The 144,179-nt window shown below is 36.8% G+C and overlaps 4 protein-coding genes across 8 annotated transcripts in view; 2 read left to right on the forward strand and 2 right to left on the reverse strand.

Annotated features, from left to right (window-relative positions):
- LOC117919709 (serine--tRNA ligase, chloroplastic/mitochondrial-like) overlaps positions 1-297 on the forward strand; it is a 1,554-nt gene extending 1,257 nt beyond the window's left edge. The window contains exon 4 of the mRNA XM_034836948.1: positions 1-297. This exon is cut by the window's left edge and continues 128 nt beyond it. The gene's annotated coding sequence lies outside the window, so the exon portion shown is untranslated.
- A 23,854-nt stretch (positions 298-24,151) lies between these two features.
- Positions 24,152-32,751, reverse strand: LOC117920140 (nudix hydrolase 26, chloroplastic). Of its 4 annotated transcripts, none has more exons than XM_034837501.1 (7): positions 32,645-32,751; positions 30,401-30,912; positions 30,271-30,321; positions 25,671-25,763; positions 25,296-25,390; positions 24,474-24,588; positions 24,152-24,391 (listed from the first exon to the last, which is right to left on the reverse strand). In XM_034837501.1, exons 2-7 carry the CDS (start codon positions 30,647-30,649, stop codon positions 24,308-24,310), a joined length of 687 nt encoding a protein of 228 aa, XP_034693392.1. In that variant the 5' UTR covers positions 30,650-30,912; positions 32,645-32,751; the 3' UTR covers positions 24,152-24,307. The 4 variants fall into 4 exon arrangements, with proteins under 4 accessions (XP_034693392.1, XP_034693393.1, XP_034693395.1 ...); XM_034837502.1 differs by having other exon boundaries at positions 30,401-30,905; positions 32,645-32,748; XM_034837504.1 differs by having other exon boundaries at positions 30,401-30,580; positions 32,645-32,725.
- Positions 32,752-32,913: 162 nt separating this feature from the next.
- LOC117920139 lies at positions 32,914-94,962 on the forward strand. Of its 2 annotated transcripts, XR_004652209.1 has the most exons (23): positions 32,914-33,026; positions 33,460-33,605; positions 33,710-33,794; positions 34,515-34,554; positions 34,654-34,902; positions 36,222-36,321; positions 36,399-36,473; positions 37,642-37,740; positions 37,991-38,107; positions 38,224-38,339; positions 38,552-38,651; positions 53,210-53,568; positions 66,209-66,536; positions 70,020-70,234; positions 80,326-80,544; positions 85,661-85,847; positions 90,250-90,500; positions 91,712-91,804; positions 91,891-91,992; positions 92,243-92,600; positions 93,560-93,697; positions 93,776-94,510; positions 94,616-94,962. XR_004652209.1 is itself a non-coding variant. In XM_034837500.1 (22 exons), the coding sequence occupies exons 2-22, from the start codon at positions 33,474-33,476 to the stop codon at positions 94,301-94,303; spliced, it is 3,891 nt and encodes a 1,296-aa protein (XP_034693391.1). In that variant the 5' UTR covers positions 32,914-33,026; positions 33,460-33,473; the 3' UTR covers positions 94,304-94,591. The 2 variants fall into 2 exon arrangements, 1 of the variants encoding a protein (XP_034693391.1); XM_034837500.1 differs by lacking the exon at positions 94,616-94,962 and having other exon boundaries at positions 93,776-94,591.
- Positions 94,963-103,268: 8,306 nt separating this feature from the next.
- Positions 103,269-107,063, reverse strand: LOC117921032 (protein SCARECROW). Its single transcript, XM_034838786.1, has 2 exons — positions 104,512-107,063; positions 103,269-104,127 (listed from the first exon to the last, which is right to left on the reverse strand). Exons 1-2 carry the CDS (start codon positions 106,389-106,391, stop codon positions 103,659-103,661), a joined length of 2,349 nt encoding a protein of 782 aa, XP_034694677.1. The 5' UTR covers positions 106,392-107,063; the 3' UTR covers positions 103,269-103,658.
- Between the last annotated feature and the right edge of the window lie 37,116 nt (positions 107,064-144,179).

Raw genomic sequence — 144,179 nt, forward strand, 5'->3', positions numbered from 1 at the left:
AACGGATGAAGAGACGTATTTCCATCAACATCTGTCTCATTTATAATATTGCTGCCCCAAGAACTTTTGTGGGGTTAGAAGTTGGAAGGCTGTTAAGCAGCCAAAGAGAGGGGTCCTTGGGTCCTTTGGTTTTTCTTTTGCAATTTATCTTTTTCCCTTCTCCAAACAGTTGTATTTATGATATATAAATATATAATCGCATCTTCCTTTGGTGCCTTTGAAGGGCTTAGCGGAGAGTGGTGGATACAATCCATTTACTATTACAAATTTTGTCAATTAAATAGATGAATTTCTTCATGGCTTCTTCTAGATTTAGATTGATTTCCATGTCCAGAGGCTAGTGTAGCAATAGGAATGTTTGATGCCCAATACACCAGACCCTTCCTATTGGCTGATGATGAGCTCCTTTAATGAACAACCAACGCATAGCAGCACTTCCAAGTTCCAACGGTATGATATAACAGGTATCATAAAGTATGATGAATGCATTGTGTACCATGCTCTTAACCTCAACTTGTTTGGAATTGGACAGACCTCTCCAAGGGTGCTCATGTGGAATGCCCAGAACACCAGTTCCAGAAAAGAACCGGATTGGGACTCTAGGTATGATATCAGAGCTCGTGGCAAAATCAATGCTTCATATGCAGAAATATGTTTAGCACGTGAGAGAGAGTTGGGGAACAATTGATATAGATAGGGGTTGGTGCAGACTGCAGTGTAGTAGTGATGAGCAGGGATGAATGCAGAGATTGTTTACCGCAGCTGAGGGAGGATGTTAGTCAGCCTTGCCAAGGAGAAGACAAGGATTGACTTTGAACCATGATCAAAGTTGGAGCCTTCGAAAGAAAAGCAAGAGAAACCAAAGAAAAGAGAAAGGAAAGGAAGAACTCTATGGTGCAAAATAAGTAAAATATTGAATTTAGTTTTATGATTTATAATGGAGCAATAATAAAAAGGTAACTTCAAGGTGAATTTATTAATATTGTAATAGTTAAATAATTAGATGTGAACATGGAGGAATAAGTGAGATAATAAGAGTACTTTGGGAAGAAAAAAAGGTCTGCAAACTATTGGGACTTTTATATCTAGTGTGGATTGCACATAATTGGAAAAGGAATTAAAAGAATAAGAGACTATCCCTATATTAAAACTTGAACCGTAAGAGGAAAATAATTTTTTAAAAGTGTACAAACAAAAGAATTTTACAGTTTGTACCGAGTGAGGTTATAGTTTGTACATTCTTTTCAAAAGTAAAATACGAATAAATTTGTTTATACAAAATACAAGGAGATTGTGGTAAAATCATATCTGATCATGCCTCCTTGAGTTTGGTGGACCAATCCTTCACCTTGCATAATTGCATTGATGGGGGTTTTTTGAGGAGTTATATTTCTTTCTATTTTTTCTTTAGGTTGCTTGTGCCTCTCAACCAAAATCATTTTGCATGTGCAATATTAATATATTATTAGAGGTTGAGACAGAATTTTGTGTGTAAGGTTCCTTACATTGGTTGAGACTTGAGTCTTAATATGTTAGTGTTACTTTCTTCAATTGTTTTACGTGTACAAGAACACAGATTTTTTAAAATCGAAGAAATCTTTGCATAGTTTAAGAAACTGGGAGAATGGGAGGGAAGTAGATGTTCATTTGGTTTGGTGTTGATTCAAAATCTTTCGACATTAAACAAAGGTAAGGTAGTTGGAAAGTGGTTTGAGTCTTTTCTTCATGGATCAAGATTGGTGAGAAAGGACTTGCTCTATTGTCGAAAAGGGCAGCATTATGCAGGGATGAGAATGACTAGAAAGCTTATAGGAAAGCTTGGATGGAGGCCACGAGGCAGGGGATATCCAAGGGGGGGTGGCGCGGAAGATTCTGGCTAAAGATTTTTGGAGCTTAGGGGTCACTCCTCAAAGTTTGGAGCAGGCAGCCCAAGCAGTTGGTTTGGGAATTTGGATTCTTTAAATATTTTTTATTTTATTGATTAAAAAAAAAGTAGGAAATTAATAATAAGATTGATACAGAAGATAAATACAAAAAAAAACTCCAGCTGCAAGAGCATGGGGAGGGAACTCCTGTCAAAGGAGTCTTTTATGCAGAGTTGGTGAGAAAGGGATGGGGTGAGACGGCTGATGCAATATAAATATATATATAGTCTGCATTTTAGTGCAATATTTTTCAGGCGCTTTTAATATATCTTCTCGTTTTGCCGATTTAAAAATAATAACAAATATGTAATTTATATATATTGAAAAGTGTCTCCAATTCTTAATTAGTATATATTCCTTGTTATAAAGAATACTATATAGAAATTGGAAGGCTGGTATCAAAGCTCCAAGTTTAAGATCTTTAGAAGAGACAAAGAGAATAGAGCACACGAGATAAAGATAAAAGAAATTTCAGTTGAAGAGTCAAGGTGTATATATAAACTCTTATGACTCTTTTTCTTAAGAAGGATAATTTCCTAATTCTGCATCTTTCATTTCTCAAATTGAAATAGATATAGGAAATTATCTGATGACTAAAAGAAATATAAACTTGAAAAAAAAAATTAAATTATTACTGAGTAAACAAAGGCTGTGCTTAGTTAAGAAAAACACCCAAAATGGGGGGTGGGGGGAAGGGGGGGGGGGGGGGGGGTGAATCGGGTTTTTAAAATCTTTTCAATCACAACAAATTTAAACAAAATATAAGCAAAGTAAAGAGATAGAGTTTAGAGAATTCAAACTTGGGTTTATAGTGGTTCGACACTTCCTTGCCTACGTCCACTCTCCTCAACCTCCTAATCGAGTGAGAGTTCCACTAACTTGAAGCTTCAACTAAGCTTCCAATCTTCTTACACTTGGATTTCGGCTCCAATGGGCTCTTACACAACCTCTTCAAGATTCAACCCTCTTGAAGGCTTTAACACTCAGATTGTTACAAGATATAATCACTCAAGCTAGCTTAAAGATGACTCAAATACAAGACAAAGCTAGGATGACAAACAAGAGTGCACTAAAAGATATGCAAGTGGTGATTTAATGCACTACGAAAGAAATGAGAGCTTTTTGATCAAGAACAGGTAGGTGGGCTTTGAATGCAAGTGTTCTCTTCTCAATAAATGAAGTGGAGCTCTCAATTTATAGGTTTCTAAGCTCAGGAGTCAAAAACAGCAAAAGGCAACCTCGTTCAGTTGAGCTAAGGGTCGACCGGTTCACTAGCCGTTGGAGCATTTAATGCATACAGGTTACCGTTGCCTCAACCGGACCTCGACCGGTAAGGGAATCACCTCGACTGGGAAGAGAAGGTTACTGGGAGAGAGAGAAGGTTTTTGACATTCCTCAACCGGTTGACCGGTTACTCAACCGATTGACCGGTTAGCCAAAGCCTAGACCGGTTGAACCTTTTTGGCCCCGAAAACTTTTTTTTTTTTTATTCATTTCTTTTCTAACACTTAGGCAAGGTCTTTAGGTAAATTATTAAGACAATTATAAAACATTTTGCCTAAGGCACATTAGTTAGAAACTCAGGTTTTAATGAAATCGAAGTTTTAAAGAATAAAAAGAGTTTCCTAAGATGCATGAAACGTGTGAAAATCCTAAGTGCACTCATGCATTCATCTTACATTAGTTTCCTATGATCACAAGTCTTCCAAGCGTCTTGATCTTTTATCCATTTGGTCCTTTGATGAATTTTCGAGTTTATACCTACGATTCTTAAACATTTAAACCAATTAGTCACTTAACCATGGTTTTTTATCATCAAAACCCGATTAGGAGAACCCTTGGGCTAACAATTACCTAAAATAAAAGCTTAACAAAAAAATGCAACTTAAACTAAACTAGCTATTTTGAGTCCCAATAGGAACTTAAACTCATCATTGGTGTTCCAAATTAAGTATTGGACATAGGAACTGGCCTTTTCCCATACTCTTGCAAGTCTTTAAAGGATTTAAGCAAATCAAGGTATAAACATTGGAAAAGTTTTTTTTTTTCAATTAATTGAAGAAACAAATAATATAACCTAATACATTGTAAGTTGCTCGTCATTTGGTTGTGCAAATCTTGTTAGAAATTTTCGAAGCAAGGTAGTGTAGAAATATTAGGATATTAACTGTACAAATCCTGTATCATTCTTTCTCATTCTTAGAATGGTGATTACACTTGATTATAGTGCTTGATTATAGGATATTGAGTCATGTATACCCTCTATATATACCCTATACATGAACGAATGAAAGTATAACAGAAAAAACTACCATTCATCAATTTGGAGATCGTATCAGAGCCTCCAGGCGCGTAAATATGGGAATCAAGAAGATTTCTTTCTTTCAGCCTTCATTGCCGAGTTCAACATTCAGTATTGACCTTCATTCTCGATCAAAGGGTTTCTTTTGTCTGAACACAGAGATCAAAGGGTTTCTTTTACTCCTCATTTGATCTTCAAAACATTTTTCGTCAACATTTTTTTCGTTTGTCATTCACGGTCGAGGAGATCACGCCACCAGCAAGATCGTAAGACGCAACCACCATCATCAACGCCCTCGACTATGACCCCTGTTGTCAGCTTCGTCTTTGTCTCGTGTTGTCATCGTCGCATCATCTTCCCGTCGTTCTAACTGACTTTACTATTCTCGATCTTGCCTCTACCTCACGTGGTTGGCCACAGTTGCAAAAGAAAAGCCCTCGTTAGAATGGAAAGTTCTTCCCGCACTATTGATGTCATGCCAGTTGATTCCTATGTCATCAATCTCATCAGAAATCGAGGTTCAGTGTGGCTTCCGTGATCACTAGATCTCTGACATGCTGTTGCGACCATCTCTAGTGGTATTCATTGGGTTCTTCTAAAAAAAAAAAAAATAGTGAAAAACATACTATTGTTTTTCAATCTAAGGGTACTTTTAATTTAGGAATTATGTTGACTGAATCAAACTATGACGTTTGGTCACAACTCGTGGAGATGCATATTGCCGAATAGGAAAAACTTTCCTACATTCGAGGTAAGACAGAACCACCAAAAGAGTCAGAAGATTGATATGAAAAATGGTATGCTGAGAATCAAAAGGTAAAGAGATGGTTGTTAATGTCCATGAGTCCAAAAATTATGAAGCGTTACTTACGCTTATCCACCGTTCAAGAAATTTGGAATGCATTATCAAAGGCCTTCTATGATGGAAGCGGTGGATTACAAGTTTTCACTTTGAATCAAAAAGCTTTCATTGCCAAACAAAGCGGTAGGTCTCTTTCTGAATATTATGGAGAGTTAACTGAGATTTTTTGTGAATTGGATCACCAGGATAAGGTAGTCATGAAAGACCCTGATGACATTGCAGCATACGGAAAATCCATTGAACGACAACGGGTGCACATTTTTCTTGCTGGATTGGATGGTGACTTTGAACAAGTTCGAGGAGAGATTCTACGCAAAGATCCTGTTCCCGATTTGGAAGAATGTTATACACTGATTCGATGAGAGGCAATGCATCATGCTAGGATGAAAGCAGAATCTAACAATCCTGACACCTCAGCTATGGTAGTACGACAACAATCAACCCAGAATTAACAGGACTAATCCAAGACCAACCATCCTAAGACAACCCTCAATATTGATAAGTCAACCTTCAAATACACTCATTGCAATAAGACTGGTCATACCAAGAGTAGTTGCTTTGAACTTGTGGGATATTCAAACTGGTAGGATCATAATCGTGATCAATGAAAGAAGGATTCTAAGAAAACCTCGACTGCAGTTGTTGCTGAAATAAAAACAGAGGATAATGTTGTTGAGAAAGCATTTGCATGGGTAACCACTATAGATTATGGTAGTAAGGTTTTAAATACTTCTATACCTGTTATTAATAGTACATGGATAATTGATTCTAGTGCTACAGATCATATGTCTTTTGTAACTAGACAAGTCTCACCTTTTAGACCTTCCTCACAAAAAATTGTTTCTACAACCAATGGTAACACAACCCCAGTCATTGGGAAATGATCCTTAACTCTTACTGATACTTTGAATTTGGATTCTGTTTTAGTTATTCCATCTTTATATTACAATCTTTTGTCGGTTTCTCAAATCACTGCAACCTTATCTTGTATTGTCATTTTTTGGCCTGAATTTTGTGTTTTTAAGGACATCCAAACAAGACAGATGATTGGTTGTGGTATTAAGCAGGGAAAACTCTATTACTTGGACTTGCAATCAAAGGATTCCAATAAGTTGTGACAAGCCTTGATAGTAGATGGGTCTAAGAGAGAGAAGAAAAAGTTTGAAATTTGGTTGTGGCATCGACGTCTGGGACATGCTTCATTTGGTTATTTAAAAAAATTGTTTCCTAGTTTGTTTGCAAGGTGTGATGTTTCTGGTTTCCGCTATGATATTTGTGAATTGGCTAAAAGCCATCGTGCTTCGTTTTAGTTAATTTTGAATAAAAACCTACTTCCTTTTATGGTTATACATTCTAATGTTTGGGACCCATCCAAAGTCCCAACTTTGAGTGGATCACGTTGGTTTGTTACTTTTATTGATTATTGTACTAGAATGACCTTGATGAAAACCAAAGATGAAGTGAAATTGTTGTTTCAAAAATTTCATAAAATGATTGGAACTCAGTACAATGCAAAGGTTCGGGTTCTACGTAGCGATAATGGTAAAGAATATTAGAGTTCTGAACTTCAGAAGTATTTGAAAGGACATGACATTATTCATTAGACTACTTGTTCCAATACACCCCAACAAAATGGAGTCTGAACGGAAAAATCGGCACTTGTTAGAGGTTGCTCATGCTTCCTTAATAGCAGCAAAAATGTTGATATCTTATTGGGGAGAAGTAATCACATCTGCCGCATACTTGATCAATTAGGTACCTTCCAGCTCAATTAACTTCCAAACACCTCTCCAAGCTCTTACTAATGTCGTAGTTGCCTCAACCGTCCCAAATCTACCTCCACGTGTTTTTTGTTGTGTGGCATTTGTGCATTTACACAAACACCAACGCACCAAGTTAACTTTCCGTGCATTGTCATGTGTGTTTGTTAGATATGCATTGCACCAAAAAGGATATCAATGTTACCATCCTCCAACTCGACAAATGTTTATTACAATGGATGTGGTGTTTCATGAATATTCGATGTATTTTTCATTTGAGTCTGAACTTCAGAGAGAGTACCATAACGAAATTCAAACTCTCGATTATGATTATCATATCTCTGAGGAGGATGAATCTAGACAATCTGAACTAGTGAACCAGGAAGAGGGTGAATTGGATATGAGTGCTACAACTTTGGAACCAAGTAGTAATGACCACCCAAAAGCTGAAGAAGTGATTGAAGAGGGAAGAGACGGTACAATTGAACTATCACCACCATTTGAACAATTTGGGTCTGAAGATGCCTTCACTGAAATACCAAACCAATCATCGTTTGCTGAGGGTGTTCTTAATTTGGAACCTGGTCCATTCATGAAACGGTTATCATACCGTCATAATAGATGTATTCCTAAACCCACATATGAACCTGAATTGTCTACCAAAGTCAAATATCCCATGAGCAACTATATGTCTAAACATCGTTTATTTGAATCAAATAAGTCATTTGTAAATCAATTATCTATTGTAGCTATTCCTAACAGTGTGCAGGAAGTCTTAGCTGATCCAAGGTGGAAAGCATCCATGAATGAAGAGATGAAATCATTGCAAAAGAATGAAACATGGGAACTCGTATAATGTCCACCAGGAAATAAGCCAGTTGGGTGTTGTTGAATCTATACTGTGAAATACAAGGCAGATGGTAGTATTGAACAATTTAATGCAAGACTGGTAACAAAAGGGTACACTCAAACTTATGGAATTAACTACATAGAGACATTTGCACTTGTAGCTAAGATCAACACAGTTCGAGTATTACTGCCTTTAGCTGCAAACCTGGATTGACCATTACAACAGTTCGATGTGAAAAATGTCTTTCTGCATGGCGAGTTATCTAAAGAAGTATATATGGATCTTCCACCAGGATCCATGGTGTCAGAAAAACAATGTTAGAAGGTGTGCAAATTGAATAAATCATTGTATGGGTTGAAGCAATCCCTGAGAGCATGGTTTGGAAGGTTCACAAAAGTCAATGAGAGCTTTTGGCTATCGTCAAAGTAATTCAGATCACACTTTGTTCCTGAAAAAGCAACATGGTAAGATTACGACACTCATCATATATGTGGATGACATGGTAGTTATAGGAAATGATCCTGAAGAAAGAAAAACTCTACAGAATTATCCGTATAGAGAATTCAAAATAAAATATCTAGGTCATCTTAAATACTTTCTTGGGATTGAAGTTTCTCGATCAAGTGAAGGAATTTTTTTGTCTCAAAGAAAATATGCCTTAGATCTTTTACAAGAGATTGGAATGTCGAGATGTCAACCTGTTAATACACCAATAGAAAAAGATTTGAAATTGTGTGTTGAATATAATCAAGTATCAATCGATAAGGGAAGATACTAAAGACTTGTGGGGAGATTAATGTACTTAGCTCATACAAGACTAGATCTTGCTTATGCATTAAGTGTAGTGAGTCAATACATGCATAATCTTGGAGAGCAACATATGAATGCAGTCATGCGTATTTTGACGTATTTGAAGAATGCTCCTAGGAAGAGAATTTTGTTCGCTAAAAATGTTGATCATCAAAGTATAGAAGTATATACTGATGTTGATTAGGTCGGTGTAGTGGATGATAGGTGATCTACATCTAGTTACTTTACCTTTGTAGGTGGTAATCTTGTGACATGGAAAAGTAAGAAGCAGAATGTCGTTGCTCATTCAAGTGCAGAAACGAAATTTAGGGGTATGACTCTAGGACTTTGTGAGGCATTATGACTAAGACTCCTCTTACAGGATTTATGTTACCTATCTAGGCAGCCAATCCTATTGTTTTGTGACAATAAAGCCGCATGTGACATTGCTCATAATCCAACACAACATGATCGTACAAAGCATGTCAAGGTGGACAGATTCTTCATTAAGGAGAAGTTGGATGATAAGATTGTGGAATTGCCTAAGATTCGATCAGAAGATTAATTGGTCGATATCCTCACCAAAGCTGCAATCTCAAGTCGAGTGTTCTCAAAATTTTTAGAAAAGCTGGGCATGTGTGACATCTATGCACCAACTTGAGGGGGAGTGTTGAGATATTATGATATTAGCTATACAAATCCTGTATCATTCTTTCCCATTCTTAGAATGGTGATTATGCTTGATTATAGTGCTTGATTATAGGATATTGAGTCATGTATACCCTCTATATATACTCTATACATGAACGAATGAAAGTATAAATGAAAAAACTACCATTCATCAATTTGGAGAGGTTGCTTTCACTGACTCATTGTGTGTGTGCCTTGCTTTGAAAATTTCTAACAAGAATGGCACAATCAAATGATGATTTTCTTATCCTTCCTTTGGTGCCAGTTACCGTGGATTTTGATTGTCGTGTCATATCTAATGGGTTGATTAGCAAAGACAATTCATTGGAAGTGTCAAGAATTCAAAAACAATTTTTTCATGTCATAATCAAGGGTTACAACGTGGGTCAAATGTCATGTTAACGTGTTAGAATATGATTATTAGTTTTTATGGCCCTTGAGCTTTGGCTCAAGTGGCAAGGAGTTGGGGTGGGATGTGAGAGGCTATAGGTTCAATTGTTCAATTTCCAGGGAAAAAAATGTTACCTATCAAAAAGAGGGGGGAAAAGCAAACATGATTATTTAGTTTTTCTAATAGAAAGAAAGATAGACTTTTAAAGAAACATATATAACAAGAAGAGACTGCTGATATTAGTAATTTAGTGTGCATCCATGTTATATATGTTGAACTTTTCATGTAACCATTTGGTAATATTAATTTAAACTTATATAAACCATTTAAAATTGTAAATTTGCATACACAAAACAACTATATATTCAAATAAATATAAAAATATATCATGTGTGTCTTTTTTCAGGTTTTGTTGTGTCTACATGCTCATTGTACTGTTTCTGTGCTATATAAATTATCAATTAGGAAAAGAAGTTAACGTATGGTAGTTATCCTTGCTTACATACTTTGGGTAAATTTTGTAGGACCTTTCTTATTGATTGGAAGAGTATGTAGTATAAAATTCCAAATTGTATATTATACCTGCTTGGTGTTTTGTTTGTTCTTATCAGCACTAGTTTATCTTGGCTCTAAAGGGTGCTTGTTGGGGATTCTTGATCAGAATTGGGGTTAGTTTTGGAGGTAGCCTTCTATACATTAGAAGTTGATTTCTTGCTATTTAAGTTGAAGACCTGGCTCATCTAATGGGTTCTAATTTTCATTTGAGGAATTTAAGTATAGAAGGGGATTTTTTTTGTTTAATTAGTTGGAAGAGAGGTAGGTGGGCATTTGAGATTATGCTCCAGTGATAGGGAAAATCCTTGTTTAGTTTAGGGAAACAGAGATATAGGAATCACTTATTGGAAGATTATCTGATCATCAATCACATGATGAATTTTCTTTGGCTAAGGGTATGGCTTTGCTATTTATTGCTTTTTGGGTCATTTCTATCCCATTGCTTAGGAGTTTGGAAGCCTTTGTTCCTCACTTGCTCTTGTTTTTTTTATTTTTTATTTTCTCTTTGTAGCCTTCATGTAGATAGGTGTCCTTCAATTCTCAAAATTTGATATGAAGTCTGGATTTTGGAAAATTCAACTTCATGAAAATGATAAATACAAAACTGCATTCAGTGTTCCATTTGGGCATTATGAAGGGAATGTGATGTCTTTTGGTTTGAAGAATACTCCTTTAGAATTTTGTGGATAGCTCACAAAGATAGCTTAGATAAATGACAAATCTACTTTTGGTGGATTTCAAAGCTCTTCAAGTCTACAGACTCCAAGCCTCTTCAAATCTGTTCCCAGAGTTCTATAAGAGGGGTTCTTCTCTTCATTGTACGGCGTAAGCCACAATAGTGAAAAAACCTTAGAAAGAAAACCCTTTTATTGTAACCAAAGCATTGTAATGAGTTCAGCTCTATTTAAAGTTCATTGTAATCTTCAAAGCTTTTAAGTTTCAATTTCAAGTTTCAAATAAAGTTTAAATTTCAAATTCAGTTATGTCTTCTTTACTGCATTTTATTTTAAGATCTTGTTTAAAGAAGATGAACTTTATTGAATCTTTGTCTAGTTGTTTGGGTTTTAAGCGAGACCACTTGTGACTCCTCCAGACTTAATTGGGAGAATTCATCAAAGTTCAATCTTGATCTTCAAATTTGAGATCTTTTATTTGTTATGTTGTTTTCATATCGATCATGTTATTTATTGGTATTAGAGCCATGATAGTTAGTTTTCAAATTTAATTTGACATTTTATTTTATGATCATCTATTTCTTTAATCCAAATAGTTAGCATTGGTCAACCCTTAGTTACCGTTGGTCAACCGTGTTAGCCATGTGGGCATTAGGTGGTCCCGATGGTGGTCCCACTAATTGCTAGATTAAGAATAGAGAATTCATAAATAAAAAAAATGTCAAATTTATTTGAAAATCTTTCTAGAAGTAACTCTAATAGTAATATGAGTAGGATGGGAAATGATCTCAAAATGGTAGAAGAAAATACCTCAAAATTTGAGAATCAATTGAACGTATCAATTGATACTCTGGAACGATATATAAAAAATTAGGAAATGCCAAAACAAAATATCAAAGACATTTATCGTATAAAATCTTTAAAATGGAATTCAACATACAAAATCAAAGTGTCAGAAAATACACATTCTATAGGATCAGAAACTGAAACTATAGAACTCCTTAATTTCAAAGATATAGACATGCTTAGAAAGAAAGAATTCAAAATCCTTCATATAAGAGTCATCATTTAGCAGTCAAACCATTAACCTGAATTTGCTTAAACAAGCCAATTTGTGTCTGTCTTAGAGATGCAAGACACAATAACTTTGACGACTCCTTGTTAGGAGTTATGGAATCAAACATGGCACATGACCCTATTTATTTCAATTGTTATTCAAATGTAGAGTTAATATGTATAGATGATATGTCTGTACACAAGGCTTTAACTTTAAATGTTCAAACTAAGGGTTATGACATGGACCCTAGAGCAAAGAATCTTCTTATAATATATAGAATATACTATAAGGCAATGACCACATCAGTAAATGCGAAATGTTTATTGACTTCTCCAAAAGGGAAAACCCTTTTATTCCAAGCCAATGAAGAACATTCCTCAACGATGATCCTTGAAGAGAATCTCTAACCCATTCAAATACCTAGAACTTCACACAGGTAGCCCTTCCAAAGCCAATTGAAATTAGGAAACCTCTCTTTATCATGTAGGATGATAAAGAGAATGTGACCTTACAATTTCCAAAACGGGAAGGATCGAGTAGTAGAATTTCTACTCAAGGAAGTAGAACTTTCTTTCCTCCTAGACCATCTTTCGAGATGAGTTCTCAAATATCTTTTGTCAAACTTGACAATGTGAATTTTACTCCTAACATCCCTCAACCTAGGTATGTTACCTAGAAGTCACCTCCAACTTCTCCAACACTTTCTCAAATGATACCGAAAGAACCTAACCAGTTAATGGTTATAGAAAGCATAGAACCTTTCCAAATAGATAAAGATTATCTTAGGAAAGAACTTTATCTTCCAAAAAATGATCAAAAGAGAAAATGGTTTTTATGTGACAAACTCACCACTCAAACCACAAAAGCATTTAGAGTTGAATGGTACAAATGTATGGAGAAAAATAGGATATATATTCCTATGTTCACATACTTTGAAATGTATGTTTCAAATAACAATATTGACTACCCTTTCCAAGAAGTCAATATGTTTCAAAAAGGTCAAGCTTGGAAAACAATGTCAATCAAAACCATAGTTTCAAATCATCCCCCTTTAGAAGAAATAACCATAATAACTACTCAAAACACTAAGATAATAGCTTCCTCTTTCAAAACTATAAATTCAAAAGACTTTGAAAGACACACAACAACATTAAAAGACTATAAAAGCCTTTAACAACAAAATAATTTTACAAATCAAATTCTAGGTACTCTCTCCTCTCAACTTGATAGGATAGAAGATAAACTAGAAACACCTCAAATCACTAGTCAAATAGTTACACCTCAGTTTCTAGATAGAAACCCAGACAAAAATCGTCTGATTTTCAAACCTGCAGAGGTAGGGAACAAGACACTTAAACTTTCAAATAATGATGATTTAATTAAATGTTTAACAAAAAGAATTGAGCAATTAGGTCTTACCCAAAAACCTTCAACTTCAAATACAAAGTCCATAAATGTCATAACCGAAACTCTAAACATAGATAAAATAAAAACCATATTTGAGGAATAAGACCCTTAAGTAAATAGGACCAGACAACATTTCAAACAACAAACCAAAACTAAGAATTATTATCCTAGACCAACTCTTCCTAATCTTCAATACGAAGAAAGGAATCAAATTACCAAGCCAAAGTATAATGGAAATGGCATCTATGAATGGAACATAGATGGCGTAAGTGAACATCAAATCTTGAATATTCTTCAAGAAATTATCATGCCCTCTACAACCTACAAATCCAAAGGAAACTCTGACCATCTGATCAATGTACATTTGATTGCAGGATTCACTTGGCAGCTTAAAGGATGGTCGGACAATGTTCTCACTGAATATGAAAAGATTTATATTCAAACCAGCCTAGATGAAAGAGGAAATCAAAATTCAGTTCATACCTTGATATTTGCCATAACCAAACACTTCCTTGGAGACCCAATTGCCTTCTAAGCCCATACCTCATAAATACTTCAAAACATTAGATGTCGAAAACTTGGAGACTATAGATGGTATAAGGATGTATACTTTTCTAAAGTCTACACAAGAGTAGATGTAAATCAACCCTATTAGAAAGAAAAATTCCTTAATGGGTTACCCAAATCATTAGGAGAAAGAGTCCAACTTAGAATCAAAGAGAAACATAATGGTGTTATACCTTATGATTCTTTAACCTATGGCTAATTAAGTAATATCATAAATCAAGAAGCATTAAATCTTTTTTCATGCATCAAAGTTAATGCTACCATAAAAAAAAAGAGTTGGGATCGTTCTATGCCTAATGCGGGTATGAGAAAATTCTTCTTCCCTTAGCCAAACAAGAAAAATATTATAGATCCAATAAGGAAATGTCAAATAAAAAATATTCAAATTTCAAAGACGAGCCCTATTATAGGAAATCAAAACATAAAAAACATTCAAATAAAACACATCAAAATTCATCCTCAAAGAAAACTAATAAAAAAGAAATAAAATGTTTCAAATGTGGAAAAAAAGGGACACATCACCTCAAATTGTAGAGTCAAAGAGATAATTGCAAATCTAGATGTAAGAAAACATCTCAAACAACAAATGAATAACTTAATCAAAACAAAGTCACAGTCGAAGTCATCCAACCAAACCTCTATAGAAACATCTGATGAAGATCAACTTTTTTTTTTTTTAAAGAAGATGATTCTTCAAATAAGTCAAATGAGTCTTTCTCACAATCATCTTGTGATTGTGTAGAAAACTGTCTTTGTAATATCAAACAATTAAATGTAATAACCAGTGAACAAAACTTCCTAATGAAATTGATTGATAAAATTCTTGATCCACACCTTTAAAGAGATTACTTCAAAAAATATTTAGAAGTTAAAAAACAAAGTAATGAAAAACAAGTAGAAAATACAAATCAATACAGCCTAAAAATTGTATTAAATCAATTTTCAAAGCTAAAACCAATAGGAATTCAAGACCTTCAATAAAATAAGTCAAACAAAACTTCAAATTAATACCATGCTAAATCAAAATCGAGAAATAGAAATAAGACTTCAAATGTTAGAAAATGAAAAAATTCAAAACATAAAAAACAATGATGATAAACAATTAGAAGGAGAATTTTCTCAATTGTTTGTAAATACTATAACCAAAATGATAACTCAAAAATGGCATATCAAAGTAAAGCTTTTTATCAAACCTGATTTTGCAAAAGAATTTTTAGCATTGGTTGATTCTAGTGTTGATATTAATTGTGTATAGGAAGGATTAATTCCAACAGTATACATTGAAAAAACTTACCAAGGAGCTGTAAGTGCAAACTCAAAACCTTTGGCAATAGATTACAAAATTTCAAATGTACATATTTGCAACAAAAATGTTTGTTACAAGACTTCTCTTTTGTTTGTGAGAGATATGAATAAAGAGATAATCTTGGGAACACCATTCCTTACTCTACTTTATCATTTTAAGGTAGATAATGAAGGAATTAAAACTGTTTATAAAGGACAAAATATTTGTTTCAAATTTATTAGTTCTTTAAAAATCAAAGAATTAAATATACTTCAAGATAATGAAGTGAATCTAATTGAAAAGAAAAAACAACATATCAAATTCATAAGTAAAAAAAACACATTACAAAAGAATTGAAGAAAATCTATCACAAAAAGAAATTCAAACAAGAATAGAAAAGATTAAAACTCAAATTGAAACAGATTTATGTTCTTCTATTCCTAATGCTTTTTGGGATAGAAAGAAACATAAAGTTTTTTTGCCCTATATTGACGGATTTGATGAAAATCAAATTCCTACTAAGGCAAGACCAATTCAAATGAATGCTCAATTACTTGAGTATTGTAAAGAAGAAATCAAAGATCTTTTGGATAAAAATATTATTAGAAATAGCAACTCTCCCAGGAGTTGTGCAACTTTTTATGTTAAAAAAACCCTCGGAAATTAAAAAAGGTGTTCCAAGACTTGTCATAAATTACAAGCCTTTAAAAAAGGTTCTCAAATGGATAAAGTATCCAATACCTAATAAGAGAGACCTTATCGCACGCCTTCATAATGCTTCAATTTTCTCAAAATTTGATATGAAGATTGGATTTTGGCAAATTCAACTTCATGAAAATGATAAATACAAAACTGCATTCATTGTTCCATTTGGGCATTATGAATGGAATGCAAAGGCTTTTGGTTTGAAGAATGCTCCTTCATAATTTCAAAATATAATAAATGACATTTTCAATCTCTATACTAACTTCTTCTTAGTATATATTGATGATGTACTTATATTTTCAAATTCTATTAAACATCACTTCAAACATTTAGAAATCTTTCAAAAAATTGTTAGCGAAAACGGCTTAGTCATGTTTGCCCCTAAGATCAAATTATTCCAAACTATGATTAGATTTTTAGGATTTGAAATCTACCAAGGTATGATTAAACCCATTCAAAGATCAAAAAAGTTTTCTAGCAAATTTCTAGATGAAATAAAAAATAAAACTCAACTTCAAAGGTTCTTGGGAAGTCTCAACTACATGTCAGGCTTCTATCCAAACCTTAGAACCATCATCAAACCCCTATACCTCAGGCTTAGACAAAATCCAAAGCCTTGGACACAGGAACACACAAAGATTGTCAAACTTGTCAAAGAACAGGTTAAGAGTCTTCCTTGCTTAGGAATCCTTAACCCTTCAGCCTTTCCTATTATAGAGACAGACGCCTCTAATATAGGTTATGGTGGTATCCTCAAATAGGATTTTCAAAATCAAATCTCTATTGTCTGTTTTCATTATGGAATATGGAGTGGACCATAGGAAAATTATTCAACAATCAAAAAAGAAATTTTAGCAATTGTTTTATGTATTCCAAAATTTCAAGAATATGTTTTTAACAAAAAAATTCTTCTTCGAGTTGATTGCAAAAATGCAAAAGAAATTCTTCAAAAGGATGTTCAAAATATTGTTTCAAAACAAATCTTTGCTAGATGACAAACTATTTTCTATGTCTTTTTGATTTTGAAATAGAATTTATCAAATGTGACTCAAATTCTCTCCCTGATTTTCTTTCTCGAGAATTTCTGTAGGGAAAATGAGTAACTCAAAGTCTAAAACCAATTTCAATTCAAAAGCATCTTATGCTATGCCTATTGATAAGCCCAAACCTTCTCAAACCCAAATTCCACTTTCAAACCAATTTTAAGTCTCAGGAAATATCCATAAACCTTCTCAAACCTTTTCTTAGGTGGCCTAAGCCCAAACTTGAAAGCAGGCTTTAGGCAATTACATTGCTAAAGCCCAATTGATGAATGTTTGAATTCTCAAAGCTCAACATTTTAATAAGTTTGGTTCTCTAGACTCATCAAAAGTTTTTGCAAAAGGAAAATATTTTCTTCAAAATGATCCTCTCAAAACAAGAAGATTTTATGAATTTATTCTTGTTGACACAGATTCTGTAGAAGTTTCTCATATTCAAAACAAAGATTCTACATAAATTTGTTATTCAAAATGCAAAATTTTCAAAATTATTTATGAGCTTGAGTGGGGACAGTCTTTTGTTACCCATAAAATGTTTTCTCAAAATTTTAAGTCATCTTCATATGATTATTATGATTATATGGTTGCATGGTTTTGTGTTTTCTTCGTCAGACCCTTTGATCATTCTTGGTTCTTCCATTGGAATGATAAAATTCAAACTTCCTTTCCAAATTGATTCCAAGAATGGTGGTTATATTTTGGCGTCATTCCAACAATTTTTTGTCCTCAAATCAAATCATCTTTATATTATTTTAAAGAGCATGCTAAGGGTTTGATCCTTGCTCATTGTTCTCAAACTCTTTTCTTCACCTCTCGCTTTCAAATTCTGTGGATTTTTTGTTGGGATTTTTTTCAAACTCATCTAATTGATCCTCCTTTTCCCACACATTTGGCGCATGAATTCAAGGTCAAATGGTGGTCAAACTCCTCCCCATCTTCTTCCCAACAACTTCCTCACATCAAAAATTGGATTGCAGCAAAGGCTCCCTCCAATATTCAAAATCCTTTTCAACTTCATTCTCTTCTCTCCGAAGGAATTACAACTCAGTCTACTCCTTTAGTTGTCCATTCTTCCAACAAGATGTTGAAAGAACACCTCAAACTGCTTCAACAACGTGCGATAGAAGCCCTATCCCAGTTGGCTTCAGATTCTGATGATGATGATTTAACCTCTTCAATTTTCAAAGAACCTCAAAATGAAGACATGTGTTGTGGCTTACCATACACACTAATGGGCTAAGATGGAGTCCTCTCTCTTCAAATATATTCAAAGCGTCAAATTGGCTTCAAAGCAAAAGGCCTCTTCAACAGCTTGTTGGGTCTCCTCTTCTTTCAAATCAGATGCTTGGGTCGAAATCCACTGAAAGTAGATTTGAAGAGGCTTGGAGTCTGCGGACTTGAAGAGCTTTAAAATCCACCAAAAATAGATATGTCCTTTTGGCTGAGGTGCCCTTGATATTTCTGTGCCCGATATGGGTATGAGAAAATTCTTTCTCCCTTAGCCAAACAGGAAAAGTATTATAGATCCAATAAAAAAGGTCAAATAAAAAATATTCAATCTTGTTGTCATGTGTTTTTTATAATGAGAGAAAATGTTTTTCCATAGCTTTTGTACAAATAAAAAAAATGGATTCATACATTTAATTTTTCCTCTCTTTTTCAACACACATGAATTAACTCAAATTTGTTGATTTTCTAGCTAGGTGAAATATGTTTTTTATTTACTTTCCCCTAGATCTTACATTGGTTTTTTAACTTTTCCCTACTTCTTATATTTTCATTTCTTCAAAGAAGTCCTCATTTGTTGATGCAACCAGACCCTGCTGACGTGGAACCTGGTTCTCTGCTTCAAAGGTTGGACAAGTTCAATTCTAATCTGTAAGTAAGCATAGAAGAGTTATTTGAACCAATTAATGATACATGAATATCTGTGAATAGTTCTTATTTAACTACCTTTCAATAGTCTCTTGAAGTTGTGACATTCTCATGAATGACTCTTCTGCTTCTTTAAGCCTTGCTGTGTTCTTTTGGGCTTCAGAATACCTTTGCTCAAATTCCTCAACCATCTTTTTCAGCTCGCTTACCTCACCCAACATATCCAAAATGTATTTGGGTAACCTATCACCTTCATGATTTTCAAATACTAAATGTCCGTGCACATTTTATGTTTACTGTAAATTTTGTGAAGATTCAACTGCTGATTGTATTTTTATTCTCATAGAATTTGCTAGAGTTCGTAACGTAATTGAATAAGATAAAAACTAGTTATTTTAGTCAGTAAAAATTGAACCAAGGGGAATTGGTGTTAGTAAAAAATGAATCGAGGGGGATTGATGTTTTTAAAAATGAATCGACAGGTATGAATATTTGTAAAAATGAATTGAGAATTATAGATGTTTCTAAAAATGAATCGAGGGAGATGGGTGAACGGGATATTGTTGTGTGCTATGAGTGTTTTTAAAAATGAACCGAGGGACAAGTGTGTTTGTAAAAATGAATTGAGAGGGGATGAGTGTTTATAAAAATGAATCTAGTATGGGTTTTTGTAAAAATGGATGAGGGTATGAGTGTTTGTTAAAATGTGAGTGTGTTAAAATGAATTGAGGCGTATAGGTGTTAGTAGAAATGAACCGAGGTGCATTGGTGTTTGTAACAAGGAATTGAGGAATATGGATGTTTGCTGAGTTTAGAAACTTTCAGCGGTTCAAATCCTCACCCCATCTTAAAATTTCTCCCAACCAATTTTTCTTCATATTTTTTTCTACATTCTGGACCCTAGATCCAATCAAGTAATAAGTTGTCAGAAAAAAGTAATAATCCCTCCCAATATTTAAAAATAAATAAATATACTTATTAAATGATATTTATCTTGTTTAAAAAATCAATGAATTTTGGATCACATCCCATGCAAGTATGGTATTTTACCGTTACCATAAAATGTATAACAATTAGAAACTACCTATAAACTACGCTTTATAAACTTTTTAAAAATTCACCTCTTATCTAAATTACATGATTATCACGTTGTTAGTTTCACATTTGGGTGAAAATTCATTAAAAAAAATCCTGAATCACATCGACTAATCCCACGAGACCTTGAAGTTAATGACCGGATAAGCCTCTAATGGCCTTGGGGGGACTCGAACTGATGACTATTGGTGATCAAACCCAAAGTCGGACCAATTGAGCTACCCTTCAGGGTTAATCAATATTGCATGTTTTATTTTCAATATGGCTAAACTTAAGTTCTATTTATCAGTTCTACAATATTAGCTGGACAAAAATATCAAGCTAATGTGAACAAGATAAATAAATAAAAACAAAATTAGAAACAAACTGCTACTATTGTATTATTGTAGAGGAGTATGAAATCAGGCATTGAATGGTTGGTAAACTATGGTGGGTCAGGAGGGGATTAGGGATATCAAGAGTGTGTTAGATGAGGCTTAGAATTCTGTCGTGGAATGTAAGGGAGGTAAATGACAGAGACGAGAAAATTGATAAAGAATGTGATTAAAACACAGAAGGTGGACTTAGTGTGTCTCTAGGAAACAAAAATTCAGGATATGACTAATGGAATTGTAAGAAGCCTTAGGGTAGGAAGATTCTTGGAGTAGGGGGCTTTAAATTCTAGGGGTGGGGTGGGGTGGGGTGGGAGGGAGGGGGTGTTGTGGTGTTTTGGGATAATAGGGTGTTGCAAATGATGGAGATGGAGGTGGGCAAATTTTCAGTTTCCCGTCGCTTTAAGAACTGCGAGGATGATTTCTACTGGATTTTTTCAGGAGTGTATGGGCCCACTGTGAAAGGGGAGAGATAAGATTTATTGAGTAAACTGGGGGCCATTAGAGGTTTGTGGAATGAGTCATGGTGTATTGCAGGAGACTTCAACATGATAATATTCCCTTCTGAGTGGTGTAGAGGAGGTTGTATGTCCCCGATGATGAGGAGATTCTCAGAGGTGGTTGAGGAGTTAGAGCTAAGGGATTTGCCTCTTCAAGGGGGGCTGTTCACGTGGTGTGGAGGTCTCAATAATCAGTTAAAGTCGAGAATTAATCGGTTCCTTATTTCTAAGGATTGGGAAGCTCATTTTCAGGGGGTCATACAAGTTGTATTGGCTAGGCTGGTTTTTTATCACTCTCCGATTCTTCTTGATGGGAGAGGGATGAGGAGAGGGCCCACACCCTTTAGGTTTGAGAATATGTGGTTGAAGGAGGAGGGCTTTAAAAAGGTGTTGAGAAAGTGGTGGGAGGGGATTCAAGTTAGTGGATCAACCAATTTCATTTTGATTGAAAAATTGAAGGCGTTAAAACCGATTGTGAAAAGTTGGAATAAAGAGGTTTTTGGGTAGATTGATTCTAAGAAGCAGAATGCATGGAATCTAATGGATTATTGGGATAAGGAAGAGAGGATTCGCTCTTTGTCATTGGAAGAAGAAGAGGCTAGGAAGGAGGCAAAGGAGACGTATAAGAAGTGGGTTCTTTTAGAAGAAGTGTCTTGGAGACAAAAGTCTAGGGAAATTTGGCTAAAGGAGGGAGATAGAAACACTAGGTTTTTTCATCAGATGGCTAATGCTCATAGAAGAAGGAATCAACTTACTAGAGTAAAAGCGAATGAGATGTGGTTAACTGAGGAAAGTGAAATCAAAGAGGAGGTAAGCAGAGCTTTCCAAGGGCTGTTGGCAGATCCTGGTGACTGGAAGCCCGGTATAGATGGTTTAAATTTTGAGAGGCTGGAAGAGATGGGTGTGGAGGGGATGGAGAAGCCTTTCTTGGATGAAGAGGTTTTTAGAGCTATGTTAGGGCCGTCAGGCTGTTGCGGAGAGAAAACGCCAAACCATGATGGTTTCTCAATGACATTCTGACAGTTTTCTTGGGATTTTGTGAAGGATGAGGTAATAAATTTTTTCAGACAGTTCCATGAGACTAGGAGATTTGTTAGAAGTCTGAATGGAACCTTTTTAGTGTTGACCTAAGAAAGGGGGGCTAAGGACTTGAAGGATTTTAGGCTAATTAGCTTGGTGGAGGGCTGTACAAATGGTTAGCTAAGGTGTTCGCTAATAGATCGAAAGAAGTGTTAGCCAAGGTGATCTCAATGTCTCAAAATGCTTTTGTGGAGGGATGACAGATTATGGACGCAGTGCTAATTGCTAATGAGGCAATAGATTCCATTTTGAAAAGTAATAGATGGACAATTCTTCGCAAATTAGACATTGAGAAAGCCTATGATCATGTGGACTGGTCGTTTCTATTAGCGGTGTTGGAGAATATGGGGTTTGGGGAAAAGTGGTGTAGTTAGATAAAGTTGTGTTTATCCACTGTTAGATTTTCAGTCTTGGTGAATGGAAGCCCTGCTGGTTTTTTTCCATAGCTCAAGGGGTATAAGGCAAGGAGACCCCCTCTTGCCTTATTTATTCATAGTTGTGATGGAGGCTTTCAGTTGTTTGCTAAAAAGAGCAGTTGCTGGAGATTATTTGATGCCTTGTTTGGTTCGAGGAAGAAGGGGTGAAGGGGTCTAAATCTCACATTTATTGTTTACTGATGACACGTTGATTTTTTGTGAGGCTAAAGAGGAGCAGTTGACATATTTGTGTTGGTCGTTAATGTGGTTTGAGGCATTATCAGGGTTAAAAGCGAATATGGAAAAAAATGATGATTCCAATTGATAGAGTTGAGAATGTGGAAGAGTTGGCTGATGAGTTCGGTTATAAAGTGGGAATTTTGCCCTCCACCTAATAAGGAATGCCTTTGGGTGCTCCTTTTAAATTTGTTGGTGCTTGGGATGGAATAGAGAAAAGATTCCGAAAGAGATTGACTATGTGGAAGTGGTAGTGCATCTCAAAAGAGGGGATGATTACTTTAATTCGAAGTACTTTGTCCAATCCACCGATCTATTTTATGTCAATTTTCCAGTTGCCTAGGGCGGCTAGGATGAGATTGGAATAGATACAAATGGATTTTCTATGGGGTGGTGGGACTCTTGAGCAAAAACCGCACTTAGTTAGGTGGGCAATTGTGTGTGAAGACAAAAGTAAATGAGGGTTGGGGGTTAAGAACCTTGGTCCTTTCAATAGGGCTCTCCTTGGTAAGTAGGTTTGGCGCTTTGCAAACGAAAAAAATGCACTTTGAAACCAAGTGATTAAAAGGAAATATGGGGAGGAAAGAGGAGGGTGGAGTTCTTGTGAGGCTAGGGAGGCCTATGGAGTTGGGCTCTAGAAAGCTATTAATAAGATGGGACAACTAGTAGCCTTTTTTTTTTGGCTTTGAGGTGGGGGATGGTAAGAATGTGAGTTTTTGGAAAGATAAGTGGTGTGGAACCACCCATTTTTACAAGGTTTTCCCTTCATTATTTGCTATAGCAACGTCTAAAGAGGCTTAGGTAAATGAAGTATGGACAATTGAGGGGAAAAGGGGGGAAGTTTGGACTCCTAGTTTCAATAGGCCTTTTAATGATTGGGAGATGGAAAAAGTGGGAAGATTACTTTGTTGCTTGAATGGGAAGATGGTTAGGGCGGATGAGGAGGATAGGGTGAGGTGGATGGAATCAAAGGATGGGGGTTTTCAGTAAAATCTTTGTATAAGGCTTTGCAACCGGTGTCTCTTGCTTCTTTTCCTTCGAAGATTATTTGGAATTCTTGTGTGCAGCCCAAGATAAGTTTCTTTGCGTGGGAGGTTTCGTGGGGAAGAGTTCTAACCTTGGACCGTTTACAAAAAAAGGGTTGGGCTTTAGCAAATAGATGATTTCTGTGCCAAACAAGTGGGGAGTCAATTGACCACCTCCTCCTTCATTGTGAAAGAACAAGGGAGGTGTGGACGTTACTCCTCTTTTTTTTTTTTTTTTTGGAGTTTCTAGGGTCTTTCCTTTTTGGGTAAAGGAAACCTTTTTAGGTTGGAGGGGCTCTTTTGTGGGCAAGAAGAGGAAGGTGGCGTGGCAACTGGAACTATATGCTTGTTTTGGGTCATTTGGAAGGCTAGGAATTCAATTGCTTTTGAGAACAGTGTGCTGTCCATTTAAAAGATGAAAGTTTCTTTTGTATATTTACTTTGGTTGGAAACCAAATTGTGGATAAAAGATGGTCCTTCGACCTTAATAGATTTTATAGAATAGGTGTGCTTGCATTAAGGGAGAGGGTTTTTTGTGTTTTCATTGTTGGATTGGGTCCTTTTGTAAGGGGGTGAGGCTATCTATACTGTAACTTTGTGAGTCGCTTCTTTAACACCTCTTTGCTATACATTTTTTTGCTTATTCATAAAAAAAAAAAAAAAAAAAAAAAAGATTACCCAAAAAGGCCAAAGGAAAGAAAGAGAATATACAGAGATATACCATCTCAAGAATGGCCAGCTGCCGCAAATTTGTTTTAATCATTCCATGAAGTTCTCAAGAAACCGAGTAACCATGTATTTCTATGATTTATTCAATTAGCTTAACACTCTTTTCTGACAGCACTGCGGTCAATCCTCAGGAGAATCATTTTGAAGGTGGGGAGCAAAAACTGTCAAAACTTCTCTGTAAACAGGCTTCTTGAAATCCACAGCCTGTACAAAAAGTGGAAGAAAAATATGAAAATATTGATAATTTTAATACTAGTATGGAATGATGGTGTTAAGTTCTACCCACAAGCTCAACTACTTGATCCGGTGACATCCATGACCACTCGCCAAACTCAGCTTTTGCAGTCTCATCACCCAAGAGATTGATTTCCTCTTCCTTTCCAGTGAATTTAAGAAGAAACCTGCATAAGTTCCCATGAAGAAAATTTTAGTGACATGAATGAGTGCAGATCAGAGAGAGACGCACACAAAGCACTATTGGTCGACCATAAGTGAGAACCAAAATGAAGTCAGGCTGGGATATGATTATTAGTTCCGATTATCAATTCAATCAGAGATCATATATGCAAGTTCAACTCAAAAATGAGGTTGGGTCGGGATGTGATTGATAGTTCTAAGTACCAATTCAACTGGAGAAGATATGTGGGAGTAAATTTGCCATTCAAACCTAGCCTAGCCCACAGATTCCCCCTCCCCTGCTGTTGATATCTTCCCTATGGAGACACAACAGATTCCATTACACTACTAGAGCTGGTGGGTGTGTGTATAAATAAAAGTATAGAACCACCAGTGCATTGCAACATGAGACTATATTATCCCAATTCAAACAAAGTGGAAATAGACCCTTCACTTGTATAGACTCTTGGATTAAAACCTTAAGAACTGTGCACTTGTGTAATAAAAGTGTATGACTATTAGTGCATCACAACTTGTAAAATAACTTATATTAAAACTTAAAACTTAAAAATGACTTTAGTAAATCAAATCAATGACTTCATATAATTTAATAACTTAACCACTTTTAAGTCATTAAATATTAAGTTTTACCAAACGACCTCTCAGAGAAACACCCGATTCCAAAAGTAAATAACACATCTAATGCACTCACCACTTCTGTACTTGACCTTTCCAGTCTGATCCCCATTGAATTTTAAGTCTTTCTCTGACTTGTGGCGGGAAATCATATGTCACCCAGTAGGGTACCTGCATAAGAAACAAGAGCCACAATTTATTTTGGCAAGGGAAGCAAAATGGGAAAATAATCTGGCCTAAGCTTTCTGCTGAAAGAGGTATTTCATTGCAACATACTTCTAATTAGGTAATCTTAGTTAGGGTAAAAAGCTTGACATAGAGTAGGAAACACAGGAATTGAAGACATTTTAGCTCTAAGATTAAATAGAGTGACAAAGAAATTTAACAAAAGACCAAAAAAAAATCTACCCAAATTCATTATAGTGCAAAACTAAAAATTGCACATCCAAACCTCTGCAAGAACCTCTGCTGAAGCAACTCCTGTCTCTTCCCTTAATTCCCTCATGGCAGCATTTCTCGGATCTTCACCCTCATCAATACCACCCTGTTCAACAATCATATTAAATACTTTTCAAACTGATACAAAAGAAACATAATCTTTCAACAAGGGGAATATCATGTTGTATAAGATTTCACGAACAGCAGAAGACAACTGTGGGTGGTAGCAAACTTTATATTATCACTTCTAAAATAATTACCATAGCTGCATACTGTCTATCATTAGCTTTTTCAGTGACAAAAATCACAATGCTTTTGTCAACAAATGCCACCCCTTCCCTAAGCATGAAAAAGGAAAAATCACCATAATTTTGCTCCCTTTAATATATGCATCACACAAACAACATGCAAAAATATTTCAAAATTATCAGGAAAAAAAAAAAAAAATCTTAATTGGAGTTTCATTTCTTTAAACAATAGATCTAACTGATAGTGGTAAACTGAAACAAACCAAGCAAAGGTTGAGATCTGGCGTCAATCAAGTTGGTCCAAATTCTCAGATTAAAAACTTGTTTAGAACACAGATTGAAAATGGCACCCAACCCATGCATGGGAAAACTACTCCTTGTATTTTTGCACAAGATACAAGAAGGAAGGCAAACTCAATTCTAAACACGTCTGCTGTTAAGAACAACGAATTTCTAATACTAGCATCAATTAGCAAAAAAGAGAAGATTGAAGGAAAGGGTCTCATAATCACAAATAAGCCATTTCTTTCTCATTCCAAAAAAGCAAAAATAAACTTTATGAAGCAAATAATGTTAATAAAAAAGGTCCTCAGACCTTCACAATACAAAGGAGTTAATTACAAGGCATAGGCATAAGACTGAGAGCACTCAGCTTGCATTTAGTTCATGTCAAGCTGTCCAGAGTTGTAAAATAATTTGGTAATGCCAACATTTTTTAAAAAGCCTTCATGAAGTTTTCCTGGTGGCCTCTGATAAGCCACCTATACTAGATGGTTTCAGAGTGTACTGGACAGTCTCGAGATTCTGGACTAGTCCATGCACATACAACCAAGAGCCTGTAGTAAGGGTTCATTAGAGTCCTCCAACTTGTATGAAAAATGAGGCCTACTCCCCTAAATGATGTATTGGTGGTAGCAGTCGATAGGATTTGCATGAAGAAACTCCTGCCTGTTTCTTGGAGCATTATATACAGGAATTAATGGGTCATTTTTGGAAAATTGCATCTTTCTCACTAAACATTCTATCCTTTTACTAACTAATTTTATCATCAGAGATTTCATGGTGACATCAATACTAAGGTCTAATGATCCAAACATTGGTTCCAATCCCAAGAGGGGCCAATTCCAGACCCTATATTTACAAACTAATGTCAAAACACAAATCCAAATTTAAACTTGCCAGTCATAACATATTATAGAAACCATTATTGTCATCCAAAGCATCATATCCCAAGTAATTCAGTACAAGTTCTCACTATAATCCCACAAGTTCACATTAGAACACCTACATAGTGTTGATTAATTGTCAATGATACAAAAGAAAACACAAGGAGGTGCTTTTCAATTTTTTCCCTTCTCCCCATTTAGAAAATAAACATAACAAAAGTGTGGGCATCAATTATAGAAAAAAAATTGTATGGAGTCAGTTCTCTTCAAGCTACAAATTTCACCCAAAAGCTTAAAAAATGAGAAGAGGGGGAAGCAGGTTTGCTATGGAATCCAAGTTCTTTGAAATCTCAATAGAGGAGGTTGGAGAGAAGCTTTTAGGAAAAATCCTTGAGAAAAGCGAAGGTTTTTCTTCGTGGATTAAGTTTGGGGAGCTGAGTTTGTGTTGTTTGTTGAGAGGAGTGGAAACTTGTTGCAGGGATGAAGTTGGGAGGTGGTGCAACAAAGCTTGGGTGGAAAGTGGTTGAAAGTTTAGTTTGGAGTAACAAGCAAACAATGCAGGAAGGTTTATTCTCTGTGGTTTTGTGGAAGCTAAGAGATTTTCTTTTTGTTTTCTTGAATAAGGAGGGCTACCCGAGGGGATGGTCTATTTTGGTTGAGAAACTTTGCCAACTAGGTGTGGTTCCCTCCTTTGAAGTGGGGTTGTCTCCAGGTACAGACAACTCAAGGTGAGTGGAATTAGGGGGCATGTCAAAGGAGGTAATGAAAGGATCATATGCTGATGTTGTTAGGAAAGCTCATGGTTGGGTGGGTGAAGCAGTCTGGATCTAGGCTAGGTCTAAGGAGGTGCAATGTAGAAAGGAACATTTGAAGTGATGTTTGGTTGGGAGTTGGGGTGATGGTTTTGAGCCAAGTCCAGAGTTAGGCTTGCTGAATAGTTGGGTGGCCGTTAACTAGTCTTTGAGGGGGGCAGTCAAAACTTCCTTCTTAGGGAGAGCCTTGGTCTTATTTGACTCTAAGGAGAGCTCTGATGCTGAGAGGGTAACGGGCTTAATAAGCTTTAAGGATAAGGTGCTACAAATGCATTGGTAGTCTCTAGAGGTAGGATGTTTCCGGAAAGAAGTGCACAATAAAGAAGTATGGGTGAGAGTGGTTGGTCTCCCTCTACGCCTTTGGTGCCAAGAGATTTTTAGGAAGATTATAGATGGTTGTGGTGGCTTTGTTGCAATAGATGAGGAAATTGCTCGTCTTCGTCACTTGTAGTGGGTTGGGGTGTTGGTGTATTCAAATGGGAGTGTAACATTGGGGTCAATGCAGGTGGTGGAGGATGGTGTTGTTTGTGCTATTTAGTTATGGTGGGAAGTCCCACCTTGGCCCCTTTTGTGGAGCCAAAGGGCGTGTCCAAGGGCTTGAAGGTTAGAATTGAGGGTTGGGCTCATGCACAACCTAGTGAGGGCATGAGGAGGTAGGGTCTATTGATGCAAAAAGTGATTTAGCGTGTGTTGTCTTCTAATTGCCTGGGAAGGGCGATAGGTATGGAGGTGGCTATAACTTTTGAAAAAGTGATGGTAGAGGGGTTAGGGGGCACTAATGATAGGGGGAGTTCTTTAGGTTTTGGTGGGTACTGTTTGGACAGGGTGAGCCTTAAGGCTCCTCTTGTAGGGGTTGATAGTGGAAGGACGAGTTTGGGCCTTAACACTATGATTGGAGCCCATTTTCCCTTGGGTAGCAACAATGTGGAGGCCTAGTCTGGTGGAGGCCCAATGGATGTGTTTTTAGAGAATGGGTTGCTTGATGTGGGTCGGGTATGTTTGGGCCAAGAAGCTTCGATCATGGAGGGCTTTTTAAAGGGAGAGAGGGTCCCTTGGATATCCATGTTGCAAATGGTGGTTCTGATGAAGGTGGAAGGTTGGGATTGTTCTCAAACCCGACTTTTTCGTCGCCCACTCTTTGTCTTTTGCTTATTGATGAAGCCCTTGTGAAGGAAGTGATAAGATTTTTAGCGAAAGGAGATGTAAATTTTCGACTCCAATTTGTCTGAGCGGGAATGGGTCTTCTTCTTTGGCTTCTTCCTTGTCCAATGACAAGGGTTTTTCTTCAGGGAGGACTGAAAGCTTGGTTCCATGGAGAGAGTAGGATGTGGATCTCTTAAAATAAGGCAAGGGTGATGTTTACAAGTCTTTGCGTATGATTTTTGGCGAGGGCTTGGTTGTGAAAGCCCTAAAGAATCAATCCAAGGATACCAAGACTGCGAACTTAGAAGCGTGCAATGAGGAGGGGGATTTAGATTTTGGGAGCCCTAGTAAGGGCCCCTTGGAAGCAAAGAGTCTCTCTGATCTATCCTTTTAGAAATTTTCTTTTAGCAATTTTTTGGGATTGCTAGTGGACGAGCATGAGAAGGAAATTGCATCCTTACTAAGAAAGATGGAATACAAAATGGGGTGTAGAGTTTCAGCTACGAAGAAAAGGCCCTCCTCCACGTCCTGCTTGGTTAGGGAGCTTCGTAATTTGGAATGCTTGGTCAAATAATGCAATTCAATATACTTGGATTCTTAAACTTAGAGGTTCTTACTTTTTTTTGTGTGTACCTTTTGGAGGATCTCTCATTCTTCTTTGTACTTATTTTACTTACCTCAATATACTATACCGTTGTTTCTCATCAAATAAATAAATACTACAATTCAAACAAAAGAGAGAGCAGTCGGAGTAGTAGGTGGGAATTGGTTTGAAAGTGACTTTATAGGCTGTGTTTTTTGGGTAAGGAAGTGTGATTGTGGCAATAGTGGGGTGTTTTAGGTTAGTCTCACCCGAGAGTTTGTTAATTATGGTTTCTTTGTGGTTCTAGACTCTAGGGTGAAGTCTCTCGTTTTGGGTGTTGGTTTGTTGTCTCTCTTTCTCTTTGCTTGTTTTTAATTGCTAATTGTATACTCTTTGTGTAATTTGTATACCTTTTTTGTGCACTTTAAATATATTTGCTTTGTTTACCTATCAACAAACTAGCAGTTAAGTGGAGGCTTCTAATTTTTCCCTCATATCCAAAATGAAAAATCAAACATACTTAACTTCATTCCTTTTCTTTCTTTTTCCTCTATTTCCCAACAACCAAACACAAAGAGTTCCATAACCAAGACAAAACCTAGTTGAGAATTAAAATACCAAAGAAACCCAAGTCACATCAACTAAAATTACTCCAAATCACCTGCGGCATTTGCCATGCATCAGGTATATCAAGCCTTGAAGCAGCAAATATCTGCAAAATCAAACCAAATAAGCAATAAATTTCACATACATATACATACATGTACAAAGAGCTTTAGCAAGAGATAAACCTTCTTAGAAGGATTGATTAGACAAACACCAACATTTCTTCTATAGCCTTCAGGTGGGGATTCCATGGATGAAGATGATGAGACTGCGGTGTGAGACCTCTTACACAAGAGTGGCTGATTAGTGAACTTTTGGAATTTACAAGGGTAATTCCAGGAAATTAGAGTAGGATTTGCAACAACCTGCAAACGTTGGTGTGAAAATGGTGAAGTACAGAAGAGGAATCGTTGGCACAATGTCATTCCACCCATTACTCTGTAAATCTTGTTCAAAGGGCTTAGACCGTTTTCCCGTACTTACTAGTGAGAGAGAATATAAGTTGGGGGTTTTTCCTTGTACTCTTGTGGTCTGTGTTGCTTGTTCCCTATCTAATCTCGTGAGGCTTGAAAAGGGTTGGCTTAGAGGGCTTCTAAGCTCCTCATATTGCGAAAAACATGTGCCAAAATGTTGGTGGTGTGACAGTAGTCTCTTCTGAAATTAGGGTTCTCATCCTCATCTCCATCTCACCTGAACACTGTACTCATTATGAAGTCACACCCTTCAATGTATTATCCCTATGTTTAACAGCTTCAAAGAGCAATCACAAGCAAAAAGGGACTGCATTCTATAACTTGATTCAGATGGAAGATGCATAGAAGAAGACAGAACACCACAATCCAATGTATACTTGTTAGAATTAATGTTTATTTGGTTACAACAAGAAGCAACATCATTAAAAACTAACTCAAAGACTAAAACACAAAACCATAATCTTATGTCTGTCAAAAGATTAATCAATTTTTTCATCAAGGAAAAAATTTACCTTGTGAACCTCCAACAACCTTGTAAAACAATTTTCAAAACCATTAAAATTAAAGGCAAACTCATGACAACATAAAGATATTCTCACATTGGAGTCTAGAGCTTCAAAGATTGAGAGAGGAGTTTATAAATTACCATTTCCAAAAATTATAAAACAATGAAACTAAGTTTTAAAAGGAAAAGTATAATTAAAATTCAGTTGTTAAAGAGGGCAAAATAACAACTCCAACACATGATTTTTTAAGATATTTTAACCAAGCCCACCAGGTCTAATCAAAATTTGAAACAAAATACACTTTTTCATATATTCTCACATGATTTTTGTATACGTCTTGCATACCTAGGTGTGTAGCATCCTTGCTTGATATTTATGAAATTCACCTTTAAACTTATCAATATATAATTATGCAAGGTAATGTTCCTAAAATTCTAGCGTGTGCTGTTCTGCAAAATGAAATCCTAGAATTCAAAACTACCAGTAATAGCAATGGTCAAATTTTCCAGCAATAGCAATAGCAATAGCATTGACAAGTTAAAAACATTCAAAGAGAAACCCAATAGAGCAATAAAAGGAAACAACATTTTCATTCCTATGTTGTATATTTTGCTTCCAATAAATTTAATTAGTTAATTAATTAATTAAGTTTTCAATAGATAAATAATAAAAATAAAAACCACCCAAACAGTCAGTTTGAGTTTTATGTAAAATGGCATTTTTCTGTATTCCCAAATTCTTAGTGGTAGAAAATTTTAAAATTCAAAATTTTAATTATTTTTTCATATTTTCTCAGAATCTAAATTAAAATCATTTTTATACAAGAAAACATTCCCAAATGGAAAAGATGGTCAATCTAACAGAAATTTCAGTCTTAGCTCTAATCCAAACTTGCAATAGTACCACGCTGTTCAAAGAGAAACCATATATTTAAAAAATTCCAGCAATAGCATTTCCAAGTTATATAAATTATAAAGCACTCAAAATGAAATCCGACCCTCTGTTTGGTTACCAAGGAAATGAAGAAAAATAAAAGAAAATCACATTTTGCTGCCAAATTTTTTACCGATAGTCGGTTTTGAAGGTTGAATCTACCCAACGTGTAGATATGAGGCCCCTTGCCTTCGCAGTGCCTGCCCTAAAACCAATTGTTACGTAGCCATTGGGTAGAGTTAAAAACCGGCTATCAACGGGAGGGTGCCCAAGTGCTTATAAGCCCAACTACTAAACTTCAAATTGGCAACGTGGGACTCAATTGGGTCGTTACAGTAAGCCAAAGAGACATACGAGTTTTAAGTAAAGTAGAATTTCCTGTATTCTTGAGCCTAGATGGTGAAAATTTTATGATTCAAATTTTCTTTCATTTTCTCATTATTTTCTCAGCACCCAAATGATTATACCTAACCTGGATATAATTTGATTGAATTTGGAATAGAGATTGCTGTAGTACCTTGAACTGAGAGATGAATCTAAATGCAGCGTTTGGAGACTGAATGATCGAATGCTTTTGTGTGGATGGCAATCGGGCCTCTTATCCTACTGGCAGGAAAACCCTAAAGCGAACGGTACACCCTAAATTTAGCATCAGTCGGTGATGATGGGCTGAGCCTGGGCCAGCCCAAGTTTTTACTATCGGGCTGCGAGCGGGCTTATTTCTAACCCTGGAAAAAAAAAACATTAAAAATATTGAAGTGTCTCTCGAAATAGACCCGGGGAAAAAAAAACATTGAAAATTAAAACTTACCCAGAGAAGCACAAAGTCGAGATCTAAACCAGCAGTGGCAACAGCTCTGCGAGGCGGGGGATCGCCGTCGACCCATCACCCACTAGTGGTAAGATGTCCTCCATTTTCTTTTGCAGATTCTAGTCCTCCACTTGTCCTAAAAACTCCTGGCAATTCTTTCTCGACATAATGTGGAAATCCTTCCATTTACTTGTTTGGGAAAACATTGAATTGCAAGTCCAAATCCTGATCCAACTCCATGTCCGAACAACCTGTTGGATTTCAAATTATTCTGGTCAGAAAGGAAGCAATGGCTTCTTGGGAAGTCAATCAAAACTCATTTTGTCATGGAAACCTAACCAAATAACTAAGCCCCAAGACTTTTTTTCCGGGATTTTAGTCCATGCAATATGAAATGGGAGTCTAAATTGATTTGGTTTTTCTAGAAATCATTTATAAAGTGCTCTCTCTCTTCTTTTTAAGTTGATAGAATCCATTATGCTACTTTCTTATGATCCATATCTTGTTATAAACATCTTTAGGAAACAGGAAAGAGATGCTGCGTTTAAGAACTTTTCGTCCGACAAATGATAAAATTGTTAAGATTCAGCTTCATCCGACTCACCCATGGCTCGTTACAGCAGATGCATCCGATCATGTTTCTGTTTGGAATTGGGAACATCGCCAGGTTTTCTTTCCTTTTATTTATTGTCTTTATTTGGTTTTATTTACCAGTCTATGTTCTTATTGCTAATCTAATATATCATTTCACTTTTTCCTTCTGTATTGCAGGTAATTTATGAACTAAAAGCTGGTGGCATTGACGAGAGGCGTTTAGTTGGTGCCAAGTTGGAGAAGCTTGCTGAGGGGGAATCAGGTAGAAATACTTCTCAAATTTGAATTACTTTTTACCAATGTATTTTATATGTTATTTATTTTTACATTATCGGGAATGGCTAAGCAAAAAGTGATGAGCACTGCAGTTATTGTTGTCTGGCGACTGGAAGAGAATTTGATATTTTTCAGTGATTTGCTTCTGTTGCAATTACACACTGATGCCCAATTTGGTTTTCCTCAAATATCTAGCATGTAACTAGTTGTAATTGCCTAACTTACATGGGTTTTCATTTTCTAATTGGCTTGTGATCACCAAATAGTGATTCATGTTCGCCTAATAATAGTCTTAGTCATTTTCTCAAAATGTGCTAGCAATTGTGGATTAACACTGGAATTTCAATTAGTTTAGTTGAGAGTTGGGGGATGGATGATTATTTGCCACAGTTTGAATTGCACTTTAGTTTGAACTACCATAAAAAGGACCTTATAAAGCCTTGTACTTTATAAATAATGTAAGACTCAAGAAACTAGCATCAACTTAAGTACCTAAGCAATCCTGTGGAAACATAGATCAAATCGAGTTTTTATGAACTGTATGCTGTATTCTTGATGCTAAGAGTTTTCCGTATATTGTTATGTGCTATGCTAAAGAGCACATACATTGTTTTTTTATTCTACTACCAAGTTTTTTCTATATTGCTGATAGGAATACAATTAAGAAGTTTCCTTCCTATTCATGTTGTCTGCATTTTGTTGGCAGAGCCTAAAGGGAAACCTACAGAGGCCATGCGAGGAGGGAGGTAATTGATATGTATACCTGCCTTTTCATATTCTTTTCTACTTCTCTGGTTTCCTAAGGTGAAACCTGGACTGACTATGGGGCATATGTTTCCTTGAAGCGTTAAGCAGGTGGACTTTTATGATGATGATGTACGCTTTTGGCAACTTTGGCGCAACCGATCTGCAGCTGCTGAAGCTCCCTCAGCTGTTAATCATGTTACTTCAGCTTTTAGTTCCCCTGCTCCATCAACAAAAGGGAGGCATTTTCTTGTTATCTGCTGTGAGAATAAGGCTATATTTTTGGATTTGGTTACAATGCGTGGACGTGATGTACCAAAGCAAGAACTTGACAATAAGTCACTTCTCTGGTAAGTCGTAATTAAAGTTGATATTTTAATGGCTGTTTATGTCACTGACAAATGCCATTTATCATTTATATGTTAAATGCCATCTGCTGATGCACTGTTGCGTACCAGTGCATGTCCAACATCTTATATTGGCTCAAATGCCTTGCAATACCTCAACCTCTGGTCATGTCTTGCTGCAACCCATACCCTGCCTCATCTAATGCATTGCCTCACTTTAGCTCACGTCCTTGCATTGGCTTAGCCCAACTCTGATCACCAACATGCCTATGCCCATGTCTTGGTGGTTGTGAATTCATGCCAACCCTCATGACTTTGAGTCTCCCCATGGCATTGGTCCCATGGTTCATCTAGGTTGCTGCCTATGGTTCACACCCATAGTGCAGCCCTAGGAAATGCTCGTCACACTTTGCATGCTTTGAGGGTTAATGTTGCATGCGTCTATCATCCACTTTTTCTGTAGCCCCATGTCATGCTGCGCCATGCTTAGACATTCATTTCCATTGCACAAGACATTGTGCCCTTGTGCCAAACCAACCAAGGCATGCCCATTATGTAGGGGTGCCATTGGATGTGTCTCGAGGCCATAGTAAGTCATCCTAGGCAATGCCCCCACATGGTCCTCTGAACACCATTGCCTCTTTAAAGAACATTTTAAGCTATTTTGGTTCTAGCAGGAGGAAATATCATTAGGGATGCTTGAGGAGATATAATGAAAATTTCTAACATTTTTTAAATTATTTTTGGGTCTTACCACCTCAACCTCCTTTTATCAAATCAAGCCATTGCTAGCCTTAGCTTACCTTGGCTGTGTTATGTTGCTGCTCATTTCATGCCATATTGCTACTCATGTGTGGGTGTGAAGCCATGTTGCTGCGTGCCTATTGTCTCATGCTTGAGCCATATTGTGGATGTGAGGCCGTATTGTTTCACATCCATGGCCTCATGGATGTGTCAACATGCTAAGTCATGAACCAAGTGCTGCCATGTTGCACACCTTTGGCCTTGTATCAATCACGCTCAAAGCCACCTTGTCTTAACTTTGGTATGCTACACTCATGCCTTAGGCCATGTACGCAGGTGCAAGGTTCCACTTGAGGGCCTTTTGCAGCACATTGGGGATCAAGGGGCTAACATAAGCCATCCTTCTCTTAGGTCCATTATTATAGTTCTCAAGTAGAAGATGGAGCATTTTATTTATGTATGTTTTTATTTTTATTTTTTTCTATGAATTATCTATTATCAAAGTTGGTCATATGTTTTTTTCCTTGTTCACATGTGTATGTTCATGAATTCATTGGCACTTTTATTTGCTGTTGCAGTATGGAGTTCCTCTCCCGATCAGCAGGTGGTGATGCTCCACTCGTTGCTTTTGGTGGATCAGATGGTGTAATAAGAGTTCTTTCAATGATAACATGGAAGGTTTGGAAGTTCATTGATCTATCATTGTTAACTACCATTTTCAGTTGTATCGTATGATACTGCTTGTTTCTTTGTAGCTTGTTCGAAGGTACACTGGAGGTCATAAAGGGTCCATTTCTTGTTTGATGACCTTCATGGCGTCTTCTGGGGAGGTAGTTCTTTATTTCCTGTAATGGAATTTATGTCATTGTATTTTACATCTTCCAGTTTGCATCACTAGGCTTTTGTTATATGTTTATTTCGAAATTTGTATTTAAGCAACTTGCTTAGGTTGAAATTTGTCTCTCACAACTCACAAATTGATGTTTTTAACCCTTCCAAACCAAAATCCAGACCATTATTTGACCAAAACTGAAAAGAATGCTTCAATTCTGAATATAGGAGCCACTTTTTATTTATCATGGAAACAACATGGCCCTGAATGAACAGGCTAGCATGTAGCTCTCTTGGGTACAGATCAAACACAGGTCTGGATAAGGACCCTTAAACAAATGGAAATTTCTTGATTGAATAGGGAAATAACAAAAATCTATCTAATAGCTGGTTGCCGTTGCTTGCAAGTTGGATCAAGTTCATAGGGTCCACAAGATCACACATTTTATAAAACCATTAAACTGCTCATTCTCCTAATTGTTCTACTCTGATCTTTCATGGGAAGTGGATAAATTGAGGTTTTGCCTGAAAAATCATGGTGACTCAAGATTAAAAGAAAACTTGAAAGCTCTACCCAGATAAATCCCTAAGTTTCTGAACACATAGCCTGTAAACTGCTCTTAATCCAAACTATTAGTAACACATTTTACCTCAACAGTAAGCCTGTTGATACTTCGACAGGTGAACTTGGAAACTCTAGATGGTGTGTCAAGTGGGAAGTCTTTTTTTGTATCTTATGGTCATTGGGAAGAAAAGTTTGAAACTTCTTAAGGGATTGGAACCCGCGGGTTTGCTGCATTGCAAATGGATACTTATTTTGGTGTTTTTTTAGTGACCTCAATATGCAAGTGGACAGCTCATATATTTAAGAACTTAGAGCTTATTGCTATGCTATTAAATAAACAAGTGGACAGTGCATTGCAAATAGATACTTATCTTGGTTTCTGTTTGTGTTAAGCATGGTTATCTTAGCTCAAGATGTTTAGCCTATTAAATAAACAACTTACCTAATGCTGCTTAGATGTTTTCCATTGTCCTTTAGCCAATGAAATAAATTTTGCTTGGGATAATAATTAGTATACAATCATACATGTTTCTGTATTTTTTAATTCATGTTGGCATGTAACTTCTTAACATATGTGTTCTTATGTTTGTATCTGAATTTAGGCACTTTTAATTTCGGGTGCTAGTGATGGTTTACTCATACTTTGGAGTGCAGACCATGGTCAAGATTCGCGAGAACTTGTACCCAAGCTGAGCCTAAAAGTATTTCCTTATTTCTCTAATTTTTCCTTCTTTTTCCTCTTTCAACATAACTTGTAACTAATAACTCTCTCTCTTTGTAAATTGGAGATTTATACTTACAGAGTCCTCTCTATTCTTTTACACAAATTTTCTTTTCCACACATGCAAGAACATTTTAAATCCTTTTCTGATGTATAAATGCAACAATTTGGTTTTCTTGAACTTGTAATATTGTTAGAAACCATTTTTAATTTTGTGATAATACTGCAAGGCTCATGATGGCGGTGTTGTGGCTGTTGAGCTTTCTAGAGTGATTGGAGGTGCACCACAACTTATTACAATTGGTGCAGATAAGACCTTAGCTATTTGGGATACGATCTCTTTTAAGGTGGTGTATTAATGTTCTGAAACTTCTTGATTTAGCTTATGAAAAAGCACATCATCTAATTGGAAACTAGTGTTGGAGTTTCAGCATGATTTTCTTCTTTGTGTTTCTCTTATTAGGAGTTGCGGCGAATCAAACCTGTTCCAAAGCTGGCTTGCCATAGTGTGGCGTCTTGGTGCCACCCTCGAGCTCCAAACCTTGATATCTTAACTTGTGTCAAAGATTCCCACATTTGGTATGCATTTTCTCTTCCTGGCAATGTTAAAAATTTCCATTAGTGTGTATTCTTTATTGCTGTGAGTAGGGCAACTTGTTTAAACAGGAATTCTCATCTGATTTTAGAACAGTTGGATGAGGCTTGGTTGATGAAAATCATGACATAAGACAACATGCCATTTCTTTATTTATTTTCAAGGACCATCAGAATTTTTATTTGCACTTTGGCAGGGCTATTGAACACCCAACTTATTCAGCTCTTACAAGACCATTGTGTGAACTTTCCTCCCTAGTTCCTCCACAAGTACTTGCTCCCAACAAAAAACTGAGGGTATGAGCTATACTTTGAGCTTTTCTTATTAAACTTTAGTTGGTGTTTTAGTTCTCGGTTTATGATGATTTTAGAATTAAAAGTTCCATTCCAATATTTGAAAGTTATGGAAGGAAAAGTTTTGATCTTGGAGTGTTGTTCAATCATGTTTGGATTATATCTTGAGTGATGAGATGCTATTGTTACGTATCCTAGATACTTTAACATGCAATAAGGTAGCTTATGTAGATAAAATGTCTCTTTTTTCCTAATGGTAGCTTACGCAGATGTAATGTTTCTTTTCTGAATGGTTCTATGTTGAAATATCTACTTTTCTTTTTGTGAATATCTTTATATAAGGCTCAGTAACACAATCAGAAACAGGAGCACCTTTGTGGCTAGAAAGGTTAGATGGTGAGGGAAGGACTATCACCTGCCACAAATAATTTCAAAAGTGGATTTCACTAATGAATCTCACTTGCTTACTGTTTGAGAGTATGATATACATCATGGGCCCAAACTTAAAAGCTTAAGCTATTAGGATTTGGGCCTACGATATAGATCATGCTCTCCAATACTTAACAATAAAGAGAATACGTTATGAGAAAGATGTGTTTTTTTCTCCTTTCCTTTCCTTTGGTTTTTGTTTTTTTTTTTTTTTTTTAATGTTTTTTTTGAGTGGGGGGTGGAGAGGGTGTTTGTTTTTCCCCCCTTCCCTCTCTTTGTTGCTGTGTGGTCCTATCTGAAATGGACTCTGAACATGCTCTTGATAACTGAATGCAAGAAGAATTTGCCTCCCTCTCCTGCCTTCTTCCTACCGGGTTGTAGTTAGTGTCACCATACAAAGCTCCCTGGATTGCTTCTTTGATATGCTTAAATGACTTATTAGAATGATTCCCTCCCCTCTATTTTCTTCTTCGCTTTTGAGATAGGAAACTAGCTTTTATTAATAAAAGGAGACCAAGAGAGTAAAGAGGGTTGGGTGTCACTGGTCTGCTGTTTTTTTTTTCCTTCTTTCTGTGATGGGGATGAGTCACACTTCAAGGTGTATTCAAGAAAAAGAAGGAAAGGAAAAAAAGGGGAATGTTTTAGAATTTGGAAAGGTTTGGAATTCTCCTCAAAAAAGGGGGAAAAACAGAATTCTAAACTCAATTATCTAAAATAATCTTTTTATCCTAAAGTTTCTATTTTGAGTCCTTAGAATCTAAGTTGTCTTTATTAGAAAAAAGTAAGTTTATAATTCTAAAAAGGGATTTTTTTTAGAAGATTTAATAGTTTTAGGAAAGGAATAAGAGTTCTAATTAGTTACTATGTAGGTTATATTTACTTTCTATAGGCGCTTCATCAAGAACTTTAGCAGCCTTATAGCCTATGGGTAGTTAAGAGGTACTTATTCATACTATTGGCTAATGTGATTTTGAGGAGTATGAACCAAAGGCCTCTAAGGTCTTGAATCTGCTCAAATAGGAACCATCACTATCTTTTTGTTTGTCTAGTAGTTGCTATCCTACAACAAGAATGTTAATTTGGTACTTTATTATAAAGATTTTTCTCTCCAATCTGTTCCATCCATCAATGGGTTCATGTGAGAAAAGTGCTTGAATTAATATTATCTATGATTCGGTAAGTGGTGGTAGTGCTTTAATATGAGTTATTAGAAAATAAGTTGCTTTCATAGCCGTTGCTAGCAATGCAATACTTGCTGTTGGAGGAATGAGTAAAATCAAGGAAGAGAATGAGTTGGTGCTACATTGGAACTACACTAGACGTGCTTACTGTAGCCCTTAGAAGGGTTAGCAGGGAAAACGACCCTGTTGATTAAAGTAAAGGAGTAGGGGTCTAGTGCTTTTGTAAATGGAAATGGGAAAAAAGTTCCTTTCCCTGAGAAGTTGGTTGGACTACACTCTTATAGAATTAGCGGATTTGTCTCAAAGAGCCGTTTGACGGGCACACCCATGAGAGAAAGCCTAGCCTTATCTTAACCTTCTGATCCTAGTTGGCTTGAGTAAGGCAGGCTACTTCTTAGCAATCTACAAAACATTGAACCAGATACAACATTGGTTAGCAAGTAATCCCTCTAGCCAAGACTAGTTGCCTTTTAGAGCCCTTCTTCACATCAAATGGATGATAAATCATCAACCGATTCATTAACAAATAGAGAATACAAAATTGAAGATAATGCCAATTTTTGCATAGTGGCAACGAAAGACAAACTATAAACTTTCGATAGCTAGATATGGTTTACCGATCCATTGGTGATGCTAATGGGAGTTCAAGAGGTGGAGAGTCAAAGCTTACTTCTGGTTCTAGTGTCTCTTCCCCTCTTTCAGTTGAAAGAGATGGGGGATGAGATGAATAAAAGACTAAGGTGTATGAGTTCGGCTATATGATTGGGATGGATCACTCAATCTTTTTTCTTGACTTCAATGAGAGCTGATCGGGAATAACCTATTTTCCATGTCCATTTGGAAGTCTAGTCCCTAATTCGTCTATCCCCAGGACTCTTTCTTGTGAACTAGGGTCAAATAAATAGATGGATCACCCTTTCTTGTCATGGAAGTTGGGCACTCACTTGCATCTATTTCATTGTGTCTATTATGTTCACTTGCCTGAACCGTCTAAAGGAAGTTGGGCAAGAGGGCGGTTAAATGTGTGTTCATTAGATGTTCATTGAGAGGAAAGGATGAAGAAAGAAAACAACTACTCTATATGGTAAAATATAGTAAAAAAACACTTCTTAAACAAAGAATTAACAAAGAAAAGGGGAAAAACTAGCCCATTAGAGGGCTGATACGATAATAGCCCTTTCTTGAATTGCATATCTATTTGATCAATACTTGCGGCGTTGATCATCCCTCTCAAAAATGAAGATTTGAAGCCTTTAACCAGGTGATATTGTGGCACTAAACATGATCACCCTTGTGATGGATAGCTTCCCAAGCAGATTTGAACGTTAAATTAAATCAACCCCCTTGCCACCATTGGAGTTGGGGTTTAAGCAATAAAATCTTTCATAAGGGAGCCCGAAAACATTGATTGAATGTCTCCCTTTTTTTTTTTTTTCATAGCTGCCCACGTCAAACCAAGCCAACCTTCATTTTATGTTGTTCATGCCCCATACCCTTTATCAAATAGCCTTAATAGCCATTTAAAACACTGGTTTCAACCTAGCATATATCAAAACCTTCACTAAAAGAAAGTTGGTCCATTCTGAGTTATAAAGTGCTTAGGTGAAAGTGCTTATTTGCTAGAGCTACCCTCGAAGTTGCGCTTCTATCCAATCTTTAACTTGGAAGATTTGTTTGCCTATTGTGGTCATCAAGACAATATGAGTGAGGACATTGATATTCAACTACCTCATTAAGTAATGAGATTGGGCATGTTCTTTCAAATTATATCAACTTGTCAATGTGAAATGGCCAAACAAACCACACTTTAAGAATACTTTGATTACGACCATTGATTTTCAAAAGCTCAATCTGACTTTTATGAAGTTTATCAAGAAGTTTTAAAATTCTCTTTAAAATAGGAAAAAAATCTTTAAACTTTTTATTTGTATACCATAGTTGTGAAAGGCGCGCCTAGGCTCAGGGCGGCGTGACGCCACCCTCCGACGCCTCGCCTGAAGGCATGCGACGCCCCTTCACGAAGGTGCCGCTTAGGCGTGCAAGGCGCGAGGCGGTCGCCTGACTCGCCTCTGACCAGGTACGCCCTCCTTCTCCTTCTTCTCCTTCTTCTTCCTCCGTTGGGTTGCAGAGGGCTGGGCTGAGCCTTAATTTTTTATTTATTATGTGGGTCCAAAACGATGCCGTTTTAGCCCATTTCAATTTTAAAGGAACATGCCAAAACGACGTCGTTTTGGAGCCTGTTCCTTTTTTTTTTTTTTTTAAAAGGCCAAAACGACGTCGTTTTGACTTGTTCCTCCCTTCCAGTCCCTTTTTCTGGTCTTTCTCAACTCGAGACCACTCCCATTCGTGCCCTAGCCTCAGCCGTGCTGGAGAAGTGAAGAAGAAGAAGAAGAAAAAGAAAAATAGGGGAAAAATAGGAGAAAAATAGAGGAAAAATAGTCACGTACCTTCTGGATCTCGGTATTTTTCTCTTTTCTTCACTTTTCTGCATTTTTTTCCATTCTTATCTCATAACTCTCATTGACAATTTTTTTTAAAATATAAATATTGTATTTAGACATAAAAATTTTACTAAATAAAAATAAATAAACAAAAAACACTTACGGATATTTGTTGTTAATGTGATATGCATTTTTTTTTCAATTTTTTTTTAATTTAATTTTAATTATTTTATTGTAGAGTATAGATAATTTGTTTGCAAGATGGATAATGAGAGTGAAACTCAAGTGGACTTTAGTGCAAGTGGAAAAAGAGATCCCGGATGGAAATATGCTCGTTTGGTTAATGAAAAAGATTTGAACACCATCATATGTATTTTTTGTGATAAAGTAACCAAATGAGGCATATATGGACACAAACAACATCTTGTTGGTGGATATAGAAATGCTAAAAAGTGTAGAAAATGTCTGGAACATGTTAGAAAAGAAATGGAAGAGTTTATGAGTTCCAAGAAAAATCAAAAAGAGCAAATGAATATGGGGAGCGAAGATGTTAATGAAGATTTGTTTGGTTTGGAAGATGAAGATTTTGGTGAGGAGATTAATAGTAGAACGAATGTCACCAACATTTCTAGTGGAGGTAGTAACTGAGGAGGAAGTGGTGGTAGGATGTTTTCTTTAAAAAAGCCAAGACAAAAAGGTCTTATGGATTATTTTTTCACTCCTAATGCAGAGATGGTTGTTCAAAATCGAAGGAGTGGAAAGATGAATCAAACTACCATCAATGATGCCTACAAAAAGGAAGCAAGAGAAAGAGCTTGTATGCTTATCACAAGATGGATGTATGAGGCTGCTATTCCATTTAATGCAGTCACATATCCGAGTTTCCAACCAATGATTGAGGCTATTGACCAATATGGTGTGGGTATGAAGGGACCAACTTTTCATGAGGTAAGAGTTACTAACCTTAAGAAAGAATTGGCTCTCACAAAAGATTTGATGAAAGATCATATGGTGGAATGGGGAAAAAATGGATGTTCAATTATGTCGGATGGACGAACCGATAGGAAAGAGAGAACTTTGGTGAACTTTTTGGTTAATTGTTCAAAGGGAACCATGTTCATGCAATCCATTGATGCTTCTTCAATAATTAAGACGGGAGAAAAGATGTTTGAGTTACTTGACAAATGGGTAGAGCAAGTTGGCGACGAGAATGTTATTCAAGTTATAACAGATAATCACTCAAGTTATGTGATGGCAGGTAATAAATACTATTTCTTGAATTCTTATCTACTTTTAAAATTTGAATTATTTATCTTGAGAACTTATGTAAATTTATTATCTACAATGTCACATAGGGAGGTTGTTAGAATTAAAGCATCCGCATTTGTATTGGACACCATGTGCTGCACATTGCCTTGACTTGATGTTGGAAGATATTGGAAAGCTACCAAACATGAAGAAGACATTTGAGAGGGCTATATCACTAAATGGGTATATTTATAATCGCTTAGGGCTACTCAACATGATGAGGCGGTTTATTGGACAAAGGGAATTGCTTAGGCCTGCTAAGACTCGGTTTGCAACTGCTTTCATCACATTATTGCAATTGCATGAACAAAAAAACAACTTGAGGAAGATGTTTACAAGCTTAGATTGGTCAGATAGTAAATGGGCTAAAGAGCAGAAGGGGAAAACTATAGCCAACATAGTTCTAATGCCTTCATTTTGGAACACTATTGTGTTTTGCTTAAAGGTTTCGAGTCCCCTAGTTCGTGTGCTTCGTTTGGTTGATGGTGAAAAAAAACTCCTATGGAAATGATGATGATGATGATTTTGTTGATTTAGAGGAGGAGTGATGATTGCTTGTTGTGGACAAATTTATTATTTAAGTGTTTTTTAATGATGTTTTTGAATTGTGGACAAATTTCATGTTTTGGACCTTTTGGTTTGGAAACTTTGGATTTGGATATGTATTAGGCTATTAGCAATATGGATTTGGATTTGTTTTTATGCTTGGAGTTCTTTATTTTTATGTTTTTTGTTGATTAAATTGAAGTTTTGGATGATATTTGATGATTTATGCATTTAGAACAAATAAATGATTGTTAAATTTGATTATATTATATAAAAATATATATGTAAATTAGGTGCAACTTGCGCCTCAAGCTCCAGGACTACTTTGCGCCTTGGTGCGCCTTGAGCCTTTTAAAACTATGTTGTATACACAAATTTCTTTGAAAAAAAATTATACATAATCAAATTGGATTTTTATTGATTTCAAGAAGGATGTGGGTCCAGTCTCTCTTTTGTCCTCTAATACTTTTATTCTTAGTTGCTAATCAAGGAATTGAAGAAGCTTGATTTTAATAAGTTTGAACTCAATTTAGGCCTTGACTTGATTTAGTTTTGAGTGTTGACTTGACTTGAGTCTTGTTTTGACTTGGACCTTAGCATGATTTGAACCTTGGCTTGACTTGGGCTTTAGCAAGACTTGAGCTTTGGTTTGATTTAGGCTTTGATGCGACTTGGGCCTTGGTTTGATTTGGATCTTGGTGTGACTTGACCTTTAGCTTGACTTGAACAATGTCAATAAAGGGCTTAGGTAGCTTGATCTTAGATCGACGAGCTTTTTTTTTAAGATTTTGATCTTAAAGCTTGAAACTTGAGGCTTAGAAATCTTGACAAATTCAGAGACACTCTAAAAAAACTGAAGATTCATTAAAGTTTTCTTGAAGATTTGAAAAAGCTTTGGATCTTTCTCTAAGAGCTCCCCTCCAACTCTTGTCTTTTGAGTTATTTTCTATTTCCCTTTTGACTTGTCTTTAGTGCTTTAGAAGGAGTCCTATTTGTAGGGATTGTAAGCATCGTATTTGGATAGTTTTTTAATTCTTTAAAAATATTATTCCTTTGTTAAAGTTAAAATTAAGGTAGATTTGAAAGACCATATTTGATAGTCGTAACCGTTTGAAATAATATTTTTAGTTAAAAAATAATATTTAAGGAGATTTGTAAGACCATATTTGTCATTCTTCAGTTTATTTCTTAACAAGAATTGATAGTTACCTTTTCTATTATCCAATTTACCATTTTATTTATTCTAACAATTATATTCTAATTGTTAGAATATGTATTTTCTTTATTTAAATGGAAGACAACTTGTCTTCTCTTTGTGTGGGGGCCATGGTCCACATGACATTGTTTTATTGGTAGAAAATTTATGGCACATGACGATTCTTAATTGGTCTCAATCTAAGTTCTTATGAATATTTAATTATTTTAGTTGGTCCATAATTAGCTTCATTTGAGAATTTGGTAAGCTGTAAAAGGTTAAATTTTGCCATTCTACATTATTTTCTAAAATAATCTTTTTATCCTAAAGTTTCCACTTTGTGCCCTTAAAATCTAGAAGTTTGCTTTATTTGAACTTTTATTACTAGAAGTTTTTATAAAGTAAGTTTCTAATTAGTTACTATATATGTTATGCTTACTTTTTCGCCGTTTAATGTAAAACCAAATTAAATATTGATAATCAATAATATTAAGTTTTTATTTGCATAGTTTGCAATTCTCAATGGTGGGGCTCCATTGATTTTCTTATAGGTGAGACTCTTGGAAAGCCTTAGTGAGATTCTAAGGTTCCATTCTTTTTCTTTTTTTTTTCATCTTTCTTTCCTTATATTTTATTTTATTTTTCTCCATTGCAATAAATTTTAATCCTTGTTCCTTCGGAGGGAGAAGGAGCTCCAAAGGGGGCAAGAGCTGGTTTGCTGTGGAATCAAAGACATTTGAGATCTCCATTGAAGAGACTCGAGGCAAACTGAGGGGGGTTATTCTGGAAAGAAGCAAAGGCTTCTCTTCTTGGATAAAATTTGGAGAAAAGAGCCTTAGTTCTCGGTTGGAAGGAGTGGAAGAGTGGTGCAGAGAAGAATCAAGCTCGAGGAGCCTTAGAGCTTGGGAAGAAGGAGGAAGAAAATATAGGTTGGAGTGTCGTTCAATTGTTGCAGGTAGGTATCTGCTATGTTCGGTGAGGGACTTGGAGGCGAAGAGGTTTTGTCTAGTTTTCCCAGAAGGTAAGGGCTTAGTAGGTGGTTGGTTCATGCTGGCTCAGAAGCTAAGAGCCCTTGGAATTACTAATCAACCCATGAGGAAGGTTGAACTGGGTAATTCCACCTCTGTAAAGGAAGATTATAGAGGTAAAGGAAAGGAGAAAGGGAAAGGAGTTATTCCAGATGCTGTGAGAATGGAGAAAGGAGAATTCGGGGAAGCTTTATGGGTGCATGTTGGTGAGCGTGACTTGACCAGCAGGGAAGTGCAGCTTAGTCGCTTCTTGGTAGGATGTTTTGGTGATAGTGTTGAGGATGTTCCGCCCTTGTCCTTATTGGAAGAGTGGGCGTATGAAAGTTGGTCTCTCAAGGGAGGTTTAAAAATCTCCAGGTTGGGTGGAGCTCTAGTGTTGTTCGAATTTGAAGATAAAGTGGAAGCGGACTGGGTGCTATTAAGGGGTAGTAGAAGTCTTCAGATGAGAGAGTTTTTCTTGCAGAAATGGGGACCTGAAGTGGGTTGTTGCAGAAATGGAAGCCACCCAAAGGATGTGTGGGTGAAAGTAGTCGGTCTACCACTTCACCTTTGGAGTAGAGAAGTGTTCAAGAGTATAGGAGAGAGATGCGGGGGATTCATAGCTGTGGATGAGGATACAACCTTTTTCTCCGAGCTACAGTGGGCTCTCATTTTGGTGAGAGCTCCTGGGAAGATTAGACAGGGTTCGTTGCAGGTGGTAGCCGGGAACTGTTGTTGGACGGTGGGTGAGTCTTTGGTGGAAAAATCCTCCATGGTTCTCGGAGGTGGTAGCAAGATCACCCTGGTTTAATGAGGAGAGGCGGGAGGTCAGGGATGAGGGTAGGGGGGATTCACGCGCCAGTGGTAGCGTGAGAGGTTTTCAAAATGGCAAAAGTGGTTTGCAGGCTCAGGGGTCAGGGGATCAAGTTGAGTGTGGCAGAGGGCAAGGTGGGGCGGCAGGTGCAGAGGTGGCTGAGGAAAGGAGGCCCTTCGCAGGTGATTTGGGCCCTTCAAATAGCGGATTTGGGCCCAGAAAAGATAAGGGGCAGGCTTTAAAAGGAAATAGAGACTTGGGCTTAAGTGAGGAAAGGTTTTGGGCCAAAAGCCCACTACCCGTTAGTTTTAAAAAGGCGGGCTGGGGTTAGGCTTCTAAGCCCACTTCTGGAATGGAGTTTGTGGAGCGGCCATCCTCGGCTAGGGCTTCCTCAGTTCCCGCGGAGGCTGAAGAGGGGATGGATCCAGAGCTCATGGCGTTCCAAGCTGAAAATGCCGTCGTGTTGACGTCGCGTGGATGGAGAGGCACCGACGAGGCTTTGATGGAGGAGGCTTCTAGGTACGACGCTGGTCCTTCTCCTCTTTCTCAGTTGGGGCATCGGGGACACTCCTACCCTTCTTCTTCTTCTTTTGGGGGCAACGCCGAGGCTGTAGGGACTCCGGAGGGGGTGATATTTGGTGCGGAAGGGGAGTTGGATTGTCACGAGACAAGAATGGGGAGAAACAGTGCCACGTCGGCTGGCGGAGACTGGAGTGGACATCTTCAGGACTCGGGTGACGCCGAAAGAGGAAAGGAGCTAGCTCTGGTACTAGTTGGGGAGGTTTTTATGAGTCTCTGTGAGGAAGAGGAAGCATGTTACATAGATGAAGGGGGAAGTGGGGAAGGGTGGAGTACTAGTAGCCTTGCGAGATTCAGTCACTGTTTGGGGATGCCGACGGAAGGCTTCGAAGAGGAAATCTTATATCTCTTAAGGAGAATGAAAGGGAGAATGGAGCAAAAGGGCAGGGAAGGGGCGACTAGGAAGGCGAGCTTAAAATCTTCAAAATCCAGTAGGGAACTCAAGAAGTTGGAGTGGACTATTAGTTACAAAAAGGTGAAAATGGGATCTAGCACGGGTATTTTTGGAGGGGCTTCAAGATCAGGGTGTAAATGAAGATAAGAATTCTGTCATGGAATGTTAGAGGGGCTAATGATAGGGATAAAAGGAGGATCATCAAGTCAGTTATTAAATCCCAGAGAGTGGACGTGGTTTGTATACAGGAAACTAAAATTAAAGAAATGACTATGGGGCTTGTTCAAAGTTTGGGGGTGGGAAGAAATATAGAGTGGAGAGCAGTCAACTCTAGGGGAGCAGCTGGGGGTATTTTGGTGTTCTGGGACAACATGGTGGTGGAGCTGGTGGGATGGGAAAAAGGAGTGTTCTCAATTTCGTGCCGGTTCAAAAATTGTGTGGATGGTGTTGTGTGGGTGTTCACTGGGGTGTATGGGCCGGTTTGCAGTGGTGATAAAGAGGAGTTTTGGGAGGAACTTGGGTCAGTTAAAGGGTTATGGAGTGACCTTTGGTGTGTGGGAGGGGATTTCAACTTGCTAAGGTTTCTAGAGGAGCGTAGCAGGGGAGGTGGTCTTACAGCTTCTATGAGGAGATTCTCAGAAGTGGTAGAGGATCTGGAGCTTAGGGACTATCCATTGAGGGGGGGTCCGTTTACTTGGAGAGGGGGTTTGAATAACCAGGTCTAGTCTAGGCTGGATAGGTTCTTAGTGACGGATAATTGGGATAATATGTTCAATGGTGCTGTGCAGGGCATTCTCCCCAGACCTGTCTCGGATCACTTCCCCATTCTCTTGGAAGGAGGAGGGCTGAAGAGGGGTCCTTCCCTTTTCAGGTTTAAGAACATGTGGTTGGAGGAGGAGGGTTTTAAAGACAAGTTGAAGACATGGTGGGGGAGTTTAAATTTTACTGGGTCATCCAGCTACATTTTAGATGCTAAATTGAGGGCCCTTAAAAATATTCTGAAGATTTGGAATAAGGAAGAGTTTGGGTTAGTTGAGGCTAAAAAGGGTGAAGCTCTTAAGCAGGTTGAGTATTGGGATGAAAAGGAGAAATATGATGTTTTAAATATGGAAGATTGTGAAGCAAGAAATGGAGCAAGGGAGGCCTACAAGTCTTGGGTGATAAAGGAAGAGATTTTTTGGAGGCAGAAGTCTAGGGAGTTGTGGTTGAAGGAGGGGGATAATAATACCAGATTCTTTCATAGGATGGCGAATGCTCATAGTAGAAGAAACTGGCTGTCCAAGTTGAAAGTTAATGGCTGTTGGCATTCAAAGGAAAATAACTTAAGAAACAGTGTGGTGGGGGCGTTTCAAGAGCTGTACCAGGAGGAAGAGGGGTGGCGCCCTAGTGTTGACGGGATCTCTTTTATGAGGTTAGATATCAGTGAGGCTGAGGGGTTGGAGATCCCTTTCTTGGAGGAAGAGGTGTTAGCAGCTCTTATGGACCTAGGCAAAGACAAAGCCCCGGGGCCAGATGGCTTTACAATGGCGTTCTGGCTTTATGGGTGGGATGTGGTGAAGTTTGAAATTATGGGCTTTTTTAGAGAATTCCATGAAAGGGGCAGATTTGTAAAATCCCTAAATGCAACCTTCTTGGTTTTAGTCCCTAAGAAGGGAGGGGCAGAAGATTTGAAAGATTTCAGACCGATTAGCCTTGTGGGAAGCCTTTACAAGTTGTTGGCCAAGGTGTTGGCAAATAGAATCAAGAAGGTTATGGGAAAAGTGATTTTGGAACCCCAAAATGCCTTTGTGGAGGGTAGACAAATTCTTGATGCAGTTTTGATTGCTAATGAGGTTGTGGACTCCAGATTGAAAAGCAATCAAGGGGGCGTGATGTGCAAATTGGATATAGAGAAGGCCTATGATCATGTTGGCTGGAAGTTCTTGTTGGCTGTGTTAAAGCAAATGGGATTTGGGGAGAGATGGATTAAGTGGATAGAGTGGTGTATCTCAACTGTAAGATACACGTTCTGATAAATGGCTCTCCTTCCGGATTCTTCCAAAGCTCAAGGGGTTTGAGACAAGGTGATCCTCTATCCCCTTACCTGTTCGTGATAGCTATGGAGGTGTTTAGTTACTTAATGAGAAGGGCCATCAGTGGGGGCTTTTTATCTGGTTGGAGGGCTAGAGGTAGGGGTGGAGAAGGGATTCTGATATCCCATTTGCTCTTTGCGGATGACACCTTGGTGTTTTGTGAGGAGTCCCAGGATCAGTTGACTTATCTAAGTTGGCTTCTCATGTGGTTTGAGGCTTGCTTAGGTTTGAAAGTTAACTTGGAGAAGAGTGAGCTTATTCCGGTGGGGAGGGTGAATGATATAGAGGATTTGACTCTGGAGTTGGGTTGTGAGGTGGGTGATCTGCCTTCCAGTTATTTGGGTTTGCCTTTGGGGGCACCTTTCAAATCAGAGGTGGTATGGGATTGTGTTGAAGAGAGGTTTAGGAAAAGGTTGGCTATGTGGAAGAGACAGTATATTTCCAAGGGGGGAAGACTCACCCTTATTCGGAGCACTCTTTCCAGTTTGCCGGTTTACTTCATGTCTCTTTTCCTTTTGCCCAGAAAAGTAAGGATGCGGTTGGAGAAGATTCAGAGGGACTTCTTGTGGGGGGGAGGTGCTCTTGATCAAAGGCCTCATCTGGTTAGGTGGAATCTGGTTTGCTTGGAAAGGAAGAAAGGTGGTTTGGGGTAAGAAACTTAGCGTTGATGAATAAAGCTCTCTTGGGTAAGTGGAATTGGCGTTTTGCCATTGAAAGAGAGGTGTTGTGGAAGAAAGTGACCAGTCACAAATATGCTGTAGAGGAGGGGGGTTGGTGTACTCGGGCCGAAAGAGGGGGGCATGGTGTAGGGCTTTGGAAAGCTATTAGAAAGGAGTGGTTGGGTATGTATAGCAGTTTAGCCTTCCGTGTGGGCAATGGTCGGAGAGTGAGATTCTGGAAGGATAAGTGGTGTGGAGATGAGTCTCTCTATGAATCCTTCCCTTCTCTTTTTGCCATTTCTCAGGCTAAAGACGCGTGGGTATCGGAAGTGTGGAACCCAGATGGTGTAGGGGATGGTTGGACCCCTTTGTTCTCAAGGGCACTTAATGATTGGGAAATTGAGATGATGGAACAGTTTATGCTTAAAATCCAAGCTGTTAGGGTGCAAAGGGAGAACGAGGATAAGATGGTTTGGACAGCATCTAAAAGTGGTGTTTTCTCAATCAAGTCGCTTTACTCTATTTTGGAGCCTGGTGGTTCAACTATGTTCCCTTATGTTGGTGTTTGGAGAGCGAGTGTGCCGCCAAAGGTAGCTTTTTTCGCGTGGGAAGCATCCTGGGGCAAAATCTTAACTCTAGACCAACTTCAGAGGAGGGGTTATTCTTTGGCAAATAGGTGTTTTCTTTGTCTTGCTGAAGCAGAAACGGTGGATCATCTTTTACTCCATTGTGTTATGACGAGGACATTGTGGAATCTTCTTTTTTCTCTCTTTGGTGTGGAGTGGGTTCTCTCTGGTATAGTTAAGGAAACTCTCCTGGGGTGGCATGGAGCGTTTCTGGGGAAAATCCGTAAAAAGGCGTGGCAAATGGCCCACTTATGTATATTTTGGTCAGTTTGAAAGGAAAGAAATTCGTTGGCTTTTGGGAATGAGGTGTTGTCAATCCAAAGGTTGAAACATTCTTTTTTATGTAATCTGTGGTCATGGGTGAGGATGTTTATAGTTTTGAGCCCACGATCCCTGGTTAGCTTTTTTGAGTGGCTAGGCTTTTGTTATAGGTAGGGGTTTCGGCTCGCTTCCTTGGTTTAGAGTCGAGGGGCTGCTTTTGTATACTAAGGTATACCTAGAGGACACTAGTTTGGTGTTTCCTCTTTCATTTTAATATACTTTTCTTTACTTATCAAAAAAAAAAATTATTAAAAGGAGAACAAAGAGATAAAAAGGGTGGGCTCTTAATAATCTTTTAGTTTGTTTGTTAGTTTGGTTTTTAATTTTTTCAATTTATGTATTTGGTGGTTATGGAGGAGATGTATTTATAACTAAAAAGGGAATGCAAAGGGTCAAGATGGTTTTATGTCACTAATTTGTAGGTGAAGGGGGGTTGGGGCTATAGTTTTGTTTTGGGTGATTAGTAATTATAAAGGGTCTTTGGAAATACAATTGTTGGTTACAAAGGATTATGGATCTCAATAGGAGAGGTTTGGTCTGAGGTGACCACCGATTATAGGGATTCTTGGAGATATAACCATCAAATGTAAAGGATTATGAATCTTGATGGGGGGCGAGATTGCGCATCCTCATGGAGGCATAGATCAACTTCTTGAGGTTTGCCAAGAGAGAAGCCTCTTCTCTTGTTGATGTTGTTAGGGATCTCATGCCTCCTAAAGTTTTGTTGCTCTAGCAAGCCAAAGACTTCCTAGTGTTGGGACTTTTATCTTTCTCTTTATTTTCTCTTTTACCCCTATGTAATTTTTCTTTATTTCGAAAGATTTCTCATCCTTTATTTTGAACAGGTAAATATTTATTGTAAATAATAAATCCTTGTTGAAGTCTGGTTTCATAAGGATCCCAACTTAGCTTCTTTATGTGCTTACTGTGAAATTATTTTGTCAATTTCTCGCATATGTAGCTCTGATACTCTTGAATTGCTATTGCAGGTTTATTGTATGGTCGCACATCCTTTACAGCCACATCTTGTTGCTACTGGAACTAATATCGGTGTTATTGTCAGTGAGTTTGATGCTAGATCTCTTCCAGCTGTAGCTGCTCTACCAACACCAGTAGGGAGCCGAGAGCATTCTGCAGTCTATGTAGTTGAGAGGGAACTGAAGTTACTTAATTTTCAGTTGTCTAGCACAGCAAATCCCTCTCTGGGAAGTAATGGCTCCTTGTCTGAAACAGGAAGATTCAGGGGAGACTCATTGGAACCTTTACATGTCAAGCAGATAAAAAAGCATATTAGTACACCAGTTCCACATGATTCATATTCAGTCCTTTCCATAAGCAGTTCAGGAAAGTAAGTTGTCCCTTGCAATTATTTTCCCACATTCTAGTGATGTTTGTTTATGAAATTCACTTTTTGGAGCTGTCCGTTTTTTTTTTTTTTGCTAAGTAAAGGCAATTGTATTAAAAGAAAAAGTATACATGATGTATACAAAGCAATCAAGGTGCGAATACACAAAAAACAAGCAACCACACCCTAAGAATAACAATCCACAAATTCTAGCAAGGACATAGGACCATCCCTAATGTACAATCTAATCCTAATCCCAAAATAAATACAAAAAGGAGCTTTTAAAAGTTAGGACTAAACTGTAAGACTCAAAGGAATGCCACGGTCAATGAAGTGTGGGACTCAAGCCTTGGTCAAGGAGGTTGGAATCTTAGATTTGCTAGAGATTTCAATGATTGGGACCTGGATCAAATAAGAGATATGCTTAATTTGCCGAGGGACTTCAGGACTTCTCCTGAGGAGGAGTTTGCGCCTTCCCGAATAGATGCATTTGGATGGATAAGGTCCCAACAAAAGTTTCTTTTTTTGCTTGGGAAGCCTCGTGGGGGAAGATCCTCACTTTGGATAGGCTTCAAAGAAGGGGGTGGCAGCTCCCTAACCGATGTTTTTTGTGTGGCTGTGAAGAAGAAAATGGTAATCACATTCTTTTACATTGTATAGTGGTTAAGACTTTTTGGGAGATTGTCCTCGCCATTTTTGGGGTTCAGTGGGTGTTCCCTGAGTCTGTTAAAGAAGTGTTATTTAGTTGGAGGGGCTCTTTTGTGGGGAAAAAAAGAAAAAAGATCTAGAATTTCATTCCGTTGTGTATATTTCTTTTAAGAGGGGGGAGGGGAGGGAGGGGAGGGGGGGGGGGGGGGGGGGGGGGGGGGGGTGGTTAGCTATACAGAAACTCAAAAATTCTTTTGTATGTAATCTGTGGAGTTGGGCTAGGGTGTACATCGGAGAGGAGTCCTCTTCTCTCTTAGGCTTTTTGGAGTGGCTCGCGACCACTTAAGGGTTGGTGAGGTTGCTCGCTTTATTTCTGTTTCTTGTCTTAGGCTTCTGTGTATACCCCCTGTATCCTTGTGGCTTTTTGGCCCTTTTTATATATTGTTGTTTATCTATAAAAAAATAAAATAAAATAAAAATTTAGGACTAAACTTTTGCAATTTTCAAAGGATCTCCTATTTCTCTCCCTCCAAATGGTCCAAAAAATACACAAAAGGGGTTACTTTCCAAGCCTTTTTCCTTTTTCTACTAACAAAAGAGCCTCCCCATCTCAAAAGCAACCCTTTTACCGAAGATTTTGTCACCCACTGTATATCAAATAAAACAAAAATCAGCTGCCACAAAATGCGAGCTTTCGAGCAACGTAGAAGAATATGATCAGTTGTTTCTTCTTGTTCTTTACACATGTAGTATCTATTAGGCATCTTCCGATGCCTCGTTCCGTGCTAATCTTGTGTCAAAATCTTGGCCTAAGTTGCCTCCCAAGCAAAGAAGCTTACTCTAACTAGGGCCCACCGATTCTAGACTATCCCATGGAGGAAGGGATTCTTTCCCCTACTGCCCAAGGAAGAGTAGAATGACTTAACTGAAAAGACACCGTTCTTTGTATCCACCCATACCAAAATATCCTCAAAATCTGAAGAGGGAGAATGATCATGTAACCTCCCAATGAAGTTATCCACTTCTTCCAACTCCCAATCATTCAACTATCTAAAGAACCTAGGATTCCAACTACCACTATCCCAAACATCAACCACTCAAGCATGTGTAGAGGAAGCTATAGAAAAAAGATTTGGGAATGCTTCCCTCAACGGCGCATCCCTACACCATCTATCCTTCTAGAACTTCACCATGTTCCCAGGAAGCAAGTGTTGGCTTTAAAAGTCTTCTAGCAATTTCCGATTGCCTTCCAAACCCCCGCTCCATACCTTTCTCTCACCCCTTACGTGCACTAACTACCCTCCTCTTGTCTATAGTCGCCAACAATTACCATTTCCAAAAAGGATCTTTTTCAATTGCAAATCTCCAAGACCACTTTCCTAGAAGGGCCTTATTGAAGGTCGAAAGGTTTCTGAAGCTCAAACCCCCTTTTGATTTTTCCAAGCACACAACAGGCCAACTCAACAAATGTGGGTTGTTAACCAAAGCTTCCCCTCCCTAAAGGAAATCCCTTTGAAGCTTTTCCATTCTAGTCGCTTCCCTCTTAGGGATGACAAAGAGGGACATATAATAGATCGGTAAACTAGAAAAGGTTCTCTTAATCAAAGTTTGCCTTCCACCTTTTGAGAGATACCGTCGCTTCTAGAAAGCAAGCCTTTTCTAAAACCTCTCCTCCACTTCTTCCCAAACCCTTGAAGCCTTGTAAGGTGCACCCAAAGGAAGACCTAGTTAGGTGGTTAGGAGAGTTGTCATCTTGCAACCCAAAATCTTAGCAAGCTCCTCCATATTTGGCACATCCCCAATTGGAATCAACCCACTTTTCCCCAGGTCAATCCTTAGCCCTGAACATGCCTCAAACCATATGAAAACTCAACTCAAATACTCAAGATTTTCCTTATTAGCATCACAAAGAATGAGGGTATCGTCTGTGAAAAACAAATGGGACACCTCTACTCCCTCAACATGTCTTCCTCTCACTAGAAAACTGTTGATAAAACCACCCTCATTCGTTGTAGAGAGCAAGCGGGAGAGAGTCTCCATCACTAAGATGAACAAGTAAGGAGACAAAGGGTCCCATTGTCTCAATCCTCTAGAGCTTTGGAAAAAACTTGAAGGAGAGCCATTTATCACTACAGAGAATCGAGTTGTAGAAATGCACCATCTAATCCATCCTATCCACTTGGAACCAAACCCCATCTTTTCCATAACTGCAAGTATAAAGCTCCAATTAACATGATCGTATGCATTTTCGATGTTTAACTTACAAAGGATCCCTTTCAAGTTATCTTTAATTTCGAAATTAATGGCTTCATTTGCTATCAACACTGCATCCAAGATTTGTCTCCCCGCCACAGAAGCATGCTGAAAATCTAAAACTAGAAAACCCACCACCTTTTTTAGTCTATTTGCTAGCACCTTAGCCAAGAGTTTGTATAACTCCCCAATCAAGCTAATGGGTCTAAAGTTCTTAAGGTCTTTTGCCCCCTCTTTCTTAGGAACTAATACTCAAAACATAGCATTTAAGCTCCTATAAAAAAACAGGGGTCATAGAATTCATCAAAAAAACCCATGACCTTATGCTTCACAATGTCCCAACTATACTACCAAAAAGCTAGGGAGAACCCATCCGGACCTGAGGCTTTGTCACCATTCAAATTGGATAAAGATGCAAGGACCTCCTCTTCAGAAAAGGGTAGTTCTAAAGCTGCTGAAACTGAAGGCTGCAAGGAGGCTAACACCAGCCCATCAATACTCGGCCTCCACTCCCCTGTCTCTGCTAGAATCCTTTGAAAAGCACTTGTCACCCCTTCTTCAATGTTATCCTCCCCAACTAGCAGCTCACCATTTACCCTTAGCTTCCTCCTTTTTCGAGTATTGACCATTTTATGAAAAAAGCTTGTATTTCTGTCCTCTTCCTTCAGTCACAGCTCTCTAGACTTTTGCCTCCAAGAAGTTTCCTCCATCTCTGCCCATTTCTTAAACTCATCCAGCACCCCTCTTCTAGCCTCAATTTCCTCCACTGTGAGAGCCCGTTCCCTCTCCTTTGCGCTCCATAGCCCTAACTATATCAAGGCCTCAAGTTTCTTAGTGGACACATTTCCAAAAACCTCCTTATTCCAACTTTTAAGGTCCTGCTTCAAGGCTTTAATCTTTGCAGCTAGAATGTAACTGCAGGAACCTTGAACACTGTACCCCTCCCACCAATTCCTAATAAGGTCTTTGAATCCTTACGCTTTTAACCACATATTTTCAAGTCTAAAAGGAGTCTTACCCCTCCTTATCCCTCCATTGTCAAGCAAGATTGGCACTTGATCTGAGATTGGATTAGGAATGGAGCTTTGATACAACCGGGTTGAAATGATTCTCCCAATCATTAGCGACAAGAAAACAATCCAGCCTTGAAGCTGACCTATTATTTAACCCACCACACCAAGTGAACAACCCACCAAATAAAGGGAGATCCTTAAGACACATCTCCTCAATGAACTGAGAAAAGCGTCTCATAGAAGCCAATAATCTGTGACAGCTCATCCTCTTCTCTGGAAATCTTACTACATTGAAGTCCCCTCCCACACACCACGGATCATTCCAAAGACCCCTAATGGCACTTAACTCGTCCCAAAATTCTTCCCTCTCCTATGCCAAAACAAGGCCATACACCCCAATGAACATCCATACAAAGTTATCCTCACAATTTTTTAAGCAACAAGAAATTGAAATGGCTCCTAACTCCATCTTAATAAGCTTCAAAACCCGGTTGTCCCAGAAAACCAAGATCCCTCCTACTTGGCCCTAGCCTCCACTGCCTCCCAATTCAGACATCTCCCCGCACTCAGACTCTTCACCAGGCTATCATTCATTTGTTGTACCTTAGTTTCTTGAAGGTAGACTAGGTCGGCCAAGTAAGACCGAATCAAAGATTTGATGATTCGACGTTTATCCCCACCATTTATCCCTCGTACATTCCAAGAAAGAATGTTAAGCTTCATTGGCACACTTAGGCTAATTCCCCAGAAGACTTCCTTTCTCTTCTCCTACCAAAGCAGTTAGTCTTATAAAGCATTCCAATTTACATAGCTCCCTCTCAAATCTAGACCCTCGACAACTAGACTTTTTTAACACCTGCCCCGCAGTCTTCCTATTGGTACGGATCTCTAGTCTCCTCCAAAGACCCAAAATTTCTTTCTCAAAACCATTCACCGGAAGCCCTAAAAATTTGCTAAAGGACACTGACTTGTTGAAGCTGCTCTGGGAAAAGGCGGGGATTCCCCCTCACCTTCACTAGGACACAACCCTTGACCAAAGCTGACCGAGACTTCTTAGAACACCATCCTTCTATCCATTGTTGCCGTTTCCCCCCAACAGATTATCCCCAAATCATGCAAGACTTCATTGGCCTTACCCGCAGGAGAAAGAGACATAGAAGGAGAAGAAGAAGAGCGGGACCCCATCCCATGGAAGTAGAGGAAAGATTCATCATACCTTGAAAAGACGTTGCTTCTATCACCAATGTTTCATTGACGGGAGAGAGAGAGCCCTTTGAAGAAAACCACGAGGTGTCACCATGCTCTTCAACAACCTTAGCGCAACGATTAGCCCCCAATGAAGGACCTGAGCTCGTCTGGGCCTTATAATCTAACCTCTCCCGCGTTGGGTCAAGGCTCACTGTGCAATCCTGGGCCAAAGACAAAAAGAAGGGGATTGTGCCAAGCTACTAGCTCCGACCAACCATTCATTTAAAAGGCTTTGGGCCCTCTCCAAGGGCCAAGCCCCTTTGCCACAGCCCACTGAATCAAAGCAGCCCAATTCCACTTTCAGATCAGCAGAGGGCTGTTTTCTACCTTCCCACGCCACCCCAACGGAGTCCATCTTCTCCAAAAACAGTCTTTTCTCTTAAAAGCCTGACAAAGTCTTATCTCCTGCTGCTCTTGGCCTACCAGAAGTCGACACCTCGCTAAATGGAAGCTGCCCCACATGACAAAGCGCATGTGGAACCTCTTGCTTCCTCTTCTTTGTTTCCAACCAAACCTTGCTGGATGTAGTCGAAGCTACCTAAGGAGGAAGCTCCCACCACAGGTGAATAGTGAATTAGAGATGCCCCACCACCACTTGCATCTTCCCTGGCACTGACCTCTCTTTAGTTTTGATTAATATTCTAGCCCCTTGCATGAAAGGAAACGATGATGGAGGAGAGAGAGAGCAACTACATCCAGCAAGGTTTCTGAGAGAGAGAGAGAGAGAGCGAGAGCAACGAAGGAGAGCGAGGCTTTCTGAGTGCGAGCGAGAATGTTGAGGGCGATGTCCTCGCGGGGTCTCGGAAAAGCTTCAGGAAGGGTGGCTTCGGAGTGGAGTCGAAGTCTTTTGAGGTCAAGGTGGAGGAGAAGAAAGGCAAATTGCAAGCTACAATTGTGGAGAGGAAAAGAGGGATTTTCTCGTGGATTAGGCTGGGACCAGTGAGCCTTGGGTTCTTTTTCGATTGTCTGGTTCTTTGTATCAAGGACATGAGAACAGGAAAATGGGAAAGAAAGTGGAAGGAAAACGAGAGGGCCTATTCATTGGTGCGAGATCAAAACAAGGGGGGGTGTTTCCTCCGGTTAGATGTTGTGAACCTGGAGAACAAAAGGTTCAGCATCTTTATCCCCAAAGGAAGAGGAGCAAAGGGTGGTTGGGCTTCAATGGTGGAGACGCTACGGCGCTTGGGTTTTGCTAATGGAGGAGAGGAAAGCCAAAAAGAAGAAACGCTACGGTTGAGGCCCAGTATGGTGAAAACCTTTGCAGAAGTGGTCAAAATGCCGAGAGGCAAAGAGAGAGCAGTAATTAGGGTGGAGGTCAGAAAGAAGGAGCTATGCCGAAACTTAAACAAGTTGGCTCACTGTTTGATTGGGATCTGAAACCCTAGTGCAGTAAGGGGGGATGACCTAAGGAGTTGGGGGACCCATTTGGCAAAAATCTAGAGACTGAAGGGCAATCTAGGGTTAGCAAAATTGGAGAGGGGCAAGGTATTGTTGGAATTTGAGCTTTTGATAGAAGCAGAGAAAGCCCTTAAACTCGGAAGTATCTTGGTTGGGGGGCTTCTCCTTCACCTGGAGAAATGGAGGCCTGAGACGGGATGTCTGTTGGAAGGGGAGAAAAAGAGCGAGGCTTGGGTGCGAGTTGTAGGCTTACCCGTCTCCTTATGGGATCGGGACATTTTGAGAATGATAGGAGAGGAGTGCGGGGGTTTCCTCGCAATCGACTCCCAAATGGAGAAGCTGGAGGAACTGCAGTGGGCCTGGATGCTGGTGAAGCGTAACGGTGAGGAGCTTCCCAATGTGGTGGAGGTATGGGTTGAAGAGCTCTGCTACTCGTTAACTCTCTGGTGGGAGGTTAGGTCAGTAATGAAAGCGGCGACAGCAGGAAAGAGTGGAAAGAAAGTCGTAACAGTAGGTGAGGTTGGGGGTGAGGCTTTTGCACGCGCGGGTGAGCGCATGCTGGAGGCGAATAACGTTACGAGGCTTGAGGCCCTACTGCTGCCTGCCGATGGGACGAGGGGGCAGTCAAGCGGGTCGGGGCAGTCTATGGACCCTGTTCGGAGCTTTGACGGGGCGCCGGTTGGGCCCCTAGGATCGGGTGGACCTCTTTTGTTGGGCCTAGCAGAGGTCCCTTGGAGCTCTAAGGCTTCTATGTCCACTGGGCTTGCTCCTCTCTTAGACATCTCTTTTGAGACTGGGTCGGGACATTTTGAGAATGATAGGAGAGGAGTGCGAGGGTTTCCTCGCAATCGACTCCCAAATGGAGAAGCTGGAGGAACTGCAGTGGGCCTGGATGCTGGTGAAGCGTAACGGTGAGGAGCTTCCCAATGTGGTGGAGGTATGGGTTGAAGAGCTCTGCTACTCGTTAACTCTCTGGTGGGAGGTTAGGTCAGTAATGAAAGCGGCGACAGCAGGAAAGAGTGGAAAGAAAGTCGTAACAGTAGGTGAGGTTGGGGGTGAGGCTTTTGCATGCGCGGGTGAGCGCGTGCTGGAGGCGAATGACGTTACGAGGCTTGAGGCCCTATTGCTGCCTGCCGATGGGACGAGGAGGCAGTCAAGCGGGTCGGGGCAGTCTATGGACCCTGTTCGGAGCTTTGACGGAGCGCCGGTTGGGCCCCTAGGATCGGGTGGACCTCTTTTGTTGGGCCTAGCAGAGGTCCCTTGGAGCTCTAAGGCTTCTATGTCCACTGGGCTTACTCCTCTCTTGGACATCTCTTTTGAGACTGGGTCGTCTATCCTTGGGCTATCGTCTAGGAAAACTTCTAGGTGGGCCAAGACATTGGAGTCTTTTGTGGTGCCTGGGCTGGACAGCTGAGGCCCTGCCCTTAGCTGAGGATAGAGCCTAGTTGGGGGCGGGCCGTCCCTCCATGTTAACTGGCCCAAGCCTACTGGGGGGTCCAGACTCTGGTATATCTTCTTTCTAGGTGAAGGATGGCCCGCGGAGGCCTTATGAGGAAGAGCTACATTTCAAGGAGAGATCGAAGACTGACTGTGCTTTAATGGAGGAAGCTTTGAGGTATGGGAACGATCCTATCCTTATTGGAACGTTGGTTTCTGGTTCTTTTTCTTCTCCCTCTTCTTTTTCTGGTCGGACTCCATTGGGGGAGTATTACGACCTTTTTGGGGCCGGTTTGGATATAACCTAGGGGGTTTCACCGAGTTGATTGTTTAATGTCACGGGGTCTTCAAGGAAGGAGATAGTCACTCGCTGGGAGCTGATGGAGGTTAATATTGGCAGTATTGAAGAAAGTAGAGAGGAGTTGGGCTTAGTTCGTACTACGCCACAAGAAGTTAGAGGATGGGAGGAAGTAAGCTGGGAGGAAAGCGATCTGGCTAGGTTCAGTAAATTTCTGGGATTTTTGATAGAGGTATTGGAGAAAGACATTTTGGAGTTTCTGGTCAAAATCAAAAGAAAAGGGAAAGAGTTCACAGCAAAACTCTTCTGGAGAAATCGAAATTCGAAAGGGAATTGAAAAGACTTGAATGTTCCATCAACTATGAGGAGGAGGGTGGGGGGGGGAGGGGGGGAAGAAGCAGAAATGTGCTATGCAAGGAAGAGGGTGCCAGATTATGGAAGTCCAATGAAGCTAAGGTTGTTGAGTTGGAATGTGCGTGGAGCTAATGATAGCTTTAAAAGAAAGGTGATTAAGGCCATGATTAGAAGCTAGAGAGTGGACTTGTTCTGTATCCAGGAGACGAAAATTCAATCAATGTCAGAGGGTGTGGTGAGGAGCTTGGGCTTTGGGAGGTTTCTTGATTAGGGCGCCATGGGTGCTCATGGTTCGACGGGAAGGATTCTGACCTATTGGGACAAAAGGACCCTGGAGGTGCTTGAGATGGAGGTGGGGCATTTCTCAATTTCTTGTAGGCTCGGGAATGTAGAAGATGGGCTTGTTTGGATTTTCATAGGAGTGTACGGGCCGTTTTCTAAAGAGGAAAGGGAGATTCTGTGGGAGGAGCTCTGGGCAATAAGGGGCATTTGGGATGACCCCTGGTGTCTAGGGGGCGACTTCAATGTCACCCTCTCCCAAAGGGAAAGGAGCAATTAAGGAAGGCTGACTGGTGCAATGAGAAGGTTTGCTCAGGTTGTTGATGAGCTAAAGCTCCTAGATCTTCCTCTGCAAGGGGGTGTGTTTTCCTGGAGTGGGGGTAGGAACAATCAGTCGTGAGCTAAACTGGATAGATTCCTAGTGACCCAGAATTGGCTTGATCATTTTAGTGGGGTTGTCCAATGTAGGCTGCCTAGACCCACTTCAGATCACTTTCCCATCTTGTTGAAGGGTGGTGGGTTAAGACGAGGCCCCTCCCCGTTCAGGTTTGAAAACATGTGACTTAAAGTTGATGAGGTGGAAGAAAGAATGAGGAGAAAATTAGCCCTTTGGAAAAGACAATATATGTCCAAGGGCGGGAGAATTACCCTCATTAAAAGTACACTGGCCAACATACCTATCTACCAATTGTCCCTCTTTTGAATGCCCAAGTTAGTAGCAAAAAGGCTTGAAAAATTACAAAGAGACTTTCTTTGGGGAAGGGGAAGCTTGGAAAGGAAAATCCACTTAATCAATTGGGAGGTGGTGTGCACTCAAAAGGAGAAGGGAGGTCTAGGCATTCGGAAGATTGATCTCCTGAACAAGGCCTTGTTGGGTAAATGGATTTGGAGATTTGCCTTTGAAAAGAAAATCCTTTGGAAGAAGGTGATCGGGGTGAAATATTGGCAAGAGGGATTTGGATGGCGGCTTAATGAAGCTCGCGGAACGTTTGGAGTGGGGGTTTGGAAGGAGATTCTGAAGGAGGTAAACTGGTGTTGGGATAACATAGGGTTCAAGGTGGGTGAGGGGACTAAGGTAAAGTTCTGGACTGATCAGTGGTGTGGCAATGAGGTGTTGTCCCAAAATTTTCCCCAATTATTTGCCTTGGCGGTCCATAGGAACGCAGCGGTCAAAGAAGTGTGGGATTCAAGCCTTGGTCAAAGAGGTTGGAACCTTAGATTTTCCAGAGATTCTAATGACTGGGAGCTGGATGCGATAGGCGAGTTGTTTCATATGCTGAGGGGGTCTTGGTACTTTTCGGATTAAGGATGCTTATAATTTGCTGGCTGCTCCTAGTGTCATTGCCTTCCCGAAGAAGAGCATTTGGGTGGATAAGGGTCTAACCAAAGTTGTTTTTTTTGCTTGGGAGGCCACGTGGGAGAAGATCCTCACTTTGGATAGGCTCCAAAAACGGGGTTGACACCTCCCTAATCGTTGCTTTTTGTGTGGCTGTGAAGAGGAAAATGTAAATCATATTCTTTTATACTGTATAGTGGTCAAGGTCCTCTAGGAGATCGTCCTTACCTTGTTTGGGGCTCAATGGGTGTTCCCAGAGACAATCAAAGAAGTGTTATTTAGTTGGAGGGGCCCTTTTGTGGGGAAAAAGAGGAAAAAGATTTGGAACTTCATCCCGTTGCATATTTTTTGGACAGTATGGAAGGAAAGAAATAGATTAGCTTTTAGGGGGGGCTCTTTAGCTATACAAAAACTCAAAAATTCTTTTGTATGTAATTTGTGGAGTTGGGCTAGGGTGTATATGGGAGAGGAGTCCTCTTCGCTTTTAGGCTTATTGGAATGGCTTGTGGCTCTTTAAGGGCTGGTGAGGTTGTTTATTCATGTGTTTTTTGTTCTTAGGCTGCTATGTATACTACCTGTATGCTTTGTGGCTTTTCGCCCTTTAATATATTTATGCTCATTTATCAAAAAAAAAAAAATATTCTAGCCCCTTGCAAATTCGTTCCACCCACTGACTCCTCATCCACCCCCAAAAACCCCTCACAAGCATCTCCCACTTGCTTGAAGAAATCTCTGTGCCAAAGACAAAGTGGGAGGCCCACTAACCTCACCCAAGCCTCCTTTGCATGAACACCTTCTCTGTTACAACCAATTGTTGGATCCCACCTCTCCAAAACCAGATTCTTTTGCTTGAAAATATGCTCTCCTTCCTGCAGCACCCTTTCCACCTCCTTTGGATTCTCAAATTCAAAAAGAATCAACGTTCTGACCAACAAGCACAGAGAGAGATTCCCCTTCAGCCTCCAATGGTACCTAGCCCACTCCTTCAAGGGTGATAACAAAGTGACATCATCCGAGAAGTCTCCCCACCATCCCACCAAACACCAATTAAGAGTCTGCATCTTGTTGAAAGCATTAACACCTCCAAACTGCAACCACACCGTTTCATACTCCAATCCTCTCTTGACAGCAGCACCAACACCTCTCAGAGGCTCTCCCTTCCGCACAGGGTCAGACTGAGAAACAACAGCCTTGATAGGAAGCTCTACTCCACAGGTCCTCAATTTTTGAGCCAAAAGAAACCACCCTCCCAACAATCCCTTCCCTTCAGGGAAGATAAGAATGAAACGGTGAGCTTCTGCAGAGAAGACAGAACACCAAAGGTACTTACTAGCCTCATTGCTACGTAACTGGAGCTTGTAGCTTCTCCCCCCTTCCAGCCAAGAGTTGTTGAAAACCTTCAACTCCTCCTTTTGACAACAGACCTCCACCCCTTCCAGAAGCATAGATAAGCCCCTCTCTCCAAATCTAATCCAAGAAGAGAAACCTCTTCCCCTCCTAGTAATGACTCCGGTGAGCTTCCCGTTGAGCACCTCCACCGAAATCTTGAAGGATTTTGAATCAACCTCGAACCAGGCTCTACCTCCAACCTTCAAACCTTCCCCTCTCATTAGTAAAAGTTTGAAGTTGTAGACTTGTAGCTTTTAGAAGACCATTTTGAGAATCCTTCCTTTGTTTCAAACAGAATTGGATTTTTTGAACAACTATTTAATAGATATGACAATGCAAACATCTTTATGATGTTCAATTTAAAGGCAATCTATAATGATAGGGAGAAAAAAGGTAAAGATCTTATGGGTGCTATAAAGATCAATAACTCACTTGAGCTGTAAGTGACTTAATCACTTCCTTTGCTGCTTTGCACTTTGCACTCTCTTCCCCAGCAACTGCAATAGCCTCTTTCAGCTGTTTGGCTGTTCTTTGGAGCTGTCTTAAGGACGATTTTTTGAAATGTGCACATCAGTTTCAATAAATGTATGTATAGCGTATACTAGTTAGTATGTATATGTGTGTGTGTGTGTGTGTGTGTGTTTTGATAAGAAACAACAATGTAATATATTAAATTAGGATTTAAGAAGTACAATAGAAGGATGAGGAATCCTTGCACAGACAAAAACTAAACAAATGGAAACTCTAAAGTAGTAAGTAAACCTAAACATGAGACTTTATTTCTCTACTTGTTTAATAATAGCTGGTGTTAAATGATTCTTAGTTTTTATGCCTATATTTATATTTTCTCCTCAAGCATGAGACTTTTCTGTTGGAGTCTTCACATGCTTCGTTGTTCTGACATTGATTAGTTAAATATTCTACTGATCTTTGGACGTGGGTAGTGACATAAAACCATAGCAGCTTTCTCACAGCTCAATTTGGTTGCAGGTATCTTGCAATCGTGTGGCCTGATATTCCTTACTTTTCCATCTACAAGGTCAGTGACTGGTCCATCGTTGATTCAGGCAGTGCAAGGCTTTTGGCATGGGATACATGTCGTGATAGATTTGCTCTATTGGAATCTTCATTACCCCCTAGAATCCCAATAATTCCCAAGGGGGGTTCAAGAAAAGCAAAAGAAGCTGCAGCAGCTGCTGCACAAGCTGCTGCAGCTGCTGCTAGTGCTGCCTCTACAGCCACTGTTCAACTTCGTATCTTGCTGGATGATGGGACATCTAATGTATATATGAGATCCATAGGTGGCCGCAGTGATCCGGTATTTGTTATAGTTTCCACATTTAATATTTATAGTTCTGACCCTTTTCATTTCTCAAAAAAGTATAGTTCATTCTTCTTATCATGGCTTCTGGACTGATATACAATAATATAGCATGCTTGAAGTTAATTACTAATTACTTCTCATCACTGTCTTGCTGAAAGTTGTTATGTTTCAATTATAATTGATACATCTGAAATCTTTATGGCAACCTTTTTTTTGATAGGCAAACAATAGATAAATTAAAAGTGCCGATAAAAAAAATAGGAACACACCCTATTTTTTTATAGGCAACAAGAAGATATATATATATATATATATATATATATATATATATATAATAGAATAACAAAACAAAAAGGTGCTTGTATCAAGGCCGTAACAAGTACACACAAAGTATACAACTGACTCCAGAGAAATAGACAGGTAGAAGAAAGAGGGAAGGCACAAAAAACAAACCTCTCACCCCCTCTTCTTACTTACAAGTAAACAAATCTACAAAATCTATCATGGACAAGGGATTCACATCTACATACAAACTAAGCCAATTCAGAAAAGTGTTCATGAACGGAAGTTTAATTTCTTGTTCTGATTTTTCCAATTCTTCAAAGACCTTTCTATTTCTTTCCATTCAAAGCATACAATACAAGCACATTAGAGCTGCCCTCCAAGCTTTTTTTTTTTGCTTCTTGCTCACAATGGAGCCTTGTCAGCTCAACAGAGTTCCTCTTATAGAAAAAGGCAACATCCAAGCGCCACCACACAGGCAACACACTCTATGTGCACATGAGCCATGCAAGAGGACTCACCTAGAGAAAAAAGGAGTGCTACCGACTACAAGAACAAACTAAAAGTCACTATCCACAATTTACATATGAATAAAATTCAACAGAGAAGTGCAATCCCTCCCCGACAGAATTCTAGACCAATTCATAAGGGATGCTTTTAGCTTAAGATCGTTGAGCTCTACCCCATTGAAGATTCTTCTAGTTCTTTTCCTGCCACACACATCAAAACAAACAAAGAGGGGCCATGCCTCACACCCTCCTCCAACCCTTGTCCACACCTTTCTCCTTCTAACCCAATAGAAACTCTTTCACATATTCTGGAAATGCCTACTAAAACCCGAAGTTTGTTAACATGTCCTACATCTTTCTGGTTCTTTTACAAAGGATAAGGACATGGTTTGTTGATTCTTCACTAGCTTTACAAAGACCACATTTATTGGTTATCAACCATCCTCCCCTCATAGGAACATTGATGGCTAAAAAAAACCTTATAGGGGTATAGTGCCTCAAAATTCTTTGGCAAGGAATAGGCCTCAATTCTCATCATGCAAGGAGTTATAGAAAGATTTCACTTGGAACATCCCTTTCTCCTATCTCCATAATAAGCTATCCTTCCCCAACTCTAGCACTCTCGCCATGGATGAGCTCCATGAATTGGATCATAGCTCCTACCTCCTAGTCTTGAAAATGTCCTATGAAGAAGAAGGACCACGAGCCTTCTCTCTCTTTGGCCATCCATAACTCAACTATTGTTAGAGGTAAGCATGAGCAATTGAGGGAACGCCTCTTTTGAATGACACTTACCTGTCCACCTATCCAACCATTTTGAGGCCACTCCTAACAAGAATAGAGGTCCTATGACTGAAGTCCTCCCTTTCTCTTATAATTGCTTTCCATAAACCCATGCTGAAGGCTTGTCTCACCTTTACCCCACTTCATGTCTCCATATTTGCCTTGGATTATCTTCCTCCACAGGCTATTGTGCTCAAGAGCATACCTCCATGACCATTTGCCTAACAAGGCTTTATTAACTTTTTGGTCTACCCTAAAAAGTTACACAAAAAAGAGAACTTAAACTCTTGATAAGATAACTCAACATTTTCAAAAGCCCTTCGATTTCTTTCTTTCCAAATAATTTAGAACAAAGAAAGAGGAGCAACCTTCCATGCCTTTTTTCTCTTCTTTCCAATGAAATGACCATGCCAACTAAGTAGATTGCTTTGACTAAGGAATGCAACACCCAAACCAATCCAAACACAGAGAAGACCAACTGCCATAACAAAATTTCCTTGGAACAATGAAGAAGGATGTGGCCAGAAGGTTCCTCCTCACCTTTGCATAAAAACATTAGTTAATCAACGTCCAACCTCTTCTCTTCAAGTTGTCCATAGTTAGAATCCCTTTCTATGTTGCTTCCCAAATGAAAAAATTCATTTTTTTTGGAGTCTAAGAATTCCAAATAAGCGCTGCCGAGAAAGACTCTAAACCCCTTTGAACCATCCCATATTGGAAAGATTTAATTGAAAACTTGCCTCCCTTCGTGGCCAACCATACTGCTCTGTCATCTACCACTCTACTCACTGATTTGCTTTGCAAACACAAAAATAATCAGCATGATTCTCAGACAGAAGAGAGAGAAAAAAAAAATCCTTATATTGCAATTATGGTGAATTATTGAACTAAAATCAATCCAAAATTATCAAAACCTTACTATAGGTAGCCTCCTTATCAAAGCCTCAATCCACCCAAAAAAAAAATGAATAAATAAAAGAGGAACCTAGAAACAAACCCTAAAAATTAACACAAACATCACCCAAATGTTTGAATAAAAGGAAACTCATGAAAAACTATAACTTTGCAAAATGCCCCAAAATGAAACAAACCGTAAACAAAAAAAGAACAAGAACAATTCTTGAAAAAGGCTCAAAAAGGCGTAGAACTGAAGAAACCCGAAAAGTAGAAAGGAAACAAACATGCATGAAGCAAAACTGAAAGGTACGAGATTTGACCTGAAACCTATAGAAATCGACGGCTGTAATCAGAGAAATCAGCTTCTTCTCCTTGAAGGTAGAGTAGGGCAACCCAAAAATCAGCTTGATTCCTCAAATCTTTTAGAATCGGTTTCTGGCCCTTGTAGAGAGAAACCCATTCTTTGTTTTGGAGGAATGGGTTTCCTCAAATTGATGTGTCCGACTAATAGATTTGATTCTATAACCAAGTAAACATGGGAATGAAAGGGAAAGGGATTGACTCCTGTTCCTTCAATTCCTCTGGAATGCAGTAAGCGAGCCCTTAGTATAGAGGGAATGATGCCCCACAATATTGTATTTAATAAGGAGACAATGATGCCTCACATGACATTGTATTTAGGATTCATTTTTTTTTTCTTTCTTTCTTTTGGGGGGAAGGAAATACTGACACCTTGTTATTACATTGTATTTGGTGGGGAGGGAATGATACCTTTATAAACGCCCAAACCCTAGCGAAGGCCACCTTAAGATTTGGTATATGCATATAGAGATACCAAGCTGGTTGGCACCACCAGACATGTATAGTTTTTAATCTGTTGCTTAGTAAGTTATACTTTTTCCCGTCAATGGTTCACTCATTTTAAATTTTGAGGTTAAACTTTTATCATGGTTGTTATGTCATTGTTGCTTGACTTCATCTATGATCTAACAATTGTCTCTTGTAGGTCATTGGATTGCATGGGGGAGCACTACTTGGAGTTGCATATCGAACATCTCGGAGGATTAGCCCTGTTGCCGCAACAGCCATTTCAACTATCCAATCTATGCCCTTATCAGGATTTGGAAGCAGTGGTCTTTCTTCTTTTACCACTCTTGATGATGGATTTTCTTCTCATAAATCTCCTACTGAAGCGGCACCTCAAAACTTTCAGCTTTATAGGTAAGAAAGTAATCATTATTTTTTTTTTTTTGACTTGCATGTTTTTAGTTTTATTTCAAGATATTGGGACACCATAATCTAGTGTTCATTAGAAATTTTGAATCATTGCTCTTGAAGTCACTATTTACAGAATGATTCTGGTTGTTTAGTGTCATTGTCTTCTTTCTAATGTTAAATGGTGACCTTACATCATCAGAATTGTTTCATTGTGGAATCTAGACTTACACAAAATGAGGACCTGAGATTAATTGTTTAAACGAAATGGTCATTGAATCCTACCACTAAAGTCCCTCAAGTCCAACTAATTGGCCTATTTTTCATTTTCTTGTACTAAATTCTATTCATCCAACCAATAAGGATCTATGTTGCCAAGGGCTATTGCTTGCATGCATTTGTGCCGATAAGAGTCCTAAACCAAGCTGACAAGCCAATGCAAACTGGGTTACTGACATGGGTATTGAATAGTATTGGGAATACCTTGCCTTGCTTCCAAGTATTGAAAACTATCATATCCCCATGTCATAATCCTTGAACTACCTTCCCTATAAGTAACATTTAAGGAATTGTACCTGAATCTCCTTAATAGGATCTCAAAAATTTATCCTTGATGTCTATGAGCACAATGTTGACCCTTATTGTGTCCAATATGATGGGTCATGTGACAAATGGATGATCCAAGATTTCACATGTGATCCATGGATGACCCAAGATTTTGCCCATTAGGGTGCCTAGTTGGTTAGGATGAATGCTAGGATGTGTGGTAGGGCGCATGGTCTTGGGCTCAAATCATATTGCTGGTTGAATGCTTGAATTACCTGGTGCTGGCTGAGGTTTGAGTCCCCACAGAGAGTTTGAAGGGCTCAACCATGAAAGGTTCGTTTGTTATTTATAAAAATAAATAAATAAATAAAAATAAAAACTCAAGATTTTGCTTCAACTGTCATAATCTCTACACATTCTTTCTGTCTAGGAAAGTGAAAGTTTAGGATTTATATATGTATATAATCTAAAATGATAGAAAAAGATACAAGTGTACATATAATTACTACCCTGAAAATAGAAAAAATAAAAACTAAATTATGAATATTTAGACAATGAATCATATCACAACATCCCCTAATTTACTGTGCTAAATCATATCACCCACATATTTACACAATTTCTAATTTTCCATACTCCCCCTTAAGCTAATTCGAAAATGTATTCCCAACTTGCTTACTAGAACTTCAAATGGCTGATTTTAAAGGCCTTTAATCAGAACATTAACTATCTGCTTTTTTGTTGGAACATATGGCATACAAACTAGACCTCCCTCAAGTTTTTCATCAATGAAAAGATAATCTTCTTCAACATGCTTAGTTCTATCATGTTGAATTGGATTATGGGCTATGTTAATCATTATCTTATTGTCATAGTATAATTTCATAGGTTTCTTATAAAAAATCCTCAATTCTTCTAATATTCTCTTCAACCAAATGAGTTCACAAATTCCATGAGCAACGACCCGAAACTCAGATTTTGCACTCATTGAAACAACACTTTGTTTCTTGCTTCTCCAAATTACCAAATCCTTCCAACAAATGTGTAATCACCTGAAGTTTATCTTCTATCCTTGCCTATTCCCCTTTTTCCCGAACAATAATCCTTTCCTTAAGCTTCCTTTTAGATACTCAAGAACTTGATACACGACTTTAAAACATTCTTGAGTGGGTGAGTGCATTAATTGGCTGACAATACTAATTGCAAATGCTATAACCAGACATGCATGTGATAAGTATACTGGTTTATCCACCAAACGTTGATAGCGTTCTTTATCCACAATTGAGCTTAACTCCATCTGACCAAATTTCCTATGAGGGTCAATTGTTGTTTATTTGATTTACAACCCAACATTCTTGTTTCTTTAAGCAAGTATAGTGCATGTTCTCATTGAAAAACAATTATACCTCATCAAGATCTTGCAACTTCCATATTGAGGAAGTATCTCAACCAGCTAAAATCTTTAATGTCAAATTCTTTAGGAAGTATGCCTTTCAATTTCTCCAATTCCTTAAGGTTATCACCTATCAAGATGATATTGTCTGCATATACTATCAAGATGACAATCTTACTATCACCAGAATGTTTGTAGAACATAGTGTGATCAACTTGACTTTGTAAAATGATCAAACCTTGCTCTTGGGGATGCTTCAGCCCATAGAGAGGATCCCTTCAAGTTACACACTTTTCCAATTTTGAATGATTGCTCAAAAACCAAGGGCAGATCCATATATACTTCCTCCTCTAGTTCTCCATTTAGAAAAACATTCTTTACATCTAGCTATTGCAATGACCAATTTGGATTGACTTCAAGTGACAACAAGACTTGAATTGTGTTTGTCTTGGCAACTGTTGCATACGCCTCTTGATAATCAATGCCATAAGTTTTTGTAAATCTTTGGCTACTAACCTAGCTTTATACCTTTCCACTGAACCATCAACCTTATGCTTGATAGTAAATACCCACTTGCATCGTACTTGAGTCTTTCCTCTTGGAAAACTCACCAAATCCCAAATTCCGTTCTTTTCAAGAGCCCTCATTTCTTCCATGATTGCTTCCTTTCACTTAGCAAAAGCTAAAGCATCCTCTACAGATTTTGGAATCTCCAAATAAGACATACTAGTGGTAAAGGCTCTAAAGGAATTAGATGACCTATGGTACCACACATATTTAGAAATAGGATGCATAGTACAAGATCTAGTTCCTTTCTTAAGGGCAATGAGAATATCTAGATCGTCAAAAACATTATAATTTGTATTTGAAGGGGGATTAGGTAAAACTATGCCTTCTTAGGTTTTATGATTGGTTTTGACTTTTGAACAATGCAAGGGTATGACTTTCTAGATTTTATTGATGATTTCTCCTTTTGTAGACATGAGCTTGAAGCTCAACTTGAGATTTTGTTTGTAGTGATTCTCCCCTTGTTAACGATTCCTCCTTGTTTGGCATAGTAGAACTCTGTTGACTAGCTAAACTTGGACTTGAATTTTCTAACACAACAAGACCTAAACTAGAAGAATGTGAAAGAATAGGACTCACATTGTCATCAAATGTTGGAAAGGGTAAAGATGTTTTTGAAAAACGATATTCCTTAACCATACTCTTCCCTTGAAGATTGTTTTTGGTAAAGTAAGGTTGATCCTTAAAGAAGGTTACAACCATGCCAATAAAATTTTTCTTAGAGATTGGATCATAACACTTTTACCCTTTTTGTGTAGGTGAGTATCCCATAAAAATACACTTTAGTGCACAAGAATCAAGCTTAGTACTATGTTCTTTATGAATATGAACTGATGTTGAACACCTAAAAAGTTTTAGTGGAATTAAGGAAAATATTTTTGTATGTTGATAAACCTAAGAAAAATGATTGAGAGGAGTTTCAAAACCAAGAATTTTAATTGGCATTCTGTTAATTAAATAAAAGGTTGTGAATACAACTTCTCTTGAAAAACTCTTAGGTATCCCTGATGTAAACATGAGTGCTCTAGCAACCTCCATTAAGTGACGGTTTTTTGCTCTCCACAATTCCATTTTGTTGTTGGGTAACAAAACAACTAGATTGACATATGATCTCATTTTCAAGCAGTTATTTTCCAAGAATAAAGTTAAAATATTCTTTTTCATTATCAGTCCAAGGTACTTCAATTTGAGTTTGAAATTGTGTTCAAATGTTAGCAAACACTTATCAGATAGAGGGTAGGGCTCTTTACCAAGGATTCGTCCATAGACTTCATCCGATTCTTTATTCAATCTAGCAAGAAACTTGAACATTCGTTCCTTTTCCATCATCTTCTTAAAATGAGCACTATCTACTACAAATGCCCATTTCAATTCATAAAATAGGTCCATTTTTTGCCAATGACTTTTCAAGATGCTGTAATATTTAGTCACACCTTGATCTCCTTACTTTGTCTCACGAACCTTTGATTTCAACTCAAATTTTTTTGATAGATAAAGGAAATTCATTAAAAGCCAAAAAGGCTAAAGAGAGTATACACGAAGTATACCAAGATACAAAGGATCAAGAAACAAAAGGTTCTGACCCTTACTTGGTGGCTAACCAGTTTACAAAATCAAACAACGATAAAGTATGATCCTCAATATACACCCTAGCCCAATTCACAAAAGTGTACAAAAAAATGGATTTGATATCTTGGTCGTTTCTTTCCACATCATCGAAGGCTCTTCTATTCCTTTCTTTCCAAATAGTCCACATTAGGCAAAGGGGGGTAGTTTTCCATGCTTTCTCCCTTTTCTTGCCCACAAAAGATCCATACCATCCCAGGAGATTCCTTTTCACAGAGGAGTGCATCACCCATTGCACCCCAAAAAGGGAGAAGGTTAGACACCATAACATTCTGGCCTTCTCACAAAACAGGAGAAGGTGATCAATAGATTCCTCCTCATTTTTACACAAGAAGCACCTGTTGGGGATGTTCCAACCAAATCTCTTTAGGCGATCAATGGTGAGTAGTCTGTTCCAAGCCGCCTCCCAACCAAAGAAACTAGCCCTGGTTGGAGCCCAAGACTTCCAGATAGTACTAGCTGGGAAGGGATGGTTGATGCCTATTGAGAGTGAGCTATAAAAACACTTAACAGAGAAGGTCCCATTCTTATTTGCTTTCCACCTGAGCAAGTCATCCACACCTCTTCTAAAAGTCAAAGGATGAAGCTTGCTTAATAAGTTTTCCACTTCCCCTACCTCCCAATCATTGAGGTGTCTGTTAAAACGAGGTCCCCAGCTACCCCCAACTCCATCTTCCTCCCAGGCCTCAGCAACCAAGCCTTCTTTGTTGACTGAGAGATTAAATAAGATGGGAAAAGCTTCTTCCAGAGATTGATTTTCACACCACAAGTCCTTCCAAAACTTCACTCTGGTGCCATCCCCTACAAGGAAGCAGGAGTGAGATTGAAAGTTTTCCCACCCGTTTCTGATGGCCTTCCAAACACCCACCCCATAACGATCTCTAACACCTTTGGAGCACCATCCCCCATCCTGAAGGTCGTATTTACTAGAGATAATTTGCTTCCAAAGGGACTCATTCTCATTGGCAAATCTCCACAACCACTTACCAAGAAGGGCCTTATTAAAAATAGCTAGGTTGCGTATGCCCAAGCCTCCATCCTTTTTAGCGGCACAAATAACCTTCCAACACACCAAGTGAGGTTTGTTTTCTAAAGCGCCCCACCCCATAAGAAATCCCTTTGGATTTTTTCAAGTCTTGCACAAACTCTCTTGGGGATCTCAAAGAGAGAAAGGAAGTAGGTTGGGAGGCTAGAGAGGGTGCTTTTTAATAAGGTTAGACGGCCACCTTTGGAAAGGAATTGTCTTTTCCAGAGAGATAATCTTTTCCTGAATCTTTCTTCCACTGCATCCCACGCACTAGTGGATTTGTAGGGGGCTCCAAGGGGAAGACCCAGGTAGGAAGTAGGTAAACATCCAATCTTACATCCCAAAATTGAGACGAGGGATTCCATGGGGGGACATTCCCCCATTGGGATGGCCTCAGACTTGCTCAGATTGACTTTTAGTCCTGAAATTGCCTCAAACCACATGAAGGTCCAGCTAAGGTATTGCAACTAGACTGCATCGGCGTCGCAGAAGATTAAGGTATCATCGGCGAACAGGAGATGGGAAACGATCAGCCCCTCTCTATCTCTTCCTTCCACTTTGAAGCCAGAAATAAAACCCTCATTTCTTGCACGTGACAGCAGTTGGCTAAGAGCTTCCATGGCAAAAAGAAAGAGGTAGGGGGAGAGAGGGTCGCCTTGCCTTAATCCCTTAGAACTATGGAAGAAGCCCATGGGGCCCCCATTGATGAGGATCGAGAATGTGGCCGTGGACCAGCACCATTTCATCCAATTTATCCATTTGTGCCCAAATCCCATTCTAGACATCACATCCATGAGAAAGTTCCAATTGACATGGTCAAAAGCCTTCTCAATGTCCAATTTAAGGAGGAGGCCCGGCACGTTGTCTTTTAATCTAGAATCAAGCGCTTCATTGGCAATAAGAACAGCGTCTAGAATCTGTCTCCCATGGACGAAGGCTTGCTGAGAATTAGAAATCACCTCTCCCATCACTGATTTCAGCCTATTAGCAAGGACTTTGGCTAGTAATTTGTATACACTCCCTACCAGGCTGATTGGTCTAAAATCTTTTAGGTCTTCAGCCCCTTCCTTTTTGGGAATGAGCAAAAGAAACGTGGAGTTCAAACTTCTCTGGAAGGTCCCATGGAGGTGAAACTCTCTGAAGAGCTCCAGAATTTCTGATTTAACAACATCCCAGCAAAACAACCAAAAGGCCATTGTAAAGCCGTCCGGGCCTGGAGCTTTGTCGCCACAGCAGCTGCTTAGGGCTGCAAAGATTTCCTCCTCAGAAAACTCAACTTCTAGGCTGCTGGCCAAGCCTTCTCCCAACTCCTTGAAGTTAAGGCCGTTGATTTTAGGCCTCCAATCCCCTAGTTCTAAGAGGAGAGATTTATAGGCCCTACAAACGCCCTCTTTTAAGTCATCACTAGAAGAGAGAGTGACCTCATTTATTCTAATTTTAGACAGGAAGTTCTTCCTTGCCCTAGCATTGGCCATTTTGTGGAAGTATTTGATGTTCTTGTCGCCTTCTTTTAGCCAAATTTCTCTTGACTTCTGTCTCCAAGAAGTTTCTTCCAAAAGAGCCCATTTCTTATAGTCCTCAAGAGCCAGATTTTTAGCCTCTACTTCACCAGCAGTGAGGGGGCAGTCATTCTCCCTGGTCTCCCATCGCTGCAGGCGAGAGAAGACTTCTGCTCTATTGAGAGAGACATTGCCTATCACCTCCTTATTCCAGTTCTTCAACTCCTTCTTGAGCGCTTTGAGCTTCTCGGCAATGCAGTGGCTACTATAACCTTCAACAGAATACCCGTTCCACCAGCTTCGAACTAGGTCTTGGAAACCATCAATTTTTAGCCACATATTTTCAAAACGGAAAGGGCTTTTGCCTGAGGAGAATCCTCCTGCTTGAAGGACTATAGGACTATGGTCAGAAATCAAACGAGGGAGAGCAGCTTGGGTGATGGCGGAGAAATGGTCTTCCCACTGGTCTGAAAACAGAAAACGGTCCAGTCTAGAGGCAATGATTTCAACTCAAATACTTAAGCCGGATTCTCAAGATCAAAGTTAGTCTCCATAAACCTGTTTTGCTGTGGGCAAAAACATGTAAGTTCGACCTATCTCCAGCTCCACATAATTCACTAATCAGCCATGATCATGGAGTTTTCTAAGTCCCATGTTTGAAGGCTTGGGATTATCCTCTTTTGGGGCCTTTGTTGCACTCGTTAGATATTCTAGCTTCTCTTTCGCCATGAATAAACAATTTTACGAAATGAAACCAATTTAGGGAATTCAGTCTATTCAGCTTATGAGTGGTGATGTGCGATGAAGGATTGTCACTGATGCCATGAGGTGAGGCTTGTAATGGCGACATTGATACATGTTGTGAAGAATCTCTAGTATTCTCCTCCTTGCTAACTCCAGACGTCAAATTCTCCTACCAACAACCTAATTTGTTCTACAAAAAAATATGGTAATTGAAACTAGGAAAAAAGAAAACTATCAATTCAAGTATGAACTTGGCTCTGATACCATGAAAATAGGTTTATTAAAATAGTGTTCCTCTTTGCACCTTGAAGTTTAGGATTACAATATATATATATATATATATATACTATTGAGTATATGAAAAAGGAAAAAAAATAAAAAGATACGTGTACAAATAATTACTACCCTGGAAACAAAAAAAATAAAAACTAAATTAGGAGATAAACCTAAATTTTAAAAACATTGACTCAACTAATTCTATCCCTAATTTACTGCATTAAATCATATCACATCCCCTAATTTACTGTACTAGATCAGATTACCCACATATTTACACAATTTCTAATTTTCCACAAAAATATTATGGTTTTACTGGATTTTGAAGATTGAAGCCAAGCATCAGGGTTTAGGGTACAGTTTTCAAAGTAAGTAGTGATTGGAATTTCTGGAGAGCAAGTAGTTATGATTTTGGGATGTTTAGGTATTAGTCTTGTTATGAGGTGTCTTGCGCTTTTGTACTGTTACTAGACTTCAAGGCCTAAAGGAAGTTTCTAAGGGCCATTTAAAGCCTGAATGAGAGGCCTATAGTAGTTTCCTAATGAGCCAATTATGGGAAAATCTTTATTTGGTAGTACCAATGTCAGATGGATGACAATTTTTTATTGCCTGTCAAAGAAAAAAAAAACCCAGATGTATGATAATGCACTGCAAGCACCTTCTGGAAATCTGGTAAGGCTAAATAGTGGTGTTATTGACAACTTTTACTTACTCAATTGCAAGCTATTCTTAGCTTGTTCAGTACATGGAATCTCCTCTCCTTGCAATCAATAATAGGAATCATGATGGAACTAAACTCTTTTGACTAGATAAAACGAGGCCTTACCGTGGGAAACTTTGGCCCTAATATATGGTGGAGGGTGTAGGATGTAGGATAGTATAGATTGTACTTTAGTTTGGTCTGCCTGAATGGTTGCCATATTGACTTCTTATCTTAGAAAAATAGATTTAGTCATGAAGGACCAATTCTTGAAGTTAATGCAGAGTTGTTATTCCCTTAGAGTAGTTAATGTCTCAACTACTGAAATGCTTATTGAATAGGAATTCCTAAATCTTGAAATGCTTATTAATTGATAGGTTGTAGACTAAAATATCATCAAAATATAGCATGATTGATTTACCCTTTTAGTGGTTTTAGAACATCATCATCACATGCATGGAAGTGCTGGGCGCATTGGAGGGGAAGGTATTAATACCCCAAATTCGACCACCAATGCAGGATGTAAAACATCGCATAGATTTTTTATTTTTTATTTTATTTTATTTTTGTGATTTGAAGCAAATAATTTATTTCCTTGAATTGCACAAAAATATAGGATGAGTGTTCATTCTCAAGAAAACAAAATCTGACCAAAAAAATAGAGAGAGGTAGACAAAGAGGTGATAGAGGTAGTTGCTCCAAAGGAAAAAAAAGTGCCCCACATAAAAGAACTTTGAAGCATACACCAAGACTAGTGCTCAAGGAGGTAAAAATCCCCTACAAGACTCTAACTGGAGACCCCATGCCTGATTAGACAATTTGCTATGTGAGAAGTCCAGTTGAAAGGACTTCCAAAGACCTTGCTTTTCATTTGACGCCCAAAGAGATGACAATAGTAGAATCACTGACCCACCCTTGAGGCCTGGCTCAAGTGGTAAAGGGATGGAGAGGGTTTGTGGGAAGTTCCAGGTTCAAGTCCCAATGAGAACAAAAATTTACCTATCAAAAAATAATAATGTAGAATCACTGTCCCTATGAGATTGAAAAAACCTTATCTTGACCAAAAGCAATCCCTCAAAAAGGTCTTACTTGTAAGATTGAGTTTCAAGAGGTTCCAGAAAAATACAACCTGTGACTGAAGCCCTAAGGGATGACAAAAAATGTGCAGCCTCCCAAAGAGTCTCCAGGGACTTTATCTATCCTATAAAATTCTGGCATTTTGCAAGCCAAGCCATGGCTCTGTGCCCGAAAAATATATCCTAGATATACCGTCAAAGGTTCTGCTTATCGTATATATGCAATAATATCCACTTGGTGTACTTAAATGTCCATTTAAATAGGTCTAGGCTTGGTGTTGGACAAAGTTGGGGAAAACGGAGATTGTGCTCTTCTCACAATTGACCTTGGACCTAAAATTATAGTTTGAGGTCAGCTTAATCCAAACTTGAGGCCTCCTAAATTTGGAACAAAACGATAATATCAGGCCAATGTACCTAATCATCTTCCATATTTATTGATACTTATGGGTCATAGGGTGAGCAGTTCCTGCTTCATTTAAGCCAACATAGTGTTAGATTTATGTTTTATTTTGCTACTTGGATTGTCACGAATTAGCGTCCTTTTTCCTTTTTGTACTGTATTTTGGTGTGCTACAATGGATATCTCGTTAGTGTTTGCTGTTGATTTCACTTTATGTTAATGCAAAGTTTTAATATGCAGTTGGGAAACTTTTGAGCCTGTGGGTGGTCTCCTCCCTCAGCCAGAATGGACTGCTTGGGACCAAACTGTTGAATATTGTGCTTTTGGTTACCAGCAATACATTGTCATATCTTCATTACGCCCTCAATATAGATACTTGGGAGATGTGGCCATTCCCTATGCTACTGGTGCTGTTTGGCACCGGAGACAGCTGTTTGTGGCTACACCAACTACCATTGAGTAAGTTATAGTTGATGACCAGCAACACTTCTGTTTTTAGTTAACCAATTTGGAGTGAACTTTATGTGATGTTATTCTTTGCAACTCATTTTGTTAATGGTAAATTGCTTGCTGTATTTTTATTATGTGCTTTTAGGTTTTCAACCAAATAATGCTACCTTTTTCTTTTAATATGCATGGAAAAATAAAATTCATTTATGCTTTGTCTTGATTGAGTTTGTGAGTGGATTATACCACAACTTATTGGCTTTCTGTTCTTTCTTCTCTGCTTTTTCTTTGCCTTTGGGTCTTCTCCTGTATAGTTCACGTGTACTTGGGTTGTATTGGTAAATATATACATGTATATATATGCAATATACAAATCTGATCAAAACAAGGGAGGAAAACTCCTTAACAAAGAGGAATAGAACCTGAATAGCCAAAAATTGTTACGAAGAATCTAAAATCAAAGACAAACAAACACTGATCACAACTCTTGGTGGCAAAAGAATCTCAAACAAAAGACACCAAATGATTCTTTTTTTCTTTTCTTTTTTTTGGGTAAAATGCCCACCACTTGGTTGGCAATATGAGGAAACCAATGAATGAAGCATCCCAACTCTATGACAATGTCAAATATTTTGAGCCATCTTCCAAACCTCCGTTAACCTCTTTCCTTCTTAGCCATCCAAAAAATGATAACCAAAAAATCTCCCTTAATTGCAGGATTTGACAAGGCCAAACCTTTAGTACATATTAAGTGTTTATCAACAAAAAACACAAAATTCAATACACACACATGTTATCACATGTTATTCAATATCGTAAATCCAGGGTTTGCATCTTTTGATGTTGTATAAAAAGTGAGGCCACCAATCATGAGATTTGATTACTTTAGTGACTGAATGTTTATGATCCTATTAAAATTCTTCCTCTTACAAGTGATGAGCATTAATTGAGGAAAATAAAATAAGAAAATGAAACGGCTTAAGACAAAATCAATATATTATTTACAAGCACTAGTTGGGTTATACATTGTTCATGATAGACTTGCCATGTTTTTCTTGTGCTGTTGTACTTGCAAATCTAGAAGCCCAGGAGGTGTAGTTATCACTTAGAGGTGAATGTATAAACTTTTCCTATGATAGGGATACCATCAAGGAAGAGTTTTTGGTTGCTAAAGTTCTTTAGGAAATAGAGACCTTGGGGTTAACTATATGATTATGGAAAGAGAGTCATCTAGGATGCTGGTTAGAACAAAAGCGTAAGGATGTGCTGGAGGTAAAATTATATGATTAGATGGATGATTAATACAACATCTCCATTCAAGTAACTTTCCTATGATTATTAGATCATTGAATGAGCATGCAAACCAAAAGATGTGGAGATTTGGGTGAGAGTTTCAGGAGTCATTTTCGTGTACCTTAACTATGAATAGTGATGGTGTCAACTCATATCAATATGATCATGCTCTTTGGGGGAAGTTTAAAAAAAAAAAAAAAAATTGCCTTTTAGAGAGAAGGTCGACTAGTTGATACCTACTCATAAAAAAGTAGGATAATATGTTTTACCTCTTATTTTATTTTATGTTTGGTTGAACATATGATATCATAAATAATAAGATAACTTATCATATCCTATTGTCAACCAAATATGGGATAAGATATGTTATCCCATCTCTTATCCTATTGCATACTATATCCAGCCAACCAAACATGGTTTGTGGGGATAAGCTCAGCTAGATGAGGGAGAGAAATTTAAAAATTAAAAAAAAATTAAAAAAATAACAAAAGAAAAGAAATTGCCTTTTAGAGATATAGCCTATCGGCTGATAAGTCTGCTCATGAAAACATGCATTTTTTTTTTTTTTTTGTAAAGAGATTATTATTACTACTAGTACTAGTACTATTACTATTACTATTACGATTACTATTACATTATTAGTACTACTACTAATATTATTTTGTCTTTATTGGCTTTATCTATGTTGGTGACAAGCTTAGGTAGATGGGGGAGAGTTGTTATTACTACTACTACAAGTAGGTAGGGGAGAGTTACTACTACTACGATTTTGTCTTCATTGGCTTTATCTGTGTTGGTGACAAGCTTAGGTAGGTGGGGGAGAGCAAGTAAGGGAGATGAAAGAATAAATCCTTCTATGACCTGAGGTAACATGCACGCATTGGAACTTACTGGAATGCATATATGCCTGATCTATGAGGTAAATGTCCTATTCTGGTAAGTACTCTATTTAGCAACATAGGATAAGAGAGAGAGAGAGAGAGAGAGAGAGAGAGAGAGAGATGAGAATAGATGCTTCTATGAAGTGTGCCAACATGCGTGTGTTGGATCTTCCTCATGAAAGAAATTGTTTAAAATCACAAATATGGATTGCAATGCCCATATGCCTAATCTATGAGGTAAGTCCTCTATTCAGGTAAATTTTCTATTTAGCAATACAAGATGGGAAGGAAAGAGGGAGAAGTGCTTCTATGACCTGATCTAAGATGCAGGCATTGAATCTTCCTGATGCTTCTATGACCTGAGCTAACACGGATGCATTGGATCTTTGTCATGGAAAGAATAGGTTTAAAATCTTAAAAATGGATTGGAGTGCCCATATGCCTAATCTATCAGGTAAGTGTTCTATTCAGCAATACAGGATGCCTCCATGTAACTTGCTGAAGTATTTCCCATATGATTGGTTTTTCCCCTTGAATTTTTCTCTTAGAAAATCTTATGTCTGAAGCAAGATATTGTCTAATTAGATTGAAAATTAAAGTCTGAGAGGCTCTATTGCTATTCTGAAGCATGTATATTGGTATTGGAACTTGTATATCTCTTAGGGGAAGAATTTTTTAATCCAAGTTGCCATCCCTAATATCCCTATGTATTCTGTTTTCTTGTATGTATGATTGTGGACAAGGTGGTGAACAGAATTGAGAAGATTCAGGGGAAGTTCTTTGAGGGGAGCAAGAAATGATGGCAAGTTGCTCCTCTCTCCTTACTATGGACGGTTTGGAGAGAAAGGAATTCAAAGAACTTTGAAGGGAAAGAAAGTTTATTCTAAGTTGAGGGATAGTCCTCTCTCTCCATCTCTCTCTCTCTCTCTCCCTCGGTATTTTTGAATCTCCAAGCATCATCGGTTTAATAGAGTGTTATTTTTTTGGTTAATGGAAGGAACATAATATGGATACTTCTAATATGGATAATCCAGTTTTAATGCTGTTGCTGTATTGTTTTGACTCTAATTCAATCCAATGATATCACCAAAACGAAGGACGATGAAATTCAAAACTAAGAAAGCACCAAGGAGAAAAAGAAGCTTGGACACAAGTTTTTGGTTGAAGGAGAGGCTACAAAGACCAAAAATAAGAGATTGTAGGTGCTTCCGTAAACTAATCAAATTCTAGCTAGTATGGTGTTCTAAATCTGGCCATTCATGGCCTTATTTAAATAAAAGACTTAAAAAATATAAAAAAAGAACTCTATGTAGCAGTATGTCATGATGCATAATGGACCTTAAAGCTGTTCATCTTGTATTTGGGTAGATTTCAAACATTTTGGCTATTGTCAACAACTCAATTACAGTTCTGCCATCTCAGGTACTGCATCAGTTTAACAAGCCCTGTGGACTCCGAGTCTACTCCACTTTCCTAGTTTTAGCATCTTCTTGATGGACTTTTATACATCCATAGTGAAAGAAGAAGACTAGAGATTTCTTGTTGGGAACAGGGATAAAAAAGAGAGATTACTAAGTGAATAGGAAGATTTTTTTGTCAACATAGGATTGAAAGGGAGTATTTCTAGTGGGAGCAGGCATTTAGAAATTTCATAGGGAGCCTAGTCTTTATGGCTTGGTTGTGAAGTTTGGGTAAGATTGGCATTCTATATTGACAGATAGAGGAAATGATCATTGTTTTTATTAGTTTTGTCAAGGTTTCTTGTCTTGCTTTGCTCATAAGTGATGCATCATCAATGGCTGGGTATGCATTCATTTCCGGAAGAAATGTTATAGGTTGGGTTGTAGATCTCTCCTCTTTATCTGTGTGTTTCATGCATGCACTGCTTAAAATAATCATCCAAGGGGGGGTCTAGTATTAGAAAAAGGCAGAGAACCCACACCACTTTGGATCCAAGTGCCACTTAAATGTTGGATGTATCCACCTACTGCTTTGACAATCACCTCAATTCTCTGAAGATTAATTCCAAAGGACAATGCAGTTTCAAACATTTCAAAGTTTGTAAGCAACCTGAGTTAAGCATGAAGATCATCACAGAACAGGATGATACTGTGCAGATAAAGATGTTTTATAAATGGCTAATGGATCTATATCAGAAAAACCTCAACCATTAAAATCAGCCAACTCAAAGCCTTCCCAGTGATAAAGGAGAGTGTTATAGTATGTGAACATCACATTGCCAAATCTCCCTCACTCTTGAAAAATCATTTCATCAACCATAAGGGAGGATTATGAAATATTGAGCAATGCACCTGTGGCTAACCTTTTATTTAATCCATATGCCCATCATGTTGTTAAAAGGGAAAAAAAAATGAAAAAAAGAGGAAAAAGAACTGTCTGTATCAGCCATGTAATTGACTAAATTTCTGAATCACCTGGTGGAAATGATTCAATCTTGCTGGTGCCACCTTTGCAACTATTTTTGGGTGCTACCTATTAAGAATCTAAGATATTAGGATATAATACAGCATTGCTTTTCTTATAAGTAGAATTGATATTGCTGGTGCCACCCTTGCAACTATTTTTGGATGCTCTCTATTAAGCTATTAGGACTTAAATACTAATGCTTACAGCATCATTTGCTTAAAATAAGATTGGCGCTCTTCTCAAAAGAAACCTCAAGTGCTCCTCTAAAAGTGCATTTGATTTGGAATTAACTGGCTACTTTTGGCATACATTCACTGCCATGAATCCTAAATATGCTCTCTTCTTCAAAATGCTCCCTTTGCTCCCTAAACATTAAGATTTACTCCTCTTTCCTTTAGCTTAAACCAAGTGGTTGTTTGCCCTCATCTTTAGAAAGGCCTTAGAGAGAGAAAATAAAAAATAAAAAGAAGAGATATTTTGAAGTACAACAATATTGTTATATCTGTTTGTTATGCTGTGTTTTTCAGGTGTGTTTTTGTGGATGCTGGAGTTGCACCTATTGACATAGAAACAAGAAAGATGAAAGAGGAGATGAAATCAAAAGAGGCACGGGCAAGAGCTGTTGCTGAGCATGGAGAGTTAGCACTGATCACAGTTGATGGTCCACAAACTGTTGCAAATGAAAGAATGGCCTTGAGGCCTCCTATGCTACAGGTTGGAATTTCTTAGCTTCTCTAAAGTTAGGAAAAAAAATTTCTGACATCTCATTTGTTTCTCTGTTCTCATGTGTCATATATTGTACTGTATCATATATTATAGGTCATATATTTTTATACTTAAATGAAACACCTATATTTGCAAAAAAGAAAAGTGGTATGCCCAAAAGATGTAAATATAGACATTCATCAATATCATACATTCTGCCAGTTTTGTCTTGGCTTCTAAGTTAAAGGCCTTGAAGCCTCTTTTGAAAAGTTGAAACAAAGAGGTGTTTGGTCATGTTTTCTTCAAGGAAGAGGAGGCCCTAAAGCAGCTGGGTTTTTGGGAGTCCAAGGAGAGGGAGGGCCCTCTGTCTCAGGCTGAGGAAGCAGCTAGGAAGACTGCTAGGGAAGCATACCAAAAATGGACCTCGTTGGAAGAAGTCTCTTAGAGGCAAAAATCAAGGGAATTGTGGCTCAAGGAGGGGGAAAAAAACACCAAGTTTTTTCATAAGATGGCCAATGCCCACAAAAGAAGAAATCATATGGCTAAGATTAAAGTGAATGGGGTGTGGCTTACTGGGGAGAGGGAGATAAAGGAGGGGGTGATCTATGCTTTTAAGAACCTTCTCTCTAAAGAAGGGGGTTAGAGACCCAACATTGAAGCTATGTCTTTTGAGGTGCTGCATGATTCAGAGGCTAGAAAACTGGAAAAGCCTTTCTTGGAGGAAGAGGTGTTTGCTGCATTGTAAAAATTGAATGGTGACAAAGCACCTGGCCCAGATGGTTTTTCTATGGCCTTTTGCCATTTTAGTTGGGATTTTGTGAAATCGGAGGTGTTATGTTTCTTTAATGAGTTTCATGAGCATGGTAGGTTTGTGAAAAGTCTCAACAATTCTTTTCTGGTGCTCATCCCTAAGAAAAAAGGGGCAGAAGATACTAAGGATTATAGGCCTATTAGCTTGGTGGGAGGTGTGTACAAATTGTTAACAAAAGTCTTGGCTAATAGGCTTAAGAAAGTGGTGGGAAAAGTAGTATCCAAGTACCAGAATGCTTTTGTGGAGGGAAGACATTCTTAATGCAGTGCTTATAGCAAACGAGGCAGTTGATTCAATGTTGAAAAGCAAGGATTGTGGTTTGTTGTGTAAACTTGACATTGAGAAAGCCTATGACCATGTTGATTGAGACTTTTTGTTAGAGGTTATGGGTAAAATGGGTTTTGGGAAAAAATAGCTAAAATAGATTAAGTGGTGTATTTCTACGACGAGTTTCTCTGTGTTGGTGAATGGTACTCCCACTGATTTTTTCCAAAGCTCAAGGGGATTGAAACAAGAGGACCCCCTATCACCCTATTTATTTGTGATTTCTATGGAGGCTCTTAGTAGCTTGTTGGTTAGAGCCTAGGAGGGAGGCTTCTTGTCGGGTTTCAAGGTGAGGGGAAGAGGAGGTGAAGGTGAGAAAATTTATCATCTTCTCTTTGCTGATGACACTATTGTATTTTATGGGCTTCCTTGGATCAGCTCACCAACTTATGGTGGCTCTTAATGTGGTTCAAAACTATTTTGGGGTTAAAGATAAATTTGGAGAAAAGTGAGATGATTCCGGTAGGACTGATGTTGGACTTAGAGGAGTTGGTTGTGGAGATTGGTTGTAGGGTAGGAGAATTTTTGTCTTCTTATCTAAGCCTTCCTTTGTAGGAGTGGTTTGGGATGGTGTTAAGGAGCAGTTTCGCAAAAGGCTCTCTTCATGGAAGAGACAATACATCTTAAAAGAGGACAGATCACGCTAATTCGTAGTACTCTTTCTGGTTTACCAATTTACTTCATGTCTCTTCTCACCATCCTCAAACCAATTAGACTGAGATTAGAGAAAATTCAAAGGAACTTTCTTTAGAGAGGAGGAGCCTTAGAGAACAAACCCCACTTAGTGAAGTGGGCACCCATTTGTAGGGCAAAGGAGAAAGGTGGGCTTGGTGTTCGTTCGCTCTCTTTGATGAATAAATCTCTTCTTTGTAGATGGTGTTGGCATTATGCAAGTGAAGGGGATTGGCTTTGGAAGAAGGTCATTAAAGGGAAGTATAGGGAGGAAGGAGGGTGGCGTTCTTGTGAGGTGAGAGACCCTTTTGGGGTCGGCTTATGGAAAACTATAAGCAAGGAGTGGGATCTTTTTAGCTGTAATGTGTGCTATGCTATTAGGGATGGGAAGATAGTGAAGTTTTGGAGAGATAGATGGTGCAGTCAAGAGCCTTTAAAAGAGTTGTTCCCTATTTTGGATGCTTTATTTGAGGCTAAAGAGGCGCAGGTGGCAAATTTGTGGGAGCAAAGGGAGGAGGGAGGGGTTTGGAACTTCCATTTTGCTAAGAATTTTAACAATTGGGAGTTGGATTCTATGGGGAGGTTCCTTCAATGACTGCAAGACCAATCGGTGAATAGGGAGCAAAAGGATAAAGTGGTTTGGGAAGATGATAGCAAAGGAAGGTTTTCTGTAAGAGCCCTTTATGCGTTGTTGGAACTTGATTGTGCTATCCCTTTCCCAATAGGGATTATCTGGAATCCTTAGGTTCCCTCTAAGGTGAGGTTTTTTGCTTGGGAAGCTTGTTGGGGGAAGGTGTTGACTTTGGACCAGCTTCAAAGAAGAGGTTGGTCGCTAGTCAATAGGTGTGCCCTTTGTAAAGAGGAATTGGAATCCATTGACCACATCCTTCTTCATTGTGTTAAGGCAAGGGTCTTATGGCTGTTGGTGTTCTCTTTATTTGGGGTCTAATGGGTTATTCCTGGCTTAGTTCGGGAGACACTCCTAGGGTGGCTAGATTATCCTGTGGGAAGAAGGCATAGGAAGACTTGGAGAGCGGCCCCTTTATGTATATTTTGGACCATTTGGAAGGAAAGAAATTGAAGAGTGTTTGAAAATGAGGAGCTGTCAGATCAAAGTCTCAAAAGTTATTTCCTTTAGAATATTGCTTTGTGGATTTAGGTGTACATTCATGAGAATTCTTTGTCCTTAATTGATTGTTTAGATTGGTTGGGTCCTTCTTGAGGGTGGGAGCTGTTTTTTGCTCTCTCCTGTTTTATTTTTTGTTTTTGTCTTTCTAGCTCATTGTATACCTCATGTGCTCTTTTGCTCTTTAATGCAATCTCTTACTTATCCAAAAAATAAATAAATATTAACCACTACAGTTTTAATGAAATCAACTTAACAAAGTATGTTGTTTATGCAGATATTTATCAGTCTTTGTATTCGATACTTCTAGTTATAATTTTATGCAAAAAGTTTTACTAGTTTTTACTTGTCTACACAAAATTATAACAAGTTTTACTAGTCTAAATATTGTTATTTCAAAATTTCAGGTTCTACAAGCCTCTAATTAATATAACCAAAAAAAACCAAGACCATATGTAACTATAACTATACCAATATTGACTATTGATACTGATGTTTCCCTGTGACTTTTTTGGCTAGTTCTAACTCTTCAAGTTCATTATCATCCCTAAGGAAAAAAACATAAAAAAGAGAAAATTTGACTTATTAAGAAAAAATCTTTATTTATTAAGAACTGATCCTTGTTCTTTCTTCACTGTCATCCCTAATAGGTTGAACCTTCGAATCACAAATATCATATCTTTAATTCAATTGCCCATGTTCATTATTTGATGGGGCTCTAATTACATAAAAGCTTCAATGTATCATGCATACATTTTACAATGTGTACAATGTTTTTCCATATATGATTATTCTCTCTCATCTTGTTTTTTATCCATTTTAAACTTAAGGTGTCCTTGAACAACAAAGAATTATAATTTAGGAAAATTTTGAGATTTGACTTTCTAAAAAACCATTAGAGATAATCAAATATAATTCCATTGTAATATCATGTACCATAAGATACACTTCAGATGAATGTGGAAGGGTGATAGACTTCATTTTACATAAAAGATGCACTATTAATTGTAGTTTGTGATGTCTTCTAGTCTTTAATGGCTATGGATCCATCAATTTATTGAAGTCTCAAGACTTATCCAAAAGATGTGGAGAACAAAAAGGAAATCCTATTGAACTTTCAACATATCTCTAAACCAGAACTTCAAGTTTTATTTAATAATGGGCTTGATAGCTTACAAAAACATGAGAAAAAATTTATGAACTCTCAGAAATTTGTTAACTTCATTGTGATACTTAGGTATTCATCATCAATATTCTAGTATTAAGCAGTTCATATGGCTGGTGTTGCTCTCTTTGGCCCAAAGGTATCATTAGTTCAAGTAAATGGTTGGAGAGTGTCATATTTTACTTTTCAGGCTTACTGACCATGCAACGGAAGAAACATTCTTCTCTTATCATATTTTTATTTTTTAGAAACACTCATCATGATCTGAAGAAAGAGTCTTTTCTCCCCTTTTCTGATTTTTTTTCCCTCTCAGGTGGTGCGGTTGGCTTCTTTTCAGCATCCTCCTTCTGTGCCACCTTTCTTAACATTGCCAAAACAATCAAAAGTTGATGGAGATGATTCAGTGTTGCAAAAGGAGATGGAAGAAAGAAAAACTAATGAAATAGCTGTTGGTGGTGGAGGGGTGTCAGTGGCAGTGACTCGTTTTCCTACAGAGCAACGACGACCAGTTGGACCTCTCGTTGTGGTGGGCGTTAGGGATGGAGTCCTTTGGTTAATTGACAGGTAGGACCTCTCTTAAAGCTTTCAAAAAATAATGATTAATAATGTTTGTTTTTAAATGAAGTCTAATGATATTGTTTGCTCTATAGGTTTACCAGGTTGTGCCTACTTTTCTTGATAGGTATACATGATATGCATTTATTGTTATACTTCTATTTTTGCTCATGGTGAAAGAGCATATTAGTATCAAACAGGTAGGGATTTGGCAGTGTCTTCTACCTGTCATTAATAATTTGAAATCATATAAGGGTTATACACTTGCCCCCAGAAAGGATGTAGAAGGCTATCAAACTACAATCAGAAAAATTTTAGGTATGGTAGGTCTAATTTATCTTCTCTAATAATGACTTGAAGAACCTTGGGAAGTTTAGCCCAAGTACTCCATTTCATTTGAGAGGAATCCCATTAACAGAATTCATATATCGATCTTTAATTTGTAAATTTTTGCTAAGCAAGTATGAGCTCCTAGCTTCCTTTCTTTTTCACCCCTTTCCCATGGCTAATTATTGGTTTTAAAATGGTGCTATATCATATATCTCATGCAAACCCTAGAAAGACTAAACCAAGACATAATCACCATGAAACAATCATATCATACCTTTTTTGGTTATGGTATCCATTATCATCAACATAAAGTGTGGAAAGATTGGTCCAGATTCATTGTTGTAAATTAGTAAGTATTATCCATATTTAGAATATTATATTCTTTGAATTTGAATTATTTCTTGTAAATAGGTTACTCCCTTAAATAGATTTAAATCATTGTATCTATAAATATGATTCGAGATCCCATGTACACTACAGTAATGAGAACCAAAAATTCATTTTCAATTCATCTTTGTGTTTATAAAGCATGATGAAGAAGTACATTGAAAGAATAAGGAAAACAAAGCTTATGTGGTAACATCTTTATTTTCACTTCATTATCATCAACAGCAAAAGACAGGCCTGTTCAGTAGATAAATTTGATCTATATTCTTTGTTTTTTTTAACTAATGATGTTCATTAACTCTATGCCTATTTACAGCTGCTAATTCTTACACATCTGTAGTATTGAATTTGAAATTTTCTATTTTCTGTTCTTGTGTAGAATTACCTTCCAACTTTTTAGTTGTCAACTTGTCGTGCAATAACTTGCATAATGATCTGTTTATAGATGATTTATGTGGCTAAAAAATTAAAAGAATGATCATGTGACATTTAATCCTCTGTAGGTACATGTGTGCCCATGCCTTATCTCTTAGCCATCCTGGTATTCGTTGTCGGTGTCTTGCTGCCTATGGAGATGCTGTTAGTGCAGTAAAATGGTATTTTTTTTTTTTTTTTCCATTTTTGCTTGCTTTCTCGTGCATAATCATGTTTCTATACACACAAAATAACACCATTTATGCAGGGCTAGTAGGCTTGCAAGAGAGCATCATGATGATTTAGCTCAATTTATGCTTGGAATGGGTTATGCCACTGAAGCACTTCATTTGCCTGGAATATCTAAGAGGTCTGCTATACAGAAATTCAGTACCTTACAGAATCACAGTTCGTATTGATGTTATTGCAAATATTTTAAGACTGTTGATAGAGTTTTTTTTTTTTTTTTTTGGGTGTGTGAAGCACGCTATATCCATGTTGGACATCCTACATGTATACCTATTTATTGAAATCAAACTAGGTATGCTACATGCATACCTAGTTTATTGAAGCACACTGGTCTGTGACAAACACTTCTCGTATTGCCATTGGTTCTACAGGTTGGAGTTTGATCTGGCCATGCAGAGCAATGATTTGAAAAGAGCACTTCAGTGCCTTCTTACCATGAGCAACAGCAGGGATATAGGGCAAGAAAATACAGGGCTGAATTTAAATGACATTCTCAGTTTAACCACTAAGAAGGAAAATATTCTGGATGCTGTCCAAGGAATAGTGAAATTTGCAAAGGAGTTTTTGGATCTTATTGATGCCGCAGATGCTACTGCACAAGCAGACATTGCACGTGAAGCTCTTAAGAGGTTAGCTGCTGCAGGTTCGATGAAGGGAGCATTACAGGGTCATGAGTTAAGAGGACTAGCTCTTCGCCTAGCAAATCATGGAGAGTTGACACAGCTAAGTGTATGTATTCATGTTTAGTTTTGCTTCTATGACATGCTGTTTCCTTGCGCTCTTTGAAACATGCTTCAAAGTTTCAACGATTTATGCTTGCGTAAAATCCTTTTGGGTTCATTTATTTAGTAGTGCTAATGCGAGTGTTCCATATAAATCCATTTAAATAATGTTACTAAGAACCTCACGCCAGTCACTTCTAAATAGTAACTCATCTTCTTTGCAACTTCAACAGATGATGTAATTTTTAATATGATACACAATTTGGATGAATCTTTATTGGTCAATTGAGATGGGATCTATACTATGAGATTGTCAAGATGTCCGAGTGTCAAAAGTCCAATTATCAAGCATATATTATATTAATGGTGTCTATTGATATATATGTATTTAAGTTCAGCAGTTTATTTTGGAGAAATAGCGTGGAGACTTTGAGCACATTTGAAAACCATAGAAGTTGAATGGTTCTTTTGTGTTTCAATTAACATTTAAAGGTGAAAAGTAGGAGTCATCACCACAACTGGTACACGATCAGATCTTATGAAAAGATTCATTTTTTTTTAGCAATGATATTATGAGATGATTGCCATTCTATACAATGGCCTCATTCATGATGATGGATTGACAGTAAAACACAATGGATTTGTTTATTTACAATTGAGTAGTGTTGTGTGGTTTCTTGATGCTGTTTGTACATAGAAAAGTTCAGATATAAACTTCATAATCAGATTGAAAATGAGCAATGTTCACAAGTTTTTTCTTCACATTCCAATCATTTATAACTACTGCAGAATAATGAATTGTCTTGGTTGTGAATTTATGTTTTAGAGCCCTGGATGTTTGCCATCAGAATAATAAATGTGCTAAAAGTCAACTACCTGTGCTTTTGATGATTTCTTTGTTGCTCTTTTCTGTTGGTTTTTGTGGCTTTTTTTGTCACCTTTTAAATGAAACCAAATGCGCTGCAGGGCTTGGTAAATAATTTGATCTCAGTTGGCCTGGGACGTGAAGCGGCATTTGCAGCTGCAGTTTTGGGAGACAATGCTCTTATGGAGAAGGCATGGCAGGATACTGGGATGCTTGCTGAGGCTGTGCTCCATGCTCATGTATAAATTCTTTCTCCACAGTTTATTTTGGCCTTGATTTAGTGATTTGATCTTAACTAGTTTCATGAACACCTCCAGGCACATGGACGACCAACATTGAAAAACTTGGTTCAGGCTTGGAACAAAATGCTGCAGAAAGAGATTGAGCATACTCCTTCAACAAAAACAGATGCTGCAGCTGCATTTCTCGCTTCCCTTGAGGAACCTAAACTTACGAGTTTGGCAGAAGCAGGGAAGAAACCACCCATTGAAATTCTTCCTCCTGGAATGTTGTCTCTATCTGCTCCCATTTCTGTTCAGAAAAAACCTGTTCCTGCCATACAGGGTTCACAGCAACAACCTGGCAAGCCGTTGCTATTGGAAGCACCTCCTACCACCACATCAGTTAGCGCGCCAACACCATCAGAATCGAGTGAAGCCACTGCACAAGACAACAATCCAAGTTCATCAGTTACGGATCCTGGTCCTGATCCAGTTGCTCTAGCGCCAACTGTCCCAGCATCTACAAGTGGTCCAGTTCTGCCTGAGGACGCCCCCAAGGAACCTGATATTCAGGAGATGAGTGTTCCTGCTACTACATTGCCAATGACCGACCCACTTGCTTGACTTCGGAGTCCTAGTGACCAATTGAGAATATAGTTTGTTGAATGCATTCTACAGTGTTTCTTCCATCTTCATTTAATTCCCATTGGCTTGTTGTAACTTGATGAGTGCCATCATTGTCAATTTTTTACCTTCTAAAGTACCATTAGCGTCAAATTTTTTGCCATACCACACAGCAGAGGAACCTGACTTATACTGGTCTAACTCACAGTTATCTCCATATTCCTATGGTTGTTGATTCTTTTGCTACAGTCCAATTTCGCCCACCTCTCCTATTAATTATTTATTTAATTTCTATGTTTTTTGGTCGGGTAGCTGCAGGATGATTGATAGCAAGTCAGTCTGTAATGTACGGAGGAATAACGTTGGCTTGAATGGTAGCTGTTCAGAGTTTGGGGAGGAGCCTAAGGGAGCCCAAGTCAATCAACCACCGTTTTTGGTCACCGGCTGGCGACACACGTACGCCCAATGGAGAAGTGTAAGGCCTAATAAAGGGTCAGGGCGTGCTAGCACGGCTACCTTTCCAGTATTATATGAAAATGCATCCACCAATGAAAATCTCTTTGTGCAGAAGAGGTTTTAATTGTAGTGATTTGTAAATTGTGAATAGCCTCATTGTTGTGTATTTTGGTTCCGTTTTATATCTATATATTATTGTACTTTATCATAGTTTTATTTCTTTGTATTTCAATCTTATGTGTTTGTATTTTAGTTTTATATATTTGTACTTTTCATTTAATTATTCAGATTGTATTATATATTTGAACAATTCGGATTGTAAGTTGGCGTGATATCAATTCCCTTGTTTAAGGACTTCTTACCACTTTTCCTCCCACACTGTTTGAAGTCCGGTATGGTGCTAAATGGTTCTATACGTGTTATTCGGTTAAATAGCAAATCCTCAACTCTCTTTGAAGTCCGATATGGAGCTAGAGAAGTGGTTCTATCCATGCTATTCGGTTTAATAGCAAAATCATACATTTCTATGGAAAAGCAAACCTGAAATTCCTTGGGACAAATAGCAACTTCCAAGTCGTAGATTATTTTCAACTCACCAGTTAGAAAGATGTGTAAAAGTGAAGACATAATTGTAACATAAATACACCAACATAGATGATTATATTACTTGTATTATATATGACTTAGGTGCATTAAAAGTTGCACAAAAGATTATTCAAATCATGAGTTCCTCATAAGATGATTCGTTATTTAATGGTTGGTTTATGAACTTTGACAATTCACTAGTAGTAGTGTGCTACCTCCAAAGTGGTGGAATGACTTGTCTTAGTCATTAGCTTAGATTTCTCATAATGTATTATTGTGTATAGTTACATAGGACCTATGAAAAATCATGACTAAATGACTATTAGATTGTCATGCCTTTTCTAAGCTATTATGTTATATGAGTTTTCAACCTTGCGAAAATATTGCGTTAGTGCTTGAGTGATCGAAGACCTTAACTTATGGGTAGGATTTTAAAGTGATCATATGTTCCCTATGGATTAAGTGATTTGTGATTTAAGTAACAATTTGAGCTAGTGCTTAGATCATTAGTGACCTTAACCTATGGGTGATGTTAGTAAATTTGACTATGTAATTAAAGTTGACAATTTTGGTTTATTAGTCAATGACTTAGAACTTTTCTAGATCGAGTGTTTACTCTCCATTGAAGGTTCAAGGTTGCCATGTGATTAATAGAGATGACACAGGTAAGTATCAAAAGGTCCAATGAACAACTACTTATATAGATTTCATTAAGACATGGAGTGGATTGCAAGTTTTAAATTGAGCGAAATTGTTTTTAAAATGGTTTTAAAAAACTACTCGAGTGCTTAAGGGCTCATGCAAAATTTTGAATCTCCACAATTTTATTATTTCCATATTTTAATCGGTTTTATTTTGGAAATTTGAGTTTTCAATCTACTCAATATTTTTATCCTATAAATGCCATTTTTTTATGCAAATATGGAAAAATCTTATTAGCCTTATCCACATCCCAAAAGTCTCAGGAACTTTATTTTCGAATTATTTGGGTTGAGAAGAATTGTTTCCCCTTAGGCATTAAGGTAGAGTCCATTGAGAGCATGTGTGGTGCTATATCGTGGACGTGGAATTTAATATAGGTATTGGAGAGCAAGACTTACAAATAACATCTACTAAGTAAAACTGTATATTATTGTGTCAATAATGGATTTGTGATTCAAGGTTTTTTACCCACGGTTTCTACATTCGTATAGTCTCTAGGAGACTATGTGGGTGGTTTTCCACATAAAAATCTTATGTCCTTACATTGATTCTACTTTCCTCTTCCCTATATCAAAGGAGAAAGTTAAAAATAATATTTTTTTTGGGCTAAAAAAGATTCCAAACATAGATCTATTAACTTGTAGATGAGATTTTAAAGTGATAATATTGTTGGGATTGAGCCTCTAAAAGTAAGACATGATGTAATAACGTCAAACTTGACTCTCCCTTTACTATCTCTTTTATGCATTGATATTAATTTGAGCATTCAGCTCATATCTCTTACATTATAAATGACTTAGGTGCATTAGGAGTTACATAGAAAATACAAGTCATGGGTTCATTGTAAGTAGATAAGTTATCCACAGTCAATTCATGGATTTGGGTAATCCAATTGAGATTGTAGTATACCACTTTCTAATTGAAGGGATAGTTTGTCTTATCCATCGGTATGAGTTTCTCATGGTGGCAACAAGTATTCTTAATAGATGCACTATGATATCTCATGGGATTGAGACAGTGTATTCCTTTGGGTGATCCAAAGGACATGTAATCATGGAATTTGTGACTACAATAATTCCTTTGGTGGAATTTGACATATGCTCCTTGTAACTATAATATGTTAGTTGATCACATAATAAGTGAGATTTGTAACCCAATGATTTGAGAGGTAATCTTGATAAGTGATAACACTACCTTGTTTGATTATGTACACCAGTTTATAAGGGATTTGCATACAGTGGATAGTAGGTCATGAACCCAAGCTTTGTCTCATTATTATTTACATAAGGCATTGAAGTGCAGTTAATTCTCTGTAGGGGGATGTTGAGTCAACTTTAGAATTGGATTCTAAGGAAGTCAGTACTTCTCTAAGTCCTAATGGTCCCCACACTAAGCTCATATACCATGTGGATACAGTTTATGAGGGTTGGATTGACTCTTAGTTCATTCTTGTGCATAAAGGCGTTTTGGTAATTATGCAAGATTGCACAAAGGATAATGAATAAGGTTTATGGATTGAGTTAATTGATTAATTAGATGGTCTTATGTGGTTAATTAATCAAATAGGACCCGTTTTGGGGCTACATTAAGTGACCCAAGTGGGCTTAAGTTGCTTAAGTCCAGTAGGGGAACCCTATAAATACACTTTTATAGGGTTAAGGTTTCCTAATGGCTCTTAGACATTCATCTTCCATTTTCAAAAAAAAAAAAAAAGAGAAAGAAAGCCTAATTTTCCACCCTTCCAAATTCCACTCTTTGGAGTGTCATAGACATGATTCGAGTCATTGGGTGGAAGATCTTGGGTAAACAAGACCTCCAAACTATTCAAGTATATTCTTCACCACGAGAAATTGATCTAAGAACATCTAGATCTAAGTATGAGTATTATATCTCTAGATGTATATTAATAATGGTTCTTATTATCATTGTATTCTATTACAATAGATTTAGAGATGCTTAAGGTTAGATGCATGCGCCCTACGAGATTTAGGGATACGAAATGGACAAATTCAGGGTTCCTAGCACATATACATTCTCTATGGATTATGTGGCTAGTGGTTTAAGCAAGTAATAATAAATATTCTCAATAAAGGCACCATGTTATCTCATAGGTTTGAGATAGAATGTCCTCTTAGGTGATCTTAAGCATTTATGATCATGAAATCTATGGTCATAGTAAGTCTTTTGGTGGAATTTGATATATGTCATATATGGATAAGAGTACATCAGTTGATCATGATATAGGTAGATTTGAGATTCAAAGATTAATAAGGTAATATTAAAAAGTTGATAGGGAACTTGTATGCAATGAATATTAAGTCATGGAACTAAGAAATTAATAAATTTAATCTTCACAAGATGCTAGAGTGTAATTAACTCACTTTAGTGGAATGTTCAATTAACTTTAGAATTAATTCTAAGCTTGTCATTATTTTCTTGTGAGTCCTAGAAGCTCACATTCTTTGGTGGCATATGCATTGAGGCTTTTCTTATTTACAAGGGTGATTAAGCATGAGCATAAGGTTGCACAAGTGCTTATACTAAGTGATTTATGGTTTCTGCTTGAGCAATTTAATGAATTGGAGCCCATTTTATGGGTTAATTAATTAAATAGGAACCAATAGGTTAGATTAAGTAACTTATGTCCATATAATGGGCCCTAGTCACTTAAATCCACTAGTGGTCCATATAGACCCTTTTAGGCTTAGGGTTAGATAATTTGTCATATTCCATTCTCTAAAGAAGAAACCCCCAGCTTCCATAGCCTTCATTCTCTCAAAGTCAAAGAGAAGCACATAGTTCTTTTTATGTTAGGATTTAAAGAGAGAATCATGGGATGAAAGAAGCTTGGTCTTTAAGGTGTTCTTTATCAACAAGAAAAATGATTTGGGAACATCCAAATCCAAGGCATGTCCTTTAACACCTTAGATACAAACTTATTAAATGGCATATGATTTTGTTACACCTAAAATCCAATTGTTATGATAGAGTCCTTAAAAGCATAACATGATGTAACAAATTTGGAATACATTATTCATTTAATGATATCCTGAGTTTACTTTTATTTATCTTTAATTCATGCATTATACTTTATGAGCATTTCAGTCTAGCATTTCTTGCATTGCACATGACTTGGGTGCATCAGGAATTGCATAGAATATCCAAGTCATGGGTTATTTGCAAGTAGATGATCGGTTCATAGTCAATTCGTGGACTTAGGCAATCTATTTGAGGTTGCAGTGCACCACCACGTATTTGAAATGATGACTGATCTTGGCTGTCAAGATGGGGTTCCCATGATGAATGCACTAGTGTGTATGGTTATACATTGGATAAGACTTACGATAGGTCATGACATAAAGCAATCGGGTAATCATGACTTCACTAAGTCGATATACTATATAGTCTCTCAACCTTAACAGAATATTGAGCTTATGCATAAATTAACAGTGGTTTTGACCTACGGGTGAGATTGTAAGTTGATCATATATTTCTTATAGATTGGATCACTATTAATGGAAATCGGTAGCAATAAGTATTCTTAATAAAGGCACCATTATATCTCATAGACTTTGAGATAGAGATCCTAAGGACGTATGACTATGAAATCTATGAGTCCATGGTAATTCCTTTAGTGGAATTTGACATATGCTCTTAGTAAGCTAGAATATGTCATTTGATCACATAATAGGTTTTTCAGGAAAGCATTTATATTACAGTCAAGGGTTCTTCAAATTTTTCTAGTCAGAAGAAGAAAAATACTTCTAAGACTACTAAGAAAAAAAGGAAAGTTAAAGGGCAAGAGGAAAAAGAAAAACAATGAACAAGGCAGGTGTTTTCTTTATGGAAAGAAAGGTCATTGGAAAATGGAGTGTCTAGTTATCTTGAAAAGACAGTTAGGTATACATCATTCGTTTTTAGTTGAATCATGTTTGATAGCAGATTCCAATCATTCTTGTTAGATAGATTATGAGGTCATTGACCATGTCTGTAATTCTTTACAAGGGTTTCAGCTAAGGAGAAGCTTAAATGATAGGAACATGTACTTGATATTAGCTTTTGAAGTGAGGATTGATGTGTAGGCAGTGGGAGATGTTACTTTTATTTTAGATAATAATTATATTTTAGAATTTAAAGATTGTCTTTATGTTTCTAAGTCTAAAAAGAATTTGACTTTAGTTTCTAGTATATTTAAACAAAATTATTCGTTGGTTTTTTTTTTTTATAATAAACAGGTTTTTATTAAAATGAATGATTTGTTTATATGCTTAAGATCATTGATAGATAATCTTTATCATGTGACTTCATTATTTTTTTTGTCAAGTAATGAGAATTATCACATCTCACTTAAGAGAAAGGAACCTATCATTAATCAAACACAAATTTGACACTTATGACTAAGTCATATTAATCTAAGTAGTATCTAAAGATTAGTTAAGTCTATAATATTACCTTCTTTGATTACAAAGGATCTTTTAATCTGTGAATCTTGTATAAAATGTAAAAAGGCCAAAAGGCCTTTACTGCTAAAGGATATAGAGCCAAGAAGTGTTTGAAGTTAGTACATACTGACGTGTGTGGGCCTTTTAATGTCTATGCATAAGGAGGGTATGAGTATTTCATCTCATTTACAAATGATTACTCCAATTTCATATATGTTTACCTAATGCATAAGAAGTCTTATGCCTTGGAGAAATTCATTGAGTTTAAGGTGGAATCAAAAAACCAACTAGGTAAATGTATCAAGGCACTTCGATTTGATCAAGGTGGTTAATACACATCTACTCAATTCAATTCTTTCCTAAAAAAACATGAGATTATATCCCAGTTGAGTGAACTTAGAACTTCACAATAAAATAAAATAACAGAAAAAAGAAATTGAACATTGATGGACATGGTAAGATTTATGATGAGTTTCTCATTACTTCCTATATACTTTTAGGGATATGCCTTGAAGACTGCAACATACATTCTTAACCTAGTGCCTTCCAAGTCAGTACCTTTGACTCCTAGAGAGATGTGGAAAGGTTGCAAACCTAGTTTGCAACACATTCACTTTTGGAGGTGCCCAACACATGTGCTAAAGCTAAAAATAAACAAGTTGGAAGTAAGGTTTGAAGTATGCCTTTTTATAGGCAATCCAAAAGAGATAAAAAAAAAAAAAAAACATTACTTTTATAGTCAGATAGACCAAACGGTATTTGTCAATACAAATGTTAGATTTTTGGAAGAACATTACATGATGAGTAATAGGGTAAGACGTGATATAGATTGGAGAGCACTTAAAGACACTCCCACATTAGCATACAAGACTATGGGTTTAGAGGTTCCTACTTCTACCATTCTTGTTAGTTCTCGTACATGAAAGTCTCATTGTAGTGAAGGTTGTTACACATACATACCTACATACATAGATATATAATACATACATACATACATAGAGATATACATACATACATACATACATACATACATACATATATATATATATATATATATATATATATATATATATATATATATATATATATATATATATATGTTCATGTTCATGTATTTGAGAGAGTCTTTCAAGACAATTCCAAAGGAAGATGAGATCGATCCCACAAATTATGATAAAGCAATGAGCGGTAATGATGTTATATATATATATATGTGTGTGTGTGTGTGTGTGTTCATGTTCATGCATTTGAGATAGTCTTTCAAGACAATTCCAAAGGAAGATGAGATCGATCCTACAAATTACGATAAAGCAATGAGTAGTAATGATGTTATTCTATGGTAAAAAGTTATGGTGGCAGAGTTCAAATCTATGTATTCTAATGGAATTTGGGATCTTATAAAAGCACTTGAAATGATAAAACCCATAAGGTGCAAGTGGGTCTACAAGAAGAAAAAATGGTAGATGGAAAGGTTGAGATATATAAGGCTAGGTTGGTAGCGAAGGCTTATAATTAGAAATCTTATTTGATTATAAGGAGACCTTCTTATCGGTAGCCATTCTCAAATCCATCATAATACTCTTATCCATAGCGGGTCAAAACAACATTCTTGAACGATGATTTTGAATAGAGCATCTATATGATGCAACCAAACAGATTCATAGCAAATGGCCAAGAGCACCTTATGTGCAAGTTGCATAAATCCATTTATAGATTAAAGTAAGCATATCACTCATGGAATAGGTGATTTCATCAGGCTCTGAAGACTCTTGATTTTGATCAAAATGAGGATGAGCCTTGTGTATACAAGAAGACACAAAGAAGCATGATGGTGTTTTTGGTCTTATATGTTGATGTCATTCTATTAATTAGGAATGATCTAAAGTTATTATCATCAACCAAGATCTGAATATCTACTCAGTTCCAAATGAAATATCTGGATAAGGCGCAATATAGTCATAGGATTAAGGTCCTTTGGGATTGTAAGAACAGGAAGACGGCATTGTCTTAAGCCACCTACATTGGCAAACTTTTGGTTAAGGATATGATGCATTTGTAAATTTATTTATTTATATTTATTGATTTCCCTTTATTATCACATTTGTATTAATTTGTTATTCGAGTATACATGATCATATCACTTACATTGTGCATGATTTGAATACATTAAAAATTATATAAAATATACAAATTATAGACTTCTCATAATATGATAAGTTATTCATGATTAGTTCATGAATTTGGACAATTTAGTAAAAACAGTAATGCACTATCTCCTAAAGGGAAAAATGACTTGTCTTAATCGTTGAAAAGAAATAAGATAACCGAGTGAGAGAGACCATTTGGCTCACTTTCTTGAGCTCAATCCCTCGGCGCACCATTTTTTTTTTTTCTTTTTCATACTAGACCTTCATATTTCAATTTGACATTAAAAAAAAATTCACTGTTAACATCAATTTTTTAGTATAGGATGGAATGATCATTTAATTTTCAATTTTCAAGAATTCCACCCGTCGTGTTATACAATATATAGTGGCAGAGATTTTGAAAATTCAGTACCTTTATAGAACTTTAATTTATTACTGTAGCCTGGGGTTGTATAAAAAAAATTTTATCCGGAGCTCAAACTCTTAAGACAGTGTAGATTCAGGAAAAGTTACACCACCCAAAAAAGCGGTAAAAGAGCAGCAGAAATACAATAGCCTTCCTAGTCCTAGATGGATCCAGTATCTTTTGCTTGGGAAGGGAAAAAACCACTGACATGAACAAGGTACATGTTATTAATAGTTGGGAAAACCTTATATAGGATCCTGTAATGGACCCTCAGCATTTGTCATTAAATTGATTTCCTCCACCCAACTTACCCACCCCATGCCCAGGTTGGGGGCTCATACAAAAACCCAAGTACCGTACGTGACGTGAAAAACACATGGAGGAAAAAAAAAAGTAAAAACCAAAAAAAGAAAAGAAGACAGATAAATTCTGACCAGGGAGCTGAACAATAACAGGCCGTACATTCATCTAGACACAGTACATTTATAGTGGATGCATTCAAATTTTGGAGGTCGCCTGGTGGTTACAGTAGTTGGAAATGTGATGACTCAGAAGAGAAATACAAAAAATGAATTGTAAGCTAAGCAGTAAGCGCTAGCTTCTTTCTCTCTCTCTTCTCAATGAGCGTAGTGGTGGGTGGGTGTGGTGGTAGCAGCAGCATGAAATGGTCTCCAGGCAGAAGCAGTAAGTAAACAGAGGTCTTTCCAACCAAGCTTGAGGGTGCCATTGTCCTCCACCAATGTGTAACCATCAGACGGGAACATTCCCAGGAGAAGAGTGGCTTGAGTGGCTGCATTCCCAGCCAGTGAAACCACTCTGAAACCCGACTGCTGAAGCTTCTCCCTCCAGTTATTGAACTTGACGTCTCCACTCCTCGAAGGCCCACCAACAGCAAGCACGTTTCGGATCTCCCTGGATAGAAGCTGTTGCTCCACAGCGTGCCTCTGTTCGCTCTCCTCTCCGTAGCTCGCCCCAAGCGAGTCAAACAGCGCCGAGTAGTAATGTATGGCCTCCACGAACCTTCCCAAGAAGGAGCCGGCGTGGCTCAGGTCTTGCTCTACAACAGTCACCACTTTTGGTGCTAATCTGAAACTCATTAGCAGATGAAGTGAGTTTCAGAGAAAAAAAAACCGAACACAAATGATAACGTAATGTTTATCTCTTTGACTGGGACGAGCGAATATGGTTGGTCGTGTGAGTGTCTCGTAATTGCATAGAACGAGTAAAAACTATTACAAGAACGACATGAAATTAAGCTTCAAAGGTAAACCACCATTTTCTCTTTTCAAAGATTAATCATGACAAAAATAAACAGCTGGGATGTGGGACAATTAGTCAGTTTGGTTTGGTCTCGCAAAATAACAAGAAGGCACCATCATTTGTTCAATCAAACTGCTAGTATACTGGCTCTAAATTTTTTAGATGTGGCAAAATGGAAAATGGGGTGTTAGGAGTATTAGTATGGGTTACCTCTGCAAGAGCCACAGCGTATTGGTGTCGGAACCTGTGACGTCGTAGAGGGAATGCTGCAACCAATGGACGGCAACAGCCTCCCTCTTGCTCACATTGAGCCTCTCGGGATCCAAGTTCCCAACTTTCTCGGCAACAGGGAAGAACTCGAAGGGAAGGCCCAATTTCTCAGCAAAATCAGTCAAACGCTTGCCTGTGGCTTCCAGGGCCTCCATGGAGGTCCCAAGTCCAGTGAGGCGAACAAAGGGCGGGCCACCGGGTCTGGATGCTAGGATGTGAAAAAGCCCCGGCCACTGCAAGCCTTGCATGATGTCCAGATCTATAATGTGCACTCTCTCCTCCCTCTCAAACGCCTCCTGTATGGCCTGGTTCGCCGTAAAATGAGAGAACTTCACGAAGGGGCTAATGCCGTTGAACACCTGGAAGGCCGATACCAATTTCTGGCTGTGCGGCACTGTGGGCAGCGTCGCATATATACCTAAGCACGAACTTACAAGCCTTGCTGACATTGCTTCTGAGAAGTAAGCCGCAACCCGCTGCGCCGAAGTTCCAAAGGGAGTGGAGAGCTCAGAAATCTCAAGCAGCATCTTGTTAGCCTCTTCAAAGTTGTCAGCTGAAACGGCCTCGGCGCATTGCAGGAGTAGGGTCAGGAGGTGTAACCCTTCCTCGTCTCTCTTCTGCTGCCGCGTCTCTTCCTTCTTCTCTTTAGTTACAATCGCAGCTGACGTCGGGGCTGTTGTTATTGTTGCTGCCGCTCCGGCTGGCTCTGCCGACTGAGGAGAATTTTGCGGTTGTTGGGGCTGTGCCGGCTGCGGCGGATGCACTTGATTCAATGACAGAACTGGAGCTACAGAGGAAGGGCTGGCCTGGTGGTCACTGAGGTGCTGGGCTTGTCCATCAGCGGTGGTGGTGGGGGGTTGCGTCAAACCCCAGTTCAAGTAATGATTCATCACATGAGAAGCCGCAGAATCAGGAAGGGAATAGTGAAGGTTGTCCAGACCGGAGTCCAGATAGAGCTTAAGGCCAGAAGAAGAAGACACTTGCACCTGCCCTTGCTGCTGATATGCTCTCGGCAAACCCACCGGAGGCCCATCCTTCCTCCTCCTTTCCGGGTAATTAGGGATGGGGTTTGGGTCAGTCAAAGAACGAAGTCTGTACTCGAGGATGGAGGCCAGGTTAGGGTTACAAGGGTGTATGATCTCCCTCACATTTTGGATGAGCTGGGGTATGGGAACGTTGGTGGAGCTGTGGATGAGGTCCTTCAAGATGCCGTCGATCCAGGCCGTTGCTGTAGTGTCTTCCATGGAAGGAGGCGTGAGAGGGGGTACAGCAGGAGCCGGAAGAAACGCAGCTGAAGCAAGGGTGCCGCTGGTGTTTCTATTTCTTTCGGGTGGAAACAAGGGCAGGCCGGAGAAGCCACACACGGCGGGTGGCTGAGGTAGAGGAGCCAAGGTGTCAATGTAAGCCAAGTTTGTTGAAGACGTCACAGTGGAATTCGTGGAACAAGGTGAGATAGTGGAGTGGTTGGGGACGTGGGTAGAATTTGGGGTAGCACTGTTGCTGTTGCTGTTGTCATCCCTTGAAGAAATATTATTAGATGGGAAAGACAAAGAAGAGCCACCCCCACCCATGTCGTGGAGAGGGTTAGGATTCATTGCGGTGAGAGGTCGGCGTGAAAACCTGTGATAAGAGCCAGTTTGGAGCTCCACTTCGGAAGCAGTCCTCTTCCTCACCATCTTTGCACGCTGAAAATGATGATTTAGTTGGTCGCAGCCGCTGCTTATGGAGGTGCTGGTCAAAGGAGTTAAGCTCGCGCCGGCGCTGCCATTGGCATCCATTTCTCTACCATTGTCACCGAGAAGAGCACAAGCAGCAGCCATGGAGAGGGGCCGGAGAAACAAAAGGTAAGGAAATAGAAGCTCTGGGATTTGTTCTTCATATCAGCTAATTAATTATCATTTAAGTAAGAAAGGTGGAAACAGTTGTTGAAATGAGAGAGGGGCATCCAAGTAGATAACGGTGCCAAGGCTGGGACAGGAGCTTTGGGATTCTTCTCTCTCCCACACACAACTCAAAGTCTCAAATCTCAGCCTCCAACACACCCTCCTGCCTTTTCCTATTTTATAAATAATAAATATAAATAGGCCCAAAGGGCATTTCCTTTTGGATGCTTGTGATTTCTTCCAACCGATAACACAAAAAAAGGGGAGCAATGCTGGAAGAGATGGCTGGTAGCTAAACGTCTTTGTGTGGATGAATTTATTGCAGTGACTGGAGTAGTGGTGTGGTGGTGGATGGATTTATTGGCCAATTAGTATTAGCAAAAAAAAAAAAAATAAGAAAGAAAATGATAATAATAATGAATTGATGGGGTGAGAGATATAAGTGGACAGGCATGGGAAGGATGAGCAGCAGCAGCCGCAGCAGCCGTAATGCAAATGCAGCGTAGGCAGTGGCAAGTGTTGGGTGGTAGCAGAGGACGGGGAGCGATGATGGAGGGCTGTTGCCTTGTTGGCTTGCTTTTGCCTCTTGTTGCTCTGTTGTTCGTCGTTGCCTGTTTGACGTATTTTTCAAGTGTCTTCCTAAGCCTATCACCATATGGATACTCGACTTCCAGCGTTTCCGAGCGGGCCGATCCACTCCCTCCTCTTTTTAAAAATGCCTTCATTCATATTAATTAATTCTTTCATTACCACCTGCCACACCTTTTTCTACTTCCATGTTTTTCAATTTTTTTTTCCTCTCCTTTTAGCGAAACTAACTAGAAATAGTTTATTTCTTTTGCTACAAGAAATTCGCATTCACCACAGTGACAAACATGTGCTGTTAAACAGATGAATAAAAATCTTAAAATAGATGAATTTTAACAATTCAAATCTCATACACTTCTCTTAAGACTTTCCATTTTGCTTAACAATTCAAATCCATTTTCCTTCATCTACTTCTTCAAATATGCAAAATATTAAATATTATATATATACATATATGAAACATCAAAAGGGCATTTGAAAATAGCAAAGCACCCTGCTTTTATGGCTACATCTGATGGCCATGAACCAAACCAGAATGATGGTTCTTTTTCTCAATTTTTCTACAAATTGCCAGCTATGTACATTTCCTGATTTTGACTTTTGAAAAGCCTATTATAGGTGCTGTTTGAACCAGGGATCTTGAAGTGCATCCATTTTTAAGACTTATAGGTAGGTACATTACGAATTTACTTGCAGTGAACTGCATACACCTTTGCCTGGATTCTTGACAATTGCATTATATGAACTATGGAGGATTGATTACTTAGTATTATAGCTGATGTTGGCTATCAAAGCATGTTCGAGAAAATCCTTTTATTTTCCTAATTATGAAAAGTAATATCAGACAATTAAGTGATTTTTTTACTATGGCTAGCCTTAGATACAGTCTTAAAATATATCGAGGCATGGAACTAACAAAAAGGAAAAAAAATGTGATATTGAACAGATAGGCTACTGAAGAAATTGGGGAAAAGGGGATTTTTCTGAAAGTGGGTTTTTCTTACCAAGGAAAGATATTTCAGTACCATGGGGTCGGTTCGTCATGATGGATGCTAAAAGTCAAATATTGCAGCTACTTATGAACCATGCTGTTAGAAAAAAACAATGGAAAAATGAGAAAAGATCGCTTTCATGAACAGAATAGGACTCTTTCCTTTCATCAATATTTGGTTTTTTTCTATGTTCGAAAAGGATCACAAGCTATCCAAACAACTTCATCTCTCGAGACCTTGAATTGCTCTGTAACTTAAAGGTGGATGCTTGTTCCAAACCTCATATGGAGAGAGGGTTCCTCTTTTGGATATGGTCCAAATACTATCAAGTGTGAATAGAAGATGTCCTAATAATTAAAATTTTAATATATACCGTGCCATTCTGCCGAATTAATGACTTGAAATTTTAATCAAGTTGATAAGTAATAGACTAAAAGTTTGTTTAGTATTTTAAAAAAAAAAAAATGTTTTCAATGAAAGTTTTTCCTTTAAAGATCATCTATTAAGAGTTCATTTGATAGTGATTTTAAAAAACGTTTTTAATATTTTTAATGCTTAAAATTTTTCATCATTCAACTGTTAGAAATATTATAAACGCTTTTTATAATCACTCCTAAACGTACTAAGTATTTTATCAAGAATTCTCATAAATGATTTTTAAATTTTAAAAGTGTTTTTTAAATCTTATTAAGAATGTGTTTTGAAGTAATTTTAGAAAGCATCTATAGTATTTCTAACACTTGAATGATAAAAAATTTTAAATATTAAAAATGCTTCTTAAAATCATTATCAAATGGGATCTAAGAATGTGTTTGATAGTAATTCTAAAAAATGTTTTTAATCATTTTAATACTTGAATAATAAAAATTTTCAAGTATTAAAATATTATAAACGCTTCTTAGAATCACTATCAAAAGGGTTCTAAGAATGCATTTAGTAGTGATTTTAGGAAATATTTTTAGTCTTTCTAACACTTGAAAGATTTATTTTTGAAGTGTTAAAAATATTAGAAACACTTCCTAAAATCATTGGCAAATACATTGTAAATACCTAATTTAATTTCAAAAACTCTTTTTAACCTTGAAGTACTTTCCAAAAACACTTTCAAATGAGCTCTTAATCCATGCTAAGATCAACCTTTTAAAATTCAAAACCCATTTTTTAACCTCAATAAGAGTTTTAATATTTGTTTGATTAAATTTATTCAAAAAATATAACTTAACAAAAAAAAACCCTTAACATGAAAGTCAATAAAATATTGTTTTGGATCGAAACCTTATAACGATTTATATAAAAAGATTATTTTATATTCAATACAAAAATTTATAATATCAATATTTTTCTTTAAAATTGATTACTTTGATTTCATCTTTACTTTTAGACTAGAATAAAAAAATAAAAGTTATCCTAATTATACATGTTAGGTCTATTTCTAATTGGGCTGAAGTCTTAACATGCTTTCCTTCTACCTTCAATATTTTAACTATGGTAATTTTTGTGTAGGCAAGGAGAAGAAGTCATAACAATCAGCCTCTATATGTTGGTAACATTGTGAGGAATTGTTCCCCTTCTTCGGCCTACATTTTTCTCTATTATTTTGCTTCCTCTTAATTAGTGAATAAAAGGATTTAGTATTTAGATAGTTATTTATTTCACTTCACCTACGAAGTATACTTATATTGAAGATGATGATGATAGGCATAGGCCCTTTTTGCCCTCAAAAGACGAGTATGTTTTGAATCAATCAGAGAAAGAAAAAGTAGGAAGAGAATAATAAGCTATAGTGATAAACGAGGAAGAAACAAAAAGATGGGTATTAATAATTGTGAGTTGTGAGCTGCGGGAACAATTATTTTTCTCGAAGAAAACAAAGCGTAATTCAAGTGCATAGACATGTATTTGACTCACAAGCCCACTTTTGAATCGATTTTCACATGGGTAAACGTATTTTTTAATTTCATATGCAAACATCTCATGCAGATTTCGAGATGCGGCCTGGCCTATTTCATAGAATTGGTTTTTGCTTCGTTGATAGCAAAGGGAATAGAATATTAAATAAATCAACAAACAGTCTCGAGAGGCTGCCTTCTCTTCTACCAACTTGTTATCTATAAAATATAATTCATTGTGCCTCTCTCTTGTTTAGGTAGCCGGTAGCCCTACATTTGTTTCATGTTTAAGATTTATGGATCAATATTAAAGTTTAGAAATCAAGGAAATGAAGGGAATGTTATGGAGCGAAGCCATTTAGTGATTTAATTTAAACTATTAAATATATTATGGAGTCATTTGGGATAGTTTTAAGTTTTTGTTTTTTAACACTAAAAGTAGCCCTAGAAGTAAAAGCATAAGAATATTCATGAACTATAAATTCAAAATATTTTTATTAAAAATAATAATAATTTGATATTTAAATAAATTAATTAGAAAATAAATCTTCTTCAGAAAAATTCAAATCTTTTGTTTCTTTAAAGAACAAATGAATCTTATTCATAGAATTAGGGAATTACAACAAAAATAGGAAGTTACAACTAATTACAAGAATTTGAAAATAAAAAGAAAATCTATTGTAATAAATTCTCTAATATGCCCCCTCAAAATGGAGCTCCAGAGGAGACGCTAATCTTGACCCGTAATTCTTGGAAGCGGCTTCATGGAAACGGTTTAGTAAGAGCGTCGGCAAGCTGATTTGTTGAGGAAACATGAGTAACACGAAGAGCACATGATTGAACTTGATCTCAAATAAAGTGATAGTCAATTGCCACATGTTTCATGTGCGAATGAAAGATTGGATTAGAACAAAGATAGGTGACACCAACATTGTCACAATAGATAACAGGCGGTGTAGGTAGAGTGACGCCAAGTTCTGTGAGAAGGGAACAAGGTAACTAATCGATACTCAACCTCTGTGGATGACCGAGTAATTGTACGTTGTTTCTTGGATGACCAAGAAATTGGATGACGACCAAGATAGACAATATAGGCACTCGTAGAGGTATAGTCGTCTTTGTTGCCAGCCCAATCTGCATCCAAGAAGGCATGAAGAGAAAGTATATTTGCCTTATGAAGAAATAATCCATGAGTCAATGTGCCACATAGATATCGAAGCAGTCATTTTGCAACATTCTAATGTTCAGACGTCGGGCGATGCATGAATTAGGATAGCTTGTTAACAACATACATCAATGAAGTGATGAAGATCATAACCTTCAAGAAGAGATTGGATTTGAAGGCTCCATGTGAGATAATTGGTGGATGAAAATTTGGTTATATTGGAGAGATTGATTGTAAGGAGGGGATGTTGAGGATCTTGGGAGTTTTGGATGATAATAGGATCGTTGGTGGAAGAGAAGGATGCACTGGAAGCCATTGAGGAGAAGGAAAAAAAAAAAGAAGAAGAAAATACGCCCAAGAAAATTAGGCTCTGATACCATATTAAAGTAGAGAGAGAATTATTGAGAAATGATGACTTTTCTTTTCCATTAATTAAGAATGAATATATATATATACAAAAGCCAAAACATAAAAATAGGAAACAATCTACTCAAAACACAAAAATAGAAAACAACCCTAGAATTAGGGAATTACAATAAAAATAGGAAGTTACAACTAATTACAAAAATTTGAAAATAGAAAGAAAATCTATTGTAATAAATTCTCTAATACTTATTAGAAAATAGGAGACATACTTGATCTAATCACCTTCTCTACTTGCATTTTATCTTTACAAAATGGTTTTACTGATTAAGTGGCAAATAGGTTTTCAATTGAATGAATAATTAGCTTAATAATACTACTTAGGAAAATGTTACGACATTAAAATGGTACCTACTAAAGAAAACCATTAATATATATATAATACTTAGATAATTAAATAAGAGTACAAAAGAATAAGATAATCGCATAAACAATAAGACCGAAAATTATATACCATACACTAATTGATTAACTATACCTTTTTGGTAGATACCAATAAAATATAATTATGTATGTATTAAAACTTTGTTACTTAACTCCAATTGGGTACCATTTTTAAAGTTAAAAAGGGATTTAGAATAATAAAAAATCTTTTATCTTTTTCTTTATTATATTAAGGAAATATTTAGAGTAAAAAACTAAGACTAAAAATGCACTTTTGATTTTTCCCCAAAAAGCTTTGAAAAGCTAATATTTATTTTAATTCATATTTATAATCTTATTAAAAAAGGGATTCTACATGAATAATAGAATCATCAAATATTAATAAATCTTTTCTTTTTTTCAAGAAGATCTTCTATGTCATTTTTTTTTAAATGACTTTTTTAGAAGTTAAAAGTTATGCCAAATGAGTCCCTAAAGTTAAAATGATAATTATCGTTGGGAAGTCTTGACTTTTTATGTTCTTTCAAGGGCAATCATAGCCTCTTTTTTTTCTTTTTAATTTTTTTAAACTTATTATTTACTATTAATAAGATTAAATATGTCGAATTTAATAGTTTCAAAAAAATTATTAAGTCCATTTGTACTACATAATATAACTTAAGTAACAATTAACTAGTTTTATAAAGTGTAAATTAACTATAAAATTTCCATACATAACATAAATTTCACATCTAGAACCAAACACAGGATTATGACCGACATTCGAAACGTTTGACTCCGACACACAATATTCAAATGGTGCAGAAAACAAGTTTGGCAGCTCGAGCCAACTCTTCAGAACCTATACATACCGCAAATCACTTTGTAGTTTGTGCTCAGACGTGCCTCTAGACCCACTTCGACCCAACTTCAGGGTACAATAAACTTTAATATAATTAATATCAAAATTTGTGCTTATATATACGAAGCCAAAGTAATCCATAAGAAATGTTGTTGCCCTCTGTTAATGAGTTATTCTAATTAGTTTAGGTTGTTGTTGCCCTCTCTTAATGAGTTAGACTTACTAATTTAAGTTGATAGTTTTATTGAATATTTTATTATTTTATATTCAATTCTATGTACTTCTTGGGTTTTTATATTAACTTTGAAATTATGAGATTATTGTTAATCCATTTATAGGGTCTTTCAGGTGAGAATGGTTGACTAATTTCTGTGAATAATGACATGTTGAAGTGTATTATAATCATAATCGTGTAAGAGGTCAAATTTTAAATAGAAAAACAATAAATTAAGAGGAGCACTTGGGCTTTCTTAGGGAGTGCTCAATCTCCTTATGTGAGCAATCAAACACTTGTGCTTTATTTTGTGTAATTCTTTCCTACTTTAATCAATTTTTAATTATCATTTTTGATCCCGCCATTAAGGTTTGTTCATCTACAAGCTCACTTATTGTTATGTTTTTACGAACCTTGAGCTTTAGAATTTATTGTTATTATTATCTATGCATTTTTAACACTTGCAAAGCTTTCACTTTAACGGAAATTGGTTATGGTGGTTAATCGTATTATCTCAAATTGTTGAGGAGTTCACTACAAAGCATATATATATATATATTGTGTCATGGACATGAAGATACAAGTCTTTGTACTAACCAATGTAAGACATTTTAATGAAGATAATGTTTGATCTAAGTAAACTAGGTACTATTCTTTCATATTTATTGAATTTTCTTTATGATTTATTAATTTGTGATTCTTACAATTATAGAGTTTTTGGGAAATTATTAGGTTGTTTCTCATGCAAATCACATGTTAATTATGAGATTTTATTTATTGCTTTAATAATTGAATATTAATATTGATCAAAGAACTTATAAAGAGAATAAACAACGAATTTTTGGTTTACAAAAAAGAGAAACTATTTATTTACCCTCTTTTAGATAGTTGCATCAACCAAGATCCAAATTACCCTAAACAATTGCTTTCCCTTTTTTTGGTTTTTGGTTAGGAATGACAATAGGGTAAGTATTTTTTAAATAACCATCTCATCTCATCCTTAATAGAATGAGTTTGGGAAAAGCTTGAAAATGATAAGGGTGAATTTAGGAATTTTTATTTGGGGTGAGTTCGAGTGCTGTCTTGTCTCACCTGTCAATTATATATATAATTAAATAAATATAATTTGATTTAATTTTGTTGTCTTTTTTAAATACATAATATATATATATATATATGAATAAATTATACAATAAAAAATTGAATTAGAATTTTTTTAAAATTAAAATTAAATAGAGTGAGGCAGACGCATTTATGGGATATTGCTTATTCCACCTCAACTTACCCGTTGTCATTCCTAGTTTTACTAGTATTTATTGTGTCTCTATAATAATCTACTACTCTCCCATGTAAATATTATTTACTTTAAGCTTAATAAGTCATTACAACTTTGAAATGCATTTATATGATTTCTATAAACAAACAACCCTTGTAGGGTTGGATAAAGGAAAGTTCGAATCAAGGTTAGAGATTGACTTTGATATCATTTGTAACGACCTACTCATCCCCATCTAAAAATTGTTTGCTTTGAGTCTAATGGTCATCACAATTTTAAAACATGTCCATATAATTGAGATAAACTCATATATATATATATATATGACAAAAATTTCTTTGTATATCTTATGTGAAATATCACAATGGCCTCTAATATAAATACAATATCCATGTTATATCCTATGAGATTGTTGGCATACATAGACAAACACTCCTTGCATGATTGGATAAACAAAGTCTCACATTGGGGTTAAAGATTAGATTTGTGACTATTCTATGACGATATGCTCTCTCTCATGTAAATATTATACTTTTTTTTAAAACATCTCTAGATGATTTTTATAAACAAATGTCCTTTGTAAAGTTAGATAAATGAAGGCTCACATTGGAGTTGACGATTGGTTTTGATATCATTTTATAATAACTTACTCTCTCTTACGTAGATATTGCTTACTATGTTCCCTTTAAAAGAAATCTACACACTCCAGAAAAATTCATACATATATAGTATTAAGAATTTTTTTTCTTATTATATTGAAAAATGTTTCAAATTCCATGTTTAGTTAATTTATAAGTCATTGATATTTTTTCAGTAGGATAAATTCATATAAAAGAGTTTTCTATTGTCTTAAAATCATTCTTATACTAAGATCTTCTTTTAGGAATATGTATCTTTGACAATTCTATAATTAACTTCCATTCATAAAATATTTATCATTATATATTTATATATATTAAGAATAACTCTTTGTTTTTTTTTTTTTTTTTGTTCTCTTATTTTTCTTCTTCTTATTGTATGCTAGTGTGGTTTTTCATAATATATTTGATATAAAGTAGTAAAATCACCTCTCATAAAGACACTGCATCATTATTGTGTTCGACTTTAAAAAGTATTTACATGATTTCATTGACAAAGTTAGATGGAGATCCACATTAGGGTTAGAGACTAATTTTGATACAATTTATAATGACATGCTCCCTTCATATAAATATTATCTACTTTTATAATTATGCTACATAATTGAAAGAAACTTGTGTAAAGATAATGTTATAAACTTCTTTTCCTACAATGTGAGATATCTAAATCTAATTTGGATTGTAATTTTGGCCACCTTAGATGAAATAGTACTAATTTCATACCCACTCTCTTTTAATGTGTGACATTTATATAGTAACCTCGTTTTTGTAGAATATGAGGGTGTTGTAGTAATTTGGACCCGCGTAGCTTTATGGATTTAATCAACTTTATGGATTTAATCGGATCGTGCTCATGGATTTTACAATTGTCAATATGATAAGTAACTCTAGTCATGTCATGTGTTACTTCAATAATTACTCATTTAAGTAGTACTTGGCTTAATTTACTGAGGTACAAAAATAAAAGGACCTAATCAAACTAGATTATCTTAGAACCTTATACTAATTTAGCTTTATATGTCCACCTCCATCTATCAATTAGACTCTAATGTCTAATCTAATTACAATTCTATCATCATCCACTAATTTTTTTATTTTATTTTATTTTTTTTGAAATGGCTTAATCCGGAGGGCGTGACTCCCCAGAATTTCACATCAAACATCTAACTATGGCGGGTGTCCTTAATTCCTTGAAGATTCCCACATGGGCTTTGAATTGAAATTTTGTAAAAGGTTTGAGATTTTTGTTTGGTTTATTTGTTTCTTTTTAATTCAATTATAAGTCTTCTCATTTACCCTTACATTCTTTTGTTTTGATGAATCTCGGAAAAGAACGAAGTTTTTACCATTTAGTTAGAAAAATGGTAGATGGTGATTAAATATTAAAAGCTTTTGCATTTACACTGAATTTATCATGAATTGGGTAATATTGGTGAATTTGATGATGCATCTAATACTGTTCAATTTTAAATTTTTTCAAAAAGCTTGTTACAACTTTAAAATTTATTTTAAATTTTGAATAGTTTGTAAAAAAAAAAAAAATAATAATTATTACCTTGCCAATGTCTATCTAATTTGAACTCCTACATTAAACCAATCACAATTAATATTATAAAAAATCCTAAATTCAAATATAGTAATGCTATAAAAGTAATTATCAATTATTAAAATTAATTTTTAATAAATCTTACCCTTATAAATAGCATAAAAATTTTAAAAGGGTTATCTTCCACCTTTGTATTCCAGGGTCAATCTTATTTAACTTGAAAAAAATCTTTGCATCGATGTCTTGTAGAAATGACAATCGAGACTGATTTACAAAAGCTAAAAAATATCACAAAATATAATTTTTCACAAGGAGAAGTATGGTTTAAAATAAAAATTATTTCCAAATTTAAGAAGTTCAGGATTTGATAAAGCACATAAATCCCATAAAAAATTTCGAAGGGCATATAGGGTTGAATGGAAATCATTTTCTATATATGAGAAATTAAAATTTAACGAGGGCAATCCAAGGAAAGAGAAGTGTGGAGGATGAAAACAAAAAAGAAAAAAAAATGTGAATGGAAGGAGAGAGGCCTTGGAAAGGGTAAAAAGAAGGAAAAGCGAGGCGAAGGGAGAGGACAGGACTGAAATGGTATGAGTGGTGGTGGTCGAGTAGAAGCTGTCAAACCACAGTTCCCCAAAATGCAACGTAGTGTTTGACATTTTGCTTTCAACTGCATCATCATTATCAGCTTTTTCTTCTTGATTTTTGTTTTTATATTTCTCCCCTCTTTTTTTTTGACTCCACCTCTTCTTTCCTTTCCCTTCTTATCTTTTGTGTTTATAGATTGCAACACCACTGACATGGATAGGACTCTGATTACTGTCAAATAAAAGCTGCACATTTCACGAGAACAAAATTTGAATTATTCGATGTTTTATTTTTTGAAGCCTTTTTAGTTGGCGTGTAAAAGTCGAACGTCTTTTATACCATCTTTTCCCTTTCAGATCCTCTTCCTACAAGGCTACAACTATAACACGTGAGAGACCCTATCAATATTCCACCCCCAAAAAGAGAAAAATCACCTCTGCATATGTATGCCCTCAGGCCTCAACCTTGTTCCTTCTTTTTCAATTTTCTATTTACTACATTGTGCCTCCCTCTCGCCTTCTCTTTGGGCCTTTTTTTCCTTGGTCCCCCACCCTTGCCCCCAAAACACCCATGACCCGTCCCATTTCTTCCAATTTTTTCTGAAACATGGTACCAGGAGTGTCATCCCAACTAACACCATGTTCTAATAAAAGATGGGGTTTTAGCTTTGCTTTTCTGAAAGCAATGAAAGCTTTCAAATTTGAATCTTGTGAGGATGAATAAGACATGATTTTATGCTGTTCCAGAGTTTAGCTTTTTCAAAAATATTGGGAGTTTTCCTTTATGGTACAATGAGTCATCTAATTTTTAACCTCTTTGGACTTTGGAGTTCTAGTATTGCCCAAAGTTGTATGTGTAGTTAATGGTTTTCCATTGCCCCCTCATACAATATCCAACTTCAACCATAGGAGTTGCAAAAGCTAGCTCCAACCTTAGCTTAAATCTTTAATTACCGACGTTGGTGCTATTTTTGTTAAAATTGGTGAATCTACTCTTTTTTTTTTTTTTTTTTTTTCCGAAAAAAGAAATTAAAAAATCTATAGATCTAAACGCATTCAAAGACACCAATGGAGCGATTTCACTTACAAGTGTGGCGGGGGGAGAGAGAGTAGTGGAATTGTAAGAGCATATGAGACGGGCGCATGTTAGCTAATAGTTATATATATGCATGGTTGAGGTGAATGGTAAGAGGTTTGGAAGCAACATTTTTGACGTATGCCGTGGGCAGCATCCACTTTTCTCTGTTTCTAAATTTATATGGACGCAGTTGTTGTGTTGTATAAAGGTCGAATGTTTGGTAGACTAGTTCCGTCCTTTTCCTATCAATAAATATTATCGTTTGTGCATGAATATTTTAACGTAATGTGACTGTTTCCCCCTTGCATGTGACCTGCCTCCATTTCAATCACCTTCCTCAATTCCCCATCCATGCCCCACACCCCCTATCTATATATATATATGCATGCCTTTCCACGCGCCTCCATTCATGCAGTATCATCGCCTTCATTCATTCATCTCTACTATTATCAAGACCATTTTATCATTTCAATCGAATAATAATTTACAAATTATAAGAGCATGCAGGAGCAACTTCAGAATTTTCGTATCTATTTGTTTTGGTATCATCACCCAGCTAGCTCTTGTAGTTTGTATTTTACTTAGAATATTAAGTTGGGTTTGGCTTCACACATATGTCTCATATGGGATGATCGATCAGATCGATGTAAAGATGATACTACACCAGAATAGTTCAAATGAGTAGAGCCTATATGCACAGCCAATCCCATGTGCCACACTCTTTACATGTATAACTTTTGAATTACACACCTCGTGTGCTGGTCAAGTTGGTTAATTCCTGATATATAAAACTCACCATCTCCACCATCTTCATCTCCATCTCCAAGCCTCTGGTCATTGTCTCATAAAAATTAAAATTATGTCCAACCAGACAATACTAAACTGTAGCAGCTCAGAAAAATCTCCGGGTCCCAAAGTCTTGTTTTCATGGGTTGATTGACGGGAGCCAAATCAAATGAATTTCCTCGTTATATTCCATCCTCTAAACTGCAATAAGCAAATAGTCCGGTGTATATCATAATGGCATAATTACAAATGATAAGCACAGTGTTCACGGCATCCAAAAAAGGGCAAAGCAACACAAACATACTAGGCCCCCCCCCTCTTGAGTAAAATATAATTAAATTCAAACATGATGTGAAAGTGAGGGACAAAATCAGCAGTTCTATCAAAGGATACGGGCCATCGGGTATTTGATTCATTTGGTTTCCTTTTTGTGGTGCCAAAAACAGACGCAAAGTCTAGCAAAATAGACGCTACTAAATCAATCGTCGAAGTCAATTCATAAGGGAGCTGGCGGGTCCTCATTTTTTGTACTTGTGTCGGACTGTTTTATTTCTCTATCCGTAGTATGTTTCACTCATAGTACCGCCCACTTGGTCTACAAATTTTTACTCCTTTTACTTCGTTCGATGGCCTTCCTGATGAACATCGCTAGTGCTCTTTCTCTGATTATTGAATTCTTTTCACGAGGCACAGTGTCGCTTGTGGAAATTAACATGTTTTGTTTTTTTCGAAATTATTATTTTTGGATTTTATCATCGAGAAATCTTCTCGTTGGGTCAAATCTATGTCCAGTGGCCCAATTCCAACTTTATATAGCTGCGTTAGGAGGATCATCACTTGTCCATCAAATTAAGAGCTGCCACGTGGATAAGAAGCTCTAGACACATCGAAGAACAGTAATATTTACGAAAATTCTAAGATACCGAATTCATAATTATTGAAGATGTGCTGGAGTCCTTGGATCCTGATCATACTTAACTCACTAATCGATAAAACATGTGCACTTCCACGGATGAAGAAACCGATGCTCCCCTTTACACGTTTCCTCTCCAGTCATTTTCACCTTTTTGTTAATAATGGATAATGCAAAACAAGAAACATCATCTTTGGATGCATGTAAAAATTATCATGGATCATCAATATTGAGAGAATAAAAATTTAATCAAGAAATATTACCTTTTCACATTGATTCATGATACCAAATTTGAATTTGAGTTACTTTATCAATCAAGTCATTACTCTCAATTGATTGATGAAAAAATATGTAGTGTGTGGTTGTTTTTATAATAATATAACCTTATAAATTTTTTGAGAGTATGCCTTGAGAGACCTCAACCCAATTTGTATATATTCATCATGCCTTCCTTCAATGATCCTTTTAAATTCATATCAGTTACCTTTTCATTCATTGCACCTCATCAAAGGTGCATCTAAGTTATACTATTCATTTTCCCTTCTACTTGTTCATACCACTATGCACAATTATATGATTCTAATTATTTTTATTTTCATAAATGGTGGAAGAAAAAGGAACTTTTAATAACCTTCCCACATTATATATATATATATATATATTGTGTTATAAATATTTATGGTAATTGGTAGTGACAACACTATTACCATATTTTGTACTTTTACTATGTTGGTATTATCCCTTTAAGTTATAAATAAGAGTTTATGAATTAATGAATTTAAACCCCGAAAGTAAGCTTGTTCCCCGCATGTGAAGCTACAGTTATGTCACTGGTCAAAAGCAGTCAGAAAGCTCACAATAATCCACTGATAGCAAGATTCGGTTGCCAAAAAGTCAAAAGTGATACAATAAAAAGTCAGTTTTATTGTTCACTATTCACTTCATGGGTGGTTACTATCCACAATTGAAGTCAAAAGTCCATAGTGGCTTGTCATCTGCCTTGTACTGTTTAAGATTCTTGTTTCAGCTATTTAAGGAAGTTAGTTCCTCATTTGTAAGCACCATTCATTTTCCATTTTCTACCTTAAGCTCTCCATTTTCTCTTCTTTCTCTCTCAAGATGTAAGCTCCCCAAGCCAAAGCTTTCCTAAAAGCTTTCATATCATTTTCATTGTAAGATGTCATTTCTCCTTATAAGTATGTTTTTCAAGTTATGTAATATAAAGGTGATTACTCACTAGATTTGTCAATATGCTATTAGGCTTTAGATTAAGATCTTAAAATGAGTTCGATTTTCAAAGCCATGTCTAGGAAACCCACAGATTCTCAAGAATTTATAGTAAACATTGAAGAGATCAATTATCCTAAGACCTAAAATGATTTAGATGATTGGAAGTTACCCAAGGTATCTAATCAAGAAATTTATAAGAAATGAACCTTTAAGTTCTTTACAAACTACACTATTAAGACACTTGAACAGACCGTAAGCTTAGAATAGGAAGATCAAGTGATAAGACTCTTGGATAGTAGATCCATAGAGAGACATAAGAAAGACAACAACTTCATACACTTTGGTATGATTCAAGTTGCAGCCAAGCCTTTGACAAGAATAGGTTTAAACACATCAATTGTCATGTGTTTAAGGGATAATAGACGTCTTGATTACCAAGATTCTATTATTGGTGCAGTTCAAGCAGGATTGAATGATGGTCCTGTTTAGTTCTAATGTTACCCTAACTTCACAATTAGATTAAGAGATGCCGGCATTTTAAATTCGGTTGTCTTCTATGTTAAGACTCATGGATTCAAGTTTAAGGAAGGAAACAATCTTGTTTCCATCATCACAAGATTTGCTTATAAGAGTATGACCGTAAGTGTTGGATTTGGAGCACTGTGTACCAGTCCCAAGGGTGAAACTATTATGTTCCACTAAGATGTACTAAACAAGTCAAATTTCATAATCCCCAAAAGGATCATGTGGAATGAGGTTGAGTTTCCAAAAAAATGGCATTTTGCCAATGTCGTTCTAGCCTTAGAACAAAGATTTGAGAGGATTGAATAGATTGTTCAATACCCATATGAAAGTGGAGATTTGGTTTTCTCCAACTCATTCAGACATTCTAGTAACCCTAAAATTTTAGATTATGAACCTTCTAGAGCTTCAAGTTCATCTATCTCAGTAAGAACCACTAGGATAGAAGAATGATTCACTTCAACGAATCCTAGGAACATTAAGCTAATAGGTGTTAGGAATCACGCCAACCTAGCTAGGCCCTTTTATACGAAGGAAAATAAGTCTACCTAAGGATCACAACATGATGAATCACCGGATATGTCTCCCACATATCTGTAGATGATTAACACCATAAGCTTAGATTTTGAGAATTTTGAGATTAATAAGGATCTCTTAAGACAAAACTTCTATTCTGAAGCCAACAAAGAGAAAAAAGATTGGTTCTTTAGCAAAGTCCATAAGGTTCTTAGAACTATCTACCAAGAAGAATTTCACACATACTTAAGATAATAATAGAAAAATGCTAAGTATTGGATCTAGTTTAAACTCTTCAAACAAAAGGAATATCCAGGTTACCCAGGTAAGCGTGTTAACAACACATCCACAAAAACTAAGATATGGAAAACTAGTGACAACACTATCATAGAATCCATTCACCCCCCAAAAGCCAAAATAGATGAAAATATTAATGGTATGATAATAAGAGCTTCACCTTTTAAGACTAAGCCAAATGATAAAGGAACTGCTAGTGCAGTAGATGTTAGAAGAATTATGGAACAAAACAACTGCATTAGCAAGTTTCTTAAGACTCTAGGTGATCAATTGAATAGGGTTGAGGGGATCATTGAAACCTAAGATCATATTAAGACATCTTTTGTTAAGAATGATAATAAGCCTTTATTTAAGCAGTTCAAATTCTTTATAAAATTCCAAGAAAATCCTTATGTTAATCAAGAATTAATAGAAAGGATTAGTCAAAAGGTAAAAAAAAATAGCTTAATTGTCCCAAAGACACCTCAGTCATCTCATAGGAAAATTAATTTTATTAATGAAGATATTAGTTTTGAAGCAGAGGCTAATGGACTAATCAAGATCTTTAAGGAACCACCAGACTAAAGAATTTTAGGGATTATCCATAACCAAGAAACCCCTAAGACTAGGAATTTCTACCATAGGCCAACCTTTTCTGATATGCAGTATGAGGGAAGAAATCAGCACACTCAAGCTTCCTATACCAGTGGAACCATTTATGAATGGAACATAAATGGTATGCATGAGTATAACATACTCACTAAGCTTCAAGAAATGACCATGGTTAGCACAACCTATAAGTTAAACAATAGACTGTCAGATCATGCTTTAGCTTAAACACTTGTTGTTGGGTTTATAAGTTAGTTAAAAGGATGGTGGGATAACTATCTCACATTTGATGATAGGAATGGTATCCTAAAAGGATATAAGATAAATGAGGATAGTGAAGTTGTTAAGGACGAAGAAAGTCAAGATATAGATGATGTAGTGGCTACTCTAATCTTCTCAATATCGAAACACTTCATTGGAGATCCTGCAAAGATTAAGGATAGAATTGCAAATCTCTTAACCAACCTTAAGTGTCCCAAACTTTATACTTCAAATGGTATAGAAACATTTTCCTAACAAAAGTCATGTTAAGACCAAACTATAGTCATTCTTTTTGGAAAGAAAAATCCATCCCAAGACTACCTAGACTTTTCTATGAAAGGATTAGGATTAAGATAAGAAAACAATTTTAATGATCAAATCCCTTATGATAAGCTAACATTTGGAGAAATTATAAACATTGCTACAACAGAAGGAATAAGCTGTGCAATGACTTTAAGCTTAAGCAACCAATGAAAAATGAACAAAAGATCTACAAAAATGAGTTTGGTACATTTTGTAGCCAGTTTGGATTTAGTCAAAAGGAAGCCAAGCATTCCTCTAAGCAAAGTAAAAAAAGACAAGTAGGAAGAAAGCCTAGTGAAGAAAAGTTCTATCATAACAAGAGAGGTACTCATGGGAAGTACAAAATGAATGAGACCAAGAGATCAAGACATATCCAAATGAGGATGAACAAGGAAGCACAGAAAAAAGTTAGAAACTCTCTCACAATCTAACCTAATTTGTTTTAAGTGTGGTAAGTTAGGCCATTATAAGAAATATTGTAAATTTAAAAAGAAAATTAATAACTTAAATGTTTCAAAAGATTTAAAAGATATGTTTTACGAAGTAATGCTAATCTCCTCAGAATTTGAATCAAAGACTGGTTCAAATAATGAAGATGATATTAATCAACTAGATAGTGATGAAGAGATTTCAAGTCAAACATCTAATGACTAAAAAGATTGCATTAAGGTCAATTGTGATTGCCATCCTAAGACTATAAATGTTATAAGCCAAGAACAAGAGTTAGTTTTAAATGTTTTAAGAAAAGTAGAAGATGAAAATGTTAAACAAGAACTTTTTGAAGTCTTTAAGAAATCTATCTATAAGCCAGAAATTAAGAAAACGATAAACCCTTATAACCTAAATGAAATCTTAACAACATTTAATCAGAAGTCTCCCAAAGACTTAACCATTAAGGATCTTCAAGAAGAAGTAAGACAAAACTCAAAGTGCGAGGAATGCACCAGCTTCAAACTTTAAAAATTGCTCACGTCTGTTGAGAGACTTTTCTCTGCCTGATGAGGTACCAGAAGTAAGTGACTGTGATATTCTGATGATCAACTCAAATCAACAGTTCAAACCACTTTTCAAAACTATGGATCATTTCAGTGGGCTGAAAAACCGGCTTTCAAAAGCAAAGGCAGCCGCTCAAAAGGATAAAGGACTTTCGGTGGATTAGAAACGATTTCAAATATGCGGACTTCAAAGGTCTTCAAATCCGATTCAAATAGTCTATAAAAAGACTCCATTTCTCAGTAGAAGACATCATAAATTTTAAAGAGAATTTCTAGTAAGAGAAAACAAGTATAAGAAGGAAATTAAGGATTTAAGACAATTCACAAGCTTAGGTTTTACAAACCTCCAATATCAAATCAACAAGATTGTTGTTAACCACGAAAACCTTGTTGATAACTAAGAAAACCTTGAAGAGGTTCCAGAATCTTCACAAGTCAATGATGAAGTGACAGATTCATACTTGAATACTGTTAGTAGGGTTATTCTCCAAATGTGGGAAGTTTCCCTAATTATAGTAATCAAAGATAAGTTTGTCCTTAATATTGTTGCTTTGATTGATTTAAGAGCAACTTTGAATTGCCTACAAAAAGGTCATGTACCAACCTAGTTTTATGATAAAACTAAGCAAAAATCAAGTTAATTTTTTAAGACAAGAAATTAATCTTGTAACAATTGAAGAACAATTAAAAGTTAAGAAAACTCAAGATCTTATAGAAAAGTTTAAGAATAAAATTGTTGGAGAAGTTTGCTCTAACATTTCTAATGTGTTTTGGCATAGGAATCAACATGAGGTAGAACTACCTTATAAACCAAATTTTAGTGAGAAAAATATTCCCACTAAAGCCAAACCTATCTAAATGAATAAGGAATTATTAAGCTATTGTGAAAAGGAGATCTAGGATCTTCTTGATAAAAAGTTGATAAGAAAGTCTAAGTCCCATTTGGGTTATTCAACATTTTATGTCCATAAACAAGCTGAATTAAAAAGAAGAACACCTAGACTAGTAATTAACTACAAGCCTCTTAATGATACATTAAAATGGATTAGGTATCCTATTCCAAATAAGAAAGACTTCCTTCAAAGGTTAGTTAAGTCTAAGGTTTTTTCTAGGTTTGATATGAAATCAAGATTTTGGCAAATCCAGATTGCAGAAAAATATAGATATAAGACAACCATTGTTGTACCCTTTAGACATTATGAATAGAACGTAATGCCCTTTGGTCTTAAGAATGTCTCTTCAGAATTCTAGAGCATAATGAATGAAATCTTTAACCAGTTTTCTGATTTCATCATTATTTACATTGGTGATGTTTTGGTTTACTCTATTTCTATAAAGAAACATTGAAAACATCTCAATAAGTTGGTCAAGACTATTAAAAATAATGGTTTAAGCTTGTTTACCACTAAGATTAATCTATTTCAGACTAAGATAAGATTCCTAGGTCATTATATTTACCAAGGAACTATTACTCCCATTCAAAGGTCAATACAGTTTGCTAATAAGTTTCCTAATGAAATTAAGGATAAGAAACAATTGCAACGTTTCTTAGGAAACCTTAATTATGTGTCAAATTTCCTTAAGGACATAAGTCATTTATGTGCCCCATTAAGACAAAGACTTAAGAAGAATCCAGTTCCTTGGAATGAGAAACATACTAAGATTATTAAGATCGTCAAGTCTAAAGTCATGACTCTACCATGTTTAGCCTTAGTTGATCCTGAAGCTTTTAAGATTGTTGAGACTGATGCTTGAGATGTAGGTTATGGTGGGATCATTAAATAGAAATATGGTAACCATGAGAGATTGGTTAGGTATACTTCAAGAACCTAGAATAATGTCGAACTCAATTACAACACCATCAAAAAAAAAAATTTAAGCATTGTTTTATGTATTTCAAAATTTTGAGATGATCTTTTGAACCAAAAGTTTTTTTTAAGAGTTGATTGCAAATCAGCAAAATCAATTTTGCAAAAGGATGTTAAGAATATGGCTTCTAAGAATATTTTTGCAAAATTGCAAGCTATTTTAAGTAATTTTGATTTTCAAATTGAGTATATTAAAGGAGAAAATAACTCAATCCTTGATTTTTTAACTCATGGATTTTGTAGGATTCACGGGATCATAGCTCCTAAAAAAGATACCCAATCTCCTAAGACTACTAGTAAACCACTAGAATCCCAATCTTTTAAAATTAGTCAAGATCCTTCTCCCTATAAAATGTTCTGGTGTCAACAAGTTGAACTTGAAGAAGAAGAAACAAGACTTCATTCTTCTTCTTTTGGCCTTATGCCTATATATAGATATATATATATAGATTTGTATCTCTTGTAACTAAAAGTTATGTAGAGTCATTGGTAGAAATATCTACATATAGAAGTGAAATTTTAAGTTGTATGGAGGCATCATATTCATATTTAATATTCTTGTGTTAGAGGTGATATTATGAAATATTTTATATTCTAATTGTTTAATACACAATAATCTTTTTATATTGAAAAAACCCCCTAAGTCCAATAGAGTAACACCTAAAGGGGGTGAATGGATGTACGTAATAAAAAATTTAAATAAAGATTTATATGTTATACCCTAATTTTATCTTGCAATATATTAGGGTATATAAATTCTTTCTATTGTAGGCAATTCAAATAAGAAATCAAATAATAAACAATGAGACAAATGAGTTTTTACATAAAAAAAAACCTTCAAACTAACTGTGGAAATAAAAAAACCATGAGTTCTAAAACCGCTAATCTAAATCCACTATATGAGATCAAGTTATACAGATTTACCTAACCGTTTTACCTGAAAGACTTACTCTCCATTACCTACAACTCAATCCATGTTTGCGATGCATTAACAATCTTTAATTGCTCTAATGAATACAATTCAGCCTCACTGAAGGGATGTGGATCTTTAACTCAAGATTCAAATATCAAATCCTTGAATGAGAGATCAAGAATAATGTGGCACTTAAGGTTTTCCTCAATGAAACTCTCTAAAAAATTTTATGATCTCTTACCAATCTCTTAACTCTCAAGGGATTATAATAAGGTATATATAGACAAAAACCTGAAGAGTTTCAATTTTGGAATAGTTCTAAATCCAATTTGTGTAAAAAAATCTCGGTAAAAATTAGCATGACTACTCAAGCCAACTAACCCATCACTTAAGTTCCTTGAGCTCTTGAGCAGTCCTTAACGCTTGAGCACTTCAGGCCACTTGAATAGTCATGTCCTTTATAAATGTTAATTTTAAATTATTTTAAGTAAAAAACAAAACTAATTCTCTTTATACCTCAAACTTGCCGCAAGGTAAACCTTTTTAGACGTACTTGTGACTTCTCGGTTGGACGAACAACAACTCTTATCTTCAATGGACAGCAAATCACTATTTAAAAAGATTTCTATAGCCAAACATAAAAATGAACAAAATTGTCAACATATAATCAAGACTCAATATCCTAACATGTATGATGTAATAATTGAGATTAATCTTAATATTTATTTTCCAATATTTAGAGTAAAATATGCTTGTTATTCATATAGAAAGTTGATATTTTTAGATAACATATATATTTATATTTTGAAAATTCTAGATAGTACCTTTTTATTGGGTTGTATACGATTTCAATTTTTAAATGTTTTAAAAAGCATGTATAAGAATTTCTCTTATGCTAAAAAAGGTTTGGACTTACATATTGAGAATTTAATACTGAAATTAAAAGAATGATAACTCCTTCCACATAAGTACTTGTTTTTGTTTCCAAAATCAGGTTTTTCAAGTCTTGATTTTAGGTGCACTTAAAGCTTTTGTGAGATTTCATTAATTGGAAATCATTAAATTGTTGGTGTTCTATGTTGTCTAAGGTGTGGTTTTTGGCTAAAAGGGTATGCTTTTAAGGTAAAAGAAGCCATGTGTGGAGAAAAAATAAAAAAAAATATAGGAAGAAGGAACCATTTATAGGATGGAGGTTTTTTAGTATTTTGTAATATTTAAAGGATAAAATGATAAATTCACATTCAGGATGAGGTAAGGCGAATTATATAAAATCCATACCTATCTTAATCTCAATGTGAGTACTTGTTTATTTTGAAAAATTGACATCCCTAATCATAATATCATCTTAATTATATATATGTCATCTATGTTAGTGTCAAGGAAAAGGAATAAGCAATCTTAACATATATACATGTTAGGATAGAACCCTTAAAAGCATGACATAATATAACAAAATTTTGAATTCATTATTTAATAATATTCTATTTTCACTTTTACCTATCTTTATTTCATGCATTACACTTCATGAATATTCTTGCTTGTATCTTTTGTATTGTATGTGACTTGGGTGCATTAGGAGTTATCACTATAAGAAAAAATGTTAACCATGACGTTTTTTAAGTGTCAAAAAATACATTCAATGGTGTTTCCCCAAAGCGTCATCTACTAGCCTGTCATAAATAATATTTGCCTACAATGACGCTTCTAGAAAGCGCCATTGAAGAGAACCTTGACGCTTAAAAAGTGTCATCATTAGTTATATCAAACTACATTGACATTTTTATAAGCGTCATTGTTGAGTAGAAGAAAACTTGACACTTTCTATAAGTGTCATTGTTAGTTGTTCACGCTACATTGACACATTTATTAGTGCCATTATTGGGTTGGATAAATGTCACTGGTGGTTACTCTCATTCCTTGACACTTAGTAAAAGCATCAAGGAAGATAATTGTTTAATTTTAAATTTAGTTTTAATTTAATAATTGTTGCACCTAATTTTTCACCTACTATTGAAATAATGCATACACATAAGAAAAAAAATTATATACCAATGAAATTAGTTGTTGCACTTAATTTTTCATCTGGTAATACATTTCCAAATTGCAGTATTTAATCACAAATAGTCGAACTTGTATTTCATAAATAAGTGTTAGCCCAAGGGTTCTCCTAATCAGGTTTTGATGATAACAAACCATGGTTAAGTGACTAATTGTTTTAAACTGTTAAGAATCTCAGGCTTAATCTCAAAAATTCATCAAGGACCAAACGAATACGGGATCGAGATCATTTGGAAGACTTGTAATCATAGGAAATGAATGTAAGATGATAGCATGAGTGCACTTAGGATGTTCATACCTTTTCATGCATCTTAGAAAACTCGGTTTATTCTCTAAAACTTGTTTTTCTTTAAAACCCGAGTTTTATCAAACATACCTTAGGCAAATTGATTCAAAATTGGCATATTAACTCACCTAAAGACTTTGCCTAAGTATTGGAAAAGAAAGAAATAAAAAAGGATAGGTTTTCGGGGCCAAAAGGCTCAACCGGTCGAGGCTATGGCCAACCGGCTCAACCGGTTGGGGAACTGGTCGACCGGTTGCCCTTGTCCGGTCGAGGTCCGGTCGAGGGAGACACAAAATTTTCTCTCTCTCCCAGTAGCTTTCTCTTCCCGGTCAAGCCTCACCCTTGTCCAGTCGAGGTCCGGTCGAGGCAACGGTAACCTGCCATGCATTAAATGCACCAACGACTAGTGATCCGGTCGACCCTTTGCTCGTCCGGTCGAGGTTACTTTTCTGCTGTTTTTGTCTCCCGAGCCTAGAAACCTATAAATTGAGAGCTCCTCTTCATTTATGTGTAAGAGAACTATTGCATTCAAAGCCTACCTACCTGTTCTTGATAAAAAAAAGCTCTCCATTTCTTTCTAAGTGCATCAAACCATCACTTGCATATTCTTAGTGCACTCTTGCAATTCATCCTAGCCTTCTCTTGTACTTGAGCCATCCTTAAGCTAGGTTGAGAGTTTCATCCTTGTGTAAACTAAGTGTGAAAGCCTTCAAGTGGTTCAAATCTTGAAGAGATTGTGTAAGAGCCCATTGGAGCCGGAATCCAAGTGTAAGACAATTGAAAGCTTGATTGAAGCTTCAAGTTAGTGGAACCCTCACTCGGTTAGGAGATTGAGGAGAGTGGACGTAGGCAAGGAAGGGCCGAACCACTATAAACCCGAATTTGAATTCTCTAACTTTATCTCTTTCCTTTATTTATTTTGTGCATATATTATTGTGTGGAAAAAGATTTTGAAAAACCCAATTCACCCCCCCCCCCCCCCCCCCCCCCTTTTGGGTATTTTCCTTAATTAATTCATAGCCTTTGTTTTATCAATTGGTATCAGAGCTAGACCTCTTGCTTAAGACTTAATCGTCTAAGAGGAAAATGGCTATTCCATCAAGCTTATCTCAAACTGAAAATTGTTCAAAACATAGAGCTCCATTCCTTACGGGAACCGACTATCCCTATTGGAAATCTAGAATGACTTGGTTCTTATAATCAACTGATTTAGATGTATGGGATGTCATTGAAGATGGCTCAACTCTTCCCACTAAATTAGTTGATGGAGTTTTGGTTCCAAAACCCAAGAAAGAATGGAATGAGCTTGATAGAAGAAATTTTCAATTAAATGCTAAAGTCGTTTATACTTTGCAATGTGCTATGGATAGAAATGAATACAATAGAATATGCCAATGTAAATCTGCTAAGGAAATTTGGAGATTGCTTGAAATAACTCATGAAGGAACTAATCAAGTGAAAGAGTCAAAAATTAATATACTTGTCCATAACTATGAATTGTTTTCAATGAAAGAAACTGAAACTATTGTTGAGATGATTACTAGGTTCACTGAAATTGTCAATGGCCTTGAAGCATTGGGAAGGGTCATAAATGAATCCGAAAAGGTGATGAAGATATTGAGGTCTCTCCCCTCAAAGTGGCATACAAAGGTCACCGCTATTCAAGAAGTTAAAGATTTGACCAAGCTACCTATGGAAGAACTCTTAGGGTCATTAATGACCTATGAAATCAGTTTGACAAAGCAACTACAAGAAAGTGAAGACAAAAAGAAGAAAAGCATAGCTCTCAAGGCTACAACCAAGGAAGAAGAAGATGTTGAAGAAGAAAAACCAAGTGAAGAAGATGATGATTTAGCTCTCATCACAAGAAAGCTAAACAAGTACATGAGAGGTGAAAGGTTTAGAGGGAAAAAGTTTATCTCTAGAAGAAATCCCTCAAGAAGAGAATCCTCATCACATGGTGACAAGGAAAAATGGGAGGAGAAAAGAGATTTGATATGCTTCAAATGCAAAAAGCCGGGACACATTAAATATGATTGTCCTCTCTACAAAATTGAAGCCAAGAGAAGAATGAAGAAGGCAATGATGGCCACTTGGAGTGAAAGTGAAGAATCTTCCGAGGAAGAAAAGGAAAAAGAAGTGGCAAACATGTGCTTCATGGCAATAGATGATCTTGATGAGGTAAACTCTAACTCTGGTGATGAAAATATGCATGCTATTTTTGAAGAACTATATGAGGATTTTGAAAAACTTAGTTTGAAAAATAATTCTCTTAAAAAGAGAATTCAAGAACTTGAAAAAGAACTTGAGGAAATGAAAGAAAAGTTTTCGATTGATGAAATCTCTAAAACCCATCTTGAAAAGGAGAATGAGATTTTAAGAAATGAAAATGAAATTTTGAAAAAGAAAAATGAATGGTTGACCTCCTCTCTTTCAATTTTCTCTTGTGGACAAAAGTCCTTTGAAATGATCTTAGCAAGCCAAAAATGTGTTTTTGACAAACAAGGACTAGGATTCAAATCTTCAAAGAACCAAAAGTATTTTAAAAACTATTTTGTAAAAGAAGCCTCAAGTGAATGTCTTTCCATTATTTGTAACTTTTGTGGAAGAGGAGGGCACATTAGTAGTACATGTCCCTTAAGAAATGGTGCTCAAAAGAATTCAAATGCTAAGGTTAAAAAGGTTTGGGTTGAAAAATCCAAAGTCACTAACCCTCAAGGACCCAAAAAGACATGGGTACCTAAATCAACTTAAATTCTATTTTGTAGGGCTCAAAGGAGGATAAATGGTTCTTGGATAGTGGGTGCTCAAGACACATGACCGGGGATGAATCCAAGTTTGCCTTCCTTACAAAGAGAAAAGGAGGATATGTCACCTTTGGAGACAATGCAAAAGGAAGAATCATTGGTCAAGGTAACATAGGTAATGGTACATCCTCCCTTATTGAAAGTGTTTTATTAGTAGATGGTTTAAAACACAATCTTTTAAGCATTAGTCAACTTTGTGACAAAGGTTTTAAAGTAATTTTTGAAGCATCTCATTGTATCATCAAGGATATTCAAAATGACAAAACCATCTTCATGGGCCATAGATGTGAAAATGTATATGCTATAAATATTTCAAAATATGATGGCCATGATAGATGTTTTTCAAGCATGCACGATCAAAGTTGGTTGTGGCATAGGAGGTTGGGACATGCTAACATGGACCTCATTTCCCAACTCAACAAAGATGAACTCGTTAGAAGCCTTCCCAAAATTAATTTTCAAAAAGACAAAATTTGTGAAGCTTGTCAAATGGGAAAGCAAATCAAAAACTCTTTTAAAAACAAAAATTTCATCTCAACATCTAGACCTCTTGAATTGCTACACATGGATTTATTTAGTCCTTCTAGGACACCTAGTCTAGGAGGAAAATCTTATGCTTATGTCATTGTGGATGATTTCTCTAGATACACATGGATCTTGTTTTTAAGTCAAAAGAGTGAAGCTTTTTATGAATTTTCAAAATTTTGTAACAAGGTTCAAAATGAAAAAGGTTTTTCAATCACTTGCATTAGAAGTGATCATGGGAGAGAATTTGAGAATTTTGACTTTGAGGAATATTGCAATAAGCATGGTATCAATCACAATTTTTCGGCTCCTAGAACTCCTCAACAAAATGGGATAGTTGAAAGGAAAAATAGAACTCTTCAAGAAATGGCTAGAACCATGCTAAATGAAAACAATTTGCCAAAGTATTTTTGGGCCGAAGCGGTAAACACTTCTTGCTATGTTTTAAATAGAATATTGTTGAGGCCCATTCTTAAGAAAACTCCCTATGAGCTTTGGAAAAACAAGAAACCCAACATTAGCTATTTCAAAGTCTTTGGGTGCAAATGTTTTATATTAAACACCAAAGATAATCTTAGAAAATTTGTTGCAAAATCCGATGTTGGAATTTTTCTTGGCTACTCAACTTCAAGTAAAGCTTTTAGAGTTTTCAATAAAAGAACCATGGTTGTAGAAGAGTCCATCCATGTCATTTTTATGAATCTAACAATTCTCTTCAAGAAAGAGAAAGTTTTGATGATGATTTAGGATTGGAGACCTCCATGGGAAAATTGCAAATTGAAGACAAAAGACAACAAGAAGAAAGTGGAGAGGATCCCAAGAAAGAATAATCACCTTTGGCACTACCTCCTCCTCAACAAGTGCAAGGTGAATCAAGCCAAGACCTTCCAAAAGATTGGAAGTTTGTCATCAACCATCCACAAGATCAAATCATTGGTAATCCATCAAGTGGGGTAAGAACGAGATCATCCCTTAGAAATATTTGTAATAATCTTGCATTCATCTCTCAAATTGAACCTAAAAACATAAAAGATGCTATAGTTGATGAAAATTGGATGATTGCTATGTAAGAAGAATTAAATCAATTTGAAAGAAGTGAAGTATGGGAACTAGTACCAAGACCTTCAAATCAAAGTGTCATTGGAACCAAATGGGTCTTTAGAAACAAAATGGATGAAAATGGCATCATAGTAAGAAATAAGGCAAGATTGGTAGCCCAAGGGTATAATCAAGAAGAAGGAATAGACTATGAAGAGACTTTTACCCCCGTAGCTAGAATGGAAGCAATTAGAATGTTGCTTGCTTTTGCATGTTTCAAAAACTTTATTCTATATCAAATGGATGTGAAAAGTGTTTTTCTAAATGGTTTCATAAATGAGGAAGTATATGTTGAACAACCACCCGGTTTTCAAAGCCTTAACTTTCCAAACCATGTTTTTAAACTCAAAAAGGCACTTTATGGTTTGAAACAAGCACCTAGAGCTTGGTATGAAAGGCTTAGTAAATTTCTTTTGAAAAAGGGTTTTAAAATGGGAAAAATTGACACAACTCTTTTCATAAAAACCAAAGAAAAGGATATGCTCCTAGTTCAAATATATGTTGATGATATTATTTTTGGAGCTACTAATGACTCTCTTTGTGAAGATTTCTCTAAGTGTATGCATAGTGAATTTGAAATGAGCATGATGGGAGAACTCAATTTCTTCCTTGGACTTCAAATCAAGCAACTAAAGGAAGGAACCTTCATCAATCAAGCAAAGTATATAAAGGATCTTCTCAAGAGGTTCAACATGGAAGAAGCCAAGGTGATGAAAACTCCAATGAACTCATCCATCAAGCTTGACATGAATGAAAAAGGTAAATCTATTGACTCAACTATGTATAGAGGCATGATAGGATATCTTTGCTTTATTTGACCGCTAGTAGACCCGATATCATGTATAGTGTATGCTTGTGTGCTAGATTTCAATCTTGTCCTAAAGAATCTCACTTAAGTGTCGTTAAAAGAATTCTTAGATATTTGAAAGGGACAATGAATATTGGTTTGTGGTATCCTAAGGGTGATAATTTTGAATTGATTGGTTTCTCGGATGCCGATTTTGCCGGTTGTAGAGTTGAAAGAAAGAGCACTAGTGGCACTTGTCATTTCTTAGGACACTCACTTGTCTCATGGCATAGTAAGAAGCAAAATTCGGTAGCTTTGTCAACAGCTGAAGCCGAGTACATAGCAGCCGGTTTGTGTTGTGCACAAATCCTTTGGATGAAACAAACACTTAGTGATTTTAACTTGTCTTTTGAGCATGTTCCTATCAAATGTGATAACACTAGTGCCATAAATATTTCAAAAAATCTCGTGCAACACTCTAGGACCAAGCATATAGAAATTAGACATCATTTTCTTAGAGATCATGCACAAAAGGGTGACATTACACTTGAATTTGTAAGCACAAAAGATCAACTTGCCGATATTTTTACAAAACCTCTAAGTGAAGAACAATTTTCCGATATTAGAAGACAACTAGGGGTTATTTCTCTTTGATCTGATGTTTGTTTAATGAATTCTTGTTGGAAATGCATTAGGATTGCATAAATTTCATCTCATACGCATCATATAGCAATCCCTTAGGAAATAGGTCAATTTTTGACCAAAAATACAAATTCCCGTGGCATTGGACATCAAAAATTGGGGATTTCAACTGAAAAGGGCAGGGGGAGGATCACAAGACAAGAAAATGCAAGAAAAATTGGAAAATGAGAACGTTGACCGTTGACCAAGCGGTCGACCGGTTCGTCGAGGTTGGGAATTTAAAGAGCCCCCATGCATCAGTTTTTTCCACTGTTCTCTGGTATTCCTTGAAGCCTCTTCATCTTCCTGCTTGGACTGTTCCTTGGACCAATTTCGGGGTTTGGAGTGACCTTTGAAGAGATTTTGGGGCTAGGGTTCCATCTCTGGACTGATTCGGACTTCGGATCTGGACTGGCTCGTCTCTGATTGCGCGACATCTTCTGGTTTTGCTTCTTTCCCGCGCGCCTAGGGCTTATTCGGGTTGGTCTTCTCTCTTTGCCTGCTCTCTTCATTTCTCCAAGCTTATCTTCATTTTTGGATTTGGATGGCTCCTCGAAATGAGACGGGTGCTTCCAGAGCTCAGGGCAAGCGCCCTGCTGAGCCCTCTCAGTAGCCTGAGCAGACCGAGGCTCGCCGAAAGGCGAGGTACGACACCGCCCTCTTCGGCTCAGTTGAGGATTATCAAAGGTACAAGACGCATTTCGCCAAAAAAAAGGTGGTTCCAGGGAGAAACATCAATTTCTCCCAACTTTAAAGCCTCGGGTTTGAGGGACTCTTCATCAGGATGGGATGGCTGCCAGTTGTGATGATTTCTGAGCCTATTTATCCGACCTTAGTGCGTGCATTCTACTCCAGGATGACCTATGGACTTGGAGGACCGATTAGGACCACTGTCCGAGGAGTTGAGATTGAGGTGAGTCCGGATAGCATCTGCCGCATCCTTGACATTCCCCATGTTGGTCTCCCAGTATATGAGGTCAAGGCATGGCCTACTATCCCAGGGTTCGAGCCTAGAGAGGCCATTCAGAGGCTGTGCGGACTTGCAGTTGCCCATGGGACGGGCAAACCTTCAGCACATAGTCTGACCGTGCCTAGCCGAGTCCTTCACCATATGATATGCTCCATCTTATTGCCACGTGGAGGACATCGGGATGAGGTATCCTACTATGAGGCCTTTCTTGTTGACTCACTTCTCACCGGGAGGCGGATACACGTAGAATATGTGATGATGAGGCATATGATGGCCTGCTGTGAGAGTACCACACGTGTGCTTCCTTACGGCCGCTTCCTCACTCGTGTCTTCAAGGATGCGGGGGTAGACTTGAGTAGAGAGACATAGTTTGAGGCACCCAGCATCTATGACACGTATGACGAGCATTCTTTGGGGCGCATGAAGCTTGAGAAGGCCCCAATGGCTCCTGGGTTAGGAAAGCTGAGCGACAGGCCCGGGACATGATCAGATACACCCGGAGTAGAGGAGGAGGACGAGATCAGAGAGATGGAGGATGGGTTGGACCCTCAAAGGGACCTTGAGCAGAGCGGGCCCGAGCTTGACATTCCACCTCCACATCAGTCAGAGGGCATTCATGTTGAGGCTACCTTCTCTGAGCCTATGATGACTGAGCCATCCTTCACCGCAGGCCATTCATCTCAGCCATCGTTTACCGAGCTACCATCTCAGGCTCCTCATGCTCCTGATCATCCACTTTGGATGGATTTGTCGGCACAGATCAGCTCTCTCGGGTCGCGTATGGAGGAGTTAGCAGTGGTTCATGATACTCGCTTTTATTCCATGGAGGATCGCATTGATAAGTATCAGGCCGGCTTCACCTCTCAGTTTGAGCATCTCATACAGAGGATTGAGCATCTTGAGAGCCGCCAGGAGAGTCAGCACGAGGAGATGATGGCTTACCTCTGTTCAGTGTTTCCACCACCACCTCTTCAGCCTTGATTTTGTTTGGGATCCCCATTCGTTTCTTTTTTATGTTGCCAAAGGGGGAGATATGTTAGGATAGGGACATTAGGAGACTTTTTCATTTCCATGCATATCATACTTATGCTTTCATGTACTGTTGCTCATGCTTATATATGATATGACACTCTTATTGATTCACATTGTCTTCTCGCTTTAAATTTCCTAAATTTTGTGTTGATTATTCAATGATTGGTTTGAGGGGGAGATTTCTTTGTCTCCTAGATAACCAAGGTTTGTCATCATCAAAAAGGGGGAGATTGTTAGCCCAAGGGTTCTCCTAATCAGGTTTTGATGATAACAAACCATGGTTAAGTGACTAATTGTTTTAAACTGTTAAGAATCTCAGGCTTAATCTCAAAAATTCATCAAGGACCAAACGAATACGGGATCGAGATCATTTGGAAGACTTGTAATCATATGAAATGAATGTAAGATGATAGCATGAGTGCACTTAGGATGTTCATACCTTTTCATGCATCTTAGAAAACTCGGTTTATTCTCTAAAACTTGTTTTTCTTTAAAACCCGAGTTTTATCAAACATACCTTAGGCAAATTGATTCAAAATTGGCATATTAACTCACCTAGACTTTGCCTAAGTATTGGAAAAGAAATAAATAAAAAAAGATAGGTTTTCGGGGCCAAAAGGCTCAACCGGTCAAGGCTATGGCCAACCGGCTCAACCGGTTGGGGAACCGGTCGACCGGTTGCCCTTGTCCGGTTGAGGTCCGATCGAGGGAGACACAAAATTTTCTCTCTCTCCCAGTAGCTTTCTCTTCCTGGTCGAGCCTCACCCTTGTCCGGTCGAGGTCCGGTCGAGGTCTGGTCGAGGCAACGGTAACCTGTCATGCATTAAATGCACCAACGGCTAGTGATCCGGTCGACCCTTTGCTCGTCCGGTCGAGGCTACTTTTCTGCTGTTTTTGTCTCCCGAGCCTAGAAACCTATAAATTGAGAGCTCCTCTTCATTTATGTGTAAGAGAACTATTGCATTCAAAGCCTACCTACCTGTTCTTGATAAAAAAAGCTCTCCATTTCTTTCTAAGTGCATCAAACCATCACTTGCATATTCTTAGTGCACTCTTGCAATTCATCCTAGCCTTCTCTTGTACTTGAGCCATCCTTAAGCTAGGTTGAGAGTTTCATCCTTGTGTAAACTAAGTGTGAAAGCCTTCAAGTGGTTCAAATCTTGAAGAGATTGTGTAAGAGCCCATTGGAGCCGGAATCCAAGTGTAAGACGATTGAAAGCTTGATTGAAGCTTCAAGTTAGTGGAACCCTCACTCGGTTAGCAGATTGAGGAGAGTGGACGTAGGCAAGGAAGGGCCGAACCACTATAAACCCGAGTTTGAATTCTCTAACTTTATCTCTTTCCTTTATTTATTTTGTGCATATATTATTGTGTGGAAAAAGATTTTGAAAAACCCAATTCACCCCCCCCCCCTTTTGGGTATTTTCCTTAATTAATTCATAGCCTTTGTTTTATCAATAAGAAACATAGAAAAGCTAAAATATATTAAAATAACAAAAAAAAAAAAAAAGTCACCACTTTAATGTTTAGTCCCTTAACATAGTCCATTTTTTCTTTACATGCAACCCAATTGTGTTTTGGTCTTCAACATACTCCTTCATGCTAGCTTATCCAACTACAATGTTAATTTCCCAAAAAGATTACCTACATGCACAAAAAACTAAAATCAATTACAATTTCAGAAAAAGATATATAAGTGAATACTTCTAGAAATAGATTGAAAGAAATGACAATGAAAATATAATAGGAAAACAAATGTGTATACCAATTGACATATGTGACCTTAAGAATAATTACAACAAAATTACTATCAATAGTTAAAACACAAAGCAAGAGATTAATCAAATACGAGACAAGAGAACATCAACATCAATAATCCATTAAATCTTCAATATATCCCAAAATAAAATAGAAAAACAAACCAAGTTTGGGATAAGAGAATATCAACATCAATAGTCCATTAAAATATTCAATTAGGCATCGTCTAATAATAATAGACCTCATCGAATGCGCAACATTGACAAGGGAAGGTTTGGGAATATGGTGTAACATGAAATAAATAGGGTTCACACCATGATACTTTATCAACTAAGTTTTTTGTTCAATTAAAAGAATTAATATTTCCTACCATCTGATATGCATTGCAACATTGCATCCAAAATAGTGGTCAATTGTATCATACTTATCATTCATCTTATTTATCACTATCATGAGGGGATTATGTTCATAAAGATACTTCATTGGCAGCTTCTAGAGCTATGCTCAATCAATTACCCAGTCTAAAAATTGGTTGAAGAGATAAAAATAGAATCGTTAATTTTAATAAAATGAAAATTAAACTACAAACCACATTTTTGACACTTGAAAAAATTTAATTAGAAGTTAATTAAGCAATGTAATTTGAACTTCCACTGGTTGTATATATATATATAGTAATCCGTCATCTTGTAGTTTTAGATTCATTGAAAAATAAATAAGTTAAGTAATGAAACAAAAAATTATTTTATGAAGAAATCTTTATGTTTTATGAGGGTGACGATGTAACTTACAATAGAGTGGTAAAACACCATGGCTAAAATTAGAAATCTTCATGTTTCTTTTTGAACCAACAAGAACATTCTGTAGTTGAGAATGAAAACAAATGATCACATGAGAACAACAAAATTCCAAGTGCATATCCCTTTTTAGAAGATCTTTAATAGGAAGCAAAAAATAATAAACTTGATATCCCTATGAAAAACACCTTTGCCGTGGTAGTATCACAACTTAGAGAGCAACATCTTCTACAAAAAGGTCCACACCAAATTTAATCAAAATAATCTAAATTGACAATTTTAAATACATATCAAGTAATTATCCTACAAAAAAATAATAAGACAATCATTATTTAATAATTAATTTTTTTTTTGTCTAAATTTTAGCCTATAATGGTATTTTGTGAACTATATAATTTAAACTTATCTCTATGCAATGCTTTTGCATTTGGTGTTTTTGAGAAGAATTCACAAGCATTATAGGGATAATATATGGTTTAACATATATTTTTTTCATTTAAAATAAAAATTATGAAAATGAAAATATTTTTTGTTTGATTAAAATTTTAATCTCTTTATTATAAAACTAATATAATATACATCTAAATAAAATGTGAAGAAATTCTAGATGTCTATGTAAAATAAATAAATAATGCATCCTAATGGAGAAACCAAGAATTAATTTTAAACCATATATCATAATATAGGAGCACACACTAATGAACATGGAACATGGTTTTCATAATTTTAAAAAATTAAAAAAAAAATTATAATTATAATTTTAACCTTTTAAGTATCTAAACTAAGTGATCACGGTAATAGGAAATTTATCCCAAATACCCCTTAGAGCCAAATATCCTAAAAATTTTAGGTTATAATTAAATTTTGTGTTATCAATTTTATTTGTACTATTTTCTATTTGCAAATGGTTTGGTAAATTATTTTAATATATTTATAATTAATCAAGTAAATTATTTTAATAACTTATAATATATATATATATATATATATATATATATATATATATATATATATATATATATATATATATATATATAATAGGCTACCAAAAAATAATTTGTGAAAAATGCATATTTCATGGGTTAGTTCAAAAATTATCATTTGGTAATCTAAATTTTCAAAATCACAATTAAAATTTACCAAATGTTAAATGTTTATGAGAAAAACATTTTCAATTATTACCAAAGACTTCCAACATTATGAGAAACATTCCCAAACCACCTTCAATATATTTTAGGTAGATTCAATAGTATTTGTGTTATAATTATATTTATTTATTAAATTGATTTTACTTATTTGGATTAGAGAATTAATATATTTACTAAAATTACATTTTTCCCATCATTTTTTCCAAAATCAAAATAGAATTTATAGAAAATATAGAAAGTAGAAAAAGAAAGTGTAAAATAAAACTAAATTTAATGAATTTGATCAAAAGATATTTACATATAAAAAAAAATGACTTTGGAAGAAAATTATTAAATTTAAATCTATATCTTATTTTTCTTTGAATTTTTCCATCTATTCACTTTATTGTATTTCATTGCTCATATTGTCTTCAAAATTTTCAACATCAAGCCCAGGCTAAAACTCTATCCAAAAATAATATAATTCTTCTAAAATTTCATATTTGACAAATATCTTATAGAATGCTACTTATATATATCATAAATGTTTTACTTTATTATAATAAATATTGATTAAATTTCTAAAAACAAAATTTTCATCGTAATGTGTATAAATGGAAAATGATTTAAAATCCTAAATTTGTAAAAATAATATTATAATAATTGTAGATGATTTGATGCCACAGATTTTTTTTCTTTCTTTACGGTATCATTTTTTCCTTTGAAGAAAGTCACTCATGCCTATAACCAATTAATCAATTATTAGGCTTGAAAGTTGAAATCATTGTCCTGCTCTTAACATGTGGATCAGATGGGGAGCAAGATTTTGCTCCCACATGGCATCATTTAAAGATGATAAGATATAAGAAATATATATAGTAATATTTAATTAATTAAATATAGTAATTATATATATATATATATATATATAATATATATATATATATATATATATATATATATATATATATATATATATATATTAAATATACTAAATGAGATGACAACTAATTAGGAAGAAAATATGCTAGAAGGTCAAAGAAAATTAAAATAAAAAATACATCACTCAATTTGAAGATCTAATTATTTCATCATCCTAACTTTATTTTCAATGAACCAGTTCACACACTGAGAGTCTTTAGAGAGAATTTTAACCTGAACACGCTCAGTCCTTCAAAAGACCCATATGCCTCCACTAAACCCTTGAGTTTCCATTCGCGTCGAACTAGAGAACCCAATCCTTCGAGACACCTCATCAGCCCTATCACCACTTATTCTAGTCTCAACCAACACTAGGATCACCGGGTCATGCACAGAGATGAGGTCTCTAATCACCCCGAGAAAATCCTCATTTCCCGCTCCTCTACAATTCCAAACCAAAATCCTCATTGGCATCCCATCAGGTAATCCGTTAAAGAAAGAGTGTTGTGGATTATTCATCACTAACGCTTGATAAGTGTTGATACGGTCACTGAGCAAACCCAGCACTCTTTGTAGCGTCAACCATAACTTCCCCAGTGGCAAGAGAAAGATTGTCCTCATCAACGCGAGCAATACCAGTTAAGGTTATCTCTATCTCTTGTGAACGGGAAAGCTTAGTACCATTACATCCCGAGTCTGAAAAAAAAGGTATAGTTTTCCTTCAACACATTATTCCTTTTTTAATATCCTTCAAATAAAAACGAGAAAAGTATTTATGAAATCTAGATATTATAAACTTTAAACGGATACTATTACAAACCACTCATGAAACTTGGCAATTCATGAGGCATAAGCGGTTTTGTTGATACTCATTCCTATTCCATAAATATATGGTACTCTAAGGACTATAGAGACCTCATGAAGGATTAGAACTGCTAATATAGATCACTCGGCTAGAGAAATGCTTGGGCTTATTTTTAAATATTGAGGAATAGATGGTGATAGTGTAATGTGATTCTGAAGGACATTCCTACCCATTGCCCAACCTCCCAGCACAAGGTTTTGTCAATTGCTAATATGTATACCAGTTTCTTTAAAAACCAGAATATATATATATATATATATATGTGTGTGTGTGTGTGTGTGTGTGTGTGTGTGTGTGTGTGTGTGTGTGTGTGTGTGTGTGTGTGTGTGTGTGTGTGTGTGTGTGTGTGTGTACTTATTGCTCACAGTTAATCCTAATTAGAAGGAAAACTCTTTTAAATCTTTTCTAGCAAAGGATGATAAATGAAAATCCAAAATTCTTAATATATTGAACCAAATAATAATAATAATAACAATAACACAACAAAAAAATTCATCAACATCTGAAGCAAGAAGAACTAATAGATAAGTGAAGAATCCCAACACGATATCTATAATAACACAAAAACTATATATATCATTGAAATCCGAGAACAATTCAATGTTTCCTAGATATATATTCATATCTTTCTCAAATGTATAAAATTGTATAAGAATAATAACATATATTTCAGAGTGCAACATGCCTTTAATGACATTTATATTTGGATTTGAACTGAATGGTCAAATTGAATTCAGACGTCTCATAGTGACCACACCAAAACCCTTTTAGTAGTTTCCAGAAAATAATAAAGAAAGCTTTACAACTGTTCAAAAACTATCTAGAACAAGGAACAAGAAAATGGCCAATAGCAGTCCATATTTTATGTTTTAAAAGTGATACTAGTTCTACCTCTTGAAAACTAATTTTTTTTTTTATAAAAAAAAACATAGAAAAAATGGGTGTCATTATGCCAAAGCCATCATATTTTTACCTGTCCCCCAACAGTTAGATGATCAAGTGAGTTCTGGAAACTCTATACCATCCATTAAGTCAATCACCACTTGATCTTGCAACTTCATTCGATGATCAAACCTACATATGCGAGCTATATGAGATTTCCTTCAAGGGCCCACCAATTACGAACTTGAAATGGACGTTGATGATTTAGTTTAGCAAGTGGATTAACATTGGCTCAAAATGTAATCAAAGACCATA

This window comes from Vitis riparia, chromosome 8 (assembly GCF_004353265.1).
Source record: "Vitis riparia cultivar Riparia Gloire de Montpellier isolate 1030 chromosome 8, EGFV_Vit.rip_1.0, whole genome shotgun sequence".
Classification (NCBI taxonomy): Eukaryota; Viridiplantae; Streptophyta; class Magnoliopsida; order Vitales; family Vitaceae; genus Vitis; species Vitis riparia.

Coding starts and splice junctions, on each gene's coding strand:
- LOC117920139 (XM_034837500.1), top strand. CDS start 33,474: ATGCTGCGTTTAAGAACTTTTCGTCCGACAAATGATAAAATTGTTAAG. Junction 33,606..33,709: donor GGAATTGGGAACATCGCCAG/GTTTTCTTTCCT, acceptor TCTGTATTGCAG/GTAATTTATGAACTAAAAGC. Junction 37,741..37,990: donor TACCCAAGCTGAGCCTAAAA/GTATTTCCTTAT, acceptor TAATACTGCAAG/GCTCATGATGGCGGTGTTGT.
- LOC117921032 (XM_034838786.1), bottom strand. CDS start 106,391: ATGGCTGCTGCTTGTGCTCTTCTCGGTGACAATGGTAGAGAAATGGAT. Junction 104,128..104,511: donor ACGCTGTGGCTCTTGCAGAG/GTAACCCATACT, acceptor AATGAGTTTCAG/ATTAGCACCAAAAGTGGTGA.
- LOC117920140 (XM_034837501.1), bottom strand. CDS start 30,649: ATGGGTGGAATGACATTGTGCCAACGATTCCTCTTCTGTACTTCACCA. Junction 25,764..30,270: donor ATGCATGGCAAATGCCGCAG/GTGATTTGGAGT, acceptor ATTGTTGAACAG/GGTGGTATTGATGAGGGTGA. Junction 24,589..25,295: donor AAAGGTCAAGTACAGAAGTG/GTGAGTGCATTA, acceptor GAACTTATGCAG/GTTTCTTCTTAAATTCACTG.